Source organism: Neovison vison, chromosome 11 (genome assembly GCF_020171115.1).
Source record: "Neovison vison isolate M4711 chromosome 11, ASM_NN_V1, whole genome shotgun sequence".
Classification (NCBI taxonomy): Eukaryota; Metazoa; Chordata; class Mammalia; order Carnivora; family Mustelidae; genus Neogale; species Neogale vison.
In genome coordinates this window covers 34746116-34890294 of record NC_058101.1, presented here as the reverse complement: position 1 = coordinate 34890294, position 144179 = coordinate 34746116, and the positions used below count along the sequence as shown (strand labels likewise).

Here is a 144179-nt window from a genome sequence, read left to right as displayed (position 1 = left end):
AAGGGGGTGTAGCAGATTCCCCTCTGAGGAGGGGAGGCAGGACTCAATCCCAGGACTCTGGGGTCATGAGCTGAGCCAAAGGCAGATTAATGGACTGAGCTCCCCAGGCGCCCCTCCCTACCTCATTCTTAGACCTCTCCTAATGCTACCAAGCACCACCAAGGACCTACTCGGCTCCAAGACCTCTGCTTCCATGACTTGCTCTTGTACTAGATGCTTACCAAAATCAGAAGCTAAACATAATTTCTTTTAAGATAAACAATGAGGAGGAATTTCAGAACATGCAGAGACTTAGAGACCGATATGAAAGGGATGTTGTACTGCTCTTTTATCCTCTACTGAATGCAATATTACCTGATACTTAGACAATACCACACTGGTTTTCTTGTTTGGAGATTTCTTCCTTGTTATGTCTCTCCAAGCAAAAAAAAAACAGACACACCAACACATAGACACAAATACACACAGACACACACACGCATTTTTGAGAACTAGACACTGAAAGTTCTCTCCACCGCTCTCGCCCACCACTAATAAAGAGGAAGAGGTATACTGGCATTTCTGTGACCTCTCCTGAGACAGAAATGATTGACTGTGATGATCTGTAATCATAGTCCCATTTGAGGCATGACAATTGGTAGGTCACTCTCTCTTCTTTAGCAGGGACATTCAATAGCAAGTTGGCTAAAGTTCTAAAGACAGATGTCTTGAGATGCGTCTCAGGAGTTCTGCAAACATTATTTATTCTGTTTCTGTGATAATATAAAATGTATCTTTTTAAAAAGGGTGCACACAGAGCATATCTGTTAACAACAACAACTTGTTATTTGCAGCCCCTACGACATGCACTTCCAATCTTATAGAAATGTGTTTAAGTGTTCTGCTAAGTGTAGCATTTGATCTAAGCTTCTGGCCCATGGTCTCTACCGTATTAAAACAGGCCCCATTTATTATTAGTTTACTTTGAGCTTTTAACAAATAAGTAGATGGTGCATATTATCAAATGCATTGTTTTCATCTGTTGAGATTATCATCTGAGTTTTCTCTTTTGCCTCATTAATATAGTGAATTGGGTTTTCTGATGTTGAACTAAATCCTCCTTCATCATGATGAATTACCATTTTAAGACACTACTGGATTTAATTAGCTAACAAGTTTTATACGATTTTCTAAAATATGTCTATAAGGAAAATGGCCCTAATGCTTCCTTTCCTGTTACTTTTGGAATCAAGGCTAAAGTGACTTCATAAACTAAGCTAGACAGTTTTCTCTCTTCTTGTATTTCTGGAACAACTTGGTTTGCATGATATGAGTTTTCTGTCTTTTAAAAGTTCGGTAAAACTCACCTATAAGACAAACTCTGGAGCTTTTCTATTCCAATTTTCTTTTTTTCTTACACTAAATTTGATGTCTTATGTATTTCTAGAAATTTCATCTAGGTTTTCAAATATATTACCATACAGCTAAATATTATTTTACTGTATTCTAAATTTCTATTCTGTTATTTCTTCTTTTATATTCTCCATCCCTCTCTATCCCCCACTACCTTGCCTCTATTCTGTGAGAGGCTTTATCAAAGGTTTATCAGTCTTACTCCTTTTTACAAATACCGTTTGCTTTTCTTCATCTTTTTGGTTTTATGTTCTGTATTTTCTAACTCTGTGCCCTTACCTTTATTATTTCTTTCCTTAATTTTCCTTTTTCATGAATATTGCTTTTTGCAATCACATGTTAAAGACTAACAGTGACACAATGGCTCCTTCCTTACCCATAGTCATGAGGTCTGAGGACAATTCTGAGAGCTGTGCAGGATCGTTGTTTGTTGAGAGTAGAATTTTTTTCACATCACGATCTCTGGCAACATTTAGAAACCTTTAACTCAGTGAAGGGACAGTGCTGAGAACTTTACACATACCATCTCAATTAAGCCTCATCCTATTTCCATTAATTAGATCTAATAATTATACCCATTTTACAGAGGAGAAAGCTGAGGCTTAGCAGGATGATCTAACTTGCTCCAGGCCACCAGTTGAGTGAGCGACGGAGCTGGGATTTGAATCTAGGAAGTTTGACTCAGAAGCTTATGCTGGTAACCATTAGTGTCTACAGGTTCTCTAGACAAGGTGTTTGTGTATTTTTGAACCAAACACAAGGACAGTTTAAGCTAACTTGGTTGTGGTTATTTTCCAGGCAAATACTACATAGCTACAATGGCCTTGATCACAGCTTCCACTGCCTTGACCATTATGGTGATGAACGTCCACTTCTGTGGGGCTGAGGCCCGGCCGGTGCCACACTGGGCCAGGGTCGTCATCCTGAAATACATGTCCAGGGTCTTGTGTGTCTATGATGTGGGTGAGAGCTGCCTTAGCCCCCGCCACGACAGGGAGCGAACCCACCTCACAAAGGTATATGGCAAGCTTCCAGAGCCAAATCTGCAAACAGACAGAAACAAAGGACATCCCAGGAAGAAGGAAATAAACAAACTGGTAAAGAATGACTTGGGGTGCCATGGTGAGAATCCGCAGGATGCTGACGGTTACTGTGCTCGGTACCAGATGCTGACGAGGAATATTGAGTACATTGCCAAGTGCCTCAAAGACCATAAGGCCACCAACTCCAAGGGGAGTGAGTGGAAGAAGGTTGCAAAAGTCATAGACCGATTCTTCATGTGGGTTTTTTTCATTATGGTGTTCGTGATGACTGTCTTGATCATCGCAAGAGCAGATTAGTGAGCGTTTGGTGTGTGGAGATGAATCAGCAAAATTCCCCATGATCTACTACAATATTTTTCCAAATCAGATTTACATACACACACACATGCATGTAAATACATATGTATAAATTTATATATACAAATAAATATATATCTAAAATGTAGGGGTTATGTTGTGCTTGCTTGCTTGCTTGCTTTCTTCCTTTTTTTTTTTTTTTAAGTAGACTCCATACTCAGTGTGGAGCCCACGGTGGGCCCAAACTCAGGATCCCAAGATCAAGACTGAAGCTGAGGACGAGAGTTGGCCACCCAACTGACTGAGCCATCCAGGCGTCCCTGCTGTGTTTACTTTTTATTTTTAATTTCAAATCAATATTATAGCTACCTGTTGAGTTTAGCAGGAAAAAAAAAAACAATTGTTAAGCCAGAGGTCCAAAATTTCCAGGGTAGGAAGATGAAGGAAATAAAGAAGGATACCTTTGATAGCCTACCAGAGTGGTAAGTGGTTGGCTTCTAGATCACATGATTATTTAAGGGACAGAGGGAGACTCTCAAGCAGATTCCCTGCTGAGCACAAGCCCCATCTCACAACCCTGAGATCCCAACCTGAGCTGAAACCTAGCTGTTGTTTCACTGACTGAGCCACCCTGGTGCTGTAGCCCCCCTCAGCCACTTAGCCCCTCTTAAAACATGCTTTAAATAAAGAAAGCATAGGGACCCCCGGGTGGCTCAGTGGGTTAAGCCTCTGCCTACAGCTCGGGTCATGATCTCAGGGTCCTGGGATTGAGCCCTGCATGGGGCTCTCTGCTCAGCGGGGAGCCTGCTCCCCCCCCCTCCGCCTGCCTCTCTGCCTACTTGTGATCTCTGTCTGTCAAATAAATAAATAAAATCTTTATAAATAATAAATAAAAATAAAAGAAATAAAAAGAAAAAGAGAAAAAGAAAAAGAAAAAAAGAAAAGAAATAAAAATTTTAAAAAAGAAAGCATGGATTCCTTAGTGCGATTTTAGTTGCCATGTTTTCTTTCTCAGGACTAGTGCATTTCAAGTCATTTCGCAAATGACGGAATAAAAAGTTTCATCACATGTGAAGAAAGTCTAAGAGTCAGCAATTCAATGGGGAGGAGAACATTCTTCATGATGATGATGTCATATATAGTGGTTATATTTTATATAAACCCTAAAGATGGAGTTGTTCTTGCATTTAGTCTTGGACTTACACAAGATCATCAGCAAACTGGGCTCATTCATTTGTTCATTCAATTATTCACCATGCATTTATTGGGTTTGTCCTACATGCAACAAAATTACATGATTTACATTTGCATTGGGTGTCAGAGCAAATCTTATACAGAAGTCTCATCCTTTTTGATCTTCACAGTAACTCTATGAGCCAGCCAGGCAGGTACTTCTAGTCCTTTTTCTCAGGGAAGGTTCCTGTGTCAGAGGAAGGTGGATGGAAGTGACCTACCTTCTCAACATTCGACGAGGTGGTAAGGGAGCTGGGATTCAGACTCTCTAAATTCAGCAGAATTCAGGTCTGCTAAATTCACCATGCTTCTGAGCATGATAGATCATGATTTGAGATAGGAGAGTCTGAGGAATTCTCATTCTGAATTTTGAATTTCTGCCCTAAGTTATTTCCTGCGCTTCTCTACCTTTTTTCCCACTTTCAGTCAGATGTGTTGTCACATTCCTCCCACTCCTACCTTGATGACAATGATCCAAAAACTGATAACCATTCCCTAACTTCCACCTCAACTCTTCTTTTACTGATAGAACAAACAAACAAAATGAACAGAAATGGGGAGAAGACAGGGGTTTACCTAGGAAAGAAAGGAGGATATTTGGTTTAAACATGTGGACTTTTTTTTACTCTTACATTTACTTATTTGAAAAGCATTTGTTGTGCACTTACTACATACTGAATGTCATGTCAGCTTTGGAGGGAAAAAATACTAAACATGGTTTTTGACCCTCCAGTTATTCATGTGTTGCTCACAGTTCAGTAGGGGACACAGTCAAGAAAATAGACAAATACAATATAGTGCCAGTGAAATAAAGTGAGTAGAAGGATTGACAAAATGCTGTGGGAACAATGATGTTGAAACTGTTTGAGGGAAATCTTGGGAAAGACTTTGTGTAGGGGTGTAACATTTAATGTGGGCTTTTAATGTGTGTAACATTTAATGTGGTGTAACATTTAATGTGGGCTTTTTCCTACCCTACTCTCTGAGCAGGAGTTTGCTAAACCGAGAAAGAAGTAGGGTAAAGATTAGAAGGCATTAGGGAAAAGAAAAGAGTATGAGCAGAGCTTAGAACAGAGGCCTTGGCCTACTCATGGAATGGATAATGAGGAATTAGAGAAATGTATCTGAGAATCAGACCACTTTTTATTCTTTATTTTAATTATAGGAGTGCATCAACTAGTTATGGCTGCATTTGACTATAAATAACAGAAAACAATGTAATGTGACTTAAGTAGAGAAAAGTTATTTAGCCACACAAAGGTAAATCTAGAGATACAAATTCCAGGGATCTTTTCATCTTCTGTGATGTTTTAAGGTACTAAATTTGTGATAATTTGTTAGAACAGCAATAAAAACTATGATAGTACCCAAGGAACAATGCTGAGTATATAATTTTTCCTATGTTCTAGATTCTTTGTTTGGGATAGAATTGTCTACAGTCAGACTGAGGTGTTTCAATTGATGCACGCTTAAAAATTTTGAACTTTATCCCCCAAACACTGGGGAGCTGCAAAAGAATTTCAAGCGAAAGAGTGATCGTGTCAGATTTGTGGTTCAGAAACAAGACTGTGGAGGCACCTGGGTGGCTCTGACAGTTAAGCATCTGTCTTTGGCTCAGGCCATGATTCCAGGGTCCTGGGATTGAGCCCCCACATCCAGCTCCCTGCTCAGCGAGGAGTCTACCTGTCCCTCTCTCTCTGCCCCTCACCCTGCTTTTGGACTCTCTCTTTCTCTTGCAAATAAATAAATAAAATCTTAAAAAAAAAAAAAAGAAGATGTGGTAGCAATTAGATTATAGAGAAAGGAGAGAAAAGGCAGAGAGATCTGTTGGCATGTTTTTTTAACCAATTCAAGAAAGTGATAATGAAGGCATGATCCAAGATGGCGGAGATAAGTGAATGAGTCATTTATGACCTAAAATGAAGTATTTATGGCCTAAACAGACAGGACATGGTGACGGGGTGGATGTGGGGTCAGAGAGAGAGTGGCATTGAGCATGATTCTGAGCTTTCTATCCCAGAAAACTGAAGCGAAGAGTAGAGGAGGACTGGGTTTTGGAGGAAAGAATTCTGTTTAGGACACCTTGTATTGGAAATGCCTGTAGGACACACGGGTGGAGATATCGAAGAAGTAGTGAAGGGGGGAGGGATGGGGTGGCTGGGTGATGGACATTGGGGAGGGTATGTGCTACAGTGAGTGCTGTGAACTGTGTAAGACTGATGAATCACAGACCTGTACCCCTGAAGCAAATAATACATTATGTTAATTAAAAAAAAAAAGAAGTATTGAACACGTGTTTGGAAATTTGGTGAAAAGTGAAAGCTTAAAAAAAAGACTTTACACTCCAATTAATTGTTAAAATATTTATGAAGTGATTTCAGTGGGCAAGACACAGTGCCACAAACTAAGAGACTGAAGTGAATAGAAACACATTCTTTGCCACAATTCCAGATGATTATAATCATTTTGTGGCATTAAAGCATTTACCCTGTTACACTGTCATTTCTTCATTTATGCGTCTGTGTCCTCAGGTATGAAGAGATCCTCTCTGGGCCTCGCGCCCAGAAGTTCTGTCATTATTCTCTTTTTATCCATTGGGATAAGGATATTCTCACTGTATGCAACAAAGGGCTTAATGTCGGGTCATCGGCCGTGAAGCGATTGTTAGTGGATGAGCAAGTGAAAGGAAGAGATGCATGAGGGTCCGACCAAGTGCTTTAGAAACACAGGTGTGACGGGGCTCCTACCCCAGGCAGTACACCAAAAACAAATCCCAGATGAATGAAAGACTTAGAGGTAAAAGCAAACAAAAGTGAAAGTTTTGTAAGAGAATCTAGTAGACTTTCCAAATACAATTCTGCACATTAATACATTAATTTAATTTAAAGATTTTATTTATCTATTGACAGAGAGAGAAAGAAGGCATAAGCAGGGGGAGTGGCAGGCAGAGGGAGAAGCAGGCTCCCCACTGAGCAGGGAGCCCAATATGGGACTTGATCCCAGGGCCCTGGGATCATGACCTGAGCCAAAGGCAGACGCTTAACAACTGAGCCACCCAGGCGTCCCATCACCTTAATATGTTTTCCAGTGTGGTGACTACATGAAAGCAGAACCCAGGGTTGCTGAAGAAGAGGACCAAAGGGGTCTGGTTCGAACTGGTGGTCAGCCTGTTGAGGAAGTGACATTTAAAATGAAAGGATGAGAAGGAGTCAGCGGGATAAGAGTTGGGGAAAGTGCCAGGTCGCAGGCAGAGGGAAGGTCAGAATTCAGGCTCAAGGGCAGAACAGGACTTAGTATTATTTGAGAAAGCGAAAGGAGGCCAGTGGGAGCCGTACAATCAAATCAGCAACCCGCAAAAGAGCAAGGGAGGAGATTGGCAAGGTGTGGAGGCTGCTTCCTACAGAGCCTCGCAAAGTTTAAAAAAACACCGATGACTTTGTTTATTGTCCCATTGCTTTGCTGTGCTGAGGTGTGTACCTGGGTCTGTTAAGGTCCTGACCTTTGTTCTTTCTCCTTTAGTCTCCGTGTCTACTTTTCCATGAGCTCATTGCTCAGACCAATACTTGCCAACACAGCCATGGGCAAACCTGGTAAATGGGCTGTCTTGGTCAAACTGGAAACACAGGTTCTAGAAGGTCTTAGGAAATAGTGGTGAAGCCACCAATAATGTCATCAGCCAGCATAGAGCTCTCTCCCCATTTCTTCCTTCCTATCAGATCACACCATTGAAATAGGCTTGGCTGTTGATACTTCATGAGCTGGTCAGTATAGCCAAACCTCTCTAGCTCTTACAAAATAAGGTCCATGACAAAACCTGCCTTGTGTTTGCGTATCTCTCTCTCTTCGCTCTTCCCAGCCAGGCTTCCCCTTTGCAACATTCAGGGCTCCAGCAGGATACAGATGGTGTGCTCCAATCAGGACGGTTTGTGGAAGGTTAATAAAGGACTAGTATAGAAGTGTGCGGGCAGGATGTAGGGAAAACTAAGGGTGGTAGAGAGCACTAGAACTAGCAAAGCAGATCTATTACCATGTGAGTGAGGCCTGAGGGGAGCCAAGAGCAAATGGTTACCTGAACCTAGCTGGAGAGAGTTGTGACCTTTGGTTGAATGAATGCAGAAGGCTCCATAAGTGGGGAGTTGGGGGAATATATATCCCCACCCCATTCCGCCTTCCCTCCAGTCTCCTCCTGGGGCTCACAATTGGCCAAACTCAATTGAGTCACTCAACAGTATTCTATTGATGTTGCCATTGATCTGGGACAGGGAGCAGAGTGGCAAAGGGTAGAGCATGGATCTGGAGGGACAAAGGGGGGACATCTGGCACGTTCTCTCATTCTTTGACTTCCCTCTACATTTAAAACCTGACTTCTTGTCATCCTGATCAACTGAAATTGCTCTAGCAAAGTAAACCATTCGGTAATTGCCAAATCCACAGGACACCTCTGAGCCCTCTCTTCAACGCAACTGACCACTTCCTCCTTCTTACCCCACTTCCCCCTTACCCTCTGTGTTACCACTTTCTGCCTCTTAAATGGATAATCCTCAGAAACACTGGCTGTCTCCAATTCCTCTCTTCTCTGGTATAAGTTGATGTCCCTCAGTGTTGGGTCCTTGGCTCTTCTCCTCCATGGTTTTTACTACCACATACAGCCTGGTGGTTCCGAAAACTACATATTCAGTCTTGCACTCTCTTTAGTTCCAAACTGAATATAATCTTCATGTCAGCTGGGTATCAACACTTCAATGTCTCATAGACCTTCAAATTCAACATGTTCCAAACTAAGCTTATTTATCTATATTTCACCCAAACCTCCTCCTTTTCTGTGCTTCTGTGTCATTTATCTGTACTACCATCAACTCTATCATTCAGGCTAGAGATCAGGCAGTTATTCTGGTTTCTTATCTAACTCAACATCAAATCAGTCATGGATCCTGTCCATTCTACCTGCTAAGTGGTTTCAAAACTGTCCTCTTTTCTCCATACCTCTGGCGGTTGCCTTATTTAAGATCTTTGTCATCTTTGCTTGGACATTGCAGTAGTACCTTCAGTGAACCTCCTGTCTCCAGTTTCTTCCCCCTCTAATTCATCTTCCTTGCCACTGCCAAACTGATCTTGTGACTCTTTCACCTAAAACTTTTAAATGGCTAACCAAATACCTACAGTTTGGGTAAAGTCCAACTTCCTTAATATGATATAGCAGCAATTAAAAAATGTGTGCATATGTGTTTTCTTTTCTGCTGCTCTAGTAAGAGGTGTTCCTTTGTTCACCCTGGGAATATAAATTATCTTCTTGGCATAGGGAGTAACGACTCTACTATGTCTTGGAAGAGAAGTAATCAGACCTTTCTTGTTTTGAGAGTCTGAGACCCCAGAGCGATTAGGGTCTTTATTATGAGAGAGGTTTTGAAATAAGACCTTTGGTGTTTAATGATTAAAAAAGGAGTTGCAAAACTGGCTTCCTACCTTGTGCATGTGACCCAGGCTGAGCTGGACATAAACCCTTACCTGAGACATTGAATCTTAAAGTTTATATGGGAGAATGAATATTAAATACTGACAGTCAAGAAAAATATGCAAAAGACGACCATGAGGGGTACTTGCCTAAGGAGATAGTGGAGGTGATATAAACAAGTGAAATTAGGATTAGGCTAGAAATAGACAAATGCAAATAAACAAAATTAGTGGAAATGAATTGTGATTCTAGAAATGGACCTCAGTGTATGTGAGAATTTAATATATGTCAATAAGGGTAGTTTAAATCAGTGGGGAAGGGCTATCATTAAAAAAGATGCACCTCTATCTCAAATACCAATGCTAATTTTTAAAAAGATTTTATTTGGTTATTTGTCCAGAGAGAGAGGGAGAGTAAGTGAGAGGGAGAGAGCATGAGCAGGGGAAGGGGCAGAGGGAGAAGAGGCTCCCCGCTGAGCAAGAAGCCTGATGCAGGACTTGACCCCAGGACCCTGGGATTCTTACCAGAGCCTAAGGCAGAGGCCCAACCAACTGAGCCACCCTAGTGTCCCTACAAATACTAATTTAAGATGGATTAAAAAAAACCGAATAATAGCAATCCTGTAAGAAAATCTAAGAGGACTTCAGCAAGATGGTGGACTAGGAGATCCCCTCATAATGCCCACTCAGCAACAATTTGGCAGCCATTCACAGACCAAAGTGCCTTTCTGGGAGCACTGTGAGATCCAGATAGGAGACTGAAACCCTAATGGACCCCAAGACCGAAGAGAGCCATTTTGAAAAGGCAGGCACATGTCCAGGTAGCAGACTCATCAACTGTGGTCCTGGCTACAGACCTGGAGACACTGCCCATGAACTTGGATACAGCCTATTTGACCTTGGCCCTGCACCAGAAACATCTGCCAAGAGACCCAGAAGGAGACACGCCCATCCATGTCCCCAGAGGTAAGCCTGCCAACCTCAGTTTGACTTTATATCCTGAAATAGCCCTGCATCTGGGCTCCAGCTCCTCTCAGCATGGGCCAGAGTATCCCTGTCCACCTAAGAACCCACAAGGAGACATACCCAACCATGCTTCCAGAGGTAGATCCAGAGATAGATGTCCTCAGTCTGACCATGATCTTAAAGCAGACTTATGACTCAGTTCTAGCCTCTAAGAATTTTTGGGGGGAAAGGTAAATGAAATTGTCAGACTTTTAGCTAGATTAACCAAGAAAAAAAAGAGAGGACTGAAATAAATAAAATTATAAATGAAAGGACATTATAGCTGACACCACAGAAATACAAAGGATGATAAGAAACTATTACAAACAAAGACACCAACAGATGGGAAAACCTAGAAGAAATGGACAAATTCCTAGAAATATATAATCTTCCAACATCAATCTTGAAGAAATAGATAATCTGAAATGATCAATTACAAGTAAGGAGATTGATCAGTAATCAAAAGCTTCCCAAGAAAGAAAAGCCTAAAACCAAATGACTTGACTGGTGAATTTTACCAAACATTTAAAGAAGAATTAATTCTAACCTTCTCAAACTCTTCCAAAAATCAAAGAGGAGAAAACACTTCCAAATACATTTTACAAGGCCAGCATTCCCTTCATACCAAACCAGATAACGACACAAGAAAATTACAGAACAATATCCCTGATGAACAAAGATGGAAAAATCCGCAACAAAATACTAGCAAACTGTACTCAACAGCACATTAAAAAGACCATGTGCTATGATTGCGTGGGATTTATCCCTGGGATACAAATCAATAAACATGATACATCATAATGAACAGAATGAAGGATTAAAATCTCCATCTTAAGGGCATCTGGGTGGTTCAGTCATTAAGTGTCTGCCTCGGCTCAGGCCAGTTCAGGCCATGATCCCTGGGTTCTGGGATCGATCCCTACATTGGGCTCTCTGCTCAGCAGGAATTCTGCTTCTTCAATCTCCTGCTCCCCTTGCTTGTATTCCCTCTCTCACTGTGTCTCTCTCTGTCAAATGAATAAATAAATAAAATCTTATAAAAAAATCTCCATCTTAAGTGTTCTCATCACCACACACATGAAAAAATGGCAACTGTGAGGTGATAGATATGTTAATTAACTTGATTGTGGCAAATCATATCACAATGTGTACATGTATTAAATCATCACTTGTTACACCTTAAAAAAATCATGTTGTACTATCTAAATATGTATAATTTTCATTATACATACCTCAATATGTATACCTCATACCTCAATAAAACTGGGGAAAAAAAAAGAAAGAACATTCAGGAGACTACCTGTAAGCAGCAGAAGAGACTTTCTAAATTGAGGTATAATGATGTATAACATTATATTGGTATCAGGTGTACAACATTATGATTTGCTATTTATATATTGTGAAATGATCACCTCCATAAGTCTAGTTAACATCCATCTCCCAGAGAGTTACAAAACTTTTTTTTCTTGTGGTGACAACTTCTTAAAACCTATTCTCATAGCAACTTTCAAATATGCAATACAGTATTATTAGCTATAGTCACTGTACATTATAGCCCCAAAAATTATTTAGGGAGGTCTTCTTAACATAAAGTAGAAAACAGAAGCTATAAACAATAAGATAAACATATTTTATTACATAAAACTAAAATTTTAGAAGTACCTGGGTAGCTCAGTTGGTTAAACCTCGACTCTTGATTTCTGCTCAGGTCATGAACTTAGGGTCATGGGATCAAGTCCCATATTGGGCTCCCCAGTCAGTGGGAAGTCTGCTTCTCTCCTTCTCCCTTTTCCTCTGCTCCTCCCCCTATTCACGTGCTCGCTCGCTCTCTCTCAAATAAATAAATAAATAAATAGATAGATATTTAAAAAACAAACAGAGGCACCTGGGCAGCTCGGTTGGTTAAGCATGTGCCTTCGGCTCAGGTCATGATTCCAAGGTCCTGGGATCAAGCCCTGCATCCTTGCTTACAGAGGAGTCTGCTTCTCCCTCTCCTTCTGTCCTTCCCCTTGCCTGTGCTCTCTCTCAAATAAATAAAATCTTAAAAAAATAAAAAATAAAACAACTAAAAATTTTATATGACAAAAGATATAATGAATATAGTTGATGAAAAAGTCAAATTATTAAATGTAGTCTTAGATATGCCAGTAGTACTGTTAATATTCAAAAGATATGCCAGTAGTACTGTTAATATTCAAAACACTCATACAAACTGATCAAAAGAGTAAACAACCCAATAAAAAAAATGAACAAACAATATGAAAAGACAATTCACAGAAAAACAAACTGATATGGTTAGAAGGCATATTAAAAGTTGCTAAATTAGAGGTACCTGGGTGGCTTAGTCAGTCAAGTGTCTGACTCTTGGTTTTGACTCTGATCATAATCTCAGGTGAGACGGAGCCCTATGTAGGTCTCCATGCTCAGTGGGGAGTCTGCTTGAGAGTCTTTCTTTCTCCCTCTACCTCTCCCCTGCTCACATGTGAAAGAGTGTGTATGTGCACGCGCACACACACACACACACACACACTCTCTCTCTCTCTCTCTCTCTCTCTAAAACACATAAATAAATCTTTTTAAAAGGTTGCTAAAATACATTCAGGAAATGCAAATTAATGCTATGTCAGTTTTTACCCAGCTTGTTGGCAAATATTTATAAAGATATTGACCTCGGTGACTGGTGGGAATGGGTGGGGGAAGGAAGCGCTACTCTCTCTTTTACACAAGTAAAATGTGAGGTATTGTAGTATTTTTGAAAAGCAAACTGACAACATTTAAAAACATTAAAAGTATGTGTTTTGCCACAAAAATCCCTCTCCTAGGAATCTAGCCCATAGAAACAGAAGTAGCTACAGTTAAGAATATATGTCCAAAGATGTCTATTACAACAGTGCATATAATATTCATCAACAGGGAAATGGTTGGAAAAAATATGGTATATTTACAGGATGGAATATTACATAGTCAATAAAAGGAATAATTCAGAGCTATATCGATTGAAATGTAGGAATTTCTATAAGGTATTGCTGAGAAAAGAAAGATACAGTAAATGTCTAAAATATGATCACACAGTTTTGTAAAATGAGTAATGACTACATATACATGTCTATGAGTATGATTGATTACCTAAGCTTAGAGGAGAATATGGAAAAATATATAACATAGAATTAGCAAGGTTAGCTGGAGTGAAGTATGCTGATTGATATAAGGTGAAAGGGGAGGAGAGAAGGAAGGAAGTCAAACAGAAGAGGGAGAAAGGATTCACCAAAAATGGCCAGTGCTTTTATACATAACAAAAAAAAATTAAGAAATCAAAAATGTATTCCTTCATGGTGTCTTGATAGTGTGTACAGATTTATATGTTCTCATTTATAACACACAAAATATTTGTAATTTTAAAATGTCCACACCTATGTCCTCTCTTAGATCGTGAGGACCCCTGATGAAAAGATCTGTCTCTTATTTATCTTCATATCCCATTGTCAAGTTGGGCATTTTATTCATGTCCTGCTATCACAAAATCCTGCAAACTGGGTGGCTTAAAACAACTGAAATTTATTGTCCCTCAATTCAGAGGCTTGAAGTCCAAAATCAAGGTGTCTGTAGGGTCATGGTCTCCCAAGTTTCTAGGGGAAAGTCCTTCCTTGTCTCTTCCAACTTCTGGTGGTTTCCAGAGTGTTTGGTATTCCTTGACTTGAAATTATAGAACTTCAGTCACCTTCTCTGTCTTCCCACGGTGTTCTTCATGTGTGTCTCTGTCTCTATACTGAAATTTCTCATAAGAATACCAGTCATCAGATTTAGGGCCCACCCTACTCTAGAATGACCTCATTTTAACTTGATTATATCTGCAAAGACCCCGTTTCCAAATAAGGTCACATTTACAGGCTTGAGGGTTAGGATTTCAACATGTCTTTTGAGGGGACATGAGTCAACCTATAAGAAGCATGCAGGAGACATGTAATAAAGTGATTTTTCAATTTAATTGAAGTTACAGAATCTTCATATTGAAAGGAAAACTCATTGAACAAGCAATTGTGTTTTAGTGATCTAAGGAAAACTATAATAAAAGCAAAGTGTATCCTGATTTGTAGCCATTAATTTATGCCAATTGGGGGGGAGTAATAAAAATAAGTAAAGATGAGGAAAATAAGAATAAGGATGCGGGTTGTGAGAGATGTAATAAAAGATCTTTCTTTTGTGCATGTTTTCTTATCCAGATCACAGAAACTTAATCATAACAAAATTTCTACTTGACACAGTGTATACTTTAATCACATTTAGAAATAGATGACTCATGGGGTTCCTGGGTAGTTCAGTCAGTTGAGCGTCAGACTCTGGGTTTTGGCTCAGGTCATGATCGCAGGGTCATGAGATCGAGTCCTGTGTAGGGTTCTGTGCTCAACACAGAGCCTGCTGCTTGTCCCTCTCCCTGTGCGCCTTCTCCCGCTCTCACTCTCCCAAATAAATACATAAAATCTTAAAAAAAAAAAAAAAAAGGAAGTAAAGAAGGAAGGTAGGTAGGTTGGTTTAAAGTACAAGGATTACTTGCACTAATGTGCAAGGCTAGGACACACATTCTCGAATTGGGGAAGACCCCTTTAGGAGACCCAGGAGAATGGTGAAGTGTCTTTGGTTCAAGAACAATTTTTCCACAAAGCTGTTATTTTCATTAATCAGACTACGGGAAACAAAACTGACTAAATCTTGGCTGGCAGGGTTATAAAGAATTCAGAGTGAGAAAGCTTTGAAGGGGCCCTGAGTTTAAAGAAGAAAAAAAGTTTGAGGAACACTAGGCAAGAAGAGACAAGAAACATAATTCGGAAACATACACTGTGAAACAATTCAGTATTTTTACAGACACAATGAAAGTCGGGTTCATTTTTGAGTTTGGAGGGAATAGAATTTTGATAAACTTGGGCAGCAAGATCCCCTTTCTGGCAAGAAGCAAAGGGGAGGTTTGCCTTGCCCTATCTCTGTCACCAGGGCTGAGGTTGAAGACTGCTGACTTCAGTCATTTACAGACCAATAAACTGTCCTTGAAGGCCCCAAGTGAGATGGTTGATAGATGCTTACTCAAACCCAAGTGAATTGCCTTGTTTCAGTGTCTTAGAGATTTGAAGCAGGGCTCTTCCCCCGCCCTTGAGAGTCACAGGCTGGGCTGAAATCAATTCCAAGCCAAAATGGATCCTTGTTTTCTTAATTAATTCAATTGATGGGTGGTGCCGGGCTGTCGTAGCAACAGAACAGTTGCAAAGACCTAGATGGAGCTCATCAGAGTCCCTGAGATCCAGAAAACCAAGCTCTAGGTAAAGATCTTGTTCAGTACTGGCTACGTTGAATTTTTAGTGGCCAGTTTTGTGGAAGTTATTTAAGCCAGAAAACTGTGTGAGGTTTCCTATGTAATTCAGCTGTTGAACATATAGTAATTGAGATTCTCACATCAGATAACTGGGCCGAGGTCCAGAGACCAGCTAGCAGGCAGAGAGTTGGCCGACGTCCAAGTGTTCTCTATCCCTAGGAGTGGACTCTGAGCATTCCAGGTCCTGCCCCATCTTGGGTACCTGTCATAGGGTCAAGGCAACAGAGCTCTGCTCTACCATTTGGTTCAACTCTAAGAGAATCAGTCAGTAACTTAATACTATTCTAAGAAACCTTCTGCAAACGGATCAAAGGCTATAAAAAAGATTTATAATGAGAAAGAATTGGAAGTGGAAGAGCTTTTCCAACTTTTACCATGGAACAGAATTTTTCCCAGAGGCCCCAGCGGTGTTCCTTCTCTATCTCATTGGCTAGAATTTGGTCACATGTACACCCTTAGACCAATCCCTGACAAAGGTTAGTCCACACTTTGCATGACTGGTTTTAAAACAATGAGGTTTATTCTCTGAGGTTGTGGAAGGAGTCAATTTTTCTCACTTCTTTGTTGTGCTCCCCATATCCCAACACTAGAAGGGCTCTTTGGCAAGGAAAAATGTGGTTGGATAGCCAACAGGTTGGACTATTGGGAAAAATAGAAAGTAGAGCACCAATTAGTGAAACTTTCTACCTACTACTCTTTATGTATTAAGACAAATGTATATCTTGCCAAAGTAGATGGTCACCTTGAATGAGAAGCAAAAACTCTTCTCTGGGGCCATGTGTGTTGCAAGGAACCCAATTAGAGACCCTACCAAATCTGAGAACAGTCAGGTGATAAGAATCGAAAGTTGATTCCTAGAGCCTTATGAATGTCTGAAACTTAAATCCTTTACTAGTTTTTCTCAGAATTTGTCTGGTTTGAAAAATTGAAAAACTTTAGAAATGAAAGAAATATTATCCCAGTACGAAAATTGGACAAGAAAAGAGAAATAAACTTAAATATTGAACAAGACTTTAGAATTACATCAAGTCATCCTTAATAACTATAAATGACCAAATACTATCCAGTGATGAGGGACAGAAATAATATAAAATGAAGGACACTGCCACAGAGGTTAAAACAGTAGGAGACCTTCAGGACAGGGAACTAATTCTATTTTTTAACATAAAGATACACATATGATGTGTATGAATCTATTAATAGAAAATCTATTTCTCCTGCCTCCACTGAATTAAACAAGAGACAAATATTTACTGAACATTACTTTGAAGAGGTGCCCATGTATCACCCTGTCTAAGCACCCAAGTCTGCTTGGGTCAGTGAGGCAGTGGGATATAAAAGACAGGAGGTCCGGCATTCTGAAAGCTGAACTTGAATGCAGGCTGCTGCACTTCCAAATCTCTGTAAACATGAGCATGTCCTCTGTCTTGTTGATTCTCAAATGCTCACTTGTAAAATGGGAACAACATCTCATAGTACCGCTGTTCTTGTCAAGTAGATGCTTGTGACACCTTCACCTGCATGTTGGGTACAGTGGTTTTCAATGTGTCATCCCTGGACCAGCAGCACAGCATACTTAGGAATGTACTTGAAATGCAAATTCTGGGTTCCATCCAAGAACTACTGAATCAGAGACTCAAGGATGGGCCCTACAGTGCCTAGGATTCTGATGTGCATTTACATCTGAGAACCCCTGGTTGAAGGGCAAGGAGCTAGTCTGCTGGTTTTGAAACCACCTTGACTTCCACTTCAGCAAGTTACTCAACTTCCCCTACGCCTCAATTTTCTCATGCAAAATGAGGATAATGGTGATGTCTGTCTTCTCATAGAGCTGCTGTTAGAATTGAATGAGTTCAAACATATAAAATACTTAAAATGGGACCTGGCCCACAGTAAGTATTTAATAGATGGCAACTGGTATAATTATTAGTAGTCCTATTGTACTTGTTGTTCTGCTGTGGACATGTCCAGGTCAAGGGTCACTTGGGGCGAGGTGGCAGGCATACTGTGACCATGTTTGGTATCCCTAAATCTTCCTCCAGTTCTGTAGCTCCTGCTTCATTCCACCGACCATGATTGGTATCCCTAAATCTTCCTCCAGTTCTGTAGCTCCTGCTTCATTCCACCCAGAGTGGCTTGAGGAAACTTGGGAATAGTGGAAATATACCAAAAATACGGCTTTGCCAAGAAATTGCTAAGTCTTGTCATGCTGAGACATTCATTCAGTAAGCTGTTTAAGCCACTTTTGAACTGTTTATTATGAATCATGGGGTTTTAACCATGTTGAACTGGTTCTTATGAGTTTAATTTTATCTTAGTAAATGTGAGCTCTTTTTTTAATGTAAGAAGTAATTCATAATTCAAAGGACAAAAACTGTATGGTTTCGCTCATGAATATGACCTACTAAGAGTAGTCAAATTCATAGACACAGAAGGTAGAGTGGTGATTGCCAGGGGCTGGAGGGGAGGGGAGGGGATGTTGAATGGGTTCAGAGTTTCAGTTTGGAAAGATGGAAAAAGTCCTACAGAGGAGTGATGGTCATGATTGTGCAACAGCGTGAATGTACTTAATGCTACTGAACTGTACACTTAAAAAATGGTTAAAATGGTAAATTGTATGCTATGTGTATTTTACCACAATAAAAAAATGATAGAAAAGGTAATACATGATGGGGGGGTAATATGCAGAAATTTATTTATTTATTTATTTATTCAAGATTTTATTTGTCAGAAAGAGAGCACGTACACACATGCATGAGCGGGGGGAGGGGCAGAAGGAGAAGTTGCTCTCTGCTGAGCAAGGAGCCCCACGTGGGACTCAATCCTAGGACCCCGGGATCATGATCTGAGCTGAAAGCAGACGCTTAATGGACTGAACCACCCAGTTGTCCCATGTTTTTATGTATTTTTAAAATTTTTCATTTAAATTCAATTCAAATTGATCACGGCAATAAGGCTAGTTACCATCTGTCACCACACAAAGTTAATACAATATTATTGACTGTATTCCCCGTGCTCTACATTACAGCTCCATGGCTTAATTATTTTATAACTGGAAGTTTGTATCTATTGATATATTCCACACATTTTTGCCCGCCCCCTCCCCCCCACTAACTCCCTTAAGCAATTTTGCTTTATTGAGAGACCAGTGAATCAATACACAGTCTCTGGGACAAGTGAACCAGGCTCAGAGTTCCCAGCTGGGAACGATGCCTCGGATTGTACCACAGGGGTGGACACAGAAGTTCAACATGACTATTACTGCAGGGTGCCCACTCTGCCCCTTGTAGCATGGCTGTCACAGAACTTGTACAGTGGACACAGGCCCCAGAACTGACTTCTGTTTCTGCCATGTTTGCCAGCAAGTGGTCGGTCAAGTTCTCACTTTCATACATTAGCAGCACTGGTTCCAGGTCTGGGCCGGCATATCTGACATGCAAAGCCTTGACCATCAGCCATGAGGGAGACCAGGAGAGGAAGTATCTGGCAAGTTTGACTTTGGTGGTGGGAAGTACATTCTATTTTATTAGGAAGGCGGTTCAGATGCTGGGTGGTCAAAGGAAGGATGAACACCGACCAAAACTGTTTTTAAGGTCCTGAAGACATACTGCCAAGGTGCTTGTGTGACTTGCTGGGTCAGTTGGTATGCCCATCAACAGTGTATCTGAATGTCCCTTTCATTGCATCCCCACGGACAATGATAAATTTACTGTTTTCTGTTGACACTCACTTTCTTGGTGACCTCATGTAAGTCTCAAGTGTTTAATAATTATTAACTGCAGGGGCGCCTGGATGGCTCATTCCCTTAAGCATCTGCCTTTGGCTCAGGTCAAGATCCCAAGGTCTTGGGATCAAGTTCTACACTGGGTTCCCTGTTCAGCAGGGAATCTGCTTTCCCCTCTTTCCTCTCCTTCCCTATACATACACACACACTCTCTCTCTCAAATAAATGAATAATTTTTAAAGGATTTTATTTATTTTTATTTGAGGCAGAGATAGTGAGAGGTAGCACAGGAGCTGGGGAAATAATAAGTAAGTTCCCTGCTGAGCAGGGATCCTGATGCAGGACTCGATACCGGGACCCTGGATCACAATCTGAGCCAAAGGAAATGCTTAACCGACTGAGCCACCCAGGTGCCATCAAATAAACAAAATCTCCAAAAAAAAATTATTAACCTGGGGCACCTGGGTGGCTCAGTCAGTTAAGTGTCTGCCTTCAGCTCAGGTCATGATCTCAGGGTCCTCAGATGGAGCCCCGCATCAGACTCCTTGCTCAGCGGGGAGCCTGCTTCTCCCTCCCCCCACATCCCCTGCTTGTGCACTCTCTCTCTCTGTCAAATAAATTTAAAAATCTAAAATAAAATAAACTATTAACTCCAAAAATGTTTATGTGCACCTTGATCTTTCCCCTGAACATTATATTCATGGATCCCATGACTTTCACACCTCTCTACTTGGATGTCTAATGGGTATTTCAAGCTTAACATGTCTGAATACCGTACAGAGATTTTGCTAACACACCCCACCCCTCTACTCACACCTGTACCTTTTTCTCCCATCAATAACCAGGAACTCCCTTTTCCTGGTTGTTCAAGCTAAAAACCTTGGCGTTATCCTTGACTCCTGTCTTTCTTCTCCCATCCAGAATCCAATCTATCAGTCAATCCGGTCAGCTCCATCCATCCTCAAAATGATCAAAATCCAATCCTTTTGCACCATGTCCATTACCATGACCCTGTTATCTCTTCTCTGGGTTGTTGTGATACCCTCCTAAATGCTCTCCTGTCTCCTACCTTTACAATTATTCTCAACCTAGCAGGGAGAATGATGCTGTTAAAATGTAAATCAGTTGTTATGGGTTGAATTGGGTAAATCGCCCCCCAACCCCAAATTCGTATGTCCTAAGCCCCAGCACCTCAGAATTGAACTGTATTTGGAGATAAAGTCTTTTCAGAAGGGACTAAGTTGAAATGAGAATTAGGGTGGGCCCTAACCCAATCTGATTGGTGTCCTTAAAAGAAGAGGAGTCTTGGATATACAGAGAAAGACTACGGATGTGCCCACACAGAGGAGAGGTTATGTGAGGACACAGGAAGACAGCCATCTGCAAACCAAGGAGAGAGGCCTCAGGGAAAAACCAAGCCAACGCACAGCCTGATCTTATACTTCTGGCCTCCAGAACTGTGAGGAAAGACATTTCTGTCTTGTAAGCCCCTTAGTCTGTGGTATTTTGTAACGGCAGCGCTAGCAAACAGACATACCGGATTGCATCATTCTCTCCCCAACCTCTGCCTGGCTTCCCATTTTCTTCCAAATGAAAGCTAAAGTTCTCACAGTGCCCTGTACTGCCTGAGTCTCATTCCCTTCCTCGAATCTTACTCTCAGCACTGTCTCCCTTGCTCATTCTCTTCTAGCCACTTAACTTTCCTGCTGTTCCTTGCACACAAGCAATCACATTTTGCCTCAGGGTCTTTGTGCTTTCTGGCATCTCTGTGGAGGAGCCCTTTCCCCAGTAACCTCCTTCCTCCCTTTCAGCCACTTACTCATCCCCAACCACCCTATCTTAAAGAGCTCTCCCCACTCCCCATCCTAAGGCCCTCCACTCCCTGGCTCTGCTCTCCTTTTTAGCACTTATGACCACCTAACATACTATATATTTTATTTATTTGTTTGTTTATTTTGGTCTGCCTCTCACACTAGACATGCAGTTTCCAAGATGGCGGGACTTGTGTTTGCTTTGTTCGCTGCTGAAGCTCCAGGGTCTGAATAGTGTCTTCAAGTAGTGCGTGCTCAGAATGTATTGTTCAACGAACAAATAAATGATTTTTCATTGAGATAGAATTGACATACAACATCATATTAGTTTCAGGTGTAGAACATAATGATTTGAGAATTGTATATAATGCAGAATGTTCACCACAGTGAGTCCTTAATATCCATCACCTCACACAGCTCTAACTTTGTTCCTTGTGATGAGAACTTGGAAGATCTACTCTCTTACAATTTTCAAATATACAATGAATATGAATAAATGATTGACAGGGAAGGTATTTTTAATAATATTTTAATTTTTAATTAATATTTTAATTAAAATTTACGTAGTTATCTAAGACAGAAAATATTTTTTTCCAAAAGGTTTTTAGTGATTTATATTTATTCCTCTATGTTTTATCTATTCATGTTCTTTGGTCATTTTTATTTTATTTATATGTTTTTGAACATTTTTTAAAATTAAGGTCCAACAGGGTACCTGGGAGTCTCAGTGGGTTAAGCCTCTGCCTTTGGCTCAGGTCATGATCTCAGGGTCCTGAGATCGAGCCCCACATCAGGCTCTCTGCTCAGCAGGGAGCTTGCTTACTCCTCTGTCTCTGCCTGCCTCTCTGCCTACTTGTGATCTCTGTCTGTCAAATAAATAAATAAAAATCTTAAAAAAAAAATTAAGGTCCAACAGACAATGTTTTCTCCATACTACCGCACTGCCTCTCCTTCAAATGTTGCTAATGAGTATGAGCTATATATATATTGCCATGTGTTGTGACATATATTTTTAGTTTGTGGTTAGTATTTTTGTGATTTTTTTAAACAAAATAATTTTTACATTATTATGTAGGTAGATCTATTGAGTTCTTCTTCTGGTGCAAGTTTAGCCTCAAAGCAGCAGTTTTTCATAATTCTGACAGTTTACCAGGAAATCTTCCCATATCTTAGCCAGCGCCCCCTCTGAAGCTTGCTTATCTGAAACTTGCTCACCCCGGGGCCGGGGCCGATGACAATAAGCTGTTTTTCCGCAAAAAGAGACTGTAAGGAATTTTTATAGCACATATGTCCAAGTCTGATAAAATTGCAATGGTCAGCAGTCACATGGGCTTAGGTTTTTTTTGTTTTGTTATTTGTTTTTGTTTTTTATGGCGCCATCGAGGGCCCAGTCCTACTCCATAGGTGTTGGGTTTTTATGAATGATTGTCTACGTCAGTATCAATGTGAGCTCTCTCACTTTCTAAGCTTCCCTCTAGTTATTTATTTATTTATTTATAAGATTTTATTTATTTATTTGACAGAGAGAGAGAGAGACAGAGACAGCGAGAGCAGGAACACAAGTGAGAGAGGAAGAAGCATGCCTCCCGTGGAGCAGGGAGCCCCATGCGGGGCTTGATCTCAGGACCCCGGGCTTATGACCTGAGCCTAAGACAGACAGACAGACGCCTTAGGACTGAGCTACCCTGGCGCCCCGCTGGCTATCTTCAGATGCCATTCATTGAGATAAGTAGCCTCCCCTACCCCAATCCCATCTTTTGTCTCTGGCAAAAAGATGAGGATACTGAGGCACAAAAATGCTTAAGTAACGGGCTGGAATTTACGCACCGATTAGGAGAGCGACAGTCAAACGTTTAACCACCTGCGTGATGTTGGTAGCAAATACTCAGAAGAGACAGCAACAGAACCTGACCCATACGAACAGACGCGGGAATGGATCAGCCCGCAGGCCACGGTAAGCTCGCAGGAGGGCCCAGCCTTTAGGAACTCGCCGTGGTGGAGCCAGGACGCGGGCTCCGGGGCCCCTGCACTGAAATCCACTCCGCTCTGGGGTCTCATCGACAGATTTCTCAACAGTCAAGTCCAACAGCCAATTTCAATCCCTGCTGTTCTGTTCTCAGCAAAGCGATCGGGATTCAGCTCTGGCTGTAGTGGAGTCAGGAGGCGGGAGGGCAGGGGGGAAAGACGTCGTGTTTAGGGTGACCCGCCGCTTGGACCAAGGAAGGAGAAGGCAGGACCAGTGGACGAAGCAGCCTTCAGCAGCTCTCTATACAGAGGGGACGGCGTTCCCCATTCCCCAGGATCTGAGAAACCCTTGGAAGGGAAAGAGATTTGATTTCAAGATACTCTTGTTGTTACATTAGGAAAGGAATGGGCGAGTGAAGAGTGTGAATGCTTGACGGGGCTACGTCGAAAGCCCAACACGGAAGGTGGAAAAATCCATCTCTGCACTCCAGTCACGGCCCTGCTTTCACAGGTGGAGGGATCTCAATCAAACCTCTTCCCCTAAGTCTCCTTAACCTGTGAAACGGGTGTAATAGGGTGTAATGGCTACCCCATAGGGTCGCTGGGAGGCTTACGAAGACAAGCGTCTGCAGCGGCTGAGCACAGTGAATGGAATGTTGAGTCGAGGCCAGGCTCGCTACAGAGAGCAGTGACCGTCCCACCTTCGTCATCACTGTGATCTCTGAAGTATTTTGAGTCCTGAAACACACGCACACGCATACACACCCACAGAAGAAAAGCCCTGAGGTGTGCTGGCATACTTACTCCTAATCTCCAGATGGCAGGGAGAGGAGCAAGGAGGCCTGCGAGCCCGGGAGGGGGAGGGAGGTGAGAGCCGGTGACCACGCTGCGTGGGCGGGGCAGTGGGCTCTGAGCTCGGTGACTCCCAGGTGCTGAAAGCAGGGAAATTACAGAAAAAGACGGGGATAGCTTAAGATGATTTTAGGGGGAATGAGAAAGACGGGGATAGCTTAAGATGATTTTAGGGGGAATGAGAAGCCCTGGGGGCACGGAATTGATTGGTCATGGATTTGATTAGAGAACTGAGAGGCCGCTAATCGAGGTTAGAAAAGACCAAGGCAGGGCACGATCAGCACTTTTTATTTTTTTTAGGCTGAGAGGGCACCTTAATCTGTCAGATTTTATCTCTTGCCTTTTCATTGCCTCTCTGGAAAGTCAGAAGGTAGTGCGGGTTGTTTGGATCTTTCACCCTGTCATGATTGAAATGTTTTCATGGTGATTTTGGTTAGGACTTGTCAGGTGAGGCCAGGTGAAGCCCGGTGAGGTATGTATTCTCATGGCATGCTGGAGGGAGCATAAATTAGTAAACCTCTTTGGCAAGCTATTAGGCAATGCATCTCTAAGTGACTTAAAAACGATTGTGGGCTGGATAAAGACCAAGTGGTGTGCATACACAAGGTAATAATATGCTACCATAAAGAAAGAATGAGATCTTGCCCTTCACAAGAACATGGATAGGTCTAAAGGATATAAAGCTAAATGAAGTAAGTCACTCCAAGAAAGACAATATCATATTGTTTAAGAAACAAAACAAATGAACAAAGAGAAAAAGAGACAAAAACCCAGACTTTTAACTGTAGAGAACAAAATGGTGGTTGCCAGAGGGGAAGTGGGTGGGGGGAATGTGTGAGATAAGTGAAGGGGATTGAGAGTACACTTATGGGGGTGCCTGGGTGGCTCAGTGGGTTAAGCCTCTGCCTTCAGTTCAGCTCAGATCATGATCTCAGGGTCCTGGGATCCAGCCCTGCAACAGGCTCTCTGCTCAGCAGGGAGCCTGCTTTCTTCTCTCTCTCTGCCTGCCTCTCTGCCTACTTGTGATCTCTGTCAAATAAATAAATAAAATAAAATAAAAATAAAAGAGTATACACCTACCATGAGGAACACTGTGTGATGTAGAGAATTATTTAATCATTATAGTGTATACCTGAGACCAATATAACACTATGTTAATTAGACTTGAATAAAAATTTTTTTAGTTATCATCTGTTTGGGTGCAAACTTTGGAGCGGTATTCTATGGAAATGATCAGAAATTTGGCCAATGAAAGGGAAGCCATTATGTTCTTTTACACGAGTGACCAAAAGTACATAGGAAGGAGACATAAAGAAACTCATAAACATTTGAGCACTTGTTACGTCTGGGTAGTGGGATTGTGAAAATGTGTCATTTGCTTTATTTTACTTTTAAGATTTTCCTAGATTTCTTCAGCATATATTTATAAGAAAAATGTATTTAGAAATAAATGCATTAGACAAAAATCAATTTCCTCCTTTTCATTCTGCCTCTGCCTCCCCCCCTTTGCAAATCCGAAACCTACTTATTCTGGTAACGACAGGCACAGGATGACCCATTGTGGTTTCTGGTTCTGGTCCTCCCTTCTTCCTTTGTTGATTTTGCTCTGGACTGAGATTGTATGGCTTCCTCCAAGGTGGAGAGAAGTTCTGCAGGATGTGTCTTGCAATGGTGCTGGTCCACAGACACCCTGACATAGTGTTTCTCTTCCCAGCCAAACTGGGCAGGGCACCTCCGCAGTGGGAACGCTCAGGCTTAATTCAGGTTACTTTGCTAAGGGTTCGTTTCAGAGATGCTGGGAGGGCTGGGGAAATAAAAGAGAAAGAGGAGAGGGGTTCTTTTTCCTATCTACTCATATTTTTCTTAAGCAAGTCAAAAGTCATACCTGGTATCCTCAGCTCGACATATCTTGGTTGATGGTAACCTGTTCAGTTTCCTACAGCAAGAAGAAGAGAGCGTGGTGCAGCCAACATTTTGCAAAGCTCACTCACTCGTTCATTCCTTCATTCACAGCTATTAAGTTCCCCTGCTGTGTCAGGCACTGTTCAAGGTGCTGGGAATGTATCTGTGAACAAACCAGGGGAAATCTCTGCCTTGAAGGAGCTTCTTTCAAGGGGGCGAGAGACAATAGTGCCGTGAGGAAGAATGAAGCAGAGTCATGGAGACTGAGACCGCTGGGGTCAAGTGTGTGTGTGTTTCTTTAAGTTGAGCACTTGCAAAAGGACTCTTAATAAAGAGGTATTTGAACAGAGACCTGAAGGAAGTGGAGTGAGGGATGTGGCTATCTTGAGGAAAGGCTCTGTAGACAGTGAGAAGACGAGCAAGTGTAAAGATCCCCCAGGAAAAGCTCTCTCAGCGTGTTTGGGGACTAGAGAGAAGGCCAGTCGTGCTGGAGATGAACTTGGGGAGTTCCAGGACAGTCAGCTCATGAGCAGCTCAGCAGACCTTTTCACTCTGGGTGAAGAGGGGAGTCGTGTGGGGAGTGGTGACAGCAGAAGAATGACACATCTGACTGCGCTGGCTTTCAGCCTTGGCGGCCCAGGGGATCTCTGGGGAAGCTTTACGAGATCACAAGGGCCAGGTCTCAGCCCCAACTCTGAATGAATTGGTGAGGATTGGGTAGCCAAGACTTTAAAAACTTGCCCAGGTGATTTTAATGTCAAGCAAAGATTGAGAACTGATATAAAGGACTCACTCTGGCTCTTTGGATGAGAAAAGAGGAGTGGGGAGGAGATTGTGGAGACAATCAGGAGCCGACTGCAGGATTCCAGGGGAGAGTCGATGGTGGCCTGGACCCAGTGTAGTGATTAAGATAGTGAGGAGCGCGGGTGCCTGGGTGGCTCAGTGGGTTAAAGCCTCTGCCTTTGGTTCGGGTCATGATCTCAGGGTCCTGGGATCGAGCCCTGCATCGGGCTCCCTGCTCAGTGGGGAGCCTGCTTCTTCCTCTCTCTCTGCCTGCCTCTCTGCCTACTTGTGATCTCTGTCAAATAAATAAATAAAATCTTAAAAAAAAAAAAAGATCGTGAGGAGTGGCTGGATTAAAGCAATAATCGAGGGTAGAGCACTAGTCCAGCGCTGCTGCTGCTCCTGCTGCTGGAGCTGGATGGATACTAGGACTTGGTACCTTCACCAACGGACCTAACACCTATCCTCTAATCTGGTCTTTATTCGCAATAAAGCCGATGCTTGGCCTCGCCATTTACTTTGTATTATTCTTCAACTTGTTGAGAACCTGATGGGGAAGAGGGAGGCTATTTATTGAAGGAAAGCCTCAGAGATTGGTAATGAATTTATGGTATGTGTGTGTGCTTATGTGTATCTTTGGCCAAATTCAGTTGCCAAGTTGGTGGCAAATTAGATTTTCCCAGGAAGGAAATGGGGGCAAGGGAGCTAAAGGGGATGATGACAAAGATATTCTGCAGACCCTGAGCTGGGAATGTTGGAAAGCAAGAAAATGGGGTGAAGAGGCAAGACTAATGGATTATATGTCCTGTGGGATCAAAGAAATGTTGGAGTCAGGGTCAAAGGGAATGAGCTGGAAAAATAAAAGTTGTTTGTGGTCGTGGGACACCTGGGTGATATAGTTGGTTAAGTGACTAACTCTTGGTTTTGGCTCAGGTCGTGATCTCAAGGTCGTGAGATGGAGCCCCTTGGTTGTAGGGCTCCATGCTTAGTGGGGAGTCTGCTTGGGATTCTCTCTCCCTTAAAAAAAAAAGTGGTGGTAGTTGATAACCTGTAAGTGGGTTATTAGTAATGACAAGGTCTAAGGTCTGACCGTGGCAGTGGCTGAGGTAGAATAGAGAATATGATCATTGAAGGGAGGAGGAAACAATGAAAAGTAAAAAGAGAACCGAACTTGACGTCAGAAACTGGATTTGAGTTCCAGTTCCATCACTGACTCGTTGTAACCTTTAATGCCATTCTGCATTCTTGGCCTGTAAAATTCCAGGTTAGTGAGTAGTAGGAGGCCTCACAAGACATGACAGATGTGGAGGTGTTTCATACCTGGAAAGTGCTCTCTGGATGTAAAGGATTTTATCCAGGGGTCAAATGAGGCAAGACAACTTTTCCATAGTTAGTGAACCAAAGTGAGAGTCAATAGAACTCCAAACTTTCAATTTGTGGGACATTGAATAATCTGGGTGACTAGCAAAGGAAAATAATAAATGAGTCAAATGGATGGCCCTTTGGGACTGTTCTATTGACAATCTTTGCGCTTCTTTTTCCGTGATGAATAGATCTCCAAGTATGGTGTTTGATAACTTCATTCCCTCTTGCAGAGGAGTGCCTTTGATGACAGGGAGGGGACCTGGGAAGAGAAAGGTGGTTAAGTAATTCAATCCTTCAGGAAAGAGGAATTGCCAGATTTATGTTGTGTTGGAAGCTATTTTTGTTCAGTTGTTTTAAAGGGATTTGATTTACCCTCAAATACACTCACTAGAAGAACAGAGATGGAAAAACACAAACACTGAAAGAAGGAAGCAATTTTGGGGGGATACATTGCTGGAAGAATTCATTTAGCACATCTGCTAAAAAAAAAAGCCAACATGATATTGGGATATGGAATCATAAATATATTAATATTTGTAAACACCATGTGTTTTCATCTTCTTTACTTCATTTTGCTTATTTCTGGTTCTGATAACCCTAAATTTCCTTGTGACTCCGACCTGCACCCCTTATTCTAAGAAGAGGTTCATGGTTCTCTTTTTCCTGCTTCATCATTTTCCTGCTTATTATTCTAGTTCTTGGAAAGTTGAGGTCCTCCTTTGTGGGGCATAGCACCCACATACTGACTGCTGGTCTCCTGTCTGAGTAATTTTGTCTTTGCTTACAAATCTTCCCAACCACCTGCCAGCTTTCTCTGAGCAAACATACAGTGTGCATCCTGATTCTAAAGTGTACAGACCTTAGAGTCAAAGAAAAGAAGTGAGAGACTCTTAGATTGAACGTTTTTTTTTTAATAGAGCATCTTTCTTTCTTTTTTTTTTAATATTATTTATTTATTTGACAGACAGTGAGATCACAAGTAGGCAGAGAGGCAAGCAGAGAGAGAGAAAGAAGCAGGCTCCCCGCTGAGCAGAGAGCCCGATGTGGGGCTCGATCCCAGGACCCCGAGACCATGACTCGAGCTGAAGGCAGAGGCTTTAACCCACTGAGCCACCCAGGCTCCTTCTTAGATTGAACTTTTAAAATGGTAACAACAAAACATACTCCTCCCCTCAATCCAGTAATATGTTGTCCGCAGAGGCCTTTTTATGCACTGAAAGGATATGGAGAACTTGAAAATAAAGAATGGAAAAACACCCACAAGGAAGCCAAAGGAAAGGCGGGATAGTGATTTCAATAATGGATAAAATCGAATCTAAGTTGAAAATGATCATAAGGAAAAAAAAAAAAGAAAATGTTCATAAAGGATAAAGGAGGACATTAGATGCTGGTTATAAGACCTATATCAACAATCATTGACAAGTATGCTATCTTCCTATATATAAAGCAACAACTTACAGAACTAAAGCAACCTAACACATATCTCTAAGAAAAGAGAGCTCAAACAGGCTTTGGTGGTGATTAAGCTGACCTGAGCTCACATCCCTTTTCTACCACACTAGCTATGTGACTTCATGAACTTAGCTAACCTCTGCAAAGCTCAGTGTTCTCACCTAAAAGACAGAAATAACACCAGTCTTCTAAGACTGTTATAAGCCCTAAATTAAAAAATGCATATAAATTATCAAGTACACTGTCTAGTTCATAATTGGTACTTTATAAATGTCTGCAATAAAAAAGTTATCCTTTGGAGGGTCACCTGGGTGGCTCAACCATTAAGCGTCTGCCTTTGGCTCAGGTCAAGATTCCAGGGTCCTGTAAGCCCTGAGTCATGCTTGCTGCTCAGCAGGGAGCCTGCTTCTCCTTCACCCTCTGCTGCTCCCCCTGCTTGTGCTTGCTTGCTCTCTTCCTCTCTCTCTGTCTCTATCAAATAAATGAATGAAATCTTTAAAAAAAATTATCCTTTGGATACCTTGCTTCCCCATTGCCTGCCCTGTTTGTATTGGATCTTTCTGATTCATTTATTTATTTTAGAGAGAGAGAGAGAGAGAGAGCACAAGTGGGAAGAGCAGAGGGAGAGGGAGAATCTTAAGCAGACAGTGCACTGAGTGCCAAACCTGATGCAGCGTTTGACCCAGGACTCCGAGATCACAACCTGAGCCAAAACCAAGAGTCTGAGGCTTAACCAACTGAGCCGCCCAGGTGCCCCTGGATCTTTCTGATTTTTGAGAACAGGCTATATAGCCTGTATCCCAGGTTTTTCTACCATGCACTCTCTAGGGACACAGCAGAAAGCTGAAACAGAGTCTAGAGAAATATAACATCTTTGCACAACTTCGGGTACTCACCTAAAACGAACCAGTAGGTCTATACTGGTTGTTTATAGCTGGCATCCCCTCTGATTGGCCAGGGCCTGTGCCTTTTATCAGTTTATTGTCTTTCTGTTCCAAGTTCAACCTTCTTTATACAGCTTCGTGTTATCAGAACTGGACCCTATAAAATTTCTCCTTTGCCAGCTGGCAGAATGTTAGGTTTTTTCAATAAGGCACTGGAGTGACACTGAGAGGACATATCCACAGAAAGAGCATTCCCTTCTAGTTGTTATTCATTCTAGTTCCCTCCATTGTTCTTAGTCAACATGGCAACCCCCCAGCCCCAGCAGACAAGTTTTGGGAGCACCCTAGCCCCTTGCTCTCTCTACTGTGACTTTCCAGCAGCTTTAGTCTGCCCACGACCTCTGACACTAGAGAACCTCTTCTGCGGACAGCTCTAGCCTGTGTCTCCTCACCCTGTCAGGCTGGTGTTCTTACAGCAGCCTCTTCCTCTTTCAAGAGGGTCTCCCAAGTCCTTTGTCCAGGCTCCTTCAGCTTAAGTGGAAGCTTCTTCTTCTTCTTTTTAAAAAATATTTATTTATTTATTGAGAGAGAGAGAGTGTGAGTGGGGAGAGGGACAGAGGTAAAGGGAGAGAATCCTAAGCAGATTCCCCATTGAGCACCAAGCCCAATGTGACTCAATCCCAGGACCCCGACGCCATGACCTGAGCCGAAACCAAGACCCAGTTACTCAACTCATTGAGCCACCTGGGTGCCCCTAGAAGCTTCTTTTTATTGCAGCTGGTTCCTGCTGAACCCCTTAGGGGCATCTCTTACTCCTTGTAGTAGTTAGTCACCTTCTATTAGTATTAGGCAATAGTCCTTTACGTCAAAGTTTCCTTATTCAAATAATTAATGTGATTTCTTTTTCCTTGTCAGAGACCTACCTGGTGGGTTTCTCCACTAAACTGCAACTATTACCAAAGATGACTTGACGTGGGGTGTACAAGGAATTCTTTCTCAGCACATAAGTATTCCTAAAAAGTCATCCTTCTCCTGCCATGCAAGAGGAATCCTTGCCAGCTCCATCTCCCAGATTCTAGAAGGAATAAGGAGATAGGTAGAGGAGACAGGATCTAAGAAGTCGGAAGAAAGCATGGAAGGCTTAGCACCAGAAGCTGAGGTGATCTGAACTAGAGGAGAGGGAGAAAGGGAGGGGAGAGAGAAAAAAATATGGACTGAATATGGAGAGAATTTGGATTCGAGATATTTGCTGAGGCTTGTGAATGAGGTTTCTGCTGATATTTGTTGAAGGGTATGAACAAAGATTACAATTTAGCTTTCATTACTTTCAGTTACAGTAGCAGGCTTTCTGAGTTGTGGCTCTGTGCACAGACTTGGCCACATGGGCACCTGGCTCTTACTAGGATTATACTTGATTTTTATTTTATTTTAGGGATGCTTCCAATGTATTCACAATTTTTGCTTCTTTTTTTTTTTTAAGATTTTATTTATTTATTTGACAGAGAGAAATCACAAGTAGATGGAGAGGCAGGCAGAGAGAGAGAGAGAAGCAGGCTCCCTGCTGAGCAGAGAGCCCGATGCGGGACTTGATCCCAGGACCCTGAGATCATGACCTGAGCCGAAGGCAGCAGCTTAACCCACTGAGCCACCCAGGCGCCCCACAATTTTTGCTTCTGGTATCCAAGTGCTAATATTATTGCTGAGACACTTTTAAAAACTATCTGGGGGGTTTTAGACAATGTTGGAAAATTCTTAGGTTTTCAACCATCTAAAAGAGCATTCGCTTCTCCCAGTCCCTTCCTATTAGGCTCTTTTCTTCTGATTAAATTGCAATATTTTTTGTACATTGATTTTTTTTTTTAAGAGAGCAAGAGAGTGTGTGCATGCATGAGGGTGGGGGACAAGGTGGGGGTGGGTGGCAGAGGGAGAGGGAGAGAGAGAATCTTAAGCAGGCTCCATGACTAGTGTGGAACCAGACATGTTCTCACAACCCTGAGATCATGACAGGAGCTGAAATCAAGGGTCAGACTCTTCACCGATGAGCCATCCAGGTGTCCCTAAATTGATTTTTTTTTTTTTAAGACAGAGTAGGCATTCAGCTGGGCATGGTATAAATAGTACCAGCTTTAATCTGTGTGTGTACATGTGTATGTATGTATATTCTCAGAAAGAAACACTAGAAAGATAAATCAGAAATTAACAGAAATAATTTATAAGGGCAAAGGGGACAGGAAGAAGGGGCAAGGATGGAAGTGGGCATTAGAAAGCTGAACTAAAATGTAAAAAAGAGCAGCAGATACAGTCAGACAGGCTTGGGTTCAAATTCCAATTCTGCCGCTAACTACCAACTGACCTTGGAAAAGTTACTCAATCTCTGTTGGCTTCAGTCCCATTAATAACATCCAGAGGGTGTTGGGAATATAAAATGGGGAACACCTGCTGAGGCAGTCTTGGTGAGAAAGAAATGCCTGGGACATTTTAGCTTTGCTCAGCACGCAAAGGAACCTTGTAAGGACTATGGAAACCTTGTAAGAGTCTTAAGCTCTGTAATGAACCACCTCTTTGTATTTTTGTTGTCCCCTGTTTGTCCTGAATTCTTAGGAAGAAAATCCTTAAGAGAATCAGGGCTTGTATATATGTCTTTGGGGGCAGCTGGAATGAGATGTTCTTCTTCTGTAGCCATTTTGCGCTGGGATGGAGGAGTGATAAGAACTCCAGAGGAGGGGCACCTGAGTGACTCCGTCATTAAACATCTGCCTTCGGCTCAGGTCATGATCCCAAGGTCCTGGGACTGAGCTCCACATCGGGCTCCCCAGTCCACGGGAAGCCTACCTCTCCCACTCCCCTGCTTGTGTCCCCTCTCTCCCTGTCAAATAAATACATAAAATCTTAAAAAAACAAAACAAAACAAAAAACACACACACACACACACAAAAAACCCCACCAGAGGAAAGAGCAGGTAGGAAATGGAAGTCTCTGGGGCTTGTTACAAAGAAGGAAAAATGAGCCTAGGGCATGGGTTGAGACAATGAGAACCCAATGGACGATCAGAAGGTATTTCCCCAAATCCGGCATGGATTTCTCCCTTTTTCCTCTTTTAGGAACAGCATGGAAAAGCAGGGACCCAGTGTGGCTACGTAACTTTCTCAGTGTGGCTTACAAATCATGGGGTTGTCTTCCTTGTTCTAATCAGGAAACGGTTCTCAACTCCCTTTCTTCCTCGATCAATGCTTCATTGTTTGCGGAGCTGAGGAAGTCCTTGGTTTAGATTATATAATCCAGACCAGACCTTTAGCATCTAATGCCTCTTTTAAGAAGGAGCCAAAGCCTCTTTTCTTCCTGACATTTCAAAGTTCACTTAAACCCAAAGGCTTCCATTGCAATCTGTCACTTAGTTACCTGAGTGACTCTGGGTGAGGTTCTAAGCCTGGAACATGAATGTGTTTCCACCACATGTGTTCCACTGTGAATCTTTTTATCCTCCATTGTGCTCCCACAACTTCATAAGAGTCACTGTCGGGCTGAGCCTAGCCTTCTAAAACTTCTTGGCTTCTGCTGTCACAGGTGAGGAATGGTGCCTGTGTGGGCCAGGTATCTGTAGTTGAATGCTGGCCAACAATGGCGGAAAATGAGTTCATGGAAGGTTGCTCACAGAATCTGTAAGAAGGAAGGAGAAGCAGGCCTGGAGGCCAGGGAGGTTGGGCAGCAGACTCAAATGTGGCCAGCATACCACCACCATCACCAACCATGGACATGAATCTTAATGCTAGACCACCTCAACGGCCATCATGGATCCAATGCCACTGTTTCTGTGACTTCACATAACTCAAAGGGTGGGTGGTGGTGTTCCTAACTTGTGTGGTTCCTTTGGTGGTCAAGAATAAGGAGGGTAAGGATTTCTTCTTTTTCGCTGTACTACACACACATTGGCTAGCAACCAGAAGTTACAGTGTAGTTACACTGGATTCATGTCCCCTCATTGACTCTTGGGGCGCTGGTGTGAGGAGCACCAGCTCTGACTCACAGTTGGGGGGGGTCCTCAAAATTAAGAAGGAGGATTTAGATGCTGGGCAGGAAAGGAAGGAAGGAAGGAGGAAAGAAGGAAGGAAGAAAGAGAGAGAGAGAGAGAAAGAAAAACAGAGGAAGGAAGGGAAGAAGGAAGGAAGGAAAGAACGAAAGAGAGAGAAAAAAAGAATGAAAAAGAGAGAGAGTAAGAAGGAAAGAAAGAAAGGAAGAAAGATGGGCCACTGAAATGTAGAGAGTGTCGTAAAGTGAATTTTTCAACCAGGCACTTTGCTCAGCCCTCCTCCAGCTTCTCTCCTGTTGGGGTTGGGCCTGCCCAAGTCCTGTCATGCTTCGGTACCCAAACAGGTGCATGGGCTCCCTTCTGGGACCTGGAGTCCTGCCATCCATTGCTCAACTCCAACTTCTTGCTGTTTTAACATTGGGCCTCCAACCCCAGGGCCTTCTCCTGGCAGTGGCGGCTGGTGTCAAGTTTCCTTACATGAAGCTGTAAGCAGCCAGCTAACCAATCATAGATCTTGGGGCTTGGCTAGAAATAACCTGATTTTTTCTTTTCCTTCTTGGTTCTTCCCTCTCAGGATCTTCTCTACAATCCCTGGATGTGGAAAGAGTGCCAGACTGAAGTCGAGAGGCCCAGATTTGTTCACTGTGGACTTGGGCAAGTAATCTGACTTTATGAGCCTCAGTTTCCTTATCTGGAAAATCACAGGGGTGTTGACTGTAAAGTTTCCTAGAGCTGCTGAATCATTGTGATTACGGTTCTGACTCGAATATCTTTTTTTTTTCTTTTTGATTTTACTTCATACATCCATGACTTCCCTGGTTCTTCTACCCCTAATTCTGGTATGCATTATTTCTATTTCTTTTGCTCATTTTTAACCCACCAGTTATGAAGCACAATAAAAAAAAAATAGGAATTTTCCATTCTCCACTCACCCTGGAGTCCTCCCACTCAGTATCATGCATACATTGCCCCAAATCACTCAGCCTGAGGATTCTGACTTTTCTGGGGTCATGAGAGTACAGTAGAGGGGCTGAGTTCTTAGCATCTGACCCTTCCCCTGCAGGGTGGGGTCAAATATACTTGTCATTTTCTCAGTGAAAACCCAGATGATCTGGGTTACATCAGGTTCCTATTTGACAACATGGGCTATGATTTCAGACTCATCTCTTTGCCCCTTGGTTTTATTCAGAAGGAGGGAAAAAAAAAAGCCATACAAAGCCATCGTTTGTTTATTTTGTATGCTAGAGGATCCTTGTGCAGGATGTTCTACTCTGCCTTGCCTGTATTTTTTTTTTTTTTAAGAGTTTCACTAAAAACAATGGTAGTCACAAAACCAGCTACCATTTACTGACAACTCGCTATGTGCCAGGCCCTGGGTGAGGGGCTGGATCTGTGTTCTGTCATGTAAATCTCCCCATAAATATAGGAGGCAGGCACTGAGGCCCTCTTTCTATGGATGAGGAAACAGGCTTGGAGAAACAAAGTGACATTTTTCTCAAGAACCATGTTTAAGGGCTCCTGGGTGGCTCAGTGGGTTAAGTCTCTGTCTTCGGCCTAGGTCGCAATCTCAGGGTCCTGGGATCGAGCCCCACATCAGGCACTCTGCTCAGTGGGGAGTCTGCTTCCCCCTCTCTCTCTGCCTGCCTCTCTGCCTACTTGTGATCTCTCTCTCTCTGTCAAATAAATAAATAAAATTTTACAAAAAAAAAAAAAAGAAAAAAGAACCCTGTTTAAGCATAGACTCACCGAACAGGCCCTCTGGTGGGGTTGGTTCACTCTCCCCAAAGTCCCCTCAGCGTCTCTGTCTCCAGGGTAAATGAGTCTCTGTTGCCTTTTTGACATGCTTCTTCCCAGAAGCCCCTGACTCCCCTGAAGTTCACAGAGCTTCAGTGCTCTGGCTCAGAAAGATTTACAGACTTTGCAGAACCAAGGACTTCCTAGTCCCATCATGGTCCTGTTCTCACAGAGGCAACCATGCCAGGTGCGGCTCCTTGGACCATGCCCCTATACTGGACTCCAGAAAAAAAGATGGCTCTAACGTCCACTCCGGGCCTTCTTGGGATTAGGCGATCACGTGTGTGATCTAGAAGAGATTTGCAGAGGTCATTTAGTTCATCTCTCCATTTGGCACAATTACCCTTTTGTACTCCAGTTCCCAAGTATGGCGACACACTCAGCTTCTCTCACTGCTCAAAATGGTTTCCATTTTGATTGAACCCAAACATTCCTTGTTCTATCTTATCAAAAGAGGGGGAAATCAGTGATAATTTTCAAAATATTGATTTCTTTCCTTCTTTTCCCTTTCCTTCCCTTAAAAAAAAATCATGAATCAAGAGCTTTCGGGGAATTTTCTTTGCCCATCAAGGAGTACATGCACTGTTGTAATGGGAGTCATCATTGGGGGATTAATGTACTTTTCTTTTTTGCTTTCTCCCCACTGGCTGAAGGAATCCTTTTGTCTGGAAAAGCGGTTATAATGGTCTTTAAAGGAATTCAAAGCAAAAGAGAGGTAGTATTCCATTTTGAAATCAAAATAAGACTTCACAGAAAGACAGCCACTTGAATGCTAGATTTGAGAAAGGATTTTTCTAAATAACTTCAGCTCCCATTTGGTCAGGATCACAGAGTTTCTCTCAAAGGACAGAGAAGATAATGCTGTTTACAATTTGGGTTTAACCAACCGTCTATACATTCTGTTTAGGTTCAAGCCAGGAAAATTTAAAGCAGAGAAAGTAAATGAATCTGCTGCTTCTTTTTGTCCTGGGGCATTGTGGGTCGAGGATACCACAAACTGAAGCAAGTTAAGAGGGTAAGTGGTGAGATGTGTGCTCTGATGTCCCTTTAAAAGGCGTTTTCCATACGCTAAGAGGCACCTAGAAGATGGATTTCTTTTCTACTCCCTCTTTGTTTAGGACTCTGAGAGGAGAACTCAGGCAGCAGGCTGAGTTCTGGGACAGGAGCCAAGGGTGGAGGGGGCAGTCCAAAGTGATACAAAAGGCTGGTTGCATACTGGGCAGGCAGAGAGAGAGAGAGAGTCAGTCTACTGCTCTGTAGTCCCAAGCTTCCTCCATTCCCATTGGCTGCAAGCCAGCCCTGATGCCCACTGCACCAGGATGGCAGAGGGAGGCTGGGGCAGAGCTCTGAAGGGTCCACAGCTCCAGAAGGAGCTGAGATGAGGTAAGAAGCCAGGGACAAGTGATTGGGAGCCATACCCCCTTGAGAATGATCCTGAATAAGACCCAAAAGGGACCAATTAAATGATCAGTTTTAAATTAAGTTATAAGGGGCTCTTGGGTGGTGCCATTGATCAAGAGTCTGACTCTTGGTTTCGGCTCAGGTCCTGATCTCAGTGTCATGAGTTAGAGCCCTATGTTGGGTTCCATGGTCAGTGCAGAGTTTGTTTGGGATTCTCTCTCCCTCTACTGTTCCTCACCCCCCCATGGGATCTCTCTGAAAACAAAAAACAAAAAACAAAAAAACAGCAAGAACAGCAACAACAACAACAAAACCAACTAAATTTTAAGCTGGATTGGACATTCGATTAGATTTCTCCTCTTTATCTAGCAAGGAATAACAAATAAGACGACAGCACAAAGAAAATACTTTCCCTGCATTTCCAAGTTGTATGGCAAGTATTTTTAAGCCTCTATATTTCAATTAAGTGTATTTCAATAAAAGAAAATCACCCTTTTCTATTTCGGGCCCAGTGATTTGAATTCTCTTAGCTTTTCTTCTTATGTTATGTTCTTGGTTCTAGTTGCTAACCTCTGGATAGTTCCTGAAGTTTTATATTCCTCCAAAATTCTGGGGTACATTCTCCTCTCGCTCCTATTCATCAACATTAGCAGCAATAAAGGAAAAGGAACGCTCACTCTTCGGGGCTGAAATGTGGCCTTCATGACATAGGTTGAAGCCCAACTCCCATACCTCAGAAGAAGACTGACTACATCGGGAGATAAGGCTTTTAGAGAGGGAAGTGAAAAGGAGGCCCCTGATCTGAGGACTTGGAGAATATGTTGCCATTACTCAGCATAAGAGCGTGGCCATGGCATGATCATGAATGATGGGTCGGTGAGCAGGCTGGGATGAATGAGAACACATCATCTCTAAGATGACTCGCAGTTCTCACCCCCCTGGTTCCAGGCAGGAGACGGAGCACCAGACACACACACAGATGGCAGCTGGGTGCCCTTGTCCTCTCAAGTCACTTTTCTGTGACAGATGCTTCTTTTGTACTGACGGGGAACCATAGAATTAGTGACACAAATATTTAAGACAGTGTAAAAAAAAAAAACAAAGTGTAATCTTGAAACATTATCACCGTCCAAGATGTGTAGGGAGAAACTTCAGGAAGTTTGTCATTTAGCGGAGACCTTCCAGCTGGGAGGGTGACAGAAACCCTGTGACTTGTCATCCAAAGGCCTGGGGTCTTGTGAATATTGTTAATGAGCAATGCTTTCTACCAGCTGGAAACCAGCTCCTTAACTGACATCTGGAAATCACTAATGGAAATTGGTTGGGAGGGGCAAAAGCAATGAAGTTCTGGGAAAATAGAGATTATAGAGAATGTGCCCTGCACATAATTGTACTTCTTTTTCCCTTGTGTCTACTTTTTTATGGAGATAGGGTTGACCTAAGATATTCTGGATAAGTCAGCCTGAAATCCTTAGCATCCTGCCCTAGGGACCCAGGTCTGAGGAAAAGAAGCCTGTCTCTCTGCTCTGCATCCAAGGTCATCAGTCTCTATCCCATATGCCTGAGTTAAGGACATTGGATAACTCAAAATATTAGGCAGGACTAACAGCATTGGTAGGGTTCTACGTCCTCAACCTCCCCTTTCATCCCCGCCAATCCAGAGACACAGCTTTGATTTCACCTACCCACACTCTGTCTTTCTCTCTCTCAATTATAATTATTCACTGGGCCCCATTCAGAAAAGGAAGGCTTTGCCTCATCCATCCAGAGTCCAGAGGGGGAATTTTATTCTGAAAGTATAGAGCTGTCTCATCCCCACTCTGTCACCACCAGTTTTGGAGAAAGGATCTAAAGAGATGTTGCAAAAAAAAAAAAAAAAATTAAAGAGATGTTGCTAGAACCCCAAGTAAATGTTGACATGTCTGCCATGACCTTGGTCAGAGATCACATCTATTCCTGCCTCTTGGCAGCACTTTAAAGGTGATCATTTTAATACATCCTGCTGCCTAGCACCCAGTCCCCTTTCCTAATTCTCCTCTTTATCTAGCAAGTAATAACAAATAAGACGACCATAAGATGGTTAGAGAAACACCCCAAATAACTCTTGTCCCAGAGCCTTAAAACTCTGTTCAAGGGGAGGGGTAAACAAGTCTTCTCTGCTCTCGAAGTTCTTTGCTAACCATTGCTACGGCAACAGCCAATGGCCTCATCTTTCACCATAGATAAACCTGCCTACCAAGGCTAAGGCAAAGAATCTTGCTTGTCATGGAATAACAGGATGCCGGAACCTGAGATGCCTCCAAGATCATCAGACCCACAATACAGGGAAACTAAGGACCCAGATAGACAAAACAACTTGCCCAAGAGCATACGGGCAGTAGTAATAACGCCCGCTGCTTCAATATACTGAACGCACATGACATTATCTACCATTGGCCAAAGCATTTTCCTCAAGTTATGTAAACCTTGTCAGGGGGTGGTACTCTTATCTCTAATTAATGGAAAGAATAAGGAAGCCTAGAGAAGCCAGGTGACTTGCTCAGGGTCCTCTTGCTTAACACAACCAAGCCAGGTTTCTGGACACTGTCTTGGCCGCCATTTTCTGAATTAGAATCCTGCTGGTGGGGCTGGCGGAATGCTGGATTTTCCATATCCAAAGGGTGACAGGTTGTTTCTGCTGTTTCGCAAGTGGCCGGTAACTAGGGGGAAAAGCACCTGGCCTCCCCGGGGCGAAAGGATTATACTTCTCAGCTCATCTTTCCACAGTTCTCTCCAAAGAGGCTGTGAAATGTTGACAAACGAGTTGAAGGTGACTCAAGTGCCAGCCACTATGCATTTACTTCCTGCTTAAATGTGTCCCTGGCACTTGCTGTTGAGGACCCAGAAAAGCAAAGAGGATGTTAGCTCTTTCATGGGGTGGTGTGAAATCAGAGGCTTCATGCCGCTCTGGGAGGTGGGGAACAGGTTTTGTGTCTCTTCTTGGTATCTTTTCCTTCCTTCTGTCCCGACAGGACCCTTGCAAAGCCTTCCTCTATGCCAGAAACTTTGCCCAGTCCTCCCTCCCCGCCTCCCTCTGATCCACAAAGACATACTGCCCATGTGACATTTCCCTGGGGCCTGGCTCTCTGCCCTCCAGGCTGGCCGATAAGCAGAAACCTGTGAGATGCACAGGGCCAACCCTTGGCTCCCTTCAGGTGACACATTGGAAAGCTAAAGGGTAGAATTGTCAAGCTTCTGAGCAATGTGTCAGAAATACGTTTGAGGAGCCACGAAGGTCTTATAGGGACATACCACAATCATAATCTGATTCACTCATTTCTAGGGTGACCATGAGCCTGATACTCTGTTTCCCCTCCCCCCAGACTACCCCGAGCAAGATTTCCAAGGCTCTGCCCCTGCCAGGTGTATAAGGAGTGAGATTTATTCGCATCGGTGTCCTCACACAAATGCTATATTTCATGTGGGACTTGGGAACTCCCCATTGTACCCTGGGGGACTCCCAGGTGTCTCTCTGACTACAAAAGAAAGTTGAAGCAAGCTGTGGTAAAATAATATTACATTAGCATTTTTGAACACCTCTTAGGGATCAGACTCTATGTGTTTATCTCTAAGCTTTATCACAGACTTGAGATTCATAGTACCATCCCATTTTACTGAAGAAGAAACTGAGATTCAGTGACTTGCCCAAATTCTCCCAAGAAGTAAGTCTGAGAGAGGTCCATCTGACCTCATCGCCCCTGCTCTTTTGTTTATGCAAAGAGATGTGTCCTCTTAGCTCAGAGCATGTCTCCAGCCCAGGCTAGAGCTGGCTGGTGCCCCCTCATGAGAGCTGATTGTTAAATTTTTAGGAATTCTGTGAACAAATTGTTAAATACAGCCATGATTACAAATCAAATTATATAAACTTATAATGAAATAAATTATATTTAAAGAGTTAATAAACAGGGACTCCTGGGTGGCTCAGTCAGTTAAGTGTCTGCCTTCGGCTCAGGTCATGCATGATCCCAGGGTTCTGGGATCAAGTCCCACAACAGGCTCCCTGCTCAGTGGGGAGCCTGCTTCCCCCTCTGCCTGCTGTTCCCCCTGCTTGTATGCACTCTTTCTCTCTCTCTCTGACAAATAAATAAATAAAATCCTAAAAATAAAATAAAATAAAAAGTTAATAAATATTCAAACCTGAATAAGGGTATTACATCTATTTTCTCTGTGTAGTGGAAATACCAAAAAAAAAATTAGATTATTACATTTTCCTCCCAATTCTGCATTTGGGAATAGCACCAAAGAAAAAATCTTCATGACCCTGGATTTGGCTATGGATTCTTAGGGATGACACCAGATGCACAAGCAACAAAAGACAAAAAATAGATAAATTGAACTTTTTCACAATTAAAAACTTTTTCATCACAGCACACCTTCAAGAAAGTGAAATGATAACCCACAGAATGAGAGAAAGTATTTGCAAAGCATATATTTGAAATGGACTTGGTATTCAGAATCTATAAAGAACTTTTACGACTCAACCACAAAAAGACAACCCTATTAAAAATGAGTAAAGAGCTTGAATACATATTTCTCCAAAGAAGATATACAAATGGTCGATAAACATATGGGAAATGCAACTCAAAATCGCAATGAGATACCACTTCACACCCACTAAGAAGGTTATAATAAAAAGAAAGAAAGAAAGAAAGATAAAAAAGTACTGGCAAGGATATGGAGAAATTGTAACCCTCATACACTGCTGGTGGGAATGTAAAATGGTGCAATTATTATGCAAAAACAGTTTGGCGGTTCCTCAAAAATTAAATGTAGAATTTCTATATGAGCTAGCAATTGTACTTTTAGGTAAGTACATATTCAGGAGAAATGAAACAAGTGTTCATACAAAAACTTGTACATGAATATTCATAGCAACATTATTCATAACAGCCCAAAAGTAGAAACAATACGCATGTCCATCAACTATTGAAAGTGGAATATGGAATATTTTGTTTATTCCATAAATAGAATAAATGGAATATTACATTTGTGGAATGGAATATTCCTATATTGGAATATTATGGAATATTATGTGACTCTAAATAGTGGAATATTATATAGAATCTATATTGGAATATTAATGAAGCATAATGGAATGTTAATGAAGCATATAATGGAATATTAATGAAGCATAAAAAGAAATGAAATTCAGATACATGCAATAATACGGATGAATCACTCAAAACATTCAAAGTGAAGGAAGCCAGTCAGTCATAAATGGCCACGCATTACATGAGTCCATTGATATGAACTGCCCAGCAGAATAGACAAGTTCATAGAGACAGCAAGCAGATCAGCGGTTGCTGGGGGGCTAGGGCTACATGGTACGGGAGTAACTGCTTAATGGGGATGGTTTCTTTTGGGGGGGATGGTGATGAAGATGTTCTGGAACTATATAGTGGTGATAGTTATCCAATGTTGTTAATATAATAAATGCTGCTGAACTGTATGCTTTAAAATAGCTAAAATGGTGAATATTACGTTATGTTAGTTTTCTCCTCAATAAAATAAAAAAAAATAGAGGTGGGAGTATCATGTTCATTACTGATGGAGGAGACTGGAGGGTGTCGGAGGACTTGGCTTGGCATGAGAACCAGATCTGTTAAATAAACCCTGAATTAGGCAGATTTACCCCACCCAGTCCCAGGCAACCCTGGGACTGGGAGGATTTAGAAGAGGGAAGAACAGAGAGGAACTCATCTAATGGCTCCTTCTCCAGAGGAGGAGGGAATTGCTTAGCCCAGAACGCTGTGTTTTTTTCCCCAAAATTATCAATCATATACAAAACTGTTATGCCATAAGTAAAAAAAAAAAAAAATGGGGCAAAGAATTGTATTCCTGGAACTCCCTACACAGAAAGGGTAACATTAGGAGAAGGGATGACTTTTCCCTCACTCAATATGCTCTCAAATGTAGAAGTAGTTTTCTTAGTTTAATACAACAGTTTACACCTTTGTGTTCTTGGGGAGACACAGTAACAGCAACATTCGGTCTTGCAGTTAAATCCATTCAAGTAAATAGTCAACCATTTAAAGTTCACCTCCCCACCAGAGCTCTTCTCCTCTTCTCATTCGTCCTCCTTCAAAATGGCGCTGTTTGCCGAGAGCTCATGTAACGTCATGGCAAGAGGGGAGAAGCTCTGGATCTTCATGTTGGTCTGTGGTCTTTGCTGGTTTCTGATGCAGCGGGATGTTTAACGTAATCTCTGGGGGTTTGGTCCTGGTTCTGATGCTGATCAATAGAGTCTGTGGCCAGTGAAACTGTGTTTGCTTTTCTTTCCCTGTGTGGGGAGAAGAGGTTTATCTAGCTCACCAGAGCATTCCACGGTGTTGGTGCTGTGGACCCTTGGAATCTCAGTCACATGGTTGGTCAGCCCCCTGCCTTGGGTGTCCATGGCAACCTTTGCTATGGGCACCCTGGTTATGTTTCCTTCTCCAGGGGCTGGTGGGGTATGGCAGGGGTGGGGAGTTGGAGGCAGGTGGGAGCATGTGGGGAAATATCATCATAAGATTGTGGAGAACCTAGAACCACTAACACTATCTTAGGTGTATCTATCCAGTCAGCTGCCTCCAAAACATTATTCTATCTCTCACGCCATATTGGATTTGAAGGGTTGTAGAGTACCAGCTACAATATTCTTTGGCTTTCCTTGAACATATCTGGGGTCCCCACTGGATTTTGGATTATCTCATCCTGTGCCAAAATATTTTAAAAATCCATGCTCATCCTCTTGCCAAGTTTTGTTTTGTTTTGTTTTTACTCTGGACCAGAACTTTTGCCACCAATTTCCTAGTCTCCCTCCCACATTTTGCTGCCTCCTCTTCCCTGTTGGGTGAGCATGACACAGAATCCACAGATCACAGTGGAGGCTGATCCGTCGGAGTGCCTATTGGCTGATGCCCATGGGCTCTTCGCTGAACCGTCATGACAGTGCTCAATGGTCCGACTTGAAGATGGAGAGGTCACAATTCAGACATTCTGCTTCTCTTTTGATAATACCCAACTTTCAAAACAACTGTCTTACAATGGACTGAAAAGAAACTGACCTCTCACTCTTCAAATCATTGAATGCCATTATCCCTTAAAAAAAATAAAAAATAAATACATAAGAAAGAATGGATTCTGGATTCTGTACTCAGATTGCCTGAGTCCAAATCCTGATTCCATCACCTACTAGCTGTGTGACCTTGGATAACTTACTCGACCTCTCTGTGACTCTGGTTCCTTGTTTACAAAATGGGGATAAGAGAAATATCTCATGTAAGAAAAACAAAAACAAAAACAAAACCCCAGAAGGATCAATTGAATATCTATTTAAAGAGTATTCAGGGGGCGCCTGGGTGGCTCAGTGGGTTAAAGCCTCTGCCTTCGGCTCAGGTCATGATCCCAGAGTCCTGGGATTGAGCCCCACATCGGGCTCTTTGCTCAGCGGGGAGCCTGCTTCCTCCTCCTCTCTCTCTCTGCCTGCCTCTCTGCCTACTTGTGATCTCTGTCAAATAAATAAATAAAATCTTTAAAAAAAAAAAAAGAGTGTTCACAACCCCCAGTCCCCTCCTTGCTTCAGCTGGGTATATGGCTGTCGTGTCTGTTCTCATCGCAGCAGAAGCCCGGGTTTTATTCTCTGGGGAGGTATCTGAACTGCAGGCTACCAGGCGTATACCCTAACCCCTAACCCTAAACTAAAAACAACAAAAAAAGTATCTCATGGAGTTGTTCTGAGGATTAAATGGGCCAATTTCTGTTAAGTGCTTGACAGAGGGCTATGTGATATTAGCTCCATAAAACTGTACCACTACCCCCCCAGTTACCCGGGCCAGAGACTTGGAGTTATTTTCCATTTCCCGTTGTCCCATCACTAGTCACCAAAGTTCATTGACTTTAACTTAACACCTCTTGAGCTCATTCTGTCACTAACTCTCTTGCCAGTGACTTAGCCCAGCCCGTTACCATCTCTCATCGGTTTCCTGCAACACCTTCCTAAGGGATCTCCCTCCCCTTTATTCTTCCCTTTTTGTCTGTTCTCCATGCTCTGGCCAGAATATTCTCTCTAAGATACAATGCTACTCATTTCCTTGATGAAAATGAATGACTGATTCCCCACCGCGCTCAGGATGGAATCTTGTGCCTGAATCTTATGCCAAATCTGCTCTTCCTGCCCCTTCCCTTCCCTGCCCCTTCCCCCTTTGCGTGCGCGCACACCCCCCATCCCAGAAGGCTCTCTCTTCAAACTCACATCACAAGCCTCACCCCTATTTAGGCTTCACTTCTTTTGTGCTGTTTACAGGCCCTTTGCTCCCTTTATCAATGATTCCTTCTCCCCCTTCTCAGCCTTCAGAACCCAGCATAAATAGTTTCCCCTCTCCAGGAACAGCTCCCTGAACCCTGAGTCTGGCTTAAGTATCCCTCCTCGGTACCCAAGCCCCCAAATTTCTCTATCCTGACAGTTCTCTCACTGCACCAGAACTTTCTTTCTTTTTTAAAAAAAAATATTTTTATTTATTTGGCAGAGATCACAAGCAGGCAGAGAGGCAGGCAGAGAGAGAGGGGAAAGGAGGCTCCCCGCTGAGCAGAGAGCCTGATGCAGGCTTGATCCCAGGACCCTGAGATCTTGACCCAAGCCAAATGCAGTGGCCCAACCCACTGAGCCACCCAGGTACCCCAACACCAGAACTTTCTGGAATGCCTCACACAATGCTTACCATATAACCGATGCTCAATAAATGTTCGATGAATTAATGGAAGGAAGTCTGTTGGGTAGATACGTAGAGGTAAGAAGAGACCTTCCAAAAAGAACCGAGATCGTTTGTTATAATGGGAGAGAATGGTGATCAGGGAAAAGGAGCATAGTCAAATCTTCAGCTACCAACATGGCCTCTGGTCCATCAGAGGGGCTGCCAGAGATAAATGTCTGGAAAGGCCAGTTCTGACTGTATGTGACTGGCAGGAGATAATTCTAGAAGGATGCCCAGGGACCAGATTATAGAGGGCTGTGTGTGCGGTAAGCTAATGTCTGACCTTCATTCAGTCAACAAGGCAATGCCAGTGAAGGCTTTTGACCTGTTATTCAGGTTTGGTTTTAGGGAAGACAAGTGGCTATGGTGTGAAGGGTGAATGGAAAGTAGAAAGGGAGTAAGACTGGAGGCGGGGAGACCCATGAGGAGGCCGACTGTGCCGCCGTTGTCCTTACAACATGGTAATAGATACTGCTGGTGCTTCGTAGAGAAAATGGGATGCTGTCTCTTACTGTGGAGATCTCAAAACACAAGGAGCCAGACACTCCCTCATGTGATTACCCCATGGTGAGATTAATCTTGGGGGTAAAGAGGTACACAGACACTCAGATTACCAGGGGGAACATTCCAAAAAGCAGAAGCGGAGTCTCAATGGCCAATCTCCCTGCCATTAGTGGGATAGCTTAGCTCTATTTGGGACAGAGTATTTAAATGAAAGCATCAAGCTATTGTGGTATGGTTTTTTTAAATTTCAAGTTCCAAGTTGTTTGAATGAATGTATTTAACATCTGGGTGAAACAGCTGTTCTGAGAGATGCATTGAAATATGTTTCACCCAAGAAGGAGGGCTGATACTGAGCCAACCAAGTCTCTTTCCAGACTCCCTCAGAACCATAGAACTCTTACCGTTCTATGGCTTGCCTCAGCGTTGAAGCTCCTGTGAGGGAGTGAGGTAGGGTTCAGACGGGACGTTGGTTGTTAAATCTGTAAAATAATGTTTACGCTCTCATTTCCCGAGTCGACCCAACAAAGGCGTGAATGGTTACTCTTCCACCGACAGCTGTGAGGTCTTGGCAGTCATTTAGCTTCTGTCTGCCCCTCAGTTTGTTCATTCATGACATGGGACTTAAAAGAATGGTAATTGCCTCATGGAGTTGTCATGAGATCTTAGTGAGACACTGTGTTTAAAATCTTCATCACCACGTAGACAGTCATGCCGTATTATTTAATTTAGAGCGTCACTGTCATCTTGGGCAGGCCATGTATCCCCTTTGGGTCTCAATTTCTTCCTTGATAACATGGAGATAAGGTTCACCATTGTTTCTTTAGGCCCCACCACAATGCTTGGCACATAATAGATGTTCGACTGCCCCCCAAAACACATTTGTCGAGTGAACAAATGAATGAAGGAGGAGGAGAACAGGAAGGAGAGGCAAGTCTTCTGTAACTGTCTTAGGGATTGTCCTGAGGGTCAAGTGACATAGAGCTGAAGACAGCCTTCTGTGGACAGTGAAATGCTATTCAAAGGTAAGCTGATAATAATATTACCATTTTAGAATAAAGACGTTCCCTTGAGTGGCATGTCTTTCCAGGATTTTATTCAGTATGTCTCATATGTGGGCCATTGGTCCTTAACATTAGTCAATTAACTCTCCCAAGGTCTAATTATTTGGCAACTCAGAATTCCTAGGCTGAGCTCCCTTCTGGGATGTCTTTGTGGTACATGGTCGTGGGCAGTTGGAGGACCTTCCTGATCCTTAGTTATTTTCTTTATCCTACTGGGTATAGCCTTAAATGCCAAGAAGAGAACTTTATTCCTCAGTTTATTGAACAAGGGATTTGCCCTTACTGAAAAATGCCCAACCTGAGTGAATTAGCTCATTCTTTCCCTTTCTGGAAATGGAGTTTGATGCAAGGGACGCTGGAGTGCAAGAGATTTGGAGCCACAGGGAATAAAAGAAGGACAATCCACAGGGCCCAGGAACTCCTAAAGGTTTCCTGTCCCACTCTCTGCTGTGTGTGCTGGTTTTTATTCTTTCTTTTCCAATGACTTTTATGGTGATATGACTATTAGGAAATAGTGTAAACTTCTAAAAGAAACAAATTAAGTCCTTACAAAATGGGTATATGATAATTACCACCCCCCATCCCCTCTACCCACCCAGATACAAACCCTTTTCCCCAAGTCTGAAGTTAGATGATGTGGGTTCAAATTCAGACTCTTCACTTACCAGCTATGTGACTTTGGGAAAGTTATTAAGGCTCTCTGCCTCCTTGCTTAATAGTAGCAGTGATCTCAAGTATGAGAAAAATGACCCATGTGAAACTAATCTATGTTGTTAGAGGTCAGAGTGGTGGTTACCCTTGGCGAGGAGATGGGGACTGGATGGGGCCATAGGAGTTTTTGGGATGGAGGTTATGTCTCTCATCTGGATGCTGGTAACACGGATATACTGTTTCTGACATTCTTCAAGCTATATGTGATATGTGCACAATTCTAGATCTACATTATTTTTAATAAGGTTTTAAAAATCCATGTAAACTACATGACTTGATCAGCATAGAAGTTACTGTGAACTCATTACACTGTTAAATTTTTCTTACCTCTTGCTGAATGATCACCCTCTTAAGACTTGAGCATTATTTCCAAGCATAAGAAAACGAGTAACAGGAAGAAATACTCACAGAGGGCAGGAGTATATTTGCACTTCGGTGTTAGGAAATGATGCAAAATAGATTATTTTCTTTATCATCTCTTATGCTCTGAATGCTTCCTTCTAGAAATGCTGGAGCCCATTTAGACTCGGTCACAGTTCCAGAATTTCTTAGGGGTGCATCTTATTTGGAAAGGGGAGATTAAGGGCCTGTCAGGAGCTGGGTTTACTTAGCAACTTATGTAAGATTGAGAAAGTTTCAAGGGGCCGTATTTGAATCAGGGTTGGGGTGAAGCTGGTGAGGCCGGTAGAAATAGCATTTCCTGGTGCCACCGCTCTTTAGAATAAAGGTCCTGAAAACAGAGAGGAAAATTCCCTGCAAAAAGTAAACTGACCTGGCCCAGTGTTATCATAATACCATAAGCTCAAAATGTCTTGACCCAGGGCCCCCTAGCAAGGTCACCTCAGAAACAACTGGACTTCAGCAACTTGTCTTACCTGCCTCAGAATGACTAAGGCCTATTTAAGCCTCGTGGTTGGTTAATCATTAATGAAGATTTTTGACAAACAAAGTAGAGCAAGCCAAGAAAGAGGGATGGCTAAAAATTAGCTCAGGAAAGGTCATATTTTTTGCAAAGGCAGGGTTTGGTATCCCATTTGATTGTGGGTATAACTGTGTGGAACAGAGTCACAGGAAAATACAAGCCCACCGAGGAAGCCAGTGAGGCTTGGAAGATTCTCCTTGGAACCCTCCTCTGCCCTCACAGCCCTGGGGAGGACTAAATTTAGGTCTCCCTCATCTTTGATGAGAAGTCCGCCTGTCTGTAGGGCTGCCAGGGGGAAAGTGGGGAAGCCGTGTCTGGCACATGTAGCTGCAATCTGATTTCTGAGAGAAAAGGGAAGAAGGGTCCAGAGGCTGGAAAGTGGACCTGAGGAAGGAGGAGGTGGGGAACCCTCAGAGCCCGGGCTGCCCTACAAACTCTGCACCATGAGATCAAGGTTGGTAGGCATCACCTGGGACTAGGAAGACAGAACGGCAGGCGCAGCCCAATAGGGCAAGTGTTCAGAGGCACCGTGCTGTCAATGGAGAGAAAGCTCTGTTTCTCCGCAGTTGAGTAAATGCAGGGCGCCGCCATTTTCTGGAACTCAAAACTCTGAGGAAGAATGATTTAGGGTTCTTCCCACTTCCTTGTTTTAGGGGCCAAAATCTCTTCAGTTTACAGCTAACACAGGCCCATGAACCCTGTTTAATGCTGAATGGAACAAAGGTCGAGTTTCTTCACTGCACACCCTTTCTCTTTCTCCAAGACAGACAGCCCTACTCAGCTTGTTCCGGGTACCTGACAATTCCACGTTTTTTTTTTTGGTGGCGACTTCCTGTTCCCTCTTCTTTCTGCTCAGCTGCCCTGACTCCTACTCATTCTGTAGATCTTGGCTCAGATGCCACTTCTTTCCCTGAGTCCTTCTGAACCCCCTGCCCAAGCCTGCGGGGCCACCTCTTCCCACTTCAGAGGGCTTGTGACCCTATCGTATCACGCCTGGGACAGTCAGTTTTGTTGGCTGGTGTCTCTCCAGTACCTCACGCTGTGCTGGCACACAGTTAGCATTCAATAAATGGTTACTAAACCAATGAAAACAAAGAGGAATCAAAAGGGGTAAAATGGAAAGGCTTAATGGAGTTAATATAGCAGAATGCATTCACCCTGCAGGGGAAGGGGAAGGAAATGGGTTTCTTGACTACCTACAACAATTAGGCTTTTATCAATTCATTAATTCATCTGATTTACACAATAACTTTGTTGAGGTCTGGACTAGTATGTCTATTTTACCAGTGAAGAAACTGGTGCTCAGAGTGGCAAGGTGTCTTTTCTAAAGTCACGTGTCTGCTAAGTAGTAAAGCTGGGGTTTTACCCCCCAGGGAGGTGGCCTACAAACCCAGCCTTGTTCCACGAGGCCACGGGGCTTGCCCACAAGGACAAGTCCTTGGGCAACCAGATTTTTTCCAGGTCTACTGGTGTGAGAAGTTAAGAGACAGAGGAATACTGAGTATCCAGAAAGGGAGGACTGAAGAGGGAAAAGAGAAAAAAAGGCTGTATCCAGTCTGACAGCATAGAACTTGAAGTTGAAGCAAAATCTAGGAGGTCTCCTGAACCTAATGAGGTATTGTATTAAAGCTGAATCCTGACCTTGACCTGGGGTGGTCAGAGGTGGGGAATGTATCAGGAAAGTGGGAATGCAAGGATAAAGTGAGTATGTTTGTATCTTCCTACCTGGTCATTTTTTTAAAAGCTGAAGATGTAAATTTTTTTAAGGGTCATGGTGTCAAAAATGTCATTTCGTCAAAAGAGCCATGCCAAAATGTCACATTTCATGTTAACCAAACAAAACCAACTCTGGTAGAAGCTGAGTGCCCAGAAGACTTTACAATAAAGATATAATACCATGTAATAATTGAGGTAATATATTATATATTTCTGTTTAATAGTCAAGCCCCCCAAAATCCTTGAAACCGAGTTTGATAAGCCAGGAAGGTCAATTACAGCTAACAAAACACGCCCCACACTGTCCATATGCCACGTAACAGAACCCAGTGAGTGTTGGACTGGCCTGGGATTATCCTTCACTAGAAAAGACAAACCAGAGCTTTGTTTCCTAACATTCTGACTTTCAACTAGATAACTGCTTACAGGGGCGCCTGGGTGGCTCAGTGGGTTGAGCTGCTGCCTTCAGCTCAGGTCATGATCTCGGGGTCCTGGGATCGAGCCCCGCATCGGGCTCCTTGCTCGGCGGGGAGCCTGCTTCTCTCTCTGCCTCTGCCTGCTTGTGATCTCTGTCTCTCTCTCTCTCTGTCAAATAAATAAATAAATAAATAAATAAAAACCTTAAAAAAAAATAGATAACTGCTTACGTATATTGTCATGACAGATATTTTTGGAATAAAAAAGGGGGCACCTATTCCACTGAAGAATCAGAAGGGTGCAGCTGACTTCCTGTGATAGTTCTTTCGTCTTCTCTATCATCTCTGGCCCAGCCTGGTAGGTAGAATTCCTTCAGGCTCCCAGAGTGGACATTTCTGGCAGCTCCACTTAGAGCTGTGAGGTCTTGCAGGCTGAGAAGAGGCATTTTCAGCCATTCAGCCTTCGGTTCTCACCCAAGCGAAGAAGTCGCCTATGGAAACATACTAGAACCCAATGGAAAACTGCTCTATAGAGAAGCTTTGCTTTTCTCTCTCTGAGCTCTGAGGTGGGATGTTGGCGTGACTGGTTCTACCCACTTCCAGAGTCAGTGTACTGTTCACAAGCATCTGGGACGTGGAGTCTGAGCATAGACTGCAGTCCAGGTCCTTCTCAGCTGTGACACCTTGGCCAGTCACCCTGCTTACTTCCCTGAGTTATTGTGAGGTCCGCATGAGATTATGGAAGCCAAAAAGCCTAATGAGTCACATAATCATAACTTTTGTCCCTGCTCACCTTGCTGTTTATCTGCTCAATCAGTCTGTGTTCTCCCCCCGCGGAATGTAAAGCTCTACTTGTGCAAGATTTTGTGGGTTTGCTCAAGCTGTGGTTGCTACAGCACAGAGCCAACCTGGCACCTAGTAGAGGAGTGATACACATTTTGTACGATTATTCTTTTTCTAATGAGATCAATCAAACTGTGATTCTGTAATTTGCAGGCCGTCTGTACTCTTCTCCCAGAACAAAAAGAAATCAGCAGATCTTGTTGCCCTTGAAAATATTGCCTAACCATCTGTCATCTTGGGATGTTCGGCAGCCCTTCCTGCCTCTGAAAAAGGGCTTTATCTTTTTAAGAGAAAGCAACAACTTATTCCCAGAAACGTGAGAAGGAAGGCTGTAAGCCAGACTGCCCAAGACTGAAAGGTAAAATTCTTAATCAATGGTAAAGCCACGTGGGGCAATTTTTTTTAGGAGTAATTCCATTGATAACCCATCACCTGCCCTTGAATCATTTGACTGGCTTTGCTAATGGATATTGTCTGAAGTTAGTGATGCTCTCCAGAGAAAAGGAAGCAAGCTTGCTAACCTTGCTGTGCACCGAGAAAATGAGGAACGCAAGGCTTTGGTTTCTGAATGCAGTGAGGGACCTTCAGGTCGCCCAGCACTTTCACGAGATCACCTAACAAACTCAGTGTCTCGTCAGCGGCCTCCATTTAGAGATCTGAGTGTGGAGCTCTTGGGATCATAAACTTGAGGACTCACAGCAGCGACAGGCTTAGCCACACCCTACCCAAGTCCAGATGTTGAATATAATTTGGGTGCTTAGCCTTCAACCACCTAAGCTCAAGTCTGAGGATACGGATAATTCACAATTTTTACTTAAAACCCATCTTCAATGTAATTCTAAGCCAAAAACATGATAGTAACTTGTTGGTTACTCTGGCTGAAAATACTGAACTAGTTGTTTCCTTCCACTTTGAAATGGTTTCTCTGGTCTTGTTAGGGGAAAAAAAAAATCAGTATAATGAAAACACAATTTAAAATAAGGTCTGGAAACTGCTTTAAAGAAAGCTTTATTTACTACATACATCCTAAGAATGTATTGTAAATGGAGGAAAATCTAAATAAATTTAAAAGCTTTTCAAATACAAAGCAACTAAAGATAACTAAACTGCTAACATGTTTGAAAACAGAGAACACTAAAGCTTTTTTTTTTTAATATTTATATAGTTTGTTCTTAACCCTAAAAAAAAAAGTTCACATTTCAAGTTATAAACTTACCTCAGTAGTGTATGTGAAATGGTTTTGAAACAGAAACAGACAGACCATAGAGAATAGGCTCACCAAAATCTGTTTTTAGGGTAGTTTTGTAGTTGCCATGTTGAGATACCAATTTTTTTCTTTTCTTCTCATTATCTTTTTTTTCCTTGCAAATAATTTACAGGTATATGTAAAATACAGTAAGACCGCTGGGTCAGAGTCTCATCCAGTGAACCGCTGTGACAATCCTTCATTGGAAGGAGTTCTTTCACGCTAAGTCAAGGGACGAGGATCTGATCCAAATTGCATTTAGTTGATGACACAGTCTGAAAGGTTTGATGCAGCTTGCTGGGTACATCATCAGGAACATTGCACAATCATTTTATGTCATTTAAGAACGATGGAAAGAAATGTTAGAAATGTTTAAAGGCCTTGGTAGGCACTCAATAATTTTATAGAATAGTTAAATAAATATTGCTTATATATAAAAAATTCATCCCACCCTAAGATGAGGGGGAGGGAAAAGGCATTTGGGAGTCTCTTAATTTAAATTTTAAGACAAAACTAAAATATTTGCTAAAGGCGTGATCCTATTATTAATCCATAAATAAGAATTCAGCCATTAGCAAAAATTCAGTGAGTTCAAAGATTTTATATATCTCTAATGTGACATAAACACACAACTGTGTCCTTGCTACCTATTGCACAGCTCAATTCCTTGATGGAGCCTTTAAAAAAAGTTCCAAGTTGATGTATTTCGTAAAGCAGATGACAACCTTAACATTTTACTGTATTTTACATTCACTCTGCTGAACAAAAGCCTGGAAACAGGCACAACACTGCAACAATACATTTACTTCCTAATAATAAAACTTTTTAATAACATTGAAATAAAACAGTTTCACTCTGCATTAAACTCTATACCATGAACTTCCGCAACATAAAACAACTGAAAACCAGCATTAGATTATGTACAAGCTATCTTTTAACTTCTACAGGTCTCTCCTCCTCCTCCTGGATATGCACGTCCCAAGTCAGCTCACCTACCACGTGCACAGCAACGGAGGAAAGCCCTGCTCAATAAACATAGTATTACCAACACCCTTGATGACCACAGACATTTTGCATTGAAACATGGTAAGTCAGCTAGAAGCATAACTTTCTGCGACAAGAGTCTCTGGGGGCCTTGTCGACAATAACATTCACTGTCTCTATAAACTCATACTTCAAAAATGAATAAGATAAAAGCATTAGAAAAGGAACTAAGGTTTTATATGAGACATTAAATAACTATGCAAAGATATCTTATGGAAACTATTAAAGTCTTGTGCTTATGCATACTCTGCTATTGAAAATACCTCCCCAACCAAGACAAAAAACAAAAAACAAAAAACCCAAACAAACAAAACAAAAAACCCCCCACAAAAACCCAGAAGAAGTATAAAAGCTATCAATGCTTTCTCTATCAGAGTAATTCATTTGCCCTAGACTTGCCAGACTCGGAGGTGGGGGTGGGGATAGGAAGGAAGGAATGAGTAGGGGGGTAGGGAGGCAAGACACATGGAGAAGAAAGGGGAAACAGGGTAATGTGGCAGGTAAGAGCTTTCCAGTGTTTGGACTCAGAAGTGTGACAAGTCTTTTCAACGTGGGCTTAAGGAGAGATCAAGTGTTTCTTTAAAAACAAAAACAAAACAAAACAACAGAACCGTCATAGATAACACATGGTAACACCGTCACCCCTTAAAGCCAGCTGAAATAAAGATTCTACTCACTTTAAAATTGCACTTTCCAGTATAACTTTTAAAATAACATTTTATGTAGTATTTTAAAGCACTATTGTTTGTATCTTTAAATATTGAATATATTTTTCAAAATAGTTCCCTAGCTGCTCAAGTGTGCTTTTCCATATATAGTTGATATATTATTGAAGGTACTACAAAATAGAAATCTCTGGAGTGCAGAAGTTAAGAAAATAACCTTCATACTGAAAATATATCCTTAAAAATACAAAAACAAAAACCTCTATACAAATATACTAACGGCGTACAAATTTCTGAGAGATGGTATTAAGGCACGAACCGTCGCGAGTCTCTTAGAAATGTATGAACAGGGTCTGCTAAGTGGAAAACAGTCTTTAAAAAACAACAACAACAACAACAACTAGTGGAAACTTCATGAATATAAAATCTTTCAGGATGATACTGGATAACATTCTTCACTTTCAGGTTTCAGGAGTGCGGTAATGCCGCACGTTCTTTCTTCATAAATAGTAAAGTGTTCCTTCAGGGGTAGTCTGTGGTCTGCCTGCACTCTCCTCACCAGTGTCAGTATGTCTGGTAGACGTCGTGGATGGGCACTGGGATAGCAGCGGCGGGGAAGGCCTGAGGTATGTAGCCCGCGTAGCCTCCGTACACGGCAGCAGCCGCATTCTTCTGTAGTGTGGCGATCGTGGCAGTGGCCGGAGCAGCGAACGGGACGTAACTGGCCCCATAGATTCCAGCAGTGGGAATTCTCTGAACGTTCGGAGCCACCGTGTACACGGGGGTAATCGGGCGGCCCTGAAGGGGGAAACATAGAAAGGCCCCTTAATGACCGTGCCCATGGTGCCCTTCTCATGAATTCAACCCGTGGACTCATTCTTCCCATTCCTGGGGGGCTGGAAGGGGACAGGAAGAGGTGAAGGCAAACGTTTTCATTCTCAGGGCAAGGAGGCAGACAGGTAAAATAAATAATTATTGTAAGGGAAGGTGGTAAGGGCCATTAAGGTAAGCTGGAGATGTTGCGCCCTCAAGTCAAGGCTCCTGTGAGTTCAACCGGTCAAAGCGACAGAACTGCCAAGCTAAGTTTAAATACTTTGGAATCTTCCATCTTGCCATTCCTTTCCAACGGCAAGGAAGTTGGGAATCTACCCTTTGCTCAGCTGATCTCACTGTAATTAAAAATATGGTCCGGGGGGGGGGGACCTGGGTGGCTCAGTGGGTTAAGCCTCTGCCTTCGGCTCGGGTCGTGATCCCAGGGTCCTGGGATCGAGCCCCAAGTCGGGCTCTCTGCTCCGCAGGGAGCCTGCTTCCTCCCCTGTCTCTCTTTGCCTGCCTCTCTGCCTACTTGTGATTTCTCTTTCTCTGTCAAATCAATAAAATCTTTAAAAAAAAAAAAAAAGAAAAGAAAAGAAAAGAAAAAAGAAAAAAAAATACGGTCCATAAAATATATGCCAGTGCCTCCACTCTTACTTAACTGAAGGAACATGGTGCTTCAAAAACGGGAGAGGACAACCAACTGTGACAATGTTATGGAACCCAGTGTACAGATCTCCACAGGGGCAGCTTTGGAAGCTGTGACCTGAAAACCCTGAAAACACATATAATTTTCAGCTGGTGTCATTGATGACTTGGACCAGCTCTCACCTAAGATAGGACACCCACGATGCGTACGGTTGATCCTCAAACAACCAGGGTTTGAACTGAGTGGGTATACTTCCATGTGGATTTTTCCCACTGTGCAGCACAGTACCTATATGTATTTTCTCTTCCTTATAATTTTTCTTACCTTATGACTTTCTTACTGTAAGAATGTAGTACACAATCCATGTAACATACAGAACGTATGTTTCATTGACTGTTTATTTATCAGGAAGCCTTCCAGTCAACAGTAGGCTGTCAGTAGTTCTGCTGCGATGGAGTCAAAAGTTACGTGTGGGTTTATGTACAACTGCGTGGAGGGTGGGGGGAGGTGGGCACACCTAACCCCTGCGTTGCTCAAGGTCAACTGTGCAGATGGCTGTAGAGGCTCAGAAAAGGAACTAACTCACTTGGGAAGTTGGAGAAAGCAATGTTGGAAGCAGAGACATTTGAGCTGGGTCTTGAAGGATGAGGAGGAGTTTCTGCAGGAGAAGGCAGTAGGGAACGGCTAGCTCACTCACTAAAGCTTCCTTACCGCAGACACCACCTCGGGCTCCATCAGAGTCCCGGCTCCTTGCTCTCGTCTCTACCTGAAAGTATAACATGCTACATTTCCCGAGCCAACAGGTGTAAAGAGTAAAGACTGCAGCTCAGTATTTCCCAAAGGGTTTGCTCTGGAAACAGTTCCGTGAGATGCTTTATGGCAAGGGGGATTTGTGGTGAAAGAAACACATGCTTAACAAAATACCTAGTATACCTTACGTTCCTCACGATGCCCTGCAGTAAGTGCCTATAAGGCCTCTCTGTCTTCGTGCATCTTCAAAATAAACAATTTGGGGGGCGCCTGGGTGGCTCAGTGGGTTAAGCCGCTGCCTTCGGCTCAGGTCATGATCTCAGGGTCCTGGGATCGAGTCCCGCATCGGGCTCTCTGCTCAGCAGGGAGCCTGCTTCCTCCTCTCTCTCTCTGCCTGCCTCTCTGCCTACTTGTAATCTCTCTCTGTCAAATAAATAAATAAAATCTTTAAAAAAAAAAATAAATAAACAATTTGGGATATATGAAATGGAGAAGTCAATTTTTAAAAATGAGTTCTTCCTGGATTTTTGTAAGGGAATTAATTATCTTTCCCTAACAAAATTTGCAAATGAGAGTCATAAAATTACGTTCAAAGGCGACTCACCATCGAAGAGCCATTTTTTCCACCGTAACCAAAATAATAATTATACTAAATGATAGTAACAACCATCTGTGGTCTGCTGGGCACTATTCTAAGTGCCTTATTTGTATGATGTTCTGGAATCATCCCAACTACCAATGAAGCTGGTACTATGATTATAAGGAGAGGTCTGATGTGTTAAATGACTTGCACAAGGTGACACAGCTTTTAAGCAAAGGAATGGTGACTCTGGAGCCTGCACTTTTAGCCCTGTGTTAGCTCATCTCCTACAACACTAAAACAGCAAAGATCTCATGGGCAAGAGAGAAACTTCAGAACTGGGAAGATGGTGTCTTAAAGCAAGACACAAGCCCTCTTTTCCAAATGGGCAGACATATATTCAGTGACAAATGCACAAAGGGATGAAATTGCAGAGAAGGGGACATCCGAGAGAAACCTCTCCATGTGCTAAGGTCGAGCTCAACACCTAGGCCTGGAAGGGTTGAGCATGGGGAGCTGGCGGAGGAAGGAGGAGAGGAAGAGACCTCATCAAGGGGAAATGCCTATCCCTGTTCTACTTACACCAGAGGTTTGTGAAGATTGAGAACTCTTTGAGAAATAAATTTTTAAAAAGGTCTATGTCAGTAAATATTTTCTTCAGTTACTTATAAAGCCTTTATGAGGTGGAGGATATAAAGTGGCTGAGCAGGAACATGCCTGAGCATGTGCAAGATAGAGAACGACTGAAGGTGTTCCACAGGAAGGTTCTAGAAGTAATGCTGGGAGCAGGTTTCTAGTGTGGCTCCACTCGGAAGAGTGTTCTAGTCACTCATCAGGAGCACTTAAAATGCTCCTTCCGCTGCTGCAATTTGGCAGAGAATATAGGGGTGGGGACAGAGAGCCAAACGTTCAGAGAGCCCAGGGTCAAAGGACTCAGAGGGAGGATGCAGAGAACCGAGACTGGCGGGTGGGCACCGAGGCCGCTCATACACAAAGAAATCATTCTCAAGTTCAAAAGTAATAGCTCCACATATGTTGAAGGAGGGGTTTGGGGGGGTGGAATCTCCATCAGAATAAACTGATCATCACTGTCTACACAGCAAACTCATAAGCAAAGACTCGAAACAGAGACCCTGATGGCAACATCGAGTGGAGACTGGTGAAAGACCGAGAATAGCCTGCAACGGCGAATACGAGAACGGGAATCTGGGACACCAAGCACCACGGACAAAAGTGCACGAGTTTCGTAGTCAAGGGAAATCTGACATTATTACCAGAATTCCACTAAATACTATTTGGAGGTTATTGTAGATATTTACAGTCAGGCCACAAGCCATAGCTACACTCAGTTGCCACTTAAGAGTGTGAGTCATTTACGACTTACTCCTTTTCCGGGTTTTCAAAAGTCCAGAATCAAGGAACGACACACCGACACAGGAATATACTTCAACTGGCGTGACCCTTTCTGAATAGCACAGAAAGACTGTGCACAGTGAGGGCAAAAGCGTCATGAGGGCGTGTGATGGGTCCCCAGTCTGGCTCTATCTCAGCATCACTGGGTTCTAGAACCCCAGCCAAGTTCTACCCAGTCGGAGTCTTCAAGGTGAGGGTCTCAAGAATCTGTTCTGTAAACATACTCCCTGGATAGTTCTGACCCAGTTAGGGCAGAGACCCCCAGCCTGGGTATCTATGCTTTTTGACTAAGAAGGTATCTGAGAGCCACTGCCTCATGAAAAGTAGCTTTAACATGGTTTTTTTTGTTTTGTTTTGTTCGGGAGAATGACGTATCATCTATAGGTATTCCCTATGTGCTATGCGCTGATGATAAAAAGAAAATACAAAATGTGACTCTCGGTCTAGAGGAGCTTCATGAGTTGGGAGACAGAACAAAGCGGCAATCATTCGCCAAGGTATAATGTGGGTAACGAGACATACAGGGGACAGGATTTCCAAGGCTACGGTGGATGGGGAAGATTCCACAGAAGTCACGAGACTGAAGACACCACAGAGAAGAGAAGCTGTGAGCAAAGGTGGGGAAGGAGGCTGGAACCGTGAGACTGGACTCGGAGGAGGAGGAATGGGAACAGCTGGGTCTGGTTGGAGGAGAGGGTTAAGGACACATTTTGTAACGTTTCATAGATCTCTATCTCTACAGGCAGTTCTCTCTCCACACACACTGTATATGAATATATAGGTTGAAATATTTATACACAGAAGGGGGCAGAGAGAACTTTACTTTTTAGAGATTTTATTTATTTATTTGAGATAGAGAGTGTGAGACAGAGAGCATGAGCTGGGGGAGCTAAGAGATGGAGAAGCAGACTCCCCCACCCAGTAGGGAGCCTGATGCGGGGCTGGATCCCAGGACCCTGGGATCATGACCTGAGCCAAAGGCAGACGCTTAACCACTGTGCTCTGAGAACTTTATTTAAAAAAAAAAAAGAAAAAAAAAAAAGATTTATTGAGAGAAAGAGAAATCTCAGGGTAGGAGTGGCAGAGGGAGACAGAAAGTCTCCAGCAGACTGCTCTGAGCACAGAGCCCGACGTGGGGCTCGATCTCACGACCCCAAGCTCAAATAAAGAGTCAGACACTTAACCGACTAAGCCACCCAGGCACCCTGAGGGAGAGAATGGAAAAAAAAGAAAAAAATCTTCCTCGAGCTGCAATTTGGAATGTGAAAGCGTGAGCTATCTCCCTGGACTTTGGGAGTCAGCCCCTTAGCAGTAAGAACATGAGTTAAAAATTACCCAGCGTCATTAAAAAAAAAAAAATCGTATGTACAGTATCATGACACTGAAGAATTACGTGTGTCATTTTTGCATATGGCTTCCCATCTTTAATCCAGTGATGACCTTGGGGTAGTACAATTATGATTTTGAGAATTCTTCTGTCCTGACATGATTTATAGGACCCATTTCTCCCATCACCCCATCCCAGACTTCATCAGAGAGTGAGGCACTGGCTGATTGTCCTGCCGACCGGGAAATGAATCCATGCTTAAAGAAGGGAGGCCTCCCACAAGGATGTCGAGGACCCCAGCCAGAGCTCTACCTGGAACGGTGGCGGCGTGGACACGGTGGGAATGACGGCCGCGGCGGCGGCTGCGGCGGCAGCGGCCGCGGCAGCGCTGGCTGGGTCTGGCTGCACGGCGATGGGGCTGATCATGTGCTCCATTGTGTGGATTTTCCCGTCTTCGATCATTTTAGGGGCTGGCGCTGCCTGAAACATGGAGTACTGGGCCCCGATGGCTGGGATGGCCACTGCAAGAGAAGGGACAAGGGAAAACGCGTGTCGCTTGAGCGTCCCTGAGGGAGATCCATCCTTTCTTGTTATTTTGCAAAGCCAAGTGTGGTGGTCACGGGCCTCGCCGGCTAACTAATGCTCCCTAAGGCCAGGTAACAAGGCGCGACTCAGGAGGAAGAGAGGGGAGCTGGCAGGTATGCTCTCCAGCTCCCTGCTCATCCTGCAGAAGGAGCCATGTGGGACCAGTGGCGTCTCCCAACAGATGCTCACGGAGAGATCTCCAGAGTTAGGTCTCCGCACCAACGTTTTTCCTACTGCGTCTACAGAGAACTCTAATCTGGAATCCCCCTCTTGACTTCCTACAGCACAGGCAAGGGCCTTCTGACCGAGAGGAGAGGCTCAGAGTGAAACGTGAGATCAGAGGCTCGAGGCCCCACCAGATGCGGGCGAGAGGGAACCGGCCCGCCCTCATCCCCCACCGGCTCATTACCAGACCTGCCACTCCCCCACCGGCTCATTACCAGACCTGCCACCCGTTCATGTTCACGTTTTAAGCAACAGGTGCTGCTGAGGGTTTCCTTCTGGGAATTCAGAGGTCTGTGCAAGCCTTCCCCACTCTGTTTTAGCTCTCAGCATTACCGATTCAAGCAAAAATACTTAATAAAAAACGGCAAATGCTCTCCTCTTCCAATGTCCACTCACAGCAGCGGAGCAGGCAGAGTGACTGGTTTGGGGACGGGCCCCGCCAACTCAAAGATGTGATCTGTGAGTGAAGTCCCTATTTTAACCAGGGCTCAAACAGACAGCAGGTAATAAATGCCGACATCTGATAAAGACAGGTACAAGGAACAAATTCTAGCTCTGGTTTTGGAAGAGTCTGAGTACGTGGTACGTATGGGTGTGTTGAGTGCAAGAATGTAAAATGCATACACAGAGTGGGCTTTCATGTTTTTTTCTACAACTGTAGGTATTACTTATTCCACTACAAGCTCACTTGACGTAAGGTAAAGAGACAAATGATTGCAGGCTAAACCACGGTACGATCTTTCAATAAAATGGACCTCAAACTTTCACCAAATCCTTCACCTGCCTTTTCAATCACAGGGTCTGTGGTCACGTATTTCAGCATTGCCCTGGTCTTTCTCCTAAATATAAAGTTCTAATTTTCTGGATGAGTTAGAAAGAGAGGCCACGGGAATGGGGACCTGAGGCGATTAGGAGTTTAAGCTACATTGGGATTCTACTGAGTAACTCTGGATCGTTTTGGCTGTCAGCCCGCAGGAATTTCTATGTCAGGCCCCAGGACGTGACTCTATGCTTCAAGATGGTTTAAAAGCTCTTTTCTCTAGTTAAATCTTAAATGATCACAACTTGCCAACAGGAGTCCCTTTTCCAACAGGAAGAAGTGACAGCTCCCACACCTAGGCTCTGTCTTACGGCATTAGGGACATCCATGATCAATTTAACAAACTTACAGTATCGGTGGCATTTATAAGGAAATCCAGTGTAAGGAGTCACTTGACTGAGAATTTGCAACACTTTTTCACAGGCCAAAAAAAAAAAAAAAAAAAATCGCTGGATTATCAAAAGGAAGCTCTACTGGGAAAACACTTTTTAAGCCCTACGTGGCAATGCAGATTCCTGGGATCTCTTAGCTAGGGAAAGGAGTGTACAATCCTCAACCAGAAGAAAGTTGGAGCAGCTGAGCTTTAAGGGGAGGATTTTCTCCAAGAGCTTTTCGATCTGCCCTCCCTGAAACCAGGAAGAGGGCTGGGGGAGGATGGCTCTGACTGTCCACGAATGAGGCTTCCCTACATTTGGACACCTGTGTGGTGTAAGCTGGTGCTACGCTGCCCTCGGGATTGGAGTTCTTCACAAGTTTGGATCAGAAAGACCTGCCTCCTGTTAGGTTGACCAATGGGCACTAGTCACAGGGGCAAACTGGTTTGTGGGGCTTGCAGGTGAAAGCAAAGTTCAAGGTTTCTGGCTTGAATTATATGAGTGTCCTTACCCCCAATCTACTGCTCCAGCAAGACGGGGAGAGAAGAGTGCTGGGAACTGGAATCCAAGAAATGAGCACCTGCCAAAGCTTTCACTGCTGCCTTGTTCCCAGGTTTTCTGGCTTGTTCTAAGACCATAACAAGGGACGCTTGTGTTTTGTGCTCCCAAAGAAATTTTTTACCCTTTCCACCAACTCTTGGAACCAGCGATCAGCCATACCTTGTGGCTGCTGACTGCTGGTGTAGCAAAAGGCTTGAGGAGGAAGAAGATATTCTGGGCCAGCAGAAGATACAGAAGGATCTCCCAGTTTTCTGTGTCTTCTGCCACCCCTCCTCACCACTCCAACTCGGTCACAGATTGAGAAACAGGTTAACCACTGGTGACACCCATTGGAAAAACCCACCACTGAAAAGTTTGACTTGAACATTATCCAAGGTAGAAGAGCCCCTTAAGTTCTAGAGAAGGTGGCTCAGGAGGCCAGAGTCTTTGCCTGACCTCTGGCTGCCTGTGAGAAGAGGAACACACATGTCAATGAAGGAGCCCGAGGAAATCTTGGGGTCACTTCAAAGACAGCGTTGGGGTTTCAGCTGAGTGGATACAGACTATCTCTGGTTTATACTGACCTGTACCAGGTTTAATGGCAACGGGATTGACAGCAGAGATTTCCAAATTCGGCACAAGCTCATATCCTTTTTCTTGTTGCTTTCCTTTCCCTTCATGATATCGGCTATATATACCACGACCAGCCGAATAACCCCCGAGGTAGGAACCCCTGGGCCCTGGGGCTCTGTTGCCAGCTGCACCTCGACCCCGGCCTCGTATGCTGCCTGCTTGGAATAACAACACAAAAAATGGTGAGCATCCAACAGCTGACGGTACAAGAGGCAGATCTTAACTCAAGATTCTTGGCGTTAGGGTGTTTGCCCTAAGTCTAGTTGCAGGTGCTGCTCTAGAATGAGCTGGTAAGAGGCTTCCAACATTCTGTTCCAGCCTACATTCGTATCCTAAGCACTTAGAGTCATGCAAGAGATGAACTTACATGGCAAGTTCCTAGGGCTTTGACTGTAACTTCAATAAAGAACAACATTCCCCAGCTGCAAAGATGTTGTATCTGGAAGGGGATCTGCTGGCTCACCTTCCTCATCGTATGGGTGAGAAAACTGGCGGAGGGAGGGTCAAGGGACTGATGAAAGTCACACAGCCAGTCAATCTGATGACATCAGGACTCAGAACCTAGGTATTGGTTTCCCGGTGTAATGCTTGGTTTCACTCTACCCTAGTGAGTAAGTTAACTACCACCGCCACGCCAACAACATCCTAAAGATTAATTTCACAAGGAGGCTTTAACTTAAGTACCCAGACACTGGCGGACTAGCCCTAGATCCGGCAGGTCCTCTAAAGGTAGTGTGCAAGAAAATGCTTGCATGCCCCCGTGATTGTAGAGCTCATCCCATACAGAGAAATGACCTGCGTGTCCCCCAATGCTATGGAAGCAAATGCTCTGTGTGCCCGTGAAGAACAGACCCCAGAACCGACACCCAAAGGGGGTTTGGGTGAGTAGGGCACAGAAGCCCATCTAGCAGCTCAGCAAATGACAGCCACAACACCCCTGATGCTGCCCGGGCCATGTGGCTCTCGGCGCCGCCCTCCCCACCCCCACAGAACAGCCCCCACTAACCTTTCACAAAGTAGTCTCTGTTGGGCCCGATGAGCGCGTTGTAGGGGTAGCCGTAGTAAGCCAGCGTATAGGGGTCGCACGAGTACACGTAGCTGGGCTGCTGCACCGCCGCCTCTGCCACGCCGCCGCCCTTGGCCGCCTTCTGGTAGCGGGAGTACTGCTCCTTGTCCACAGGTTTGGCCAGCGTCACCTCGAGGCAGGAGCCCTCCAGCTCGGTGCCGTTGAGGTTGTTCATGGCGTGCACGGCGTCCTCGCGGCTGACGAAGTGCACGAAGGCGTAGTCGCGGATCTTCTTGACGCGCTCCACGCAGCCCGGGTTGAACTGGCCGAAGCTCTTCTTGATGGTGTCCTCCGTGGTCTCGATCATGAGGTTGCGCACGTAGAGGATCTTGACGGTCTCCATCACGTCCTCGTCCACGTCGATCTCGGGCTCGGCCCAGTCCACGGCGATCTGGTGGCCCCAGAGCTGGATGCGGCCGGGCATGAGCTTGCGGCGCGCCATGGCGGCGGCGCGGTGGCTCTCGTACTCGACGAAGGCGAAGCCGCGGTTCTTCATCTTGTCCGCCGCGCTGGCGTAGACGATCACGTCCAGCACGCCCTCGGTGACCTTGGCGATCTCCTCCAGGATCTCCTCGCGCTTCTTCATCTTGGGAATGCCGCCGATGAAGAGGCGGCAGTTGTCCACGCTGCAGCACACGCCGAGCAGGCGGCCCGGGCGGATCTCGTAGTTGTTGAGCTCGCGCACGGCGCGCTTGGCCTCGCTCTTGTGGCAGTACATGACGAAGGCGTAGCCGCGGTTCTTGCCGTCGAAGTCCATCATGAGGCGCAGCTCGTAGATGCGGCCCACCGCCTCGAACACGGGCACCAGCTCGTCCTCGTACACATCGCGCGGGATCTTGCCCACGAAGACCTCGCAGCCGCGCTGCGGGTGCGGGCCCTCCCAGCCGGGCGGTGGGCCGCCGTACTTGCGCTGCCCGTTCTCCTGCACCATGCTGTAGCCCGTGCGCTCCATCAGCGCCAGCAGCGCCGCCTCGTTGGGCGCGCCGGCCACGCCCTCCGGCACCTTGGCCGAGGACGCGGCGGCTGAGTCGCTGCTCATGGCTGCGGTGGAATCCTCTGCGGTCATAATGTCAAAGGCATCCACGGCTGCAGGAGACCTGGGGGCAGGGAGGAGGAGGCAGAAGGCAGAAGGCAGGATGAGTGTGGAGTCTGCACCGCGTCCAGCCCCAACCTGGCTACTTCATTCTTTTAAGACCTGCGAGACTCACGCCTTAACCGGCAGGTGGTTAGATGAGAAATAAATACAGCAGCTCGAACAGGGTCTAAATTAGCCAAGCTGTTTTGCCGGAAAAACCAGAAGGGACTCGGGGAAAAAAAAAAAATCAGAAGGAGCAAGGACTTCCGCTGAATCAGTACCCCCAACAGCTTTGAAGCACAGCGAACCTGCTGTAATTGGGAGTGAAAAACCTCACGTTCTTGCAGCAAATGGGAACATCTTTTGCTCAACTCCTGCACTGTCGACTCAGACTGATTTCCTTTTCGTTATAGAGCATTTTACCCCATTTATTTCTTGGGCAGACAGAGGCTCTTTTTTTTTTTTTAAGACAATCTTGTCCTTTAGGAATGGACATAGAGCAGTGCATTGAAGTTGTCAAGGAAAACTTGGAGGAGGTGTTATTCTACAGGAGAGAGCTGTGTCCTGGAAGCTTTTTCCAAGAGAGAAATGGAACATCCGCACTGCCATGGACATGGCCTAGGAGCTGTAGCAGGAGCTGGTGAGTTGGATTTTTATGGTGTCATTTAGGTAAAAGTTTGGGTAGGAACCATGTATGGATTTGGAATCAGTCTACAAAGAGCTATATTAAGTTCAGCTGGAGGGTTTTTTGAAGCAGCTACAATACTGTGAGCCACAGTACGGGTTTTTAGGGAACTGTCACACGTATTATCTTATTTCCGATTTTCTTAATCTCATTACATGGAAAGCGGTATTATTCTCCTAATTTGTCTGTAGGCTCAGAGAAGTTGAGTAAATTGCCCATTTCACACAGCCAAGAGTCATCTCCTACCAGGATTTGATTCCAAGTCACCTGGTTCCCGATGCCACATTTTTACTCTGAAAGCAGTGCTGTGCAACAGAACCTTCGGTGAGGATGGAAAAGCTGTCATTAGCCACTTGTGGCTACTGAACAATTAAAAGGGGGCTAGCGGGAGTTGAACTGAGTTTTTTATTTTACTTCATTTTAGTTAACCTAAAATTAAATAGCCATGGGGTGCCTGGGTGGCTGAGTTGATTAAACATCCTACTCTTGATTTCGGTTTAGGGCTCGATCTCAGGGTTGTAGGATGGAGCCTGCATTGGGCTCCATGCTCAGCAGGGAGTCAAGGACTTGAGAATCCCTCTGCCCCCCCCTCCCCCCACTAGTGCATGCGCACGCATGGGCAGGCTCTCTCTCTCAAATAAACCTTAAAAAAAACCCCATGTACAATAGTGTAAACCATTTCACCTTTGCTCATACAGAATGGGGCTCTGTGGAGATGATTTTAACTATACAGTAAGGTTAGCATTAGTGGCTTTGTGCCATGCTTTTGTAAAAAGGTCCTTTAAAAAATGAAGTTTATTTCATTTTTCAGATAAATTTTATGGAAAATTAAGAAAAGCAGTAAAAGAAATCATTCCTGTTATTCCTACCCAATGATAGCCAAAATTAAACTCTCCCATATATATTTTTTTATATGATTTTTTGGGGGGTAGGGGTGGAGCTTGGCTTCCAACAAATTTGCATCTTGTTGCTTTGCTTCATTTTATAAGCATTCCTCCAGATTCTCAAAAACTCTTTGTAAAAACATATTTATTATTTAATGGCATAAAGTTTCATCATTCAGCAGGAATCTGGAGCATGATCTGTAAAAATTCACCAGTAGGAACCGTATAGAATATTAAGGGAAGTTTCAAGAATAATTAATGTAAGTTTAAGTGTTTAAAAAAAACATACACACAAAAGAAATTGGAGGGACACAACAGAAATCTGAGATGTTTATTTGCCAGCTGGTTGAACAAGTACTTTCTTGGTTCACCTGCCGTTAACACCAAGGGGCAGTATGATTTCGTGGGGAACTGAGTGGCCCCTGGAGCCAGATTACATGTTTTTTTATTGTTGTTGTTGTTTTAAATATTTTATTTGTTTATTTGTCAGAGAGAAAGAAAGCACAGCAGGCTGAGGGAGAAGCAGACTCCTGCTGAGCAAGGAGCCAGATATAGGGCTCAATCCCTAGACTCTGGGATCATGACCTGAGCCAAAGGCAGCTGCTTAACCAACTGAGCCACCCAGGCATCCTCAGTTTCAGGGTAATTTGACACTTTCTCAGTTCTTTTTTAAAAAATATTTATTTTTTAATATTTTTAATATATTTTAAAAATATTTATTTGTTTGACAGAGAGGCAGGTAAAGAGAGAGAGGAGGAAGCAGGCTCCCTGCTGAGCAGAGAGCCCGACGCGGGGCCCGATCCCAGGACCCTGAGACCACGACCTGAGCGAAAGGCAGAGACTTAACCCACTGAGCCACCCAGGCGCCCCACTTTCTCAGTTCTTTAAAAACATCTGTTTCATATGGCTTCTATGCTTATCTTTTATTTCTTTTGCTTTTTAAGTGCTTGAGACTGGTTTGACAACATAGCTACTTATCATGAAGTCTTTTTTTCTATTACAAATTTGAAAATGATACATTTGTTCCTGTAGTTTCTCACTGAAACAGAAATTTCAATATCAGATTTGAACATGAAGCTCTTCCCTTACTTCAAAAGGGAGATAAGGATATATTCTTAAGAAGACTATTGGTACAAACATGTATGTGATCTGGGAAGGAAATGCCAGGACATACAGAAACATGTATGAGGCAATGCAAGATCTTACATGTTGTGCTACATAAAACGTTAAATAAAGTCCAGAGGAAGACACCCTATTGCTCTGAGATGAGCAGAGTTGACTTCGTGTTTTCCTAATTTTACTCTGAAATTACCATTTTACACCAAGAGAAGTCTTTAAGGGTCAGGCTATGAGAGTCATTTCCAGTGGCAATTCCATTAATTTTATAAAAATTTTTGTTTGCTTTCAGTTTGAAATCTGATGGGGTCAGTAATATAATCACTCTTTTTTAAAAAAAATCACTTCCTTTAAAATTGTGATAGCTTATTTCTTACATCTATAGGCCAAGAAGTCTTTTTTCCCGAGCTGTCATCATCTGGAATAAATGAATAGTGTTATTGTCCCTCTTTCCCCTTTTTCTTTGGCCACTAGGAAGTTCAGGATGAAATCTGCCACTTCAATTTTAGTAATCTTCAAAGACATTATGACACAGTCTCAAGTTTATCTAATTTTGGTTATAGTGTCTTTTTTTTTTTTTTTTTTTAGTCTTCTATATACCTGGTGCCATGAATTCAGCTATTTGTATTATTCATCTTATTGTTCATATATTCCCATAAGTCATCTCACTTAATTTTGGAACTAGGAGAGGAATGAAAGCATCTACACACACACACACACACACACAGAAATTTGCACCAGACATTGATGAATGTAATGTCTAAATGAACTGTCTTTTACACTAACTACAAACACTGACCTACAAATAAATGAGAACCACAGTGATTCTCACTTATTAGCATGGCTATTATAAAAAACAAAACAAAACACAAAATGAGCATTAGCAAGACCGTGAAGAAAATTGGAACCTTTTCACATTGCTAGAAGGAATGTAAAATGGTACAGTTACTGTGGAAGACCATATGGTGATTCCTCGAAGCTTAAACCTAGAATTGTCATAAGATCCAACGATTCCACTATTGGTTATATACCCAAAAGAACTGAAAACAAGGATTCAAACAGATATTTGTACACCAATGATCCTAACAGCATTATTTCCAATAGTCAAAAAGTAGAAACAACCCAACTGTCCATCGGATGCATAGGAGGACAAATGAAATGTGGTAGGTATACTTAGTAGAATATTATTCAGCCTTGAAAAGGGAATTAGAACACATGTTACAACTTGGATGCACCATGGAGACATCATGCTAAGTGAAATAACCCAGCACAAAAGAACAAATATTGTATGATTCCACTTATATGAAGTACCTAGAACAGACAAATTCATAGAGACAGAAAGTAGAATCATGGCTGTCTGGAGATAGGGAATGGGAAAAGGGAGCACCAGTGTTTATGGAGTTTCAATTAGGCATGATGAGAAAGTTCTAGAGGTGGACAGTGATGGTTACGCAACAATGTGAATGGACTTAATGCCACTGAACTGTATACTTAAAAAGAATTTTAAAATAGTTAAAATGGTTAATTGTTATGTATATTTTACCACAATTAAAAAAAAAACTCAAAAAGAAAGTGAGAAAGCTCAGAGATGCCAAAGGAACAACAACAACAAAAATCCCATAAAATTAGGATTTCATTAGAGGCCTTTAAACAAGGAAGTTTAATACATTCACAAAAATCTTGTCTACAAACTCCATTCTCCTTATCTTTATGTCTATTGTACTATCGTTAAACAAATTATATGGTGTGCTGCTCAATGAATTTTTAAGGCCAAAGGCTTCAATATATAAAAAAGATATATGATTTATTTAATGCCTTAAAAAAGGGTACTATACAGCTAATATGACCCTTCTCTCAAAGACGGAACAGAATACCTGACTTATCACAATTAGACCAGCTTTAGACCAAGAGCCTGGTAACTACGACCATGGGCCAAACCCAGCCTGCCATTAGTTTTTTTTTTTTTTTTTTTTTTTAGTATTTTATTTATTTATTCGACACACAGCAAGAGAGATCACAAGTAGACAGAGCAGCAGCAGTCAGAGAGACGGGGCAGCAGATTCCCCGCCGAAGAGAGAGCCCGATGTGAGACTTGATCCCAGGAACCCCAGACCATGACCCGAGCCGAAGGCAGAGGCTCAACCCACCAAGCCACCCAGGCGCCCATGCCATTAGTTTTTTATAAATAAAATTTTATCAGAACACAGCCATACCCTTAAAGGAAATATTAGCTATGATTGCTTTTGTAGTACCACGGCAGAGTCAAATAGTTCAGAGATGATATGGCCTGCAAAGCCTAAAATATCTGCTGTCTGGCTAGGTAGAGACCAAGTATGCTGACCTCTGCTCTAGGAGATGCACAGAGAACATCAATGGGGGTAAGTAGCATAGATTGCTACCGCTAAGTATTTCAGTCACTTCTCCCTCAGTTTCCTAGGCTGAGCAACGACTTTATTTCAGGACCAACTTTTAAGTTCTAACATATTTCAAAGAAGTTATTCTTGATCTGCCTTTTCCTGTCCTCAGTCTAAGTTACTTGCCCTTTAAATATGCAGCCAAGTTTATGAGACCTAGAAGAAGAGAGAGCTGGTGAAGGTGGCTGGCTCGGCTTCCAACACTTATATATGCACAATAATAATTGTTTTTGAAGTTTCATTTATTTATTTGAGAGACAGAGTGAGTGAGAGAGTGAGAGAGCACAAGCAGGGGGAGAAGCAGACTTCCCGCTGAGCAAGGAGCCCAACGTGGGTCTCAATCCCAGGACCCTGAGATCATGAGCTGAGCAGAAGGCAGATGCTTAACCAACTGAGCCACCCAGATGCCCCAAATATTTCTTAAGAGACACCAACACAGAAGTTCATTTATATTCATTCATTCTGCAAATATTTCCTGAGCACCTACTATGTGACAGCTACGGGTAGAGCTCGTTTTCATGGAGCCTACCTTGGAGTTAACGGAACTAGAGAATTATGCTACAAATCCCAAAAAGCTGAGAATGAAGGCATCTTGTATTTGTGCTCAATGACCAGAGACTGCTTTAAAAGAGCTGTACCTCTTAATTATTAATTATTAATATTATTAACAGTTTGTTTCTAATAAGGCTGTCGTTTCCCAAGTTAAAAGTATAGCCACCATCACTATTGTGTTTTAAAAAATTAGTTTAGAATACCCTCTTTGGAAGGGTGCACACATGTATGCATGTGTGTTTTTGGGGGGGTGTCTAAGTAATGAGAAATACCATCTTTTGAATAACAAGATTCTTGTAGTAGAGACGTGGACACAATGAGTAATAAGTACACTTTATAAGCTGAACCTTGTGAGTAAAAACAACAACAAAAATTTGGATAAACGGCACAGAATTATCCATTCAATATAAGTTGTGGTTTTTTTTTTTTTTTTAAGATTTCATTTATTTTGCGGGGGAGAGAAAGAGAGAGCGGTGGAGGGAGGGATAGAGGGAAAGAATCTCAGGCAGGCTCCGTGCTGAGCCCAATGTGGGGTTGAGTCTCACAACCCTGAGATCATGACCTGAGGCAAAATCAAGAGTTGGACATTTCACCCACTGAGCCACTCAGGTACCCCAATATAAGATAATTTTAAAATAGATCTGATAGTCTGATTTGGGTTGCCTAGCAGGGACCTAGGGCCAAAACTTGGCTCCTCTGGTTACCAGTTGTGAACCGTGGGGAAAGCCACCTAACCTCTTAAGCCTCAATCTTCTCATCTTTAAAATGGTGACAAAAACAGCTAATGTTTCTTAAACGCCCATTATGTACCTGGCAGTGTGCTAAACTCTATTTAATGCGTTAACTCGTTCCAACCCTCACGACATCTGTACGGGGCATTATTATGCGCTTCACTTTACAGAGAAGGAAAACTGAGGCACAGAGAGATTAAGCAGATTCTCAGTTCATAAGCCTCAGAGCTGATATTTGAGTCACTGGCTCAAGTCATTGGGCATCTGCCTTCAGCTCAGGTCATGGTCCCAGGGTCCTGGGATCGAGCCCTATGTCAGGCTCCCTGCTCGGCGGGAAGCTTGCTTCTCCCTCCCCCTGCTCCTTTCCCTTTCCCACTGTCTCTCTCTAGGTCTAGTAAATAAATAAAATCTTAAAAACAAAACAAAACAAACTGTTAGAAGAAATTTGAACTTAGGGAAAAAAAAAAGAATTTGAGATGAGACTCTTGCTTCTGTGTAGGAGTCTTGTGTGTGCAGGGAAGCAAGTGCTTACCCCTGCCAACCTCACGCCAGTTAGTGTGGGAAGCCTAGCCCGCGTGTTCTGGTGTGGACTGGTGTACCAGATTCTCCCAGATTCCATTCCTAGCAGGTAAGCTGTCTGGCAGTGCAATTCTCCACTGGCAATGCGGCTCAGGCACCCAAGTGTAAGCCTGTTTTACACCTAAACTTTGGCTACAGCAGTCTGCGGAGACTTTTCCAGAAGGAACCTGAAGAGACTTGTGCTGGATGCAAAGGGTCCAGTCATCCGCACGATGCCAGGTCCCCTGAGGCAAGACCATCCCAACATAACGCCATCCTTGCACACTCTAAAAATGCTTGTCTTCCTGGAGGGCTGCTGGCTTACAAATGTGGCAATATATGTGAAACATTTATTCACAGCTGGGCATATAAAACAGCGCAGAATATATTTTCAAATCCAGCCATTATTCTGACCTATTAGCCAGAGTTTTTGTTGTCTTTGTTTTAGGCCAAGTTCGAGCTTGTCAGGGTAAAATAAAATTTCAGGGCTAACTCAGACTTAATGCAGACATAAATCAAGGATTTAAATTCTTAGTAGTGGTTCAGAGTATCTTTTGGGAGGACTTCAACTTTGAACTGGGACATTTTAGAGGGCGAGGAATACCACAGTACTGGGAAAATATTTCCCATGTTTGCCAACCAGTCTTTACCTAGGATTAAAAACAGAGTGCATATACTCTAGAATTATTCAAACTACTAGTTAACTCTGCTTCACGGCTGTGGGGATGTATGAGTGTGTGTGGGTACGTGTGTGCATGTGCGTGTGTGCACGTATGTCATGTACCTGAGATTAATGTGCAATCTGGAATTCACAGGAGAGTTTTATTTGCTGACGAACACACTGCAATTTGAAGATCATATACAGCGGTAAGCAGTGTCTTCCAGCACCGGCTAGAACTTAGTTCAGTGGAAGGTTTGGGAATGTATTTATCCAAGCGGTAATTCTATCTGTGTTTGTGGTTAGCTTTCTATTTTGATGTCCCTTATTTGTACCACAACATTTTTGTCTTTCCTGACAGTCACTTCTTAGGCATGGCCTCACAGACTGGTAAAATAAACCGTACAATATATTAAAATACATAACATAATGGAAGATTCTAGAAGAGTGAAGACTTTAGAGTCAAAGAAACAGGATTTCAAATCATGACGGTACCACTGTCATATGAGGCAAACTACCTCAGCTCCATGCCCAGAGGTCCAGGATGGTTCTAGTGAAAGCACCCATTTTAGAGGACTGGTTCCAGGATGAAGTAACAGTTAAAGCCACAAACCAAGGGCAGAAAATATCGAAGGCCAGCTTCTGCAGAAAGCTGCCAAGGTCTGGCCTCACCCTGAGTGGTTATCATATTGCCCTGGGCCCACATTACCACCACCCACTAGAGTAAACAGCAGAGAACACTCCCACCACCAGGCAGGGCTCTGGCACTGGGACATTCCTGTTACCTCAGGGTTTGGAAAGCCATAAAGGAGTTCCACTCAAAATGGAGGCAGACTATCTGGAATTTACCTTGGAGGCCCGAACAGTAAGCTCAAGATTCCAGCACAGGCTCTCCCCACTGCCACCCCTCCCCCCATCCCCACCAGCAACCCTACGCTATTGGAAGGCATGGCACTTGCAACACATAAAAATCCTTCTGTGACTCTCTCTTCTTTAGGTAAAATCCCAAAAGGGATAAAGAGGCAGTAGAATAGAGTATTTTGGGCCGTACCTCTGTCGGCTCCCCGCTAATCTGAGAAGAGTTAATTCTCCAAGGGTCTCACACTGTGTTGATGGTTGTACAGATTTTGTTAGGGCAAAGCACACCATTCAATGAATGACTGTGTTTGATAAACAGATGCAGAAGCCAAGAGACTCACTTTTCCCAGGCCATTTCTATCAACACATCCTCCAAAACGAGGCATTTTGCTGTGGGTTCCCAGGGGAGCTGGCTGTATACCACGAGAGGGGAAAAGCCACCCGCTTTTGCAGTGGGAGTGAGTTTTCTACGGGTGTTTCGCAGCCCACAAATACTGTTAAGGATCTGTTATCAGGTTCCCTTTAAATAGACGTTACACGCTTGTGTATTTTTTCTCAACAGGTTGATGGGGTAATGCCGAAAAAAATGAATCCCACAAAGCTGTCATACATCCCTCTCCTGAATTAATGTTTTCCCAAACTGTAAACAAGCTGTCGAAGAGACTTCTAGTCTCAACCCTTATCTTGGCTCCTTTGACCCAAACCTTTGAGGGATCTGGCAAGGAAAAGAAAGGCCGACTGGCAGAGACAGAGAGGAAAAAGACGAAGGAGAAGCAGCAATGCTTTGATATCATATAATAGTATGTTGTGTTCTGCAATTTGTAAAATTCTTTCACACAGATTTTCTAATTTCACAAAATCCCAGAATCTGAGCTGCAAAGGGACCTCTGGTACCCTTTAATCCAAAGTTTCTCAACCTTGTTCCCACTGACATTTGGGATGTGATAATTCTTCATTGCGGGAAGCTGTCCAGGGCACTGTACCATGTCCTAGCATCCCCGACAGCCACCGACTTGATGCCCACCCCCCTCCCATGTGTGATCACCCAAAATGTCCCCAGGGGGTGCAGGAAAAATTGCTCTCTCTTGAGAATTCCTGATTGAGTCTATTTTTCCCTCCTAAAAATCTTTGTATTCATTTGAGAGAGAGAGAGAGAAAGGGACGGAGAAGCAGGCTCCACATTGAGCAAGAAGCCCAATGCGGGACTCGATCCCAAGACCCTGAGATCATGACTTGAGCCAAAGGAAGATGCTTCGCTGACTGAGCGACCCAGGTGCCCCAAGTCTGACTATATTGTGGATTGATAACCAGATTATATACTTGTACATGGCAGGTATTAATTAAATAGTAATATAAGTTATTTTATATTCGCCACTCATGGCACAGACTTGGCATCTTGGCCTGGCTCTTACTGCTGCCGAGACTGAGAAATGTACAACATCCTTCACAGGTCCAGTGTGTCTCTGACACCAAACTACTCATTTAATTTGTTTCAAATTCAATTTAATTCTTCAAACCAAGCAACTACCACCATACTGCCCTATCAGATGGATTCTTTCATCAACCTGATTTGTCCCTGCAGGCAAGCCGACAGGCGTGGGTCCCACAAACACTATTTCTGGAATCAGCCTAAGGATCTGCCAAGCTATAGAAGTGCCTCATTTAAATTCAGACCTCTCTACTACATAGCACGTGAAAACTGCTAGCATCTGGTTTTTAAGACCTGGACCCTTCTTAAATGTCCCTGCTGGTGTCTTCAATAATGTAGAAAGCCTTACTCAAGAGTCAGCATTTTGTTTTTTAAAAAGACATACTATGAACAATCACTACAAATGTTCTGGACCCCAGTTCACTGGTATTATTGTCAACACTTGCACTCCTTAGGCAAGAGGCAATGATCTGATGAACTAGATGATTCAGCAATATTCATGGATGCATTTATTCATTCATTCACTCATTCATTCAAATGATGATGGGACACATGGCTGTGTGCCAGGCTGTGCTAGGTCTTGGGGATATGGTGGTGACTGGCACAGCCCTTGGGCATCCTAGTCTACCAAGGCCAGATGAAGAAGAAGGAAAGAGAGGAAAGAGGGTTGAGTGAAACCAAGAGCCAAGATGGGTGGCCACATAAGATGTCTCAACCCTAGGAGGTCACACATGTCCTTTCAATGTTTTATCAAGTGCTAAGGCTAGGACAGTAGCTTAAGCAAGTGTACCAGCAAGAAAGACCATGGGTCAAAACAGCAACCAGGGAGTTGCCCAGCTGTAACAAGTACTGAAAATCTGCAGGTATCTGCTTTACTTATATTTATGGACCATTGGAAATTCTTCAAGAGTGAAGTTCTCCTTATCCTCCTATACTTAGAACTAATACATTATCATCTATCACCTGTTACAAATCTCATATATACCCAATGACACTGTAATCCAGTAAACTCATTAAAATCGTAAAAACCAAAGTCCATTTTATCAAGCATCTTTGCGACACACAACCTCTGTTGACTGCTGTCTTTAGCACAGTGGGGATTTCGGAGGAGGACACCACTCCCCAGTGTGCTTCACTTACATGCTAAGAAGAGAGCAGCCCTGAGGGAGTAACAGGACTTAAATGCAAGTCTCTCTAGAGGGAAAAAGATGGACTAGAAATAGTATCTCGAGTTTCCGTAATGTTTAAAGACCCCTGAGTTAATGATAGCTGTCATTTTGGAGCACCTGTTATACGTATAATATACCTTTAGGAAGACACTTGATTTTGAATGTCATTCCTATGAGTTGAAGTTTACAATGTGGGCTCTAGAGTAGAGTACAGTAGGTTTTAGAGTAAGTTTTGTTGGAACAAGGCCATGCCTATTTGTTTAGATACCGCCTATGGCTGACTCATGCTTCAACGGCAGAGGTGAGTTGCTACAACAGAGACAGTCCAGCCTGCAAAACCTAAAATATTCACTGTCTGGCCCTTTACAGCAAACGCTCCCTGCTCCAGGGTCAGATTTCCTGGGTTTGAGCCCCAGCTCTTTCCCTGTGTAGCTGCATGATGGAAGTCATTTAACTGTTAGCTGTTTCTGCCCCCTTTTAGAAACCAGGCACTTGAGACTCAGATCAAATAGCTTGAGTAGGATCACTCAGAACTGAAACTTAGCTGATGACACACCCAAGCTCTCCCTACCCTGGTACTCTGTTACTGTTTTTGCGTTTTCCCTAGTGATAGCAGGGTTAGCAATAGCCAGTGTCACCAGAGTAAACCCATGATCAGTGCAAAGCAAACATTGGTTCAAGGAGCCCCAAGCCCAGACCCTTTCCACCGCATGCCTCAGTGCATCTTCCCACCCTCCCCGTCCTTTCCTTGAGCTTTCAGATTCCCAAGGTCTGTTCCATAACCTGTTTCTGGCCCTTTGTGAAATAGTAAATACATTTCAATTGTATCTCTAGACTTAAAAATCCACTGAATTCAGCAAGTGTAAAGATATAAGGGCTAGAATTCACATGATCCAGATGCTTCCGTGAGAAGGTGGGATTGCGATGAGGTGGTGGGGACAGTGGGGGCACCGCCAGGCTCTGGGGCCAGACTGCCCGGCTTCGTATTTTGGCTCCATCACCTCATCTTCCTGAGCCTCAGTCTCACCACCTATGAAAGGCTGATAACGGACCTCCTGATGCTGTGAGGATTAAATGAGATAATACCTATGAAGCACCCAGAAAGGTACCTAGCTGAGGTAAATGCTCCAATCCCATCATCATCATCATCGTTGTTGTTGTTTCAACTACTGGGCAAAGCAGTAGATGTGTTTCAAGGGTGTTCTCTTTGTAGAGAACTATAGAGCCACAGTTTAGAATCACACATTTTCTGCTTGAGAACGTAATTTTAGAAGCTAAAGAATTTGAGGGACTTTGCTTCAAAATTGGTGTGAACAAACTGGAAGGGAACTTAGGTGGATAATGCCTTCTCTTTTATATGGAAGTACTTTAAGATGCTACATATGAGGGGCACCTGGGTGGCTCAGTGGGCTGAGCATCTGCCTCCAACTGAGGTCATGATCTCAGGGTCCTGGGATTGAGCCCCAAGTCTGGCTCCGTGCTCGGTGGGGAGTCTGTTTCTTCTCCCTCTGCTCCTCCCCCTTGCTCGTGCATGTACTGTCTCTCAAATAAATAAAATCTTAAAAACAAGACAGTACATGTGAAATATGTGGTTAAAATCATGCATTTTAAAGCTAATGTTAATGCAAAAAGTAACCATGTTCTTTTTGAGATTTGTCCAATTGTATATTACATTTTTTTATTGCTGCTAAGTAGACCTACACTACTGCTTTGTGCCTACTCATTGAATGTAATAGACCCTAAATACTGTTTGCTAACTATTAGATATTAATTGAAATTACTAACACAAATTTAAGAAAGTAACCTGAGCACAATATTCTCAGAAAAACTTATGTGGAACCACTTGAATTTAAGAACTGGTCATTTAAGTGATGGTCATTTTTATTATAAAAATATTCTTTAATTCACAAAGGGATTAATACTAGATTTCCTTTACAAAGGAAGTCCTCTATGTCATTTAGAATATGACTGAAGTTATTCAAAGATTGATTTCTCCCTACATAGCCTTCCTATGTATATATCTTCCCTATGTATCTATATATACCTATAATACCGTGCAAAAGGATCAGTCCCATTTTCCTGATGGAGGAACTAAGAACAAGGGTGATCATGTCCTGAATCTCAAAACCACAATTAGATAGTGGTAAATTCAGAATTACAATTTAATTGAGAAGGCTTATCTTTGGGGTGATAATCTCTAGTTTAACGTCTAATTGACAATAATCTGTTTATATTCAAAAGCAAACCAAACCCAGGCAGTCAAATACAAGAGAGTTCCAGATATAAATACATACATACATACATATAAATGTAAATATATATATTTACACACACACATATATATACATAGACTTTTAAAAAATTCTAAAATTTTGTGTGCAAAGGATATTTTTCATTCATGGAGTTTCTTGAACTTATCTCAAAACAGATTAAGAAAGTGAATTTTCTCAAACATAAGCCTACACAGTCTTTATAACGATGTATAAATGCTATTCTTTCACGCTCCCCAACTGCAAACAATATTAGTGGTTTGCAAGTAGTAGTTATAGAGTAATGATACGGTCTAGTATTGCTATGTCATATTGCACCAGAGTACATGTTCTACAGGACGTGTTCTTTCATTACCTCTTGGTGCTATGCCAGATGTACTATACATCTTTGTAAGGAAAAGTAATTTTCCATGGTCTCTTTGTGTTTTTTTTTTTTTTTTTTAAAGATTATTTATTTATTTATTTGACAGAGATCACAAGTAGGCAGAGAGGCAGGCAGAGATAAAGAGAGGGGGAAGCAGGCCCCTGCCAAGCAGAGAGCCTGATGCGGGGCTCGATCCAGGACCCTGGGATCATGACCTGACCCGAAGGCAGAGGCTTTAACCCACTGAGCCACCCAGGTGCCCCGCCATGGTCTCTTTGTAAGGAAAGTCACAGGCATACTGCCTGTTTCCGAACAAAGCCTCTGAAACAGAGTGACACAGTCAAACATTAGCTTCAGTGTTAGGTGTGACCTTCCGATTTATTTGGTTAACATTAGTCATTTCAGTTGTGACTAGGAAACATTATCCGCTCCCATAGGGGAAAAAAAAACCCAGATCCTGTTTAACATGAATGTCCTTGCAGTTCACTGACCAGTATCTCAAGGCAATAGTTACAGCGAACTCGCATTTGGCCAATAATACTCTTAACATCGAGGAAGCCACGGATTACTATCTTTTCAATGTTTAAGTTGAAGGTGGGTTTGTTTTTTTTTTTAAGATTTTTATTTATTTGACAGAGAGAGACAGAATGAAGGAGGGAACACAATGTTTGTTTTTTTTTTTTTTTTTAAGACTTTATTTGTCAGAGAGAGCACAAGCAGGGGGAACACCAGGCAGAGAGAGAAGCGGGCTCCCCACTGAGCAGGGAGGCTGATGTGGGACTCGATTCCAGGACCCTGGGACCATGACCTGAGCCGAAGGCAGATGCTTCACTGACTGAGCCACCCAGGTGTCCCAATGCAGGGTATTTTTGAAGTTAAAAATATTTTCAAATACTACAACATTCTTTCTTGACAATGTGACCATCATAGGCTCTTTGTGAGAAAAAAAATATATATATATATATGTATATAAAACGAAGTGAACTTCCTAGTGGGAGACTAAGACAGCATGCATTAGAATGCATCTTTAATAAAAAAATACTTTTTCTTTTTATTCATTAAATATTTAATGTTGTTTTCCCTTTACTCAGCTTTCTAGCTTCATTTTATCTCTGGTGATGGTTGGACTTATCATTACTATTATATTATTATTTTGCATTCGGTGGGAAACAAAAATGATAGTTTATTGAACAGGTCCTTCTAGCAAAAGAATGGCTGAAGTCCAACCCTAATGCCCAATAAATTAATTCTTTATTATAAAAAACTTGGAAAAGAAAGGAAGAACCATGAGTTCATTAGCATGAAGGAACCTGAGTTATTCCGGGTGGGCATCTGTGAATATTGTGGTATGTTTTATCAACTTCATTTCGTTTTCAATTTTCCAAAAGACTCAATGAGAAAAGGAACCATCTGAGAGGTCCTTTAATAACAGAAAAAGTAAAATTCACTTTCTACTATGGAGGGATTTTAGGCTATTTCTACTTTTATCTATACCACTTGAAATGTATTAGAAAAATCAAAACAATATGGTTTATTTCATTAGCTGTCACTGAAGCTTTCCAAAGGCAGGAAGGCTGATTTCAGATCCTAAGCGCCTAGCACTGAATGGAGGGATGTTCCAATAAAAGCATGAATGAATGAAAGAATCATTGAATGAGCACATGAGCACTGTCTTTTCTAAGAAACATGGTAAGATAAAGCTACAAAGAGAATTTTACTATCATATATAATTACCAGCAAATTGCTTTGGACATTTTTTTCCATTTATCTACTTACAGGCAACTTCCGTGGTTTACCTACATCCAGAACTGTGTACAAAGAGCCATATCAAGCGGTGTATGGGACCAAAAGGAGCCCATTAAAGAACAGATAAGCCAGCTTTGGAACAGGAGCTGGCATTGCTGATACACAGCTTAGACAACAGTAGCGTCAAGGGACAAAGCTATTTGGAGCCCATCAATGGAGGACACCCCATGCAAATGTTAATGAACCTCCTTAGAAACTTCCTGGTAGGGACGCCTGGGTGGCTCAGTCTGTTAAGGGTCTGCCTGCCTTTAGCTTGGGTCATGATCTCAGGGTTCGGGGATAGAGTCCCGAAGCCAGGTCCTGGGGAGCCTGCTTCTCCTTCTGCCTGCAGCTCCCCCTTTTGTGTTCTCTTTCTCTCTCTGACAAATAAAAATTTGTTTAATAAATAAAATCTTTAAAAAGGAAAAAAAAAAAAGAAACTACTTGGTAGAGGAGGCACTGGTCAGAGAGCTGTAGAACTTAAATGACCTTTTTTTCTTTTTTAATTAGCTGATATGCTTAGCTTCCACTATGTTGTTTCAGGGTACGGATTTTAAGCCACAGGGAAATAGGCGCAGACCATGCCTGACAAGAAAGTCAGTTTCCAAATGCTCCTTGACACGCAGGTATTTCGAGAGGCTGCCTGTTCCAGGGCTTGAGCTTGTGAGCACTGGCTGGGAGACGGTCCTTATCTCCCTGGTACTGTTCTGCTCTGGGGCAGTTCTCGGCCGTATCAGTAGGGGGTCTTGATGAATTGGAAAACAGATACAAATTTATCTGATACTAAATATAACAGAATTTCACAAATGCTTATATGTGAAATCCAAGGCTTGGGATCCAGTCATGTCACTCACTTTCTCCTTTCCATGAATGTGCCACGCAGGGACACCTCTTACTACAGAAGGACAAAGGTGGGAAAGCAGCACCAGGACTTCTAGTTTCAGTGGGGGGAAAAAAAATCACTAAGTGCTGCCACTGTTCCTCCTCTTTCATATTTCCCTCACCATTTTTCAGATTATTTTCCTCTCATTCTCATCTCAAATTCTCATTTAACAGCCCTGGTTTTCAAATGTAATCACCTCGGTTAATAAATACCCCGGAGTAACATACAGAAATAGGGAAATGCTGTGTGATTAGCTATTTGCTTAATCCTTGTTTAAGTCACACACAAACACACACACACACACACACCCTACTTTTTAAAGTAGTACGAATAAGTATTCACCATTTGAACAAAATACAGCAAGATATGGTTTAAAAGCAGGGAAGGGAAGAGAGATTGTCAATTATAAATTATTTAAATGCTATACTAATAAATTTTTTTAAAGATTTTATTTATCTATTTGACAGAGTAGGCACAAGTAGGCAGAGAGGCAGGCAGAAAGAGAGAGAGGGAAGCAGGCTCCCCGCTGAGCAGAGAGCCCGATGCGGGTCTCGATCCCAGGACCCTGAGATCATGACCTGAGCTGAAGGCAGAGGCCTAACCCACTGAGCCACCCAGGTGCCGCACTTAAAATTTTTGAGGTAGAATTTGTAGATATTTGGAAAGACACAATGTTGCTCTACTCTGAGCAAAGATATTTATTAAAAGAAGGAAGAAAAGAAAGAGAGTGAGGGGAAAGAAAACCAGTTTTCCCAGTCTCTATAATTTAACTAGGCAGTTAAAGTTAGTTGGAAATTTACATAAATGTTCCACAGGCTATAAAAGTTCCACAGAAGCACAACCATATGAATTAGAGGACTTTGTAAAATACAGACTTAGATTTTAAGAATAGAAATGAATAGAAAATATATATCCAGAGTTTTACTGAGCCTAGTGCATTTAGAATGAAATTTTCAAGTGTGAGGAAGCTTATGATTTTCCAGGTGTATTAAATTCCGTGGGATCATTTTTGTAGACATAATTGCTGGTCACATCTCACACACTCTGTAATTTCACTGTGTGCACTTGGAGTTAATATTTCAATTGAAAAACGAACAAACTGGCAAAAATGCCCCAATTTGGGCTGGTCACTTATTCCCAGCTTCTTAGAGAAATAGCGGATATTCTTTGAATTAGTTAAGTATGAAATGACTTTAATGCTTCAAGGGAAATACAGTATACCCATCTTGCAAACGGTTTTCAGAAAGCATGGCTTATCTTATCCCACTCTACATCAGAAAATTTAATTAGCTTATTTCCTTTTTCTCCAAATCCCCTTTTATGGCAAAGAGAAAATGAGGACCTATGATAGCAAACAGTTCATTCCTCATAGATCAGTCCCCATGAAAACCAAGAGAGAGGGCAGACTGGGTCACAGTTTGTTTCTCATAGTTTCTAAAGCCGGACGGAGCCTCAGCAGATTTAGTAAGAATGTATTTGCAATCTGGACACCCAACTGCCAAGGTCGTCTATGGCTAAGAATCGAATCCATGTGGAGAATTGTGCCACAGTGGGTTAATTCCGTGAGACTTAGTGAGGCGTTCTTATCTCCAAGCCCGTGAGAACAGCCGGTCCGGCACAGACCTTTGGTCTTGGTGATACTAGGTGAGGCAGCTGACCCAGCCTGGGACTTTGCTTCTTATCCTCAAAATCCTGCCCGTGAAGGCTAAGCAGACCTTTGCATTTCCTGCTGGAAGCACGCCTAGGTTCTGTCCACAATAAAACAGAACCAGGATAACCGGAAACACAGTTTGCCCACGAACCATGGCTAGCCCGGCTGGGTTTCTCTAAAGTCACACGGAGAGAAATCTATTTGTGTACATAAACAAATAAATATTTACTGTAGCTCACAAGTCACAGTCACATTCAGTGTGGAGTATCCTCCGTCTTTCCCTGTGCTGCCAAGTATATACACGTGTCCAACACAGGTGCGCACGCGTGCACACGCACACACCCACGCGCATCCTTTCTCCTTCTTAGCCTAAAATGCTATCTCGCCCTGCTGTTCTTTGGCCAGGGATTTCATCAAGCATGTTTACATCAGAACGCCTGCTGATCCCAGTCTCCACCTCACAGCCGTATCCTAGTTACCACAGCGGAGCCGAGAGGTCCCTAATTGCTCCAGCTTTCTCTCACCTGCCTGTTGGGAAACCACCTAAGCCGACACTGGGAAGAAGGGTAAGTGAGGATGAGCATTAGGTGGGACTATGTGTGCCATCTGCTTGACGAGCTGGCACTCATCTACCGAGACTCGATGGGATTGAAAGGCACCGCTGTAAGAAGAACCCTGGTCTGGGGCACCTGGGTGGCTCAGTGGGTTAAAGCCTCTGCCTTCCGCTTAGGTCATGATCTCAGAGTCCTGAGATCGAGTCCCGCCTTGGGCTCTCTGCTCAGCAGGGAGCCTGCTTCCACCCCTCCTCCCCGCCTGCCTCTCTGCCTGCTTCTGATCTCTGTCAAATAAATAAATAAAATCTTAAAACAAAACAAAACAAAACCCTGGTCCTTACCATACACACTATTAAACTCTTAGAAGAAAAATATATCTAATATAGTTTCATATTTCTATAAACTATAGAAAATCATGACATTAATTGGCATTAATTTCTTGGCTATGACACCAAAAGCACAGGCAGCAAAAGAAAAATAGATAAACTGGATTCCATCAAAATGTAAGACTTTAATGAATTAAAGGATACTATTAGCAGGGTGAAAAGGCAACCCATGGAATGGGGGTGGGGAATCCCTTCAAATATTTAAAACATTAAGGAATTAATACCCAGAGGGTATAAAGACTCCTACAATGCAACAACAACAAAGCCAACCAATTTTAAAATGGGCAAAGGGCTACATAGGCCTTTCTCCAAAGATGATACAAAAAATAGTCAACAAGCATATGAAAAGATGCTCAACATCAGTAATGATCAGGGCAATGCAAATCAAAGCCACAATGACGTATTACTCATACCCATTAGGATGGCTATTTTTTTAAAAAAACAAACAGAGAGAAAATGAGTGTTGGTATGCATATGGATTGCAAATGTGGCTGGTGGGAATGTGCAATTCCCATACTGTGCAAAACAGTAAGGGGGTTCCTCAAGAGTTTAAACATAGAATTAGCGTATGATTGACCAACTCACTATTAGGCATACACCCAGAAGAACTGAAAGCAGGAATTCTAACAGAGAAAGGTACACCCACGATCAGGGAAGTATTATGCACATAGCCAAAAGATGGAAATCACCCAAATGTTCATTGATGCATGAATGGGTAAGCAAAATGCGGCATATACAGACAATATACATGACCCTTTAAAAGGAAGGAAAAACTGACACCTGCCATCACACAGATGAACCATAAAGATATTATGCTAAGTGAAATAAGCCAGACCCAAAGGGCAAGTAATATAGTATATAAAAACTTTCACGAGTTACCTGGAATAGTCAAATTCACAAAGTAGAATGGTGGTTGACAAGAGCTGATACAGAGGGAAGAATGGGAGTTATTGTTGAAGGGGTACAAAGTTTCAGTCTGGGAAGATGAGAAAGTTCTGGAGATGAACGGTATGTACAATTTGTACAGTAATGTGAATGTGTTTAGTGTTCTGAACTGCACACCTAAAAATGTTGTTATGCCTCTCTTATCACAGTAAAAATACAGTCACGGAAAACCAGCAGAGTTAATATGTGGAATAAAAAGGAGGAAAGAATGAAGATTTTCAAGAGAAAGTGGGGAAATGATTAGGAAAATGACGTCCTAGGTTACGCAAACAGAGACAAATGACTGATACACCAGCTTTTTACCTAATGAGACTTTTAAACTCCGTGCGATCTAGTCAAAAAGTGTCCTTATTCCAAGGTTAAGATTAGAGCTAGTCTGAGAAGTATTACAATCTTTTCATGCTTTTAGATGTTGGATGTCTGTTCTAATATATACATGAAAATAAATTTTTAAAGTACAAAACAAACCAGTATTCCAAAGTGGCACAAAATCCGAGTAGGGATGAATCCAACAAATATTTATGAAGTATCTACTTTTTGTTAATATGCAAAGGATGGGTACCTGGGCAGTTCAGTGGGTTAAGCCTCTGCTTTCGGCTCAGGTCATGATCCCAGGGTCCTAGGATGGAGCCCCGCATCAGGCTCTCTGCTCAGCAGGCAGCCTGCTTCCTCCTCTCTCTCTGCCTGCCTCTCTGCCTACTTGTGATCTCTGTCAAATAAATAAATAAAATCTTTAAAAAAATATGTAAAGGACAATCTATGTCAGAGAGCTAGATCAACTGGCCAGTGGCAGACTTTCTTGCCCAACTTTGGCTCGATCTCCTGAAATTGCTCAGTAGAGCTCAGCAGCTGAGTCATACAATATTAGCATTTCTGGTAATGGTGAAGGATAGCCAAATATTCATGAACTCAGTTACTCCTGAAACCTTTTGTTGTGTTACAGAGTTTGAAAATCTGATAAAAAACCATGAACAGTGTAAGCACAGACTTCTCCTTTGGGTGTGTGTTTCGGGGCCACTGGTGCCAGGGTGAGGATGAAGATTAGGCAGAACTGATCTGTAGATTTTATTACTTTAAAATTCTAATCATGATTCTGCAATGCTCTCTATGAGGTCCGGTGACCACTCCTTTGCTTTAGGAGTCCTTAGCTTCTGGTATTTTATTCATTACTCACGAATTACAGATGTTAGCACTAAAAGAAATTGTAGAGTCCATCTTCAAGGAGTTTTCCTCTACTTTTCTTTATATTAAAAAAAATGATTAACTTGAAAACTTTTCCTAGAGTTTAAAATGCAGGGGAACTTTTCTCTTTTAAAGAAGAGAAGTGCTTTCATGGCTGGATAATCGAAGTTATACAATACATCACGTTCAGTTAAGTTTAAGGTTATCTATGTAATTATCTTCATTGTTGTTTCCACCACCTGGGGACTTATGTATGTTTACTAAAAACCACCTCAGATACTCAATAGATATAGACAAATTGAGCATCTCACTTTAAAGAAGAAGAAACAGGCCATGAAAACTTAAGTGACCTGTCCAAGGTTAAGTATTTTTGAGTTTGTTGTTTTGTTTGGCCTCATCGACTGAATTGGGTTTCTTGTAGACGATGAAAAGATCTTCCCTTGTTCTCCTGAAACACATGGTTCAGAAATGGACAGAAATGGTGACAACACATACCAAGTAGGTGTACGTAAGCCCTATATATGCTTTTCCCCCGAAACAGATCCAAGAGATGGAGGATGGTACATGGCGGCAACTGGACGGCATTATTTTCTACTTTAGAAACCTGGTATTGGTTATGACTGGGGTTAGGTGGGCAGAGGGAAGAGGCTTTTATTTCCTGAGCTTCTGTGATAACATATATTTTATTTTTTTTAAGATTTTATTTATTTATTTGACAGACAGAAATCACAAGTAGGCAGAGAGGCAGGCAGAGAGAGAGAGGAGGAAGCAGGCTCCCCAACAAGCAGAGATCCCGATGTGAAGCTTGATCCCAGGACCTGAAGGCAGAGGCTTTAACCCGCTGAGCCACCCAGGTGCCCCGAAATATATATTTTAAACAATAAAGTGATAGAACTCAATCTTTACACGTATACCTGAAATGAAGATTGTCACATACAATGGGTGAAGAGAAATGGGAGGGCAAGTATAATTTGAGATATTTCTAGAAGACAGTCTGATGATATTAAGAGCTTTACAGTGTTTATTAAAAATAGTTCATTTTCATCAGCCCAATGATTCCACGGATAGAAATTTACCTCAAGAAAATAATCAGAGACAAAATTTATAGTCAAGTATGTTCATTACAGTGATATTTTTAATGTAATGAACATAACAGAACATATTTATATGTGAATGCAACCAACAATGTACAGTGGTACAGAAATGGCTAAATTATGGCATAGTTGTAGGCTAAAATATCAACTTCATGTTCTCAACTACGTTGAACTTATTAAACAATATTTTACAATATATATGAAATATTTTTAAAAAACAGAAAGAGAGGCGCCTACATGGCTCAGTTGGTTTGGCATCTGCCTTTGGCTCAGGTCATGATCCCAGGGTCCTGGGATCGAGGCCCGTATCAGGCTCCCTGCTCAGAAGCAAGTCTGCTCTTCCCTCTCCCCCTGCCCCTCTTCCCCTCTAGTGCTTGTGCTCTTTCTCTCTTGCTCTCAATCTCTCTCTCAAATAAATAAATAACATCTTAAACCAGGTGGAATAACACCTTATTCCAGAAAAGAAATAAATATACCATAATGTTAACTGTGGTTATCTTTGGATTGTGAGATTATAAGTAATTTTTCTTTTTTTTTTTTTAAAGATTGTATTTATTTATTTATTTGAGAGAGCATGGGCCGGGGCAGAGGCAGAGGGAGAAGCAGGCTCCCCACTGAGCAGGGAGCCCAATGCTGGGGCTCGATCCCAGGACCCTGAGATCATGACCTGAGCCGAAGGCAGATGCTTAACTGACCAGGCACCCCATAAGCAATTTCATACTTTAAATTTCCAGGTTTTCTTTAATGAATATGCTTTTATTTTTATTTTTTTTAAGGTTTTATTTATTTATTTAACAGAGAGACAGCAAGAGAGGGAACACAACAGGGGAAGTGCGAAAGGGAGAAGCAGGCTTCCCGCTGAGAAGGGAGCCCAATGTGGGGCTCAATCCCAGGACCCTGGGATCATGACCTGAGCTGAAAGCAGACACTTAATGATTGAGCCACCCAGGTGCCCTGTGAATATGCTTTTATTAAAAAAAAAAAAAAACCCAAAATCAAGAACAACAAAACCCTCTCCAGAGTCCCTGAATTCAGTAGATTAAGCCCAGAACCCAACCTAGAGGGTAAGAACATAAGGGACCTGGAGGAAGGGGAGGTGTGCAAGGAAAGCAGTTGTCGGGTATGTCACTGTCACCCCAGCAACACCACCCTGACATACAAGGATTTACTGTCTCTACCTTTTGGAGCTTAGTGAGGGCTGTGGCTGGGGCTCAGGAGGGCCGACCGTCCAAGGTTCAGCCTCTTTCCCTCATGCTCGCTGCGTGCATAGGATTACCACTCACATAATACTAATACCTTCTCTATGTAGAGAATTCCGTCCTTGGCAGCGTGCGTTTACATGGGTTGTAATTCACTGGATTGCCAATATTTGGGGAGTCTGGTATGACAGTTATTTGTACCTTATATGAAGGCAAGGAAGCAGAAATTAGAGAATGCCATGAGGATTGTTCAAGAACATACAAGTGTCTCTTCCAGCTTATGCAAAGGCCCCTTCCTTGTGTCCCACACTTTCGAAAGACCGCTCTGATGAAAATACCCTTGACCTCTCCCTTGGGTGGTGCAAGAGGGAATTTATAAACAATACCTAATTATTCCTTGTCTCTTAACTCCAAAGATGCTCACACATACAGTGGTGGTAATCTTTCCTCTTGGGTCACAAAGATATAAACTGAACAAAGATAAAGATTTCTGTGGTGGGTTTAAGATGAATCATCACATTGTATAAACTACCAAGACTGTCATATAAATATACACCAGATACATACTGCCTAAGTAGCTGATGTCTTAGTTGCTAGGAATGGAAATTTAAGGTTTTCTTCAAGTGAAAAAGAAAAGAACACTGGGAATGTAGTCAACCAAAAACCCACTACACTTTTGTTTGCCCGGTCCTTTATAGGATGTAGAACAAGAACATGCAGGAAAATCCAGGAAGCTTGCTTGGGACTTTTCAGTTCAAGGCATGCCCTTTGAGGCAAATTCTGAGAGATTAAAACAAAACAAAACAAAATGCTAGGAATGTCTTCAATTTCATTATCATTTTCATAAGTGTGTTAAAAGTTGGGGGCCATTTTCTTTAAAAAATGGACTACCATTATTCTGTCATGTTCTCTACAAACCAAGAAACACAACCATTTATTCTTTCCTTATTCCTGAAGGAAGCAGGGAACAGGAAGAAGAAACTGTCCAACTTCTTCCATCTTTTGCATTTTTTCCTTCTGCCTTCTTTAGAGTATCCATGACTTCAAGATGAACAACACAATGTTTAGGAGGAAGAAACAGCCTATACTTTATGCTCAGAGGTTCTTAAAAAGAAGAGGTTGGTGCCCTATTTACAGAGATGATAGTATCTAGCTGACAGGCTGCCCACTAATGGATCATTAACACTGTCTCCTCCTGAATCCAGACAGGGTCTCAAAACTGACCAAAACAAGAACTGTGGACATCCACCACCAACCAAGGTCACTATGAAGGCAACTTCCTTTCTGCCTGAAAATGCGTAAAGACTCTTTGGAGAATGTTCTTTACTCAGAGTTCTACAAAAACCAGGATTTGGGATCCTAGGATCATCTTTAAAGTCATGATACAGAAAACATCCAAAGTAAAGAGGGTCAAATTCAAGATGAGGGTATTTCAGATGAGACATTAAAATATACACTAAGCACAAAACTTTTATTTCACATCTGGAAATACAAAGTTTGCTCCCCTGAAGACAATTAAAGGAGCTGGATTACCAGTTTTCAAATCAGTTTTTAATTTTTTGTTTTATATTACTGCTTTGTTTTGTTTTGTTTTGAAGATACAGCACCCTTTCTTACACCAAAAGTCTACGTGGGTGCAAAAACAGAACTGATAAAACAGAAAGCTAGAGTGCCTGGGTGGCTCAGTCAGTTGAGTGGCTGCCTTTGGCTTGGCTCATGATCCCAGGGTGTGGGGATCGAGTCCCGCATTGGGCTCCCTGCATGGCGGGGGAGTCTGCTTCTCCCTCTCTCTCTGCCTGCTGCTCTGCCTACTTGTGCTCTCTATCAAATAAACAAAATTAAAAACAAAAAACAAACAAACAAACAAAACAACCCAGAAAGCTGGCTGAAGTGCAGGCAAGGGAGGCATCCCCATTCATTCTGCTCCATTGTAACTGTGGCCAGGTCGGGGGCCTGTAGGACTACAGGCCTGTAGGACCTGTAGGAATACAGAGGGCACGGTTTGGAACCTGCCAGTTAAATGGCCTCTAAAGTCAGTTAAAGCTCCAAATTGTTTTGCCTTGACTATACTGCATATTTCCAAGAGAGGCAAAAAGCTTTCAATGAGATCCATAAGCTTACGGCAATACTAGCAGCAAAACTAAGCCAGGAGCTGTTTTTCACCCTTATTATCAATGATCTAAGAAAGAAAGGGAGAGAGAGGGAAAAAGAAAGGGGAGGAGGAGAAGGCAGGCAGGAGGCAAAACAGCCATATCCTCAAATAAACCAATCAATCAATCAAATCAAATCAAATCAATATAATTAAATATATATATATATTTAATTATATATATATATATATATAGCTGTTAAACTAGTTCTCAAAGCACATACTCCTTACCCAAATCTGTGAGGACAGCTTCCTAAACACTGTTATCCTGGGTACTACCTAATGATCAACCTCACAGTATTTGATAATTTTTAAAAATGTGCAAATTACAAGGGGTGTCCCCAAAATAATTTTGCCCTGCTGAGGCAAACGAATACAATTCAGATTCTTGCCCTGTTCCTTTATTAGCTAAGTGAATCCAGAAAAATGTATTCCACTTTTCTGAGCCTTGGTTTCTTTAGCCATAAAGTAGAGATTTTATGGAGAACAGAGATTGTATGAGAACAGAGGAAGGACTGTGTGGAGAGTAAGAATATCAGGTACCATTCCTGGAACATACCAGTTGTGCAGAATTGTGAGTTTTCTTTCTATAATGGCAAAAATTCCCCTTTAAAAAATAACATCATGGGAACGGACATGTAGACTCTATGAACTGAAAGCAAATTATTAACGTATAAATGAAATTATAGGCTTTATATAGTTTTGTGCTATAACCTAATGAACAAAAGAAGGATTACTGATGTGCCTCTCATGGGTATACAAACAACAGAAAATTTCCCCCAAATAGAATACTTAGGCTCCATTGTTAATTTCCAGAAAAAAATATGATTTTCCAGACTGACTCCAAACACAACCCCTTTCATAAAATATTTTAATATTGTTTTGCACAAATCTTCAAGTAAGACCCATACGCCACCTCTGTCCTATGGCTTCACATTCCTCCTGACACTATATTGGGTTCCCCAGGGCATCGAGTTTGAAAATTCTGCCTCTAGAACCATTCCTGGATTTTAGTATGGAGGGGACTGTCTTACTGAAGGCCACGTGATTCAGCATGTTAGTAAAATTTGTGGGGCAGTTCCTAGAGAAAAGAAATGGTTTCCAGACATTAACTGGGTTGCTTAATTCACTTCAGCCTCCCCACCCATGCCGCGTTTTCTGAAACAGCTGTGGATACCGCTCACCATATCATGGAGTCTTTATGAAGACCTAGTCGGGAAATCTTCCTAGATTCTGGAAGAAGGAAAAGCTATTCTGAGCAGAACATTTGGTCAATGTTTTAATGGGGGCGGGGCATGTGAATCTTAGGGTTGCTTCTCCCTCTTCAACAAATGGCGGGTCTGAGGGTGAATGTCCAGTGGATTTATGACTGCTATGTTCCATCTGTTTGGCCACGCTGATTTTTACCCTTTCTTCTTAATCTTGTCATACCATATGCAATTTAGAAAGCTGTTCCAAATTCAATTTTGGAATGACAGATACCTGAAATTAATAAATGCATTTTTTCCAAAAGGACACCTCAGTCTAATATCATTTTCCATGTTATGTTCCGCTTCTCAACTTCATCACGAACCTAGGCTAAAAATAACTTCTCATCCTTTCTTAAGATAAGCTAATGGTGTACACTCAGGGATGCTAGTGCATGGGCCTACAGCTACCAGGAGACCATCAGAGCAAGAGTCAGATAAGAGTTCAGATAACAGAATCCTTACTCAGCCACCAGCAGCGTTTGACCACGGGCATGCCACTTAACTCTCTGGGTCTCAGCATCTTCCCGGTGTCCTAAACCAGTTACTAACACCCCACGTGAGAGCTGTTACAAGGATAAAGTAAGATATTACAAAAGCATCATGTAAACTGCCATCCAGTGGCTTCCACCTGGACGGACTACATTAGTCTCCCAACTGACTCTTGTTTTATCCGCCCTTGCCCACTGCAAACAATCTAGCTCTTGTGGTAGGCCAAGGGATCTTGAAAAACAAAACAAAACAAAACAAAACCACAAGCACAATTTGAGCAGGACTTGACACCCTCCTGCATAACCTCCACCCTTTTGTACGATATGCCCTTTAAATAAAGTCAATATCCTTAGGACAACCTATAAGGAAACTTCGGGTCCTCTTCCAACCTCATCTTGCGCTCCCAATGCTTCCAACCCTTACCAGTCCCCCTGCCCAGCTGGCTTGTTCTCATCCTTAAAGATCACTCTTCAGAAGCCATCTCTGGATCCCCTAAGATCTGTTCCCACAACACCATACAATCTCTCCTTGTACTCCTCTTAACACTAAACTGAGCTACACGAGATAGCCATTTTGAAGGAAAAGAACAGTAGAACAAATTGGCAAATTTATATGGTTCAACCTTATAGTTGTTACTGGTATATTAATGGTCTTCCCTAGTCGGTTGTAAACGTTACCAGGGCAGAATCTACTACTATAATCCCAGTGCCCTACAACCGATCCTAACACACGTAGGTGCTGAACTGTTTGATTAGTATGAGATGTTGTCACTACCTTTTTAATGCGCATCGTTCATATATGGTCACTGGTGGTAAAAACCATGCTTTTATTCAAATGCTACTTCTACCTTCTATAGGAATAAAATGAAGAAATGGAATGAAAAAAATCATTTTTTAAGATCGTCACTTCCGGCATCTCACGAAAACACAAGTTTCTAGTAAGTGCAACATACCTCCTCAGGGATAGAATTTAGCCCACTGGCGTGGTACTATTTACAGATTTGTGTTTTTTCACTCAAAATGTTTCTCACTGAAGGGCAGAATGAAAACAATCCTCAAGGGAAACCAGATGATTTGTGTTCATTTCTTTTTATAGCTTTTGCCACGTGACAGCAAATCAGCAAGGGGGGAAAGGAGAGCATCTGCGAGAGCGCTGGATTTGAAACAGGAATTTTAAAATACACTTACCTATGGTATTCAAAAAGTATGCATCCTACATGTTCCCAGATCACCCCACCCAACTATAGCCTGGCTTATGTCCCTAATGAAATGAACGGCACGAAGACCAAGTCTGAGCCAAGGTTGGGTGATGTGCAGGACAGGCTACGCTTATTCGCAAGTGATGTAACTTCATAAAATTAATAATGTTAATAACAGCTAACACTTACTGAGTGCTTATAATGCATCAGGTACTGTGCTAAGCATTTTGTGTGTACGCTGTCTTATTTAACCATTACGGCAACCCCATGAAGTGAGCTCTCTGGTAATACTCATCCTGAAACTGCCCATTGCCCAAGGTCCCTCAGCCCCAAGTGATGAAGCTGGAATTCAAACCCAAGAGGCCCAAGACCAGAATCTGCACTCTTAATGAATTCTGCACCATGGCAGAATCTGATTGCTTCCAACCGCATCCTCGTCTGGAAGAGTAGAAAACTAAAATTTGTGCTTTAACGAAAATGACAAATTACTCTGTGTATCCATATTGCTGTGTCAGTGTCAATTTATGAGTCAAACCTGTGAATGGCAAACCCCCGATTTGTCAAAGACAACCGTCTAAGAGTTTTTTCAAGAGTTCCAATATTCAGCTTTAAACAGGAAAAGATATTTTCAACCTGGGTTAGAAATAAGGATAGAAGTGTAACTTTTTGGATGAAGAGTAGAGAATGTCAGATACTCGGATATATCACAGGCTTAGAAATCCTGGTTATCCGATGGGTTCCCTCGATTCTTGAAAGGCTGTTATACTCTTTGAAAGGGTAATGCTTGGGGCACCTGGGTGGCTCAGTCCGTTAAGCATCTGCCTTTGGCTCAGGTCATAATCCCTGGGTTTGTGTCCCACATCGGGCTCTCTGCTCAGCAGGGAGCCTGCTTCTCCCTCTGCCCCTCCTCACACTCGTTCTCTCAATCTCTCACTCCACCCCCCCCCAAAATAAATCAATAAAATCTTTAAAAAAAAAAAAAAGGGAAAGAAAGCATAACACTTTGGGAGGTTTTTGACAAGTCAGAGACTCCACGAAAGGAATCAACAGTCTCCAATTTCACTTTCTACTGCTCAGTCAACAATATCTAACCTGACTGTTGTCTCTTGCTAACATTTAAAAAAATTAATCTACCCCTTTAAATAGCAAAGAAAATGAACACACTAACATTCACACCATAGAAAAACAATTTTTTAAAGAAACGCAAATTACTAGTTCTTGACTTAACGATTCTCAGGTGACCTCGCTCCCTGCTCCCCTCCATCTTTGTGCATGGACATTTGACCCTTTTTATAATATGCACCTTGTACCAGTGAAATCTAAGGCACCAGCTAGTTACTCATTAAACTTGGGTGCCAAGGGCTGACTTGTACAAATTATGCTGTTAACTGCCCAGTCTGGCCTGTGCGCAGAAGTGGAAAAAAGCAATCATCCTCGCTGTGAAATTCTGTCATATCGGCAGAATTGAACTACAAATTGCGGCAATTCGTGCCTGACCTCTGATCTGCGAAGTTAGTCTAAACCTTTGAACCTCAGCTTGGAATTGAGGAGCAGCACGGACTCAGACTCCTACTGGGGAAGATGGCTAGCAAGTCTTCTCTGCTGTGAATAGTTAACTGTGTGACGGCTGGTCGACCTGCATCCATCTCACCTAGAGTCTACTTCTTATAGAACGGTATTTTAATAAATAAAAGTGGAAAGTTTCAGGAGTGCAAATTTATAACTAAATATGTAAAAATGAAAATAAAGGAAGGGACTCTGAGATAACTTGAATTACTGGGCACTTAGTGGTATGTACACTAAAAAAAAAAAAAATCTCCTTACAAGTTGGACATAAAGAGTTTTAATTAAATACTTAACAATTTTTTCCAATGGTGCCACGTCTTGTATGTTAAAATTTTAAACAAATATATTATCTAATTTCAATGATAAAATACAAACCCATATTATGCCATCTCTGGGAAAAAGCAACTATGGGAAATCAGACCTTACCTTAAACCCAAACTTAGCTTCTGATACCAAGCATTAAATGAAGAGGAATGAGTAAGTATAATAATATACATTTCTTATGTATACATTTTGTCGTAACACTGATTCACCACATTTTATTCATAATGAGGAAAGGTTTTCCTTTTGAGAATTAGCTTCAAATGCTACTCAAATTGCTCCATTTCCAGTAGAAAGCAGTGAATATTGTATTTCTCTGGTTTCTTTGAGTTAATGTTAGAACAAGTAGCACAAAAAACATAACTAAACTATTCTTTATAATGAAAGTGAAACTTACTTGTAGTCTTTAAAGCAGGAAACCTACCCTTAACTAATTCCATTTCATAAACTTTACTACTGGTTTCAAAAAATCATTCTACAAGACAGACTTCTTATACCAGACCTTTTTTTTTCAAAGAGGAAATGTCATTATTGCTAAATTTACGTAGCACTTAGCACAACACTAATTCCGCTTATTTCTCTTACCTTTCGTGATCACATTTCTTAAAATCACAAATCTCTTCTCTAAAGACTGACTGAAATGACTTTGGAAAATGAAGGTGGACATTACTTATGCTTCTTATCCCATCGTTAAAATAGCAGCGATCTGTGAAAAAATGACTTTACTCTATGAAGGCCTCACTTTTTCAAGTATGCAAAGTGAAGAGCTTCTGGAAGAACTAATTTAAAAAAAAAAGTTCATAACTTAAGAAATTAGGTTTTGTTACCGGTAAGGCAAACAGCAGTATTTGAAACTACCACGAAGCTCTAATTTCCCTTTTTTGCCTTCAGTTAAAAAATGGATCATTTGCTTATTCAACCTGATCTAAATTCCTTTAACCAAACACAACCCTCTCATCCACTCTTTCAATTAAAACAAATAAGGGTGTCCCCTACCTTTCCAGTCCTGAAATCTGGATGCGACAGGCTAATAGTAACAAAAGCTTTGCTTAAGCAACCTTCGCTCCTGATCTCAGGAACTGCGTAACACACGTCTCCTCATTGGTCAGTGAGCTTTGGCTATTTAAATGCCTTGGGAGTCATTTGCTAAGGGCACTTGGAATGAGCTTTGAGTGGGTGGTACGGAACGCAGGCAGGTGTTAAAATCGCCAGATACAGAATGCTCAACACCAGTCTGGAAACTGAATGAAAACCTACTGTAACAAAGGGATTTGGGGAAGGCCCAAGAGGACAAAAGCTTGGGCATTCCACAGAGAAAGACATGTATCTGAAATCTTCTATTCCAACACCACTACTGACTACAAGGAAACGAACGACCTTTTAAATACATTTTCCTAGAATAAGGCAGGTGCCTATGATCTTGTATGGAGATGCAGACAAGATAACCAGTAGTTGCTACATTGTTGTGGGAATTAAAAGAAGGAATACATGTAAGTGCTTAGATACAAATAAAAATGACACAGGAATTAAACCCTCATTTGATTTTTACTTTACTTCCAACATGGATCTGGCAAGGGATTTTCTGGTTGGAAGTGGAGAGAAATAGAAGAGCCATAGACAAAGACGCCAGTGGTTAAACATGATTCATGGTAATGAAGATAGCCCATACCTAACAACGGATTAGGAGGACTGGAAGCACCCAAGCAGAGTAAATACGCTCCTTTTCAAGCAGTTAAGAGATGGAACCTCATTGAAAGTCTCTCCAGAGGCTGGGCTTGTCAGTTCGAGCTGCAGAGAGATCAGGGGAACAGGGAACAGAGAGAGGACTGGGTGGGGGAGGGGCATCCTGAAAGTGAGGTGGCATCTGGGACCCAAAGTCTCCTAAACAAGGATTAAAATAAGCTCCACAGCATATGAAGAGAGAAACAAATCTGTGATTTCAAAGTTGTGGTCTCCAGTTTTCCCTTAGTGGTTATTCTGTAATTGTTAATCTTACTAAATTCCAGAACATCTTCGGGATTTGAAATCGCCAGGGTGGGGAGTAAAAAGTCTGGGGTGACAAGAGAGGTCTAAATCCAGGTAACTGGTCATTTATCTACCTCAAAAAATATATATATTAACAGCATTATTACTCCTAAGTAGAATAATCTAAAACTATCAATAGAGACTAGAAAACACCAGCAGTTTACTAAAGGGCCCAAATCCAAAACAAGCCTAAGGTTATCATCATGTTAAATATTATGTAAAACTAAACTGATCGGTTCTGGATGGAGGAAAATTGAAGCAATCTCTCAACAACACGAAGGCAGTGTTTCCAAAAAACTGATTTTAGACCAAATTCTTTTTGACTACAAATGGGACCCTTGTGACTGCAAATGGGACCTTTTTGACTGCAAATGGGACCCAGGATAAATGAGCAACCGAGTATTTTATACAAGAATTTTTACAAATTCTGGGTGCATGGCATGCCTTAAGCCTTAGAAATATAGTATTTTGGGTGTGTGAATGGGTGTGTGCATGCCCGTGTGTGTATACACTGGTATGCATTCTTATTCTGAACATTATCAAGAAGGCAAAGACTCGGGAAAGAGTCTTTCTCAAGAAGACACATTTTAAAAGTAAGGCAGTGGGGCACCTGGGTGGCTCAGTGGGTTGGGCCGCTGCCTTCGGCTCGGGTCATGATCTCAGGGTCCTGGGATCGAGTCCCGCATCGGGCTCTCTGCTCAGCAGGGAGCCTGCTTCCTCCTCTGTCTCTCTCTCTGCCTGCCTCTCTGCCTACTTGTGATCTCTGTCAAATAAATAAATAAAATCTTAAAAAAAAAAAAAAGTAAGGCAGTAAGGCCAGGGCATCTTTTCACCGAATACCTGAAAGCAGGAACCCCAATTACAGCTTGCCCTTTTAAAAAAATCAACAACAACAGCAACAATGCTTTCCTGCTTTTGCTTTGAACAAAGTTAATTTTAAAATACAGGCAAACATACACAACAGATATCTACGGTCTTTTTAAAAACCATGCACACTAGTTATAACACATTCAAACAATACAGAAAAGTACACAGAGAAAGTAAAAACCATCCTTCTCCCACACCGTTGGCATGGAGCCCGCGATGGAGGCAAACTCTAAAACCGGAAGTCAAGGCCATGATGGCAGACACATCATGCTACCTTCACTGGGTTCACTTCTGATACACCGGGCTTGCAACAAGCCGAAGTCATCCCCAGAGGTGATCTTTGTCTCGACAAAGCACCTTTGTTTTCAGAGTAGAGTGACAGCAGGCAGATCTGAGGTCTGGGACTGGAGAGAAGAGGAAACAAGGGACACAAGCAAAACAGAAGCTTGAGACAAAGACAAACTCGAAGGTATTTTGGAAAAAGAACAAGAAACAAGGTCTCAGGTCTGGGAGAGCAAGAAGTGGAATATAGATGTAGACATGATATGAAGTAAGGAAGCTATTATGTGGGGGCTATTTTAAATATAGGCGATACCTATTAAGGTCATTTTTACATGCTAATAGAGAGCATTAGGTTTTAATTTCTCTAAAGACAAAAATAGGGATGCCTGGGTGGCTCAGTCACTTAGGCGTCTGCCTTTGGCTCAGGTCATGATCCCAGGGTCCTGGGATCGAGATCCACGTCAGGCTCCTTACTCAGCGGGGAGTCTGCTTCACCCTCTGCCTCCCGCTCCCCACTCATGTGCTCTCTCTCTTAAATAAATAAATAAATAAAATCTTTAATAAGAAAAAAAAATTTTTTTAAAAGGCTGAGATATAGCCAATACAGAGATCAAGTGAATGTGTATTTGCTTTGTAGAAGTATATAGTTTTCCAGAAGTAGATTCTATACTACTTGGAATTCCACTATTTAGAATTTCAAAGTCTTTGCTGTATTAACGCATGACTAAGGCATAAAAAGACACGTTCACATACACACGCACACATTCAAGTACCAGCTTCCACTTGAAAAGGCAGCAGCCAGCGCACGGAACCACGTCACCGCCTCGGTGGGGTCCGCAGCAACAGTGGGCTGTAAAACTAACGAACCCCCATTGGACAGGCGAGCTCCGAGAGGTTAAGGGCACACACGGATATGTACAGGAGAGTCCTTTTTTTTTTTTTTTTTTTTAAAGATTTTATTTATTTATTTGATTGATAGAGATCACAAGTAGGCAGAGAGGCAGGCAGAGAGAGGGGGAAGCAGGTTCCCTGCCAAGCAGAGAGCCTGATGTGGGGCTTGATCCCAGGATCCTGGGCTCATGACCTGAGCTGAAGGCAGAGGCTTAACCCACTGAGTCACCCAGGCGCCCCTAGGAGAGTCCTTCTAAAGAATGCATGTGACACACAGAACTCACCCCGAGAGTGGCAATACGATAGCAAGGGTTCGTTCCTTCAAGACAGCTTTTGGTTTCACACACATACACACACACACACACAACCCGTACAAGGACCTGGCCTCCTCCGTGAGGCACTGTTGAAATCCCTTTACCTGCCCTCTTCGACCACCACCGTGGACCAAGAAGCCTGTCTCGGCTTTTATAGACCAGAATCCACAAACCTGTATGACCAAAAGCACCACTGGATTCCCTTTTGATTAACTTGGCAAACAGCCCACTGGGATATCAACAGGAAGAATTACATCATGGACATCGCCATATTGGGAATGAAGAGTTTATCTTATGAAGACATTAGGAAAGGGCTTTAAATATATGGTGTCTTCAGTACAACTGCTTTAAAGAATAAAACGACAATAGTAACTAATGGGTGTGTTTCAGTCACTCAGTATTTATCACCACCTTCTAAGAGTCGGGCACTGTTCTAGGTTACTTAGGATTTAGCGGGGAACAAAACAGACAAAAATCCTTGCCCTCAGGAGCCCTTGAGTCCTATGGGGCGAAAGACGTTTAATGAGTAAAGCAGTAAAATATATAGCATGTCAGACTCTGAAAGAGCTAAGGAGAAAAAAACAGGAGGGAAGGAGCGTTAAGAGTGTGTGGCGGGAGGGGGATGGGCAGTGTCCCCCCTGGTCTCTGACTTACAAGTAAATTTACTATTTATTACTTATTATAAAATTTAAGCATGTAAATCCATTATATTTCTAGTGGGATACACTTTTAATCTAAGCATATAGCTACACTCGTTTAAATCATACGTCAAGTCCTTCCTGTTTACATAGTAGTCGTTACTTAATGTGGACACAGGCAAGGCAGCAGACTTTTTTTTTTTTTCCCAAGATTTCTTTCTTTCTTTCTTTGAGAGAGAGAGTGAGAGAGCAAGAGAGTATTTAAACAGAACAGGCAGGGGTGCTCAGAGAGCTCCACACACCCTCACTCTGGCTCATTCCCACCCCCTGACTGTGGATATGCTTGACTGAGTAACTGTCCCTTAGAAGTGTTCACCATGATGGGGTCACAACTCAGAGAGAGGAAGAAGACAGAAGATCGGGACCATTCACTTTTCTTCAGAGTCCAGGGTTCCAGCCTCCACTACGGACTGAATTTATCCGAGAGCCCTGTCACATCATACGTTACTATGCCCACCGCAGGGACTCTCTGTGACTTCTCCCACAACTCCAATGAGAGGATGAGCCAATAAATTAAATCCTATCCAACCAACTCCTTCCCTCCAAAGCTTTCCTCGAGCAAGGGACATTTCTGCTGTTACCTTTAAATTTAAATGTGGCACAGAAGCACAGCCCGCCTTGTGCTCTCTGCTTTCCAGAAAAGGCAGTCCGTGGAGAGGCCACAGGCTTCAAGCAGCTGTCTTTGCTCCAGGCAAGAGGACATCTGGGGAGGCAGCCAACGAAGGGGTACAACAAGATGGAATCATCACCCTTCCTTCTGTCTAATTTTCACTGAAATTCCTCACCTCCTTCTGTAATAAAATAATGGTAGCTACCTCCCCTCTACTGTCCTTGTCACATGCCAGGCACTGTTAGAAGTGTTTGGCATATATTAACACACAGAGTCCTCGTAAATATATTTTGAGGTTAGGGACGAGTAGGATCCCCATTGTACAGAAGAGAAAACTAAGGCACAGGAAATAAAGTAACTTGCCCAAGACAAGTTGGCAATGGTGGAGTGAGGATTTGAACCCAGGCACTCTGGCTTGTGGAGATCGCACTTTTTTCCACCTCTGGATAAGTAAACAAATTCCTACCCCCACCCCCCGCCTCCTTTCCCCCTTCCAAATCACTGCCACTCTATCAACTCACACATCCTTCCCCTTGCTGCTCTGACTTGGCCAGTCAATGGGCATTTCTGCACTTAACAGGAAAATGCTCTGGAACTTGGGAGACACTACCCTGAAGCCAGGGGAGAAATCTTTGAGACTCGGTGAGCAAAACCGTAACTTATAAAAGCCACAGAATCTCATTTAAATCTAGAGATAATTCTCTTAGCGTTTTCTCCCTAAACTCTTCCTCTGGCCTAGGTAGCATTCTTCGTTAATACACAGAACCCTGTTAGATTTTGGGGCGATCCCTTTCTGGCCCTCAACCTAGCAAACTGTGGCATCTCATAAGCTAAGAAATTACCTGTCTTTACCCTTTGTATCCTGTGGTCATGGTCACAGACTTTTTCTTTTCAAAAGAGGAAGTTCAGAATAAATACGGAAGGTGGGTGGAAAGGAGATACCAATTACGAAGTCATAAATAATGTGTAAAACCCAAGCCCTCTGTTTATCTTTCACCAGAGAAAAGCCAGCTAGATGAAGTCACGATGTAAAAAGAAGATTTCCTCCCGTTTTGAATGTGCAGTCAGGTTAACAAGCACTCAGGAAGCGTGTGGTTTGGCCAAGAATTATGTGAGTTTTGCTTTTTAATAATTACTGGAGTTCTAATAATTTCCTCCAAATTACCACAGAAATCCCCTACCATCCTGGCTATACCGAGTACTATGCTTTTCCATTTCAATAGGTATTTCCTGAGCACTTTCCATAAAACTCAAAGATATGCTCCAGTACCGGGGTGGGGGGGTAGGAGGTGGGGGGCAATGCTGGGGGTGGAGGGCTAGCTGTGGAGGGGTACCACAGTCAAAGATCTGGACCCTGATGTGGTCTCTATTAACTAAAAAAGAGCTAACCATCTTTTGTATATCGCATGTATATGTATGTTATATGTATGTATGTTAGGGGGAAGGGGCATAGAGAAATGCAATGAGGGACAAGAAAGCAGGGTTAGGAGGAATGGCGGGGGGGCTGTTGCTTAGGGCAGTCAGGGAAGTCCTTCCTCTCTTGGGCAGAAACCTGATGGAGTAAGGAACCAACTGTCCGAAGAGAGAAGGCATTCCAGAAGAAGGAAGGAAGGGTACACAAGGGTAACAGGCTTGGGGTATCTGAAGAAGAACAAGAAAGGGGCAATGCGGCAGATGGACATTGGGTGAGCCAAGAGGGTGAGGGTCCCGTGAGGGCCTTAAGTAAGGCAAGGACTCTGGGTTTTATGGGGCCGAATGGAGGATTCCAAATAGAGAAGCAGCATGATCTGATTTTTCTTTCTTTAAGATCACTCTGGTGTGGCGAAGAAGAGATCACAGGAGAGTCAAGGAGGGACAGGATGGAGGCTGTTCTGGTCCTTCGGGGATGGGATGATGGTGTAAACCATTATAGAGTGCTAAGCCTGCGGTGGTAAGAAGAAGCTGACCTTGCATCATATCCTAAAGGCAGAGAGGACAGAACTGGCTAATGGACCACCACCTGGACCATGGTAGGGTCCAGGATGACAAACATTTTCAGCCTGAGCCATCAAGTAAACGGCAGTGCCCTATGACTCTCTGAGCAACACAGGGCAAAACCTTTTTTATGGCACGGCCTTCAGTCACAAGCAGTAAAAACACCAATATATAGTGAGTGTTGTTAATCACCAGGCAGCATATTGGAATATTATTTCTTAAAAAAAATCTCAGTTTAGCCAACTAACACCCTGAGTCCTTAACTTCCCTGCTAACTGTAACAGGCATGAACTCTGCAGACCTCTCTGGTCTAGTTTTCTCCAGCACTTTTAAGGTCTTTTAATTCAAAAGGAGGCAGGCACTATGGAAAATGGACCATGGGGCCAAGCAACAACAACAAAAAATACACAAAATGGTCTCAGGGCCCTGCGTTATTAAAAGCAATAAACCATGCATTTAAGAAACACACTGGGTAGGTGGGAGGGGAGGGGGGTATACAAAAGGTCCATACTCTGGAAACCCTGCCTAACTTTAAGGACACAAAGACTTACATAAATAAGCTCCTTCCTAGAAAACTTCCGGAAAGCTCCCAAGCCTCCCGGAAGGTGGAGTTACGGGGACTAAGGAGTAGGCGCCCCGCCTCACTCTCCAGTTCCAAGGCCTGTGCCCACCAGCTGTCCTTCAACTCCACCTGGCTTCCCCCTCCCCCACCTTAGCCTTCTGCTCTTCGGCTATTCCATACTCTTCCTCTCTTAGGCTTCATGACCTTGTTCTTATGTAGCTCGCTCATGACTATCATTGCCTTTTTTGATAGTCCATGACCGACTGCCCTTCCCTCTGTCCGCCAACATGGACCGCGACCTACGATCTTCTTCCCTCATCCTCCTACATCCCTGCCTCACAATTACATCACTTGGCCCCTGCTCTCCATCTTCCCTTTAAAAAGAAAATGCTACAGTCTCTTCAGATGTCCTGTTTGGCTAACAACATGTAGCAGGCCAATGAACTCAGGTATCATATACGCAAGATATGTGTTTTTTTTTTTTTAATCTCTTACTTCTATGAATTAAAATGACTCCCAAACCCAACAAAACGTTCAACCTCATTGGTAAGCAAATAAACATAAATTAAGGAAAAATAGACAAAAAGTATCATTTTTAGTCAATAAAATCAGTAGATCTTTGCAGTGATCTAACATGTCACTCTTCAGGAAGACAAGTATCAAGCGATTGAAACTTTTCTTTAAAAATCGTAGTTTATAATTTACATGAAAAGCCTTGAAAACGTTCATTCTCTTCGCTTAGCAATGTCATTAAGAATTTATCCTAGAGAAATAATACAAAAGGAAGTTTACACACAAAGATGTTTATCTCAGAATTCTTTATAATAAATTTAGAAACTACCCAATGCGTGACCTTGAGGAAGCGATTAAATAAAAAAAATTATATTAATTGCACAGTCACTAAAAATATATTTATGAAGAATTTTACTGTCACGAGTAAAGGTTTATGACATGTGAGATTAAGGAAACAGACAGTATGGATAACTGTATGTACAGTGTGACTTCGGCTGAAACTAGGCAAATGAAAGCCAGGCGCATATTAACAAAATATTGACGGTGGTTTGTCTCTGGCTAGTAAGAGTACTGAATACAGGTGATTTTACATTCTCTTTTTATGTCCTTCTGTATTTTAACATATTCCACACAAACATTTACATTAGGTAGCTTTGACATATAGAGCTTTGATCATCAGAAAAATTTAAATGATTTGATTCAACAGATCTTTTTGTCCTAGCCCACTCTCTCCTTTTTACCCCATCATTAAGTTCTGCCAATTTTTTTTTTCCTTCCCTTTCTCACTGATTTCCCTCAGCACTAACCATGCACCACTTTCCACCTCCACCCTTTTGCTTCCCTCCCTGATAATTACTTTCCCCGCTAACCATCCCCCAAGCAGGATCAAGAACTGTCTACCTTAAGTATGGCTGGGATCATATTACCCCTAGGAAGGGAATTTGATGTGATCCTTGGTCATCCATAACACTCCAAGCTTTTGATCATGAACTGCAAATCTTTGGTTAACTTCTGACTACAACCCACTGCCTGATTTCCCTTTGTTCCTCTCAACCTCGACAGACACACACCCACATGCAAAATCCCCCAAGACTACCTCTCTACCTTCTCTAATATATCCTTGTTTTCTTTCCTAACTCTTCTCTAGAATCCTCTAGAAAGCCTTCTCATCCAGGCATCTACTGTTTTCCAAACAACTTTACTGCCACACAGCTTCAGCATCCCTTTTTTATATCTGTACATTTAGCAATCGTTATGTTTGTCATTTGCAATCCGACTTGCCAAATGGAGAGAAATTCCTGTTTTATCATAACACTGCCTAAATAGCAAATGCTCCTAGTGTACATAAACCATAATTCCACTTCTGAAAATCAAAACTTACACACAAAATTTAAGATCATCTCTGATGAAAAATGAGATACATCAGGAGTCGGGTTTTTTGTTTGCTTACATAGTCATCATCTGCTTGCATGACAAGATGGTAGTTCCTCGGGAAGATTACCCAGGCATTTGCCTTCAATCTCTGTCCCCTGTCCAGCACAGACTCACAGGAATTCGCTAACTCGGGTGCTCAATGATCACTCTTCACAAGAATTCCAAACTGTTGGTAAGATATTTTTGACTTATAACATGGAAAACTTTGTTTATGAAAGGATCGTCATGAAACGCAGCCCTCACAGCTCAATCTCTTGAGCTGTTTGGTGAAAAACTATGGAAACAGGAAGAAGGAAGGATACATGAACAGTTGTCTCGGAGTCGTAAAAACGTGCACGTGGCTGTCTCCCCAGCCCTCCTATCATATTTGGGTCAGGCTTCCCATGTGAAATCATCGGGGTCCCTGACACCTCAGTGCTCTGACCAACACCTCATTTCTCCAGCTCTTGTTTTACAAACAAGGAAACCAAAGAAATGTCCATGGTGTGGCTTAACACGTCATTTCAGAGATGCCAACGCTGACGTGCCCATTCCTGAGTTCCAAGTGAAGCCATGGTTAAAACTGTGTTGAGAATCATTTTGATCTGAAATATTAATAAAAATGACAATGTCAACCATGACTCCTGATAGTCACTCAAATGGGTGAATTTTTTAATTGAGAAAACACATTACTGTGGAAACCTACTCTTGTGAAGAGAAAGTAGACATGTCCCTCAAACATAAAATATATGATTTACAGTTACAGCTTATTACATTTCTTACGAATGGCTGACACCTAATGCATTTATTGGAAGTAAAACTATAAAAGGATAATAGTGATTAACTGAAAAAAATGGAATACCATCAAGGGTGTTCAGTTCTCTTTCAGAAATAAGCAAGGAAAAATTATCTCCAGCATAGACTCCTTACGCACACATACATATGTGCCAAAAGACAAGTAATTGACCTTAGGATGGTGGATTAAATAGCTAAACACAACAGCTCAGGTTGAAACTAATAATTTTTCTAAATTTCAAGGTGAATTAAAAATTGATCTCATTACTTTTCTTTCTATCAAGAACTGAATATTAAATGGAATTTAGAAATATTTATTAAGATGAACTCAAAGACAGACTACGAATGGAGTGGGTTAAAACATACATAATGAAGAATCAATTTCCTTCCTATGTAGGAGCCCTGACAAGTCAGTAAGAAAATATAATCCAAAAATATGAGCAAAGATATGAACAGGCAGCATACAGAAAAAAAAAAATTCTATGGCCAATAAACATAAAAATATGTTTAACTTTATTCAAATTGAACTTTAGACTTACATTAAATAAATGGAAATCTAAACAATGAACAGGGGTTTGGGTCCATTTTGCATCTAATAAATTAATGCCAGTTCTTCTTTAAGAACTCACTAGAGTGGAAGGGTCCTAAGATTTTAAAAGCCACCTGCTCCCCACCCCACCAAGAGGGAATTATTACCATGAACAACCTTAGGATGGTCAAGGCTCATTTCTTAGCTCTTTTATGCCATAGTGGAACTTTTACTAAGGACTGGCAGATGGAACTGAATAATACAAAAAAGAAAACAATAAATCAGTGTCTTAAGAACTGAAATGTTCCTTATGGTCTCTACCATCTGATGATGTAAGGGTTTTTACCTCTATATCATCTATTTTCTTCTTATCCAAAATCCAGTGTCTGAATTTGATATATAATAAATATACTCACACACACACACAAACACTTTTACACCTGCCTCAGTGTGTGCAGCTTACCTTGACATCTTAGCACTCTGAACATTATTTAACGTGCTAGTGGTCTCTGTTGAACTAAAAGTTTTGGAAAATAGTAGATAGCCAATAAAATTTACTGACTACCAAAGCACTTAACCTGACAACTCTCAACACTGTTTTTCTCAGCAAATCATAGAACCTTCTCTTATATTTTTAAATGTTTAAGAAGCCAAAACCTGGAGGGGCGCCTGGGTGGGTCAGTTGGTTAAGTGTCTGACTGTTGATTTCAGCTCAGGTCATGATGTCAGGGTCCCGAGATTCAGCCCCTCGTGGGGCTCTGTGCTGACCACGGAACCTGCTTGGGATTCTCTCTCTCCCTCTTCCTCTACCCCTACCCCCTACCCCCCAAATGCAGATGATCACTTGCTCTCTCTCTAAATAAACTGTTGTATTTTTTTTTAAAAACAACAAAAAAAAGCCAAACCCTGGAGAAGTATTTCTGCGGCTGATTCCATGCCACTCTAATTGTCTAATTTAGAACCCACAGCCAGCCAGTCTCCTGAGCACTCTCTGTGCCCCATCTTTCACATCCTTGTATAATTATTTGTAAGCATGGCTACACAAGGAACAAGCTATACAAGCTCCATGAATTCATACCAAATTCAGTCTTCCAAAAAAATTATCTATTTTAATCTGTCCTTGGATAAAATTCATCTTCTTGATGTATGTAGAGTTTAAAAACCCAATTATCAATTTGTAGGCTCATGAGTTATTGTTTTCACTTTTTCTCAACGCATAGACTAGAATTTTCTAATTTTTCTGGACCTACAGGGACAGGGAAAAGGGCAATCCACATCCTTTCTACTATTTAGTGATGCTCTTCATAAAAAGGCTTAATGGGAAAAGAGAGAGAAGGAAAGGGAGAGATAGGAAGAGAGGGAGATAACTGAGTAACTGAATACTATTCTACTATTCTACTAACTGAATTCTATTCTACTATTAGATCGTGGGGGGGGGAAATCCTTTTAGAACAATGGAAATAATTATTTCTCCTTAACAATCTCAGAGATGCTGTGAGGGGAAAAACATACAGTATGAATGAAAATGTTCTACATTTTCAGGAAAAGAATATATGTTATTAAAATAATGTTTGCCTATTGTTTTAATATTAAATATTAATACTTATATTCAAGTGGTTAACAAGCTAAAACTATTATCTAGTTAGTTAACATTTCTATTACAATATTACTTTTCTTGAAGGTTTTAGGATAATCTTAGCTAACACTATTCATAAAGAACTAGAGGTTGGTTATATTTTCAAATATTTTCCAGGATGCTAACTGAAAGTTTCATAGTGAGGTCTGATCCACACCTTTTTTCTTCTAGTAAAATTAATGGCCATTCTTTGGCTGAAGAATTAGACTAACAATGTATGGATTTTTTTTTAATCCCTGAGAAATGCTTGTGAGACACATAAACAGGGGGCGCCTGGGTGACTCAGCGGGTTAAGCACCTGCCTTCGGCTTAGGTCATGATTTCAGGGTCCTGGGATCGAGTTCCGCATCGGGTTTCTTGTTCAATGGGGAGTCTGCTTTTCCCTCTGCTGCCACTCTCCCTTCTTGTGCTCTTTCTCTCTCTCTCTCTCTCTGACAAATAAATAAATTTTAGACACATAAGCAGCAGGCACAGTACATGCCTTGAAGCTGAAATGAGAACACGTGACTTACTACCCCCCACCCCCCCACCCCCATGGAGCCTCAGATAACAGGACTTATTATTAAGCTCCTCTGAGGAGCTTAGAGACAGGCACTTTCATCCCCTCCTCAAGAGGAGAATTTAGGGTACCAATAAACTTGAATTAGAATTTTTTAGTGATACCATTTTAATAATTTATGGTACTCCCATCTTGAGCTCATTTCCAATTTGTTCAGGAAAATACATTTCCTGCCCTTGTCCTTATCATTATGATACACGTGGATGCTCAAATCAAGTCTGCAATCTTTCAGAGAAGGAAAAACCACTTGTTTGGAAGTAACACTCCAGAAGGAAATGTATCTCAGCAGCTGGGAGCAAATGCAGGTGAGGTTCATCATGGTGGCCTCTGTGGGTGAGGTCATGGATGATTGGCAAAGAAGTATGAACGAATGGAAACACAACTCCAGGCTCTGTAGTTGCTTTACAGGGTGGTGGCCCTGCCTAGGCCTGTCTGACCTAAAAGCAACAACAATCAAGTGAGAACAGCTAACCCTTACTGAGCATAGGCCAAGTACCAACTCTGAGCTAAGTACTCCACACGTTATAGCTCATCGATTCTGCACAACAACAGTATGCAGTAGTAACCACCTTTATGCTTATTTTGCACATGTGGAAACTGAAGTTTACAGAACTAAGTTGTCCCAAATCTCACAGAATTCACAACCAGGCAGCCAGGTTCCAGAGTCCATGCTTTGACCCCTGAACCACAGTGCCACACAGACCCCACTGGTGAGAAGTAACTGCTTCATCACTGTTCTATGTCCTCGCCTCATGGATTCAGTTCCCTTGTCCCTCTATCCCCAGAGGGAAGGTCTGAGGTACCCTGAGTCAGCTTCAACAATGGTCATTCACATTTACAAACTGTCTTGTGAGATGAAGAATGAAGACAACAGTTAAAAGGCAGTAAACAACCAAACCTCCCTAACTTTAAAAAAGAAGAGCCAACTAAATCTGAAACAGTGTAAGGGAAGAATGGAAATCAGTAAGAATAAGGATTCAAATGGAAGTAAAGGAAATGGAGAATATAAAATGAATAAAGAAAATCAATGAAGCCAAAAGTTGGTTCTTTTGAAGAGATCAACAACATTGACAAACCTTTAGTGAGAATGAGCAAGATAATAATTAAGACTCAACTTGGCAAACTCAGAAATAAAAGAGGAGACATCACTACAGACACACATTGGGTTCAGATCATGATTACTACAGTAAAGCGAATATTGCAATAAAGTGAATCAAATGAATTTTCTGGCTTCCCAGTGCATGTAAAAATTATGTTTACACTAAACTGTAGTCTATTAAGTGTGCAAAAGCAGTATGTCTAAGAAAAAAATGTATGTGCCTTAATTTAAAAATATTGCTAGAACATGTTAACCATTATCTGAGTTTTCATTGAGTCATAATCTTTTTGCTGGTAGAGGTCTGGTCTCAATGTCGATGGCTGCTACTGATCAGGGTAGCAGTTGCTGAAGGCTGGGGAGGTTGTGGCAATTTCTTAAAATAAGACAACGAAGTTTGACATATCTTCCTCTCATTTAAACACTCAGGAGTCACTGCAGTTATTTACTGACCTAAATTCAACATTGTGTCTCAGAAAATAGGGAGGCCCAAGGAGAGGGAGAGAGATGGGGAACAGCTAGTCAGTGAAGCAGACAGAACACACACAACATTTATCAACTATGTTCACCATCTTATATGAGTGTGGCTCATGGAGTCCCAAAATAATTACAACAGTAACACCAAAGATCACTGATCACAGATCGCCCTAACAAATATAAGGAGAAAGTTTGGAATATTGCAAGAATTACCAAAATGTGCCACAAAGAGACATCAAGTGAGCAAACGCTGTTGGAGAAATGGTATTGACAGAACACCTACAACCCAATAAAAAGACAAATAACCCAATCAAAAGATAGGCAAAGGATCTGAATTCAACATTGCTCCAAAGAAGGTATACAAATGGCCAAAAATCACATGAAAAATGCAAAACATAATTAGCCATCAGGGAAATGCAAATTAAAGCCCCAGCAACATACCACTTCACAGCCACTAGCATGAGTGAGTGGGGACCAGAGAAAGCATGGCTTGGGAAAAAAAAAAAAAGGATAACAAGGGTTGGCATGGATGGGGAAACACTGGAACCCTCATATACTGCTGGTGGGAATGTAACATGGTACAGTCACTTTAGAAAGCTGTCTGGGAGTTCCTCAGATTGAACCCAGAGTTACCATATGACCCAGTAACTCTACTCCTAAATATATATCCAAGAGAAATGAATACTTGTGACCACACAAAAATTTGTACATGAATAATCATAGCAGCATTATCATACCCCCAAATAGAGACAACACAAATGTCCACCAACTGATAAATAAGCAGATAGAGAAATAAAATGTCATAGAGTCACACAACAGAGTACTATTCACCACTGAAAAGGAACAAAGCATCGATACTTTCTATAACATGGATGAACCTTGAAAACATTAAATTAAGTGGAAGAAGTCACAAAGATCACATACTATCCTGATTCTATTTATAGGAAAGGTTCATAACAGGCAAATCTTGAAAGACAGAAAGTAGATTAGTGGTTGTATGAGGCAGGAGGTAGAGGGGTGGGAAAAAAGTGGAAATGAACGGTAGTGGGTACAGGGGATTTGTTAGGGAGGGGATGAAATGTTCTAAAATCGATTATAATGATGCTTACACAACTCTGTGAATACTCTATAACCAAGTGAATTGTATACTTTAAATAGGTGGATTATATGTTATGGGAATTTTATCCCAAATAAAGCTGTTATGGAAAGGAAGTGGGGAGAAGATGAGAGGAGAGGAGAGGAAAAGAAATGAGGAAGGGAGGAAGGAAAGACAGACCAAGCGTGTCAAAGTGGAAAGATGGCCAATGTTGCCACTCACCATGCCCTTTCAATGTTGCCCTCACCATATATTTCAAAAGCTCACCCCAGATTTCTCCCATACCAACCATCAGGCCCAAGAAACAAAATCCCGGCATGCAGCCGTGGTAACTGTGATGTACATGTTACGTGTTCTCCCCTAATTTCATGTCCAACTAGAACTTTACAGGTAAAATCTTACCACACAGAATAACATTACACAGGAGGTTGCGACAATGATATTTTTATAGCCTGGTAGATGGCTTAGAGCTCCAGCTCTGTGTTACTCTTACAAGGAATAGCTTTCCAAGAACATGCTTTCTCTGGTCCCTACTCACTCATCACTCCCCCTGGGCCGAAGTCCCCCACGGTATCTGTCGGTGCTTTCCTGGAGATGGAAGTCTGGGGGTCAGAGCACTGCTAGACTGAGCAATGTGTAATTAACCTCCTTTCCCAGCCCCAGGAAACGATGATTTTCCTTCCCCTTATAGCCTCGTCCTGGGTCAACCCTCTTCTTTCCAGCCAACCTTGCTTTCCAATATTGCAGGACGGCTTAGAAGGAAATGAGCTTTGGAGTCTGGAAGACAAGAGGGCAAAAACTAACCTGATCTGATCACTTTCCACTTAGTACTCTTAGATGAGCCTCGAATGTCAAACTTATAAAATGAAGATCATACAGTATCCAAATTGTTAAAAAAAAAAAAAGTACTTGTAGGGGCACCTGAGTGGCTCAGGGGGTTAAACCTCTGCCTTCGGCTCAGGTCATGATCTCAGGGTCCTGGGATCGAGCCCCGCATCAGACTCTCTGCTCAGCAGACAGCCTGCTTCCCCCCATCTCTCTGCCTGCCTCTCTGCCTACTTGTGATCTCTCTCCCCCTGACAAATAAATAAATAAAATCTTAAAAAAAAAAAAAAAGTACTTGTAGGGGCGCAAGCGTGTCTCAGTCCATTAAGCAGCCGACTCTGGATCTCAGCTAAGGTTTTGATCTCAGGGTGGTGAGTTTAAGCCCCACACAGGTGTGGAGCCTATGTGTAAAAATAATAATTCTTTTTTTTCTAGATTTCCACTATGAGCTGAGTCTGTGAATACACACCTGAGTAAGACACAGACTCTGTAGCTGGGAAATTCAGGGTCTAGTAGGAGACACAGAAATAGTGACAGTTATTACAAGGCAATGTGATAAATGGTTGTATAGTACAAATCCATGATAGTATCATGAAGGGGGAAGTGTTAATTCTCTTAAAGGTAGAACAGGAGGAAGAAGGCTTTATGGTGTGGCTGTGAGACTTCAGTAAGACAATGTGTCCACAGAACCCTTGGCACATAGCCGCTGTTCGAAGAGTATGAAGTTCTTTCCCCACTAACGGCCCTAGAAATTCAGAAGAAAAAAATAAGTTTTGTCAAGAGAGGTAAAAAACAAAACAAAAACAAACAAACAAAAAATGGACAGGACTGTTCCTTGATCTGGCCAGGGTATTATCAAGGGCTAATTCAACTAAAGAAAGCTGGGCCTCACTTTTTTATTTCTTCCTGCCCATAAACATAATACCTAGAAAGACATAACGTAATACATTTATTTATAACAAATACATGCAGATACAGATGTCCTGGGGTGCATCTTGTGTGTTTTAACCCGTAATTCTACCTTTGCCAAATTGTAACATCCAGTAAAATGTTCAAAAAAAATTCTTGATTTTTTTTCTCAATCATCAGACGCATCTTTACTGACCCCCTGCCATTATGAAGCACCAGGCAACAGAGATGTAAAATTGAATTTTTGACAAGCTTAGAAACGACCAGGCAGGTAAAACCAACCCTTAACGACTATAACACAAGGCGGAACAACACGTTGTTTTTATTCCCCCACAATAATTACTCAGGAGGTTTCCTTGCTCTTGGAACCAAGCAGGGAAATAATATTGATAATAATGGGTGGTTTCTTGTGAGACCCGTCCTCCTATTCTAATTCTGAGAACTAGACATCTGCCAATGGGCTTCCCCTGGGTGAAAAAAAGACATGCTCGATTCTCAGTAGAGACAAGTCAAGTACTCAGTGTTCTCCGAGCAAAATCTTGCTGAAATGGTAAAACCTCCACTGGTTATCAAGAGGCTTCACTGTGCAGATAAACAACCTTGAACCTCAGTACATCCATGGTAGTACAAGGAACAGGGTGTAACCCAATTTTGGAGTCTGTGGCATACGATGAGATCAGTAAGGACATCGCCAATGCCTCCTCCGTCCTGCCCAAATGCAAGAACACCATAAGCCTGAGACTGACAACAAAATGAAACCAACCCCGAAGACAACAGACAGGCAGAGAGAGAAAAACTATCCCGACGACCCATTTTGAGTGCTTTGATCCTGTCTCGTGCCAGCCACCCTTCGGAATTTGAGTGAAGTCAATCTATGTATCCACGGACTTCCCATATAGAACTGCGTTTGAGACACTTGTTTGTCGACTGGTTCCTGAAGCTACTGGGGACTAGAATTCTGTCCCTGGCAACCCAAAGAGTCCCAATTAACAAAGGTTATGGAACCAAGAAAGTGACACGGTAATCCCAGGGGACCCATCCACTCTTCCCACACCTTTTCCCAGTCTACTCTCCAGCTGCCGCAGAAAGCTGCCATTTTCCCTCCTCAATTCCTTCAGTAAGATTTTAGTCTGTGCCTCTTCACCCTGACTAAAGAGGGCTTCTCATCATTTTGGGTCTAATGGAAGAACGGTGTTAATCTCACATATCTCTGAAGAGGAGTGCTAAAACTCAAAGGGAGAAATGACAGAGGACATTCTGATAAAAACAGGCTCCTCCTAGAAGTTCCTTATTTTTAGCTTCTGAATAGCGGTCAGATTGCTTTCTCCCTCTCTCCCTCTCCGTAACAGAATCTTACAGAAGACTCTTGTGTTCATGGAGAGAGCCTTCTGGCAATGATTCTAGCCAGCACCATTGATGTGTGGCCTCTAGGCCCGTCTCTCCTAGGTCTGTCTGCCGACCTGAGCGGCGTTCACGGGGATTTGCTCAAAGAATTCAGAAACAACCGATCATTCTCACATCTCTCTTTCCTTTCATTTTATCTGCCTTCTCCTGCTTCCCTCTTAGAAAAAGGTAGAGTGTAGAGAAGAATAAAGAACAAAATCTATGGAGAGGCAACTCTGACAGGAAGCCATGGAAAACCCATTAAGAGAATTTCTGGCCAGGCTTGGACCGGATAGGCAGCTGTGTGGGCTAAGAAGACACTGGCCATAAATCTGTTGGGCACCGTGCGAAAGCAAGGCCATCAGCCGGAAGGATGGTTTCCAAACTATCACTCAGTCTAACCTATTATATACCAACCTTGGTTGGAGAACTAAAACATATTAAAAACAAAAACACCACCACGACTGCTAGACTTTCTGGAGGGTCCTGGGCCTTGGTAGTTTTTTTAAAGCTCCTGCAGCTGATTCTAGTACATAGCCAAGGTCAAAAACCACTCGTTTATACAGATCTCCAAACAAACTCTCCAACCATTGCTCAGTTGCCTGAGTGGTTTGGGCTATCACCAAAAGGGCTACCAACAAAGCCTAGAGTGTTCTCTCCTTTCTTCTCCACAAGCAGATGATTAAGCTTCACTTATGAAATCTTTACTGAGTAGAACCCTGAACTAAGCACCTTCCATACATCATCTCTAATCTTTATGGCCACCCTGGAGAATAGTACCATTCCCATCGTTAGTTAGCACAAGAAACAGAGACATGGAGAGGAAAAGGAATTTACCCAAGACTGCCCAGCAAAGTAAGAGACACAGAGAGATCTGAACCCCAGCTTGCCCTCTCTCCACATGATAGCCCCTCATCATGGACTGTCTTTACTCCTGGCTTTACTTTTTCTTTCTTTTTTTTTCTTCTTACTTTTTTTTTTTTTAAGATTTTGTTTATTTGACAGAGAGAGATCACAAGTAGGCAGAGAGGCAGGCAAAGAAAAAGGGGGAAGCAGGCTCTCTGCTGAGCAGAGAGTCCGATGCGGGACTCAATCCCAGGACCCTGAGATCAGGAACTGAGCTGAAGGCAGAAGCTTAACCCACTGAGCCACCCTGCGCCACCCCCCTTTTTTTTGCTTTTGACATAATCCAAAGTCGGTATCTTACTAACATCCAACCACATATACAAATATGCCATTTGAAAACTAGTGAGACTCAGAGAAATATTTATAAATTCAAAACAAGCTTCATTTTATATCATGAACTGTAAATGCTTATTATTATTATTTTTTAAATTTTCCAATTCTAGAAAGCAGAGACAAATGTCAAGAGCTGTTACCAGCCTCCCCTTCAGAACCCTAATGCGCATTTGCAATTTGAACTTGCTTCACTAAGCAGGCAAAGTTTGCCCAGTTTAGTAAACATACAATTGATCTGGGCCATAAAATCAGTGGTGAATCTTTTCATAACAGAGCACAAGGACACCTGTTATCAAACACTGATGCTCCCTTAAATTCCGTTTCCTGAAATACTTAAATTATTAGTAAATCTGGACATTCTCCCTTAGCTTCTAATTGCTAGAAAACATAAGGCATGTATGTACACACACACACACGTTTCCATTTCTAACACAATGTATGAATGGGACTGTGATTTGGTACTTTATTACAAACCATGAATGCTACAGTTAGCTTCAGAAAGTCCGATTAAGTGAGTTTATACTTCTCTATGGCATTACCATCGCACACCTTATGCTAACCGGAGGTACTCAAGAAATACTTGTGAACAACTATATAAATGAGCAGGGAAGACGGCAGTGCAAAACTCGGGGGGGAAAGGCTACCCCACGCAGACTCATCTCTGTTCCAGACAGCCACCCTTTCCCCGTCAGAGGATCCCACAATCTCACTGATGGATGGGACCCCCTGCACACATGACCTGACCCTGTGGCAACCTAATCTGGTTTTCCTACAGCTGCAAGAGTTAGAAAATAATAGTCCAACCCAGGACATGCTTTTCTTCAGTTCTAAAGAAAATGCCTGGGGTGCCTGGGTAACTCAGTCAGTTAAGTGTCTGACTCTTGGTTCTGGCTCAGATCATGACATCAGGGTTGTGAGATCCAGGCCTGCACTGAGCCCGTGCTGGGCTCTGCTATCAGCATGGAGTCTGCTGCAGATTCTCTCATCTCCCTTGGCCCCTCCCCCTGTTTGCTCTCTCTCTCAAATAAATAAATAAATCTTTTTAAAAAAAATTTTTTTTAAAAAAATTCCCATTTGTCAGGAGGGTATGTTGAGGTGAGTTAAGACCCGTCAACATTTTGCTTTAGGGCTCCTGTGGTTCCCTCAATTATAACGGATTATAACCCAAAGACAGTTTTTTCTGATGGGAGGAGGGATGGCGTGCAGAACTGAATATACTTTAGGGTTGAACTGATCTGAGTGTGAAGGCAGACTCTGGCATTTACTAAATGACGTGTCTTTGTTCAGGGCCCCTGAGCCCTCTTTGCCTCATTTTCCCCATTTGTAAAAGGGATGAATGATTCCAAGCTAGCAGAGCTATTGTGAGGCTGGGGATTATATACATAAAGTACTTGGTACAATGTCTGACACATCGTAAGGGCACAGTCAGATGGTACGAGCTGACCAGCTCTCACAGACCACAGTGTTGGGGAAAGAGCGCTGTTTTTAATGACTGACGCTGTTCACCAAACATCGTGTGGCTGGCAGTGTGGGCCAGTGGGAAGAGCTGGGCACAGTGGAGGCAGAAAATCTGGATGTCAGCTCTTTCACTCACCAGGTATGTGACATCAGCTTCTCTATTTCAGCTTTCTCACACACAAAATCAGTATATTTTACAATTTTTTTTTATTTTCTTTTTCTCTTAAAGATTTTATTTTTATTTATTTGACAGAGATCACAAGTAGGCAGAGAGAGAGAGAGAGCGAGGAGGAGGAAGCAGGCTCCCTGCAGAGCAGAGAGCCCGATGTGGGGCTTGATCCCAGGACCCTGGGATCATGACCTGAGCCAAAGGCAGAGGCTTTAACCCACTGAGCCACCCAGGCACCCCTTATTTTATTTTTCTTAAAGATTTATTTGTCAAAGAGAGAGAGAGAGAGAGAGCACAAGCAAGCAGAGTGGCAGGCAGAGGGAGAGGGAAATAAATGCAGGTTCCCCGTTGAGCAAGAAGCCTGATGCAGGGCTTGATCCCAAGACCCTAGGATCATGACCTGACCCAAAGGCAGACGCTTAACTGACTGAGCCACCCAGGCGTCCCTTGGAATACCTCCAAGATATTCAGTCGAATCAAGAGACTTTGACACCCACGGGATCAGCACATAGAGCCCTGTGTGAGTTAGAAAGCAAAGTACTTCTGATCCCATTTTGAAAGACATGAACTTTGTCTCTCAGGAAATTTCTCAGCAAGTCTGACTTGAAACTCTTCTACCTTTCTTAGGGTGATTGAACGTTTTTTTACGCATAAATATTTAAACCCGATCTTTAAAAAAAAAAAAAAAAAAACCCTCAAAAGTTGTCAAATACAGATTTTAGAATGCACTGCATGCGTGTGAAAAGAAAAACTCTTTATAAGCAAAAACATGTATGTATAAGTAAAGGCTCCAACAGGAGATACCCGCCCGCCCGATTGCGTAAGAGCTAAGTCTTCAATAATGAGGTGGCACGTCTGGTGTGGTCTCCGGCAGGACGGGGTTGCCCCGATGTCATCAGCAGTGAGCCTGTTCAGTTCAGACCAACTGTGAAGTCATGAAACTTCCCTCAAGCTCAGTTTCCTCATCTGTACAAAAGTGGCAGTCACCTCCCAGGGTGATGGCATAGGTTAAGTAAACAGCCCAGGGAGAGCCCTTAGTAAACAGACTCTCAGAAACTGACTTTTCTCTGTCCACCCTTTTCAGGTGATAACATTTCCACCCCACCCTTTCTTCGATCCCTTCACTGGAAAGCTCTGGCACATGCAGGGAATGATTCTCAGCCCCTACAGCCACGTTCTTAATTCCCCCCAAAACTCATTAAATGGTGGTCTGTTCTGACAATGGGAGACTATCCCAGCAATGAGAAATAAAGTGAAACAATGTGGACAAATGCCCCAAGCACCAGACTGAATGGAAGATGCCAAGTACAAAAGAATACATATGATCCCATTGTTACCAAGTTCAAGAACAGCTGAAGCTAATGTATGGTGAAAGAAGTTAAAATAATGGTGATCTTGAGCCACGGGGGTTGACTGAGGAAAAGCACAAAGGAGTCTTCTGGGACACCGAAAAGTTTCTGTACCTTGATCTGAGGGGTGGCTACCCAGGTGCATATAAGTAAAAACTTATCAAGCTGAAAGAGTTCTGCATTTTATTGCCTTTGTTATAGCTCAATCACTAATACTGAAAATAGTATTTTTTGAAGATTTTATTTTTTAAGTAATCTCTACCCCCCGACACATGGGGCTCAAACCCGTAACTCCGAGATCAAGAATTGCATGCTCCACAGACCGAGCCAGCCAAGTGGCCCTAAAATAATATATTTTCAAAGCATTTATTGGACTTAAGCTTATCACCTGGAAGTTTCTCTCTTGTGAATTCTTCTAGGCTCTTTTTACATTGTCATGGGTGATAAATGTACTTATTGATACCTCTGTAATGGTAGAATTAAAGAATACTCATATATAAAATTTTACAAGTAATTGAATTTGTTCCTTTAAGCAAGAAAAATTTATAAAATGATTTGTAGTCCTCGCTATCATTTTAAATAGACACAACTGTGCACATTCCTCTTGGTGAACCAAGGTTATCCTTAGAAACTTACCTGGGCAAGCTGGGCTGAGACTAAGTAGTAACTTCAGGACCTTTGCTTCACTGATGACAGGAGTCTTTGTTCCTTCCCTGCTATTTCTTACTGTCACCTGGCTGTCCCTGAGGATCCCGATCTTTCTCCTTTGTTTTACTTCATGCCTTTACTCATAAAGTTGGCACCTATTTTTTGAACGCCTAGTATGTACTAAGCACTGGAGATAATCATAGCGAATAAGCCATTCATGATCCATTACCTAATGGGACTTAATTTTAGCAGAGAAGTCAAGTATAAAATAAATGCGATGACTCTCTTAAAGGGGGAAGCATAGGACCTAATCTAGGAGGTCTGGAGTGACATTTTAGAACTGAGAGATGATTGGGGTGCCTGGCTGACTCAGTGGATTAAACCTCTGCCTTTGGCTCAGGTCATGATCTCATGGTCCTGGGATCGAGCCCTGCATGGGGCTCTCTGCTCAGCAGCCTGCTTCCCCCTCTCTCTCTGCCTGCCTCTCTGCCTACTTGTGATCTCTGTCTGTCAAATAAATAAATAAAATCTTAAAAAAAAAAGAACCGAAAGATGAAAAACAAGCCCAGAGTGAGACCTTAGTAAGTATTAGCTGAATGAATGAGTGTACGCTTAATGATTGTGAGCCAACAGAGAAGCCGGCGTTCTGAATTACTGTGCACTGGGAAACTGGGAATTTTATCAGAAGATGCCTAAATCAAGAGTCAACAGGCATTGAGTGAGGCCCTGATGCATTTATGCTTCGAGGACTATTTTTTGCTTAAAGACACTGAATTACCAGACAAGCGAATAATTTTTACTCATTGCTCAGCTAACCTATATATATTCAATTTCATGCCACCAAAACAAAACCAGCCCCCAATAGCCCAAATTTTTATGATGATTTCCCCAGCTCGCCTGCATAGTTCTGACCGCCAGTGCCTACGTAGGTGACTTTTCTGGTAGAGTCCCCCAAAGCGATCTGGAAACGTAGCTGTCACCCACGCACCCTTCCATGGGAGAGCCAGGCCCCAGCATGAGAAAACAGCCAAGACTCCTTGGGTTTTATCGAATGTTGCAAACTGCCACCTAATTTGTGTCTAAAGAGGTCACCTTCATGACATATTAGAAATCCAGAACTTGCATGCTAAGGGACAGAAAGACGGGATGACAACCACCTTTGTGGAGAGACCACATGACGATGCACCTTCTTCCAAAACCAACCTGATCCAGAAACACTATTATCACGTCGCATGGAATAGCAGCAAGTTTAAAATGACAAGAGTGAGAGCCAATTTATTCCGGGCTTCACCCTACGTATGCAGCCTTTGGTGATCAAAGTTTCTGAAATTTGGCAGGTTGTTGGAACTAAAAACCTGAAAAAGCTGAACGAAGGAACTACACCAAATAAGGTTTTTTCCCAATGATGTAAAGGGAAGTGAGGAATGACAAGTATCTGGAAATGGTACATTTTTAGACTTTTTCCCAGAGTCTTTTGGTTCATCTAATAAGATTTCAAACATAAAGCTTCACCCATCTAGTTCAGACTCCGTGGAATTCCTGCACGAACTCCTATTCTACTTGGATTTTTCTGGCATCACAGGTGGTCCAAAGTTTCCCAGACCCAGAAGCATCGAAGCGCAACTGTGGGACAGACAGGCAGAGAGCGAGGATTCTTCCGTCTGTTTCAGACTCTTAAAAGGGTCGTAAGAAAAAGTTAAACCACTCGCTGAAAGTTACACAAACTTTCAGCCGTCAGGGTAGTAAAACAACTCACCACTAAACCTGATTTTCTGATACGTGTACACAGATGATCAAATCTGATACCTCCAAGGTGAATGAACTCGAGGTCTTTTGACCCCCATGGCTGTTAGATTTGGTCCTACTTGCCTAAATACACAAAGCCACCGTGAAGTTTTCCCCATGAAGGAAGTTCCCTCTAATTCTGAAACAATCATTTCTTCTAGCCATTTTGCAATGGCTGGGAACTTGTCAGAAGAAAGACTGTTGGCTTCTTACTGCCAGTGTCACTGGGCAAAATGTCCAAAAATCACTCCCACCCCCATAAAGTGGGCTCTTCGTTTTAGCTCTGTCTTCTTACTTATGTCTCCCACTACATGGGCAAATGGACCAAAGATCCCATGTTTGTTATAGTGCCTATTTATACCATGATTCCTTTCCTCAGGAACTGGGCATTATAGACATCTTTCAGAGCTAACCTTTTTCTAGATTTTTCCTATTTATTGTTTGGGTTTCAGTCACTAATAACATGGTTGCAGGTATGTGTATAGAGGAAACCATTATTATAATTGATCAAATATTAAATACTCAGTTAAGGCTCTAGTTTTATCCTATGTAGGATAGTACTCATGTACTATGTACATATTCTATGTACTCATTTTCATCCTATGTACTACATTCTAGCTTCTTCTTCTTTTTTTTTTTTTTTTTGGTTAAAAAAAAAAGCTAGAATGTAAATACTTAGTATTTCCAAGAAGTGTTTAATCCTTAGTTTTTCAAAAACGATCTATGAACTGTTTACGGTTGTTCCTAGGGAACGTGTTCTAAAAACACAGATTTGAGGAAAAGAAGCAGGCTTTCCAGCTGACCATGACTCTGGTATCTTGTCAAAATTCAACAGAAAAGGTAGAGAGGAAAGAAAGCTTAAGAGTATGTTCATGAAACCAGAAACCACCATTTAGCAAAAGCTATTAATGGCATGAGTCATGGGGCACACCAAAGTGCAAGTCACAAGGTTACAGGTCGCCTCCTAGAAACACCACACCTGGTTCCGAATTCTTTGCTAAAGCAAATGCTACCATCTGATTCAGACCGTTGGAAAATCTCAAGCCCCGGAAGACCTCACCTTGCTCCCGGAGACACCCAAGTCCCTCGAGCAAAACCAAAAACAACTGACCGAAAGTGAAGGTTTACAATGATCCAGGGACTCTGAGCACCGAAAAATAGTTTGCAAAGCCATTATTTTTGCCACTGCTCTCTCCTCCCCTCCCCATTTCTGCCCCTTCAGCCGAAGGCAACCCAAATTGTTTGTAACCTAAAATTCTAAATATTTATAAACACGAAAGTACGAAACAATGTACCTACCACACACCTGGAGCTCTCTTTCCCTGGCTTCTCTCCTCCCACACTCTGGCAACGGAATGCCCTTCAAAACCATGGCTCAGTGCTTTTGGTAAATGTTTTACGAGACACTAAACAGCCTTGTGTCCCACCCTCAGAGCAAACACCATGGACAGAACACAATATAAGGGTTGCAAAGATATCGTGTGATGCACAATAATGCAAATCAACAGGCAGAATCTATTTCTACACTTCCCCTTAAGAGAGAAAAAAAAAAATTCCAAACTTAGGGGGGAGTGCAGGGTAGGCTAACAGGAAGGGCTTGCAGAAATAAACCTTGACTAGTTGCACCTGTGTGTGTGTGTGTGTGTGTGTGAGAGAGAGAGAGAGAGAGAGAAAGCGGCATTATGATAAGCCATTGTTCTAATCTCCAAGCAAGTCTTGGCTTGCTAAGCTGAAAAAGTGTCAAAGGCAAGAGCTAATAAAAGGTAGAGTTCACCCCTGCGCCTGTGGCAGACCCAGGAGCCCCTGTACATTTCCCATCAATTTCTATTCATTAGAGAAAATGCAACTTGAAAAAGTCTTCCTAAACTGTCTTGCGCAATGAACAAAGCGCACTCCCTGTTTTCTTGATTCCCCAAGTAAAAACCAACTCTGCTCCAAACCAGAGGTTTTGCATTCCATTCAAGTTAACAATTACAACTGGAGGATAACAGAAACTTGCTGGCACTGAATTATTAGCATACCCAGAATGTCAGGTGCCTCTTGGTACCACTGGGGTTAACACGATAAAGAGAGGGCGCTCTGGGATCGTCCGTCTCGTTTTACCGAAACTACACACGGAGACAGCCAGAGTCGGGAGCCCAGGGTGGTACGTGCCTATCTGCTCTGGGAGCTCTGAGTAGGACATTCTGAGAGATGAGAAAGGAGAATTATTTAGCAACCATCAAGACTACTCGCAGAAAGGAGACCAAGGCTGCCTACAGGAGAAGAAATAATTAACTCTGGCTCTGAAATCACACACAGCTAGGTTAAGCCAATAAGAAAACCCATCCTCCATCCCCACCCTCTCTGCCCCAGTTCTAGGAATACTCGAAGTTTTGCATTTCATACCTTCAGGATGTCTAGCAGGGCAGAAAGGAAACGGAACAGAAAACTGAGATCATGGCTTTTCTACGTGCCAGCTGTGTGACCTTGAGCAAATTATTCCACCTCTCTGAGCCTGTTTCTTCATCTAGATAATAAAAATTCTAGAACCAGGAAATCCAGCCCAAAGAACTGACAGCTCTCCCCATCTGAGAGTTAGACAATGGCAAAGAGCAGTTCTTGACATTTTCAAAACTTAAGGTCTTCAAATCTTAAGAGTTGTTGCAACTTACTTGGTCCCTCTACCTTGTGTAGACAGGTCCCGTTTCATTTTCAGTTTCCTCATATTTACAGACGCCCAGGTTAGCGCTACACCTAAGTGCAACTGACTTGACTTATCTTCGGTCCAACTGACTAATCCGCCTTCGGTGGGTGTCCTAAATGGCAGTTTATCTGCCTCCCAGGGGCGATCCTGAGAGGCCCCCCAGCCCTCTGCCTGAGCCGTCCTGCCCTTCTGTTCTCACACTTCCCCTCTTCATGAATCCACTTGCCCCTGGCCAGGCTTCCACAGCCTGGCTACCTGCCTCGTAAAGTCTCATCCTGCTCTCACTTTCCCTTTCCTTCTCTCTTGCTGTCTTCTCTTTCCTTCTTCTTTCCCTTCCTTCCCTCTCTGCCTCCCTCCTCCCCCAAGAGAGAACATGGGGACAAGGTGAAGGGCAATTACTCTTCTCATCCTGTTTCTTCCATTATTTTGTGGGTTGTCTCAAACACCCCATGAGGGAGGAAAGTCAGATGTTTTGGTCACCCAGATTCTATTGACAAGAGCCCTGAGATCGAGAGGTTCAGCTGGTCTTGGGCCAACTGCTAATGGCGCCCCGCAGCTTGGCTTTCCTCACAGGGTTTCCCCCAGCCTCTCCAGGGTGGGCTAACGCCTCGCCTCAGATGCCCCTCAGTGCCCCCGAAGGCCCCATCTGGTTTCGTCAGTTCTCTCTGCCCATCCTGCCCACTCCCCCCTTGGATCACTCATCTCCTTGTCTCCTTCCTTCTTCCCCCTTGGCTGGTCAACCTCTTATTCTGTTCCTAGGGCCTCCCTCACTGAACCCCATAAACCACTTCTGATTATTGCTATCCCTGCATGCCTTTCCTTCCACAAACCCAACAGGAGCAAATCTCCAAAGGATAAAACTGAGAGCCTGGGGGACAATTACTCACTTCCTGGGAGACTTTCCTTACTAGGGCTCCTTTCGGGTCACGTATCCCATGACAACCTGCACCCCGTTACGTGCGTGTATGTCAACGGCTTTCTGGACCACAAGCACACCCAGGCATGGGTCTGGGCATGGAGTCCAGGGCTTAGGGCTAAGGAACATACTAGAATTTTGGTTGGGGGGGGGGGGACAAAAAACTGAAGACATACTACTTGAACCTAAAGCCAGGCCTCCATGGAGTACATTTCAGGTCGAAGTGGAGACCTGAATTTGGAGTTTTAATATCCTTGTTTTGTACTTTTTTCCTTTTTCTTTGTATTCAAACAAGGATAAGAAAAGTAGGTTATAAAGACAAGATAGCATCCAAGCTATCAAATTGTGCCATGAGATCAGCATCATTCAGGAAATGTCTGCAGTGACCAGGCTCTGGACATACGTTATGTCGTTTACTGTCATCAGACAGGAAGGGACAGGGTCAGAGAGACGTCCCTGGGCAGGCAGCTGATAATGACCGAACTGAACATCAGAGCGGGTCTCCATCCTCACTCTTTGCCTGAGCGGTCCTCATGCCACACACACACCACAACCTGCCCTCTCCAAGGACATGACTACTGCCCCAATCAAGAGCCACCTTGCTGGTGTTTTCTGCCACTCGGTGCTCAGAACCTGCCTGACCCAATTCTTCTTCTCTATTCCTTCTCCTTGGCCTCCCCACCCATGTCCCTCCACCTTCTTTCTGATCCCAAAGACAAACTGTCCTTGGGATCTGTCCACTTTGCAATCTGTTGGACCACAAAACCTGACCATATAGGCAGCGTGGCTCGTTCCACTTCCAGGAGGCTTTTTATATCCATTTCTTCTGTGGCTACAAATTTGGATATTTGACTTCAGACACTGCAGGCTGGGTTAAAATTCCCTGTGCGATTGAAACAACGCCTGGGGTGCTATTGTATTCAAATATTATAATTCATGCAGCTCAGAGACCCAATTCCGTGTTCCCAACAAAGAACCATGCCTTCTCCACCATATAAATGCTTCTTAACATCATTTCCCCATTTCCAGACATGCACTTCTAAGTCAAGATTTTGCTCTGTTGTTTATGCCAGTGTGCAGGTACACCCCTGAATTTTTTTTTTTTTATTAACATATAATGTATTGGGCACATGGGTGTCTCAATCATTAAGCTTCTACCTTTGGCTCAGGTCATGATTCCAGGGTCCTGGGATCGAGCCCCGTGTCAGGCTTCCTGCTTCTCCCTCTCACTCCCCCTGCTTGTGTTCCCTCTCCCGCTGTGTCTCTGTGTCAAATAAATAAATAAAATCTTCAAAACAAAACAAAACACCAAAAACCATATAATGTGTTATTTGTTTCAGGGTAGACTCCTGAAATTTTTAATTGCAAAATTCCAATAGGGCAGAATAATCGAACGCTGGAAAGTGCTACTCTATTTTCCTGGGCCTGTTCCTGAGCACCTGTCCATTCTAGAAGCCCCCTTCTAGGTTAGTCTAGCATAGATTTGTCCTGCAGGATGATTCCCCATTCTGGAAGGGATTCTGAATTCCCTTGGACACTAGGGAATTCAGGGCAGGAAGCAGCAGAAGGTGAAGACTGTATTTGGAATTGTCAAGACGCCCAGAATTTTTCAACAGCCTTGGCAGTCCCCCAGAATTACTCATGCCTCTTCAGTTCTCTGGAAGGGGGCTTCAGAGAACCCTGTAAGCACAGCCTCAGAAACTGCTCATCACCCACCCCAGCCTAAACTCACACCCCAAACAAAGTGTCCCCACAGCTCCTGATGTTTCCCCCAAGTTCCCCAAAGAAGAAGAGGCTGGAACGTGTGAGAAGAACAACACATGATGAATCTGCTCTGTCCAACATGGTCTTTCACTGGGACATCATCCCCTAGACCAGCAGTTCTCAAACTGAGGTTCCTGGGCACTCTGAAGAACCCTAAGATTCTTTCGGAAGTCTGGAAGGTCATAACTATTTTCATAATAACTCTAATATTTTTGCCCTTTTCGTGGAGTTGACATTGGTAAAGAGTTGACAAGAGGTAAAGAGAGTGGTGGGTACAGCAACCTAGAATAAGACAGAGGTAACTTTTTCACCACCCGGCACTCACAAGTTTGTTTTGTTTTGCTTTGTTATGTTTTTTTAGAGCCCATTTTCCTCAGGAATATACTTGATGATGCACGAAAATGTTAATTTTATTATACTTTAACTCCTAAGTATAATCTTTATAATCTTCTGTGTGATCCAACGAGAAGGACACACGAAGCTCTCCTGCTGTGCACCAAATTATGGGGACAGTCGCAGGGAAAATCACTTTTGTGGAACACAGGAGACCTGCAGCTGTTTTTGTCACAGAACAGCATTTTTGCCTGAATGAATGGCCGACAGACAAAAACCAAAGTTTTTCAGAACTGGGATATTTGACAGACATTTTCTGGGAAATGAACGAAGGGCACCTGTTACGTCCAAGAACATAACTGACAGCATTTGTTTCCAATGATAAACCTCGAGCTCTCAAGTCTAAAGTTAAAATTACAGAGAATCTGTGATTGTCCTCACACATTGGATGGCTTGCCAATAAATAAAGGCTTTTCAGTTGAGATTAGTTGTGATGTTAGCAAATGTGATTTTTTTTTTAAAGTATCATATAACAAAATGTGTCAATATTTAGAAGATCTTCACAACTCAGTAAACCAATATTTTCCATGTGACCAATTCATAATGTTACAGATTCATGACTGGCTTAAAGAGCCATTCAAAGTACAAGATAAATGGACAGCTTTTAATGTTATAGAGTGTGAAAAGTTGATACTGTTTCAGATTCCATACTGCAACTAACTTTGAAGAAACTCTCCCTTCTTGGGGCACCTCGGTGGCTCAGTGGGTTAAGCCTCTGCCTTCGGCTCAGGTCATGATCTCAGGGTCCTGGGATGGAGCCCCGCATCAGGCTCTCTGCTCAGCGGGGAGCCTGCTTCCCCTCTCTCTCTCTCTCCGCCTACTTGTGATCTCTGTCAAGTAAATAAATAAAATCTTAAAAAAAAAAAAAAGGGAAGAAAGAAAAGAAAAGATCTTGAGAGTTTAGATTTTGTATCAAAGTAGAATGTTTATGATTATCTAAAAAGACCGCTGAAATACTCTTCCCTCTTCCAACTACAATCTTTGTGAGGCTGAATTTTCTTTACAAAATTTTATAAAAATAACATCAGTAGATTGAAGACAGAATCAAATATTAAAAAACAGCTCATTTCTATCAAGCCAGTCATGAAAGATATTTGCAAAAAAAATGTAAACAATGCACTCTTCTCACCATTGACTTGTTTTTGGAAATAAAGTTTTTTTATAAAAATGTTTTTCATGTTTTTGGGGTGCCTGGGTGGCTCAGTGGGTTAAGCCTCTGCCTTCGGCTCAGGTCATGATCTCAGGGTCCTGGGATCGAGCCCCACATCAGGCTCTCTGCTCAGCGGGGAGCCTGCTTCCTCCTCTCTCTCTCTCTCTCTCTCTCTCTCCGCCTACTTGTGATCTCTGTCAAGTAAATAAATAAAATCTTTAAAAAAAAAAAAAAGGAAGAAAGAAAAGAAAAGATCTTGAGAGTTTAGATTTTGTATCAAAGAAGAATGTTTATGATTTTCTAAAAAGACCGCTGAAATACTCTTCCCTCTTCCAACTACAATCTTTGTGAGGCTGAATTTTCTTTACAAAATTTTATAAAAATAACATCAGTAGATTGAAGACAGAATCAAATATTAAAAAACAGCTCATTTCTATCAAGCCAGTCATGAAAGATATTTGCAAAAAAAATGTAAACAATGCACTCTTCTCACCATTGACTTGTTTTTGGAAATAAAGTTTTTTTATAAAAATGTTTTTCATGTTTTTGGGGTGCCTGGGTGGCTCAGTGGGTTAAGCCTCTGCCTTCAGCCTAGGTCATAATCTTGGGGTCCTAGGATTGAGCCCCGCTTTGGGCTCTCTACTCTCTGCTCAGCAGGGAGCCTGCTTCCCCTTTCTCTCTGCCTGCCTCTCTGCCTACTTGTGATCTCTCTCTCTCTCTCTCTGGCAAATAAAATCTTTTAAAAAAAATGTTATTCATGTTTTTAACACAAGAGCTCACTATTGTTATTTTTGAAGGAATTAAGTAAATATTTTTAATTTCCCCATTTGAATTCCTAACACGGTCAACAGCAAAAGGTACAACCCACATAAACAAGGGTGCTTAAGTCCCCCAATAGTTTTTAAAAATGCAAAGATAGGGTTGCCCCCTAATTAGCAAATACAAATGTGGGGCACCCAGTTAAATTTGAAATTCAGATAAATAAGAAACGATGATTTGTTAAACACACCCATGAAATATCTAGGACATACTACACTTTAAAAATTACTGCTTATCTGAAGGTTATCTGAAGTTAACTGAGCATTTTTAAAATTTTCTTTGCCTATTAAGAGGTACCCAGACCCAGAAGTTTGAGAAACACTGTACCAGACCACACCCTCCACATCTGTGCTGAAACACTAATGCCAACACTTATTAGGCATCCACTGTATACAAGACCCAGCACTAACTTCTTGGCATACACTACCCCTTCAGTCTCCTCCCAATCCTACATGACATACTCTTACGATCCCTATTTTACAAATGAGGAAATAAAAACCCCGAGAAGACAAGTGAAGCTAATTACTTGTGGAAGGCAGACCTGGAACCCACGCCCTCAGTCGCCAAAATCTCAGCTTGTAACTCTAAGGCTTAGATCACTCTGGATAATGGAAGATTCCTAAAGATGATGGTTCTTCTGCATATTTGCTATTCAATCTCCGATGCTTCTCACCTCTCTCTCAGCTCTCACACAGCTGTGTGTTCTCAGCTATCAGAGCCACAGGGAAACCCAAGACTGCGTGGCAGGGAGTCCTATCCAGAATTGGCCATGAATTTTGACCCCAAGCAACTTCTCTAATGGACACTCCCCTGGGCATGAACAGCGGCATTGTTCTGGGCTGAAAATTCTAGCATGGAGCAACAGTGCACAGGCGCTGCTCATCACTGATAATTGCAAGCCACTGGGATTTGGTGCTGAGCTAGAATCAGCCTTGAGAATAAACCGGGAATTTCTCCAAATGAATCCGAACGAAGTGAAGCAAACATAACCATTGTTGTAAGCAAGCCAAGATCCTGGTTTTTGTAAGATCATGACCCAGGCCACTGGATATATTTAATGAGCTCAGGCTCAACAGTAAACAAACAAGGGAAGGTAAATTTTTTTTATGATCCAACACAGGGGTAAGAGTATGTATCCGGGGCCATGTGATCTGCAAATACAAAAGTGAATTTGCCTGCAGCCAACTGGAAGCCCCACCCCCATCACCCAAGGTTAGAATATAATGTAGAAAGTGGTAAACAGAAAAGCAGGGAGACAGACGCCAGTCTTTCACATGGGGGGAAATTTCTTTGACATAGGGAAGATTTATGTTTCAAATTTTTTTTTTGTTTTGCAAATCTGGATTTTTATCAGATGGGCGGCAAACTGGATTATACTGGGAGCAGTTGTGTATACAGAAGCCAAGGGTGAGAGGTCTCTGAAAATGAGCATAGAAGAGAGAATGGGACAGGGGAAGAGAATAAAAGATCAGAGATCAGATAAAGAAAAATGCCCAAACCGGAGTGTTGGATAATTAAGACGAGGCGCATTTTAGAAACCAAGACTTGCTGAAAGCCTAGAGGACAGTCTAGGTGGAAAGAAATTTTTGGGAAACCCAAGGGACAGCTGAAGGAAAAGCGTCTTTGTTTTACTTTGAAAACTCTCCACTTTGTAGTTCGCCTCAGGCCCCCCTGACCCCCGCCCCCTACGGGGCTGTTGCCTGAGCTCAGACCCTGGCCCAGCCCTGCCCAAAGCCCTGCTCGCCCCTTTATCCACTGACTCAATCTGGATCCCACAAGCGCTAAAAGGACAAGGGGCAAGAGAATAGAGACACTTGGGTGGCTCAGTGGGTTAAAGCCTCTGCCTTGGGCTCAGGTCATAATCCCAGGATGCTGAGATCAAGCCCCACATCGGGATCTCTGCTCTGCAGGGAGCCTGCTTCCCCACCCCACCGCACACACCACTCCCCCCCCCCACCGCCTCTGCCTGCCTCTCTGCCTTCTTGTGATCTCTGTCAAAAAAATAAATAAATAAAATCTTCTAAAAAAAAAGAGAGAGAGAGAGAGAATAAAGAACAAATGGAGAGGCAACCCTGGGCTCACTCTCAGATAAGCAGAGGAGGTGGAGGATTCTGGAAGTTCTCCCCTTCAGGGGGCCTTTGGAATTCATTGTCATGACTGCTGAATGTCAAGGAGGACACAGCTGGAAACTGTAACTCATCAACTTTCCAAACTCAGAAAGACTCCGATTCCCAGGACTAGCTTGCCACCTCAGAATGGAGTAAAGAGTCCTGCCTGCTTTGGACATGAAGGTGACAGACAGAGCTGGGTGGCCCGCCTACTCTGCCCCAGCCCAGCAGGCTGCATTTCCTGTCTTCCCAGCTCTCCACAGCATGGAGAACACGAAGTTTATTTCCCATTTTGTTTGAGACACAGGCCCTAATAACATTTCAGGAAGCCCCTTGCCTTGAAAAGTGGTTGGACTGTACGTGAAGGTCACTAGTGGTTACTGTGGCCCCAGACAGTAAATATTTTAGGCTTTGCAGGTCATACAGTTTGTTAACCTACATTTCTCTCTCTCCCTTAAAATGTAAAAACCATTCTTAGCTACCTATAAAACATACAAGAACAGACAGTGGAGCAGGCCAGGTGGCTGGTTCCTCACTTAAAGTGACAGCAAAGGGAGGGACGGGGGGGGGGCGGGGGGGAGAGGACAGGGGGAGACACACAAGCGGTGACTTCTGCATCCAGTCTGGATGAATAGAGTGTCAAGCATTATGTCAGAACGTCCCTGCCCGTCACTGTCTTGCTGACAAAGGCTATCTTGTCCTCATATTCTCTGCTTATGGGGTCATCTTGCCTTTGCTGGGATTCTGTTCAAAAAAGAATTCAGCTGTAGATCTGGAATTAAACCCTGAAATGCTCATCTTAGATATTTGCAAAATGAAATAAACAACTTTTAAAATAAGCTAGAATATTTTAAAAGTTTTTATTATGTGTGTGTGTATGTGTGTGTATACATTGTGTTTAAAAGTGAACACTCCAGGAGGCACCTGGGTGGCTCAGTTGGTTAAGCGACTGCCTTCAGCTGAGGTCATGATCCTGGAGTCCCAGGATCGAGTCCCAAATTGGGCTCCCTGCTCAGCAGCAGGCTTCTCCCTTTGACCCTCCCCCTCATGCTTGCTCTCTCTCTCAAATAAAAAATAAAAGTGAATATTCTAGGGACACCTGGGTAGCTTGGTGGTTAAGCATCTGACTCTTCGTTTCTGCTCAGGGTCATGATCTCGTGGATCGTGAGATCGAGCCCCATACTGAGGCCCACATTAGGCTCCGTGGCCCTCAGGGGGGAGTCTGCTTGAGGATTCTTTCCCTGTGCCCCTCCCTAGTCACACGCATGTACACACATGTGCGCACACACACCTGCTCCCTCCCCTACTCTCTCAAATAAATAAATAAATCTTTTAACAATTTTTTTAAAAAAGTAAGGGTGAACACTCCATTCATATCACAAAAATGCAAGCCTGGAAAAATCCTCTGATACAGCCTAGACTTCAACTGTTCATGTTCAAGGAAATGGTCCTGCTTCAGTTAAATGAGACATTCCAAGTCACATACTAACTGCAGAACTGGGACCACAAGCTCCTGACTTCCCAATTAGTTCTCTTCTTACCATTCTACTCTACAGCACGTTGTCAAATCAGTACTAAAAATCAAACAGACAAATCTTACAATGTACTTCCAATATGCCCAGCACTGGTGAGGCACTCTAGGGATACCAAAAATAAAAAAGGATGACTGCCCATAAAAGGCTTTTGGCCTCACTGAGAAAACAGAGCACACATGAAAACACATATATGCTGTCGTACATTGTTACGTAACTCTACAGGCAAAACACCGGCTGTTCAATATGACAGCCGGTAGCCACACGCCGCGGCTGTCAAGCACTTGAAATGTGGGTAATGTGACTAAGAAAGTGAACTTTAAATCCTATTTCATTTTATTTAATTGACACTTAAATAGGCACGTGTGGCTAGGGGCTGTGCTGCTGGGCATCACGTATCTAAAAGAAAGGTTCTAGGTCTGGATGGAAATGATGTAACACACATTCTGTCACTTTCCCCTCTGTGACCACGACAGGAACCACAACAGATCATGGCACTCTTTCCCTGTGAGCACACACGGGCTCTCGGGCTATGTTCCACAGCCAACACCCGGTCATAGATAAGACGACCTATGTGCCACTCCTGATCCAGAAGGGTGACAAAGGTGAGCTGGAGAAGGAAGGACTTGAGCTGAGCTTGGGAAGGTAGATTGGACAGGTAAAAAGGAAAGGACAGAAGGCCAGCTCTGAGAGCAGAACAGCGGAGTAGAGGGACTGGATAGAGTCCCCCCACTGGCTCTCAGACGGGGAGGACCTCGGACAGGGAGGGCGCTGCCCAGAAGGAAGGGGGTACTGGGTAGGGTGCAGTGAGAGATAAGGGAACAGGCAGAAGGTGGGGCTAAGACAAGGAGACCTTCGGATTCCAGGAGTTTGGACTCTTCTCAAGAGCAAGAGGCACCCCTGAAGCTTTAAGCAGGATAATGACTGGAAAAAACATGTTTTTGGAAGGCAAATATGACTGCATGCCAGAGAGTGGGTTGCCTGATGTCTATATACAGAGACCAGAAAGAAGGCTATTCCTCTCATGGTTTGGGGATTCCTTTAGGAAAGTCATACTTGTTTATTAAAGAAAACGTATAAATCACAGAAAAGCAGATATAAAATGAAAATCAGACCTCGACTGTCCAAACTCAACCACGGCTGGCATTTTGCTGTAGTTTCCTCCGGGCTGGACTTTATCCTTTCCTAGCTATTGCAATAATTCAGGAAGAGGTATGACTAGAACCAGAAAGTTGGTAAGGGTGAAGGAAGATGAAAGGCCGGAGAAGAAAGTTTTAAGTGAGGCAGCAGGACACAGGGGAAAGAGCATTCACACCAAGGGATCTGAGTTCTAGGCTAGTTCCATGGGCCTGTCTCAAACTCCAGACTTGATGTCCTCACTTTAAAAATCAAGGTACTAGTCTCGGGGTGCCTGGGTGGCTCAGTCAGTTAAGCGTCCGACTCTGGATTTTGACTCAGGTCAGACTCTCAGGTGGTGGAATTGAGCCTTGCATTGGGCCCCACCCTGGGTGTGGAGTCAGCTTGAGACTCTCCCTCGCCCTCGCCCTCTACCCCCCACTCCCACTTGTACGCCCCCCCACTTGACTTTCCCTCTTGCACACACTCCCCCTCTCTCTTAAAAAAAAAACCAAGGTACCAGTGTAGATCAACCTCTTAACCTATTCTAACTGATGTCTCATTAAGGGTCAGATGAGATTGTTGAGAATTTCCCCAGACATAAAATGCAACTAAAAGCAGAAGATATGTATGTCGGAGCGTATTTTAAGTGACCACCACCTAGAGACCGCAAGAGTTGTCATAAGACAAAAATGCTCCCTCGCTCTCGAAACCGTATGAACAGCATAGACCCTGTTGTGGGTCTATTAATCTATTAAGATTTTAGGTGTAAAGTGATAAAGCCATATATTCTGAGCAGTGTTGTAGGGAGGAAGTCCACGTGTGGTTCACAAGACTCACATCACGGTGGTGTGAACAGGGGATCCCTTCTCAGCTAGGACTGCACCAATCAGTGACAGGTGTCTTCCTAGGAACCAAAGGATTTTTAAGGACCCATCTTCACAGACCACAGGGAAAACAAAAACAAAACAGCTGCTGGAGAACACAGATTATTTTATCCTGGAAGAGTAATAAACCACCATTCGCCGAGTTAAGAACCAAGTCTAGGGGCACCTGGGTGACTCAGTCATTAAGCGGCTGTCTTCAGCTCAGGTCATGATCCTGAGATCCTGGGATGGAGTCCTGCATTGGGCTCCCTGCTCAGGGGGCAGTCTGCTTCTCCCTCTCCCACTCCCCCTGCTGGTGTTCTCTCTCTTGCTGTGTCTCTCTCTGACAAATAAATAAAATCTTAAAAGAAAAAAGCAGCAGCAGCAGCAAAGTCTGACCCAGTGCCTGTCCACAACAGACAGACATGAGAGCCAATGGTGAATTTTTCAAAAAAATACCGATGGCTGGGCTTCTCATAGCAACAGAATCAGAGTCTCAGTGAATGGCACCTGTGTACTGATACGGTGTTTTTTGTTTTGTTTTGTTTAAGTTCTCAAAATGACTAAAACCTGAAGTACAAGCAGATGTCCCAAAACAGGGTCATAGAACAGAATGGAATCCAGATCTGACTGATCGGTTAAGAGTTGGAGCCAGTTCCTTAGTGAGGGGGAAGTGGAAGCCAGCAAGGTACCCACTGGGACACTTCATCATTTGCATAGCAGACTCCATATACTTTCTATTTCAGACCGTAGGATTTGTCATTTTCACTAAATCCCCTCATCATTTCCACTCAAGCGGGTGGATGCGGCCCAGTCAATGAGCTTTGGTCAACGAGCCTGCCTTTTTCTGAGGCTCCCTCGGCCCTCTGCAAAGCCACTAGCCCCACCCCCGTGTAGGGGACAGCTCTGCCCTATGCCTAACTGTGCCATCTTGGGCAAGTTACATATTCTATTTCATACTTCCATTTCCTCATTTGCCAAGTAGGTATCCCATTACCTTCTCCACAGCATTTTTGTGGGAATGGAATGAGGCCATCCAAGTAACAAACAGGGTAAGTAAAAGACTTCTTTGGTGCCTGGAGCACATGTAAGCACTCAAGAAATGTTCCCTGTCACTATGACTCTCACCATCATCTCTAGGGTTCCTTCTAACTATGATGCCTTTTGACCTAAAGAATCCCTCAGTGACCGCACCTGTGGAAATGAACAAAATCAGGAGGTATCACCAACGTCCCTAGATGCAAAGACCCGGTCTGCATCGGGCCCCTCTTTTCTGAAAGCCTGACTTCCCCATCACCACGCCATCGTTTGCTTGAGATGCCCCTTGTATTTTGCTGATCTTGGTCTTACTTTCAAAAGGAACTCACTTATTCTGCAGACACTGCAGACACTGCAATGCAGTTATTTTGTTACTGTTACCTTCTGGTGGCATAGACATCCCCAAGGTATGGCTGAAGTGTCCATCAGATGTTCCATTCCTGTTTGCCCTTCCCACGGCCACCACGCACACAGCTGGGGGGGAACCTATCTGCGCCAATGCGTGCCCCCACATGAGGCTCTAGCTCAACGTGACTGTGATGCATGTCTAATGACTGGTCTGGAGACTTTGTTCTTGGAAACTTTGGGGCTGACACCTCATTGTCACCCATGAAATTTGCCTAAGGGCTCAATGCTATCGTTAGCCACAGGTGTCAGCCTGATGACCTTGGAGTACACCTTCTCTTTGCTTTCCAGAGCACCAAACACCCTCCCACAAAGCATAAGGCCACCATCAACCTGTTATTCTGCCAAAAGACACACACATTGTGTGGATGCCCACAGTTTTCTTTTTCCTTGTCCATGGTGGGGACAAACATCTTCCTTTTAGGAGGACAGTCCTCTTTTTGTCAGCCGACATCCGCTTGTCTGCCTGCCCTGTCTGCTATTGGCTGAGTCACAGCCCATATCCCCTTTCTACCTTTTCGGTTATGAAAACGGGTCACCTTGTTTTGCAAATAGCTAGTCCTCAAGGACCAGGCTGCCAAAGGAACACTGGCTCTATAAAACTTGCCCATATGAATGAAATAATTTAAAAGAGGGAAATCGTCCAGCTTGGGATGAACCACAAACTCCCTAAGGAAACCAGTTTTTCCCTCTGAAACCGGTTTCTCCAAACATATGTTCATTTGGGTCCAGGAAACAGATCTCAGAATCATCTTGGTTCTAGGAAATGTCTTGTTAGGAAGTCCCAGCTTGACTGTGTCTATAAGAGGCTAAAAGCCTGAGTAGGGCCCAAATGCTCCAACAAGAAGTCTCGGAAAGTTCTTTAGCTTTTATCACTATGGTAATTACACATTGATAAACAGGAAAGGACTTAAGGGTTACTTCTGTGTAAGTTCTCAACACCAGCGGGCCTGGCATCTGAATGAACACTGATGTTGAACTGGGTCAGATATCAAACAAAAGAAAAGGAGCGTAAGAGATCCTGATGAGAGGGTGAGGAGTTTACTCTCTGGCACATCTGGATATAGGTGAGAAAAGAGATCCACTAATTTCTACTGCATTTTCAAAAATGCCATTAAATATTTGAGTTATGATGTTGCTTGTTCTAATTCCCCCTTGTTTTATTGTTAATATTTATTCTTAATGATAAACTTTCAATCTCTATCCCCCTCCCCCAAAGCTCTACACCCAATGTGGGTCTTGAACTTATGACCGTGAGAACTAGAATTGCATGTTCTACTGACTGAGCCAGTCAGGTGCCTCTTAACTTTCATTCTTAAACTCTTCTGGAGTAAGAGTCATGTCTGAGCATCTTTGTAACCCTCATGCACCTGCCCCAGGATCTTTCTTGTGGGGATCCTTTGTAGGTTTATCAATTAGGATCAAATTAAATTCCAGGCCCTCCCTCCCACCCCCCGTGTGGTATTAAGTGATACAGCACAAAGCAAACAGTTAGAAGTAATACATAAGAGGAAAACATCCCTTCTATTTTTCAGGTGAGGAAGGAGAAAAGTTGTGTTTCAAACCTGCCTTTGGAGATTGCCTTGAACAGGCTGAGGTCATTTTGTCACAGGTCCCTATTAGTAGCTAACTTAACAAAAGAGAATCTATTTCAACTCATCTGCCTGACCTTTCTATGTTTTTCAGCAAGTTTCCTTCATATGGACCACATGGGCTATGCTACATTTAGGAGATGACCTAGGTTCCATTGGAATTACAGTCTGCCTTCTTGGAAAATGATAATAGTAATAATGGGAAGAGCATTTTCAGAGATTTTGGAAGAAGCGTTGCTAAGAGATCTGTTACTGACTAAATGAGCGCTACAATTCAGAAACATGACAGCACGTTACCACAGAAAACAATGTTTTTCGCAACCCACTCCTCCTCCTTTTCAAGAGCAACTTGGCATTTTCAAGTTGTAGGTTAAACAATATCCACTTCTTAATCTATTAACTCACTTGGAAGGGGAAACGAGGCTACGATGTGTAGGAAAGGGTCAGTATTCAAAATGTCTTACAATTTTATGTCAAGTTGCCATCAGGAACTCCATCATCTTCTCCCCCTTTGCCTTTCTTGGGGATCTTTGCCGTCTAACCTCTGATGCCCATATCTTGCTGGGGAAGCACAACTTCCTGTGGCTTGAGAAAAATCAGGTAATAATCTTGACCCTACCTTTTGAAAAGGATTTGCCAAAGAGGTCACCAAAAGTTCATACTAAAAGTTCAAATTTCTTTTTATCATTCATGGAGACTGATTCTCTTTTCCTCTACATGGAGAAAAGAAACCAATCTTACCTCAGACTGAGGTAATAAATAAATAAATATAAATAAATAAATTGATTGCCAAAAAAGATTATAAGCCTGTTTAAAAAAAAAGAGATATGCCTGGGGCACCTGGGTGGCTCAGAGAGTTGAACCTCAGCCTTCAGCTCAGGTCATGATCTCAGGGTCCTGGGATCAAGCCCCACATTGGGCTCTCTGCTTGGCAGGGAGCCTGCTTCCTCCTCTCTCTCTGCCTGCCTCTCTGCCTACTTGTGATTTCTCTCTCTGTGTCAAATGAATAAATAAAAATATTCAAAAAAATAAACTTATAAAAAAGAAAAGATCTGCCTACTCTGGTCACCCCCTGAACTATACACAACTCTCGAAAAATGACCGCATCAAATTCACCCATGATTAAGAAATGAGCAAGCTTCACATGGCTAAGTCAATGGAACTGGGGTTCTGTGTGTTGTACATGTACACATATGAACTTCTGAATCTGCCAGTTTAGTTTACTGACCAAAGTACCTCAGCTCAGTAGTACTCATGAGAGAAATGTCAATCTAGAACGCTAAGATTTGAAACCTGAGAATCTCCTCATGGTCCGATAACGGAATCAGGGTCAAGTAGCTAGCCTCTGTCTGTTCTATTTAAACTATCGTTTACTTTTTTTTTTTAATCTGGCATTTGGATGGGTCGGGGATCATATACAATACCAATGATCCCCCTTCCTGATCCTCTTCCTGTGGGATGGTGGTGACGGAAATTAAGAACATAGATTTGGAGAGAATTCAAGGGCTTGGCAAGAAAATGGGCCTTGTGATCCTGCTCTAGGAAATAATGCTGATAGAGAAGGAAGAATTTATGTTGGAACCACAAGAACAAAAAAATCTGATCAGTTGGAAATCAGTCTCTAACAGGCTTTAAGAATCCTTCCACAAACCTGACTAGGTCCTTATTTTGCGACAGGTCTCTATTCCTTGGAAACCCTCTCTCCCTCTCCCTCTTGCCCAGTTAGGTTCATGCCTACTCCTTCAAGCTGAGACCCTCACAAAGGTTTTTCGATTGGTACAGTCACTACCATTGCCCCCAAACTCCCTCTGCCTGGCAAGCTGTTGTTTCTTCTTTGGGACGCAATTAAAACACCACTTAGATTCCAAGAAACCTTCCCTGGTACTCACACCTCCTACTTAAGTTAGGTCCTCTGCTTTCAACTCCCTGAATTCCTTACAATTCTTCAGCCCACTCATGACACTTAAAAAAAGAAAGAGAGAGACTGATTTATTAGAGAGCGTGGGGAGGGGCACAGGTGAGGGAGAATCCCAAGCAGACTCCCCACTAAGTGCGGAGCCCGACATGGAACTCGATGCCACAACCCTCAGATCACAAACTGAGCTGAAATCAAGAGTCGGACATTCAACCAACTAAGCCACCCAGGTCCCCCGACTCTTTTTCACTTCATGTTTGCCTGGACTACTAGACCGGCTTCCCAAGAGCAGAATCAAACCTTTCTGTCTTAATCTCTTAACTACCCAATACCTAACACAGAGCCTGGCACACAGTTGGTGCTTAGAAAATGTTTATTAACCAATTTTCCTCTATCCATAGTGATTTCAGGATTCATGTACTATCCCTCATGGAGTCCTGTAAGGTTATGCAAATCTTCAAGCCTATATAAACCAGATCCATGTGGCTGGAGGAATCCTGCTCATTCTAGGACACTGACTCTAGAAAGATGTCTTTTCCCATGCATTTAACATGAATGCAGATTTGGATTCATTCACAGATAAACGGATGTGGACAAATCATTCTGAGGGCACAGCAAGAAGTACTGGTTGCAAATCCTACAATGTTGATTACTGGAGGGGACCCTGGCTTTGGATAAGAGTGTCTGATCTGGGGACTGGCTGCCTGGGAGGGGGCTCCACGATCTCACCTGGCCTGTCCCGAGGGCCAGCACAATTGCTTATACAATCCCAGGGCTACCAATCTCAAAACCACTGTATGAAGTCACCAAAACAATTAGTTTTTCTTTCAGTGTTAGAATCATAAACTCTTTCTTTGACAAATACAAAGTTCTTATTGATTTGCTCTTTAACATGAAAATAGTCATTCCTGGGGCACCTGGGTGGCTCAGTCAGTTAAGTGTCTGCCTTCAGCTCAGGTCATGATCCCAGAGTCCTGGGATCAGGTTCTGCCATGGGACTGAGTTCCGCAACGGGATCAAGTCCCACAACGGGCTCCCTGCTCAGTGGGGGTGGGGTGGGGGGGGTGAGAGTCTGATTCTCCTTCTGCCCCTTACCCCGCTAGTTCCTCTCTCTCTCAAATAAATAAAAGAGATTGTCAAAAAAAAAAAAAGAAAGAAAATATCCATTCCCTACCTTAAAAAAAAGAAAACAAAAAACAGAAACAAAAAAAACAAAACCTGTATTCTGTGAAAAACAAGAGGCAGAGAACACATAATGTTGGTCATTTGGGGATTTTATTCGGAGGAGGACTGTATTTCACTGAATCTAATTCTCCAAAGGACACATCCCAATTTCAGACATGTTCAATGGTGGAGGAACAATGCATGCTAGAGTTATGAAATGCACTCAAAACTACAGGAAGACCCTTTTATGAAGATGGCGCCAAAAGCTAAGAAGGAAGCCCCTGCCCCTCCCCAAGCCGAAGCGAAAGCAAAGGCTTTGAAAGCCAAGAAAGCGGTGCTGAAAGGCGTCCACAGTCACAAAAAAAAGAAGATCCGCACATCACATATGTTCCGACGACCCAAGACTCTGCGTCTCCGAAGGCAACCCAATTACCCTTGAAAGAGCGCCCCAGGAGAAACAAGCTTGACCACTATGCCATCATCAAGATCCCCCTGACTACTGAGTCAGCCATGAAGAAAATAGAAGACAACACACTTGTGTTCATTGTGGATGTCAAGGCCAACAAGCACCAGATCAAACAGGCTGTGAAGAAGCTCTATGACATTGATGTAGCCAAGGTCAACACCTTAATCAGGCCTAATGGAGAGAAGAAGGCATACGTTTGGCTGGCCCCTGACTATGATGCTTTGGATATTGCCAACAAAATTGGGATCATCTAAACTGAGTCCAGCTGGCTAAATCTAAATACAGTTTTTTCATGATTTAAAAAAAAAAAAAAAACTACAGGAAGAAATCAGTATGAAAAGAGTTTAAGCAAAGTCATTCAAATGTAGCTCCTGTCATTCTCTGTGATCGTGGGAGTCCTCTGGGCCATTCGTGAATACAGAGAGCACTCTGGCCTAGTTACACTAAGCAAACACCTAGAAGCAGAAACAGTATGTGCTGGTTTAAAAAAAAAATAAAATAATAATAATAATAATACAGGATTAGCATTTGAACTTCATTATGTAATATTCATCTACTTTTTTCCACCTCTGGATTACATTCATTGGAGCCATGATGAAAACGGAGCCAGCCTGACTTACCAAACCTCGTCAGTGAGCCCAGAAAGGGCTGATCTCTCCTGGTTGATCTGATGCAAGGTGTTCCCCAAATGCCTGTTACCTGAACCATGAAATCAAAGGATGATAGTATTGACCCAGAGACGGCTAATAAGGAGTGTGCAACTAGGACCACTCAGTGTAATTTGGGGGAGGTGGGTAAGAAGAAATGCGGTGTTTCATTAACATCACACACCCTTCATGTGTGTGCATGGCACAAGGAAAGCCACATAACCGGGCCATATAGGAAATTTCCTCTGGCCCAAATACACAGAGAGAAAAAAAAAGGACACTTACATCTGCCAGTTTGGGCTCATATGAACTAAAAGGACAAGAAAATCTGACTCTGATGAGAAGGGAGAAATTTCGAGAAATGTCGACAGAAATGTCCCTGTCATGTAACAGGGAAGGGAAGCTCCAAGGTTTGCCCACATGCTCAAAACTCAGATCTACTGCCTGCTAGCTGGGCGATCCCAGACATTTTATTCAACCTCTCTGAGCCTTCTCTTTCTCGTCTAATATGGGCCTAATATCACCCACCTATTAAGGACACCGTGACAATAGATAAGAAGACAGATACGAAGTCCTTGGGGCCCCGTAGGAGAGCAAACTCAGCGAAGGACAGCTATGATCATTACCATCACTGGAATTTCCCTCGGCATGGGTCCATTCCCTTGTGG

At 42.8% G+C, this 144179-nt stretch overlaps 2 protein-coding genes and 1 long non-coding RNA gene across 4 annotated transcripts in view; 1 reads left to right on the top strand and 2 right to left on the bottom strand.

The window, feature by feature from the left end:
- CHRNA9 (cholinergic receptor nicotinic alpha 9 subunit) overlaps positions 1-2765 on the top strand; it is an 11075-nt gene extending 8310 nt beyond the window's left edge. Inside the window, exon 5 of the mRNA XM_044224242.1 lies at positions 2191-2765. Within this exon, the coding sequence (XP_044080177.1) occupies positions 2191-2732 (542 nt within the window). The 3' untranslated portion in view covers positions 2733-2765. The remainder of the gene's footprint in view (positions 1-2190) is intronic.
- A 23120-nt stretch (positions 2766-25885) lies between these two features.
- On the bottom strand, positions 25886-36577 carry LOC122889319. Its single transcript, XR_006380877.1, has 3 exons — positions 36295-36577; positions 28141-28444; positions 25886-25939 (listed from the first exon to the last, which is right to left on the bottom strand). It is a non-coding gene; the product is annotated as an uncharacterized LOC122889319 (long non-coding RNA).
- Positions 36578-53679: 17102 nt separating this feature from the next.
- On the bottom strand, positions 53680-124283 carry RBM47 (RNA binding motif protein 47). Of its 2 annotated transcripts, none has more exons than XM_044224348.1 (5): positions 124234-124283; positions 65358-66514; positions 64303-64509; positions 61487-61695; positions 53680-56440 (listed from the first exon to the last, which is right to left on the bottom strand). In XM_044224348.1, the coding sequence occupies exons 2-5, from the start codon at positions 66481-66483 to the stop codon at positions 56207-56209; spliced, it is 1776 nt and encodes a 591-aa protein (XP_044080283.1). In that variant the 5' UTR covers positions 66484-66514; positions 124234-124283; the 3' UTR covers positions 53680-56206. The 2 variants fall into 2 exon arrangements, with proteins under 2 accessions (XP_044080283.1, XP_044080284.1); XM_044224349.1 differs by having other exon boundaries at positions 64303-64506.
- Between the last annotated feature and the right edge of the window lie 19896 nt (positions 124284-144179).

What these genes read in the sequence shown, in the direction of transcription:
- RBM47 (XM_044224348.1), bottom strand. Translation starts at nt 66,483, where the DNA reads ATGACCGCAGAGGATTCCACCGCAGCCATGAGCAGCGACTCAGCCGCC. An exon ending in TGCCATTAAACCTGGTACAG is followed by an intron (nt 61,696 to 64,302) that starts GTCAGTATAAAC and finishes CTTCTCTTGCAG; the next exon opens with TGGCCATCCCAGCCATCGGG. An exon ending in CCACGCCGCCACCGTTCCAG is followed by an intron (nt 56,441 to 61,486) that starts GTAGAGCTCTGG and finishes TTCCCCCTTCAG; the next exon opens with GGCCGCCCGATTACCCCCGT.